General features: G+C 47.5%; 4 protein-coding genes, 1 long non-coding RNA gene and 2 pseudogenes across 6 annotated transcripts; 3 read left to right on the plus strand and 4 right to left on the minus strand.

Moving 5' to 3' along the window:
• Positions 1-2,066: 2,066 nt before the first annotated feature.
• Positions 2,067-13,459, minus strand: LOC138844296 (uncharacterized). 2 transcript variants are annotated; one of them, XR_011389402.2, is made up of 3 exons: positions 13,135-13,458; positions 12,630-12,801; positions 2,067-10,838 (listed from the first exon to the last, which is right to left on the minus strand). It is a non-coding gene; the product is annotated as an uncharacterized LOC138844296 (long non-coding RNA). The 2 variants fall into 2 exon arrangements; XR_016234990.1 differs by lacking the exon at positions 2,067-10,838 and adding an exon at positions 11,906-12,193 and having other exon boundaries at positions 13,135-13,459.
• Positions 13,460-29,869: 16,410 nt separating this feature from the next.
• Positions 29,870-34,364, plus strand: LOC103345961 (protein RoBo-1). Its single transcript, XM_051839473.3, has 6 exons — positions 29,870-30,170; positions 30,520-30,609; positions 30,808-30,918; positions 31,299-31,448; positions 31,911-32,042; positions 34,064-34,364. Exons 2-6 carry the CDS (start codon positions 30,537-30,539, stop codon positions 34,252-34,254), a joined length of 657 nt encoding a protein of 218 aa, XP_051695433.1. The 5' UTR covers positions 29,870-30,170; positions 30,520-30,536; the 3' UTR covers positions 34,255-34,364.
• Positions 34,365-41,373: 7,009 nt separating this feature from the next.
• On the plus strand, positions 41,374-72,395 carry LOC149125898 (olfactory receptor 2T27-like). Its single transcript, XM_089335564.1, has 2 exons — positions 41,374-42,359; positions 71,426-72,395. The coding sequence occupies exons 1-2, from the start codon at positions 42,352-42,354 to the stop codon at positions 72,393-72,395; spliced, it is 978 nt and encodes a 325-aa protein (XP_089191690.1). The 5' UTR covers positions 41,374-42,351.
• LOC149125899 (olfactory receptor 2T27-like) lies at positions 48,110-50,117 on the minus strand (annotated as a pseudogene).
• Positions 72,396-81,267: 8,872 nt separating the features above from the next.
• On the plus strand, positions 81,268-84,226 carry LOC149125900 (ral-GDS-related protein-like). Its single transcript, XM_089334616.1, has 6 exons — positions 81,268-81,334; positions 82,582-82,656; positions 83,066-83,140; positions 83,283-83,315; positions 83,651-83,772; positions 83,990-84,226. The coding sequence occupies exons 2-6, from the start codon at positions 82,633-82,635 to the stop codon at positions 84,051-84,053; spliced, it is 318 nt and encodes a 105-aa protein (XP_089190742.1). The 5' UTR covers positions 81,268-81,334; positions 82,582-82,632; the 3' UTR covers positions 84,054-84,226.
• A 16,091-nt stretch (positions 84,227-100,317) lies between these two features.
• LOC149125901 (olfactory receptor 2G6-like) lies at positions 100,318-101,049 on the minus strand. The gene has a single exon (XM_089335566.1). It carries the CDS (start codon positions 101,047-101,049, stop codon positions 100,318-100,320), a length of 732 nt encoding a protein of 243 aa, XP_089191692.1.
• A 23,929-nt stretch (positions 101,050-124,978) lies between these two features.
• Positions 124,979-125,939, minus strand: LOC149125902 (olfactory receptor 2T29-like; annotated as a pseudogene).
• Positions 125,940-142,550: the final 16,611 nt, after the last annotated feature.

The following is a 142,550-nucleotide window of genomic DNA, read 5'->3' on the forward strand; positions in this document are numbered from 1 at the left end:
TCAGGAGGGTGAGCTCCAGCACCATGAAGGGCATCCTGGTCCTCGGTCTCATCGCAGCACTCGCTGTGGCCCCCGGAGGTGAGAGAAGCTGTGTGGGACCCACTTGGGGGACGATAGGCGGGGGTAGGCATTGGGTGGATGGCAGGAGGGTTAGTTGGGTGTCGGGTGGGTGACAGGAGGTGGTGGGCGTCGGGTGGGTGACAGGAGCGGGTGGGTGTCGGGTGGATGAGAGGAGGTCGTGGGCATCACCAGGCACTTGCTGGGATGCCAGGGGCCACCTCTCAGGCAGTGGCTCATGGGGTTCGCGAGGTTCCCCGTGCTCTCTCCTTTGGAGCGGCCCCGACTGTGGGGTGCTGAACAGATGGGGCAGCTCATTGTCTTGTCAATTTGGGGGTCCCCAGAAGGTTGGGATTCATCCTCTTAACTCTGAGTGGGTGTGGTGTTCTGCTCTGTGTCACCAGATGGAGCCACGTGGGCTCTTTTGTCTCTGCAGGGGTCCCTGGACTGTCCACAGTGCTCTTCATTTGATGCCCCCTGTGACAGCAGCGTTGTCTCTCCATGTCCTGATGGCACCTATACCAGCTGCATCACTTCCTGTGCCAGCTGGCCTGCAGGTCAGCCTGGGCTGTGTGCCCCCCCACCCTGGGACTGTCCCCTGGCAGGCCTGGGGAGGGCTGCCAGGCTGGGAGGGAGGCCTGAGATGTGGCCGGGCTAGGCCAGGGCTGGGGGTCATAGAGCAGCTCCTGGCCAAGGGGAGACGGGTCAGTCAGGGATCATTCCGGAGCCTTCTTGGGGCTGTGGAAGCAAAGGCGGCTCAGGCAGCCACTCTGCCCGGGCCTGCATCGCCCTGTTCCACTGCCTCACCGCGGGGCAGCTCCTGCCTGGTGAGTTCCTCCACACTTCTCACCTCGGACATTTCCACACTGGACAACAGCAGGCAGAAGAGCGCGGGGACCGTGCTTGCCCCTTGTCCATGTCAGCAATGACCGACACTGTTACTTTACTGTAATGTGTTAAAGTGAACATGTACGTGTGTCTGAAATCCCTGCATAATTTTTTCAGAATATACAATTTTCATAAACTTTAGAAGACCCCATTGTTGCATGGATTTAAAATTTTTCTTCACTGAAGTAAACTAATATTTTAATTCTATTTCTCCAGGAGCTTTGTGACGTGCCCTCTTGTATGTGTGTGTGTGTGTGTCTGGTCATTTTCCCTAGAGAAACTTCACTGTCATCTCTGATAAGAGCTTTTAAAAAGATATAACTAGCATTCTGTTATCATAGCTAAGACATTAACTGTAACTCTGTCATTTCTTCTAATACTTGGGCCATCTTGAGTCTCTCTGGGTTGTTTGAAAGACACTGTGATGCTGTGATTAATATGCAAGCTAGGTCTCCGCATTGCCGTTTGCTGTTGGGATTGATTTTTTATAACAGCTCCTGTTCCATTCTTGGTTCCGTCCCAGGATGTGTGGCAGAAATGGGTGCATCTGTCCGCAGCCGCCCTGCTCTGGCTCTGACTGGTTGCTTCCTGTGATGTCATTCAGTTGTTCTCCTGTTGTTGCACATGGGTTTGCAGACAAGGTGCAGCAAATCTAATTGATTATTCTCATTTTTTAAAAAAGATTTATTTGAAAGTCAGAGTTACACAGAGAGAGAAGGAGAGGTGGAGAGAGAGAGAGAAGAGAGAGAGGAGTCTTTCATCCACTGGTTCACTCCCCAGTTGGCTGCAACGGCGGCTATTGCACTGATCTGAAGCCAGGAGCCAGGAGTTTTTTTCCGGGTCTCCCACACATGGGTGCAGGGGCCCACAGACCTGGGGCATCTACCTTGCTTTCCCAGATGCATAAAGCAGAGAGCTGGATATGAAGTGGAGCAGCCGGGACTCAAACTGGCGCCCAAGGGGATGCCGGCATTGCATGCAGTGGCTTTACCCGCTACCCCACAGCTCTGGCCCTGATTATTCTCATTTTAGGACTGGAGGGTGGTCTCCAGGCGGTCACTTGGACTGCCCACTTGTAGGCTGTCGCGTCCCTTGACCAGCAAGGAAGACACGACCCGAACTCTTCTTCAAGCAGTTTATTCAGGAACCTTGAACAAGCTTCTTCTTCCGCCTCCTTCCCTCTCCCATCCCTCTTATAGCCATCAGCACACCAATCAAAAGCAGCCAAGTGGCAAGGATTGATAGGTACAGCAATGCGGAAGCCGGAAGGGAGCTCAGCCATCTCCTTATTAGGAGTTGTTTGTTTCTCGCCAGTCCTTCCGGGAGAAAGGAGCCGGCGCCATCTTTAGGGCGCCGTGCAATGGCTCCCCACAGTTCCCCCTTTTTGTTTTAGAACCAGGCATCTAAGGATTACAGGAGAAGGTAGGGGTCTGTCCCCCACTGCCAGGCATCCACCTGGAACAGCATCCTTTTCGCGGGGGTGGGATCTGGGATGCCAACCCACATGCAGACAGACTTGCCTTCCAGAGAACGTAATGGCTCGTTCTCTCTGCAGTGCTTTGCCTCGCACCCTGCACCCATGCCTAGCATTCAAGGAAGGCCAGCCATGCTTGTGGTGATTGTCCAGCCTCAAGGGCATAAAAGGCTTGAGCTATCATGGCCAATTCCCGCCGATGAGCTGTCCTCATCCTGCACAAACACCACAGGCAAAATAACACAAGTAACAACAACCCGTCAAAGCTCCAAGTCCCACCCACTCCTTCAGGTTGGAGACGGCTGTGCAGATCCAGGATGACAATCCAGATGCGAAGGAGACATCCACACATGTGGAGTTGATGGTGACCACGGCAAGGCACAGTTGCTTCAAGGTGTAGTCAAATTCTGCGGACCAATTCTGCAAGAGCATCTGAGACAACTTTTTAGAGTAATTTGCTGCCTGAGTCATGTTATCGTACTGAACAGAGGTCACACACAACCCTGAAAATTTCCACTCACATCCTAGCTGAGCAAGCTGCCAGAGAGTATCCACCTGCTCCTGTACCAAATCCACACGCTGATTAACAATCATCAAGCCTCCCTTTATATGTACATTTAAGGATGTCTGAGTATCCAAAGCAGCAGCCACGGAGGCCGTCAAATTATTCAGGGTATTAGCAGTTTGAACTGTCCCTGTGAGCGCTATAGCAGCTGTTGTAGCGCCCACAGCTGCAATGGAAATGGCGGTTATAACGGCTGCAGTAACGATCCCAATCAGCAATGTTATAATGAAGATCGAGGGGCTGCTTTGTGACATTGTCTGTTTGCCGCACCAGTCGCTCAGGTAACCATCGAGAATATAGAAACATGTCCACGTCCCCATATTAAAACAGGGTCAGGTCCATACCATTGAGCAGTTAGAGGGTCTTTCCACTTCACATAGACTTGTTGTCTTTTGGTTTCAGGATGCAAGTGACGATCAGCTGCAGTTTTCCCTTGATTATCCAGTATTAGAAAATTTAAAATGAAAAGAGCATGTGATAGCCATTTTTGTGGGGAATATGCCATGGTCCCGTATTCCCCCTTTTTTATTTTTTGTAAATAATTTTTTAATGTGGCATGTGCTCGTTCCACAATACCTTGTCCCTGGGGATTATAAGGAATCCCGGTGATGAGAGATGTGGAAGTTAGTACAGAAGTGCTTAAAAGAGTTGGAAGTATACGCTGGGCCATTATCAGTTTTTATCTGTATAGGGGTTCCTAGAACAGCAAAGGCCTGAAGGCAATGAGAGATGTTTGGCAGCCTCGCCGCATTGTGGGGTGGCAAAAACAAAACCTGAACATATATCTAAAGAAACATGTATGTATTTTAGTTTACCGAATTCAGAAAAATGGGTAACATCCATCTGCCAAAGCTTAAGGTTTGGACATTGAGGTGATGCAAATCATGACCATGGGATGCTTCTTAGACTTTGTCAGTCCCTCTTTAAAGGATCTGGCTTCTGAGCCAGAGACTGGAGCAGCTAGAAAGAAACATGTTTATAGCTGAAGTTTAGCATCATTTCACATCTTGGCACCACTTTTAATCTAAACAGCCCGATTGGTTATTATCTCTGCAAGATGAGAGATATATCTTTTGACATCTCCAGGGGCCCTCTGGAGATACCAAAAGTCCAGAGAATTTAGAACTTTGATTTTCAGAAAGTCTGTTAAAGGTGCCAAGAGAACTTAGAGTATCTGGTCAAAATAGAATTCCTTAACATTTAGTCAGGGCGATTTTAACACTTTTAGACCACATCTGATCATAATAATATTTAACATAACTTTTTAAGACTTAATACTTTTTATCAATCATAACTTAACAGACAGTAGAGTACACATTTACTTGGCAGAACATGAATTTTTAGGTAAACCAGAAATACAAAAACCTTGAACATAAGAGTTAGCACATGAAATTATCACATAACTCAGAACTATTTAACAGAGTTAAAAAGAGCTTACACAACCTAACTTTAGAAATGGCAGAGTAACTGATTAAGCAGACACTGTTAAAAAGAGACGTTACAGTTTTTGCAACAACAGATTTTAAGATTTACAATTGAGACCATTTCCAGATAATTATTAACATTAGTACACATTTTAAAAAATCCCATTGTTATAACAGAAGATCAGACTTCAACTTTAGGTTAGTGTAATTTTGGCATTAACATTTAACTTATAGAAAACTCTGTAAACAATGTTTTAAAATCGTAAACTTTTTACAACTTTTCATGACTTGCTCACACCTTCTGAAACTTTATACCTGTAGTTACTTTTACAGTCTTGAATTATCATGTATGGACAACCTATGAGAATACATGCTGGCAAACTTAAAAGTCTTATCAAATTTAAGATGTTAAAAGTACACATAATACATTTTCCATATTTTACTTAGCACCGACGCCTGGATAACTTAAAACACTGAGCTATTAATGAATACCACACCATTATCTGAATTAAAAGTCAAAATTACATTTCCATGCTTTTAAGTAACATAAGGATAGCACCACTTGGGCAGCAACAGTCACTAGTGCATATTTACAACTTTGAAAAGATCTTCATCCTTAAGAGAAACAAGTTTAAAGCATATCAAAGACATGTAAATGTAAAACTGAGCAAGTAAACCAAAGGGCGTTTGCATTAACCCAATTTTCTGAACCAATCTGTATTGGCTTACTTGAGTTAACAACATAAAGGCTTGTATACACAGAATTTACTCTCATTTTTATAAGACTACTCTAGCTGGAAAGCAAAAACATGAATACAACATAGATTTGACCTCATTTACTACATTTTAATACACTTTGTATAATTTGAATTGACTCAGACAGCTGTTACTTTAACAAATTTAGAGTCCCACCCTTTGAGAGTTCCAGGGATCCGACTGGAAGCCCCAAAGTTGAAAGACTCGGTTTAGAATTTAAACTATCAGAGAGTCAAACCATTTTAGTCAAAAATTAGTACGTTTAACCAAGGCTGTGGACTAGATCTGATCAAAGTTAGGTACTCACTCAAACATTAAAGATATAACGTAAACAGCTTCATGGTGCAGTTTTTCCAATCAAGACTCATACTGGCAATAGAAAAATGCGAAACCTTCAAGACACATGAAAACTCTCATTAGATAAGTTAGCTACAGCAGCACAGAAAAGAATTGATTATTAGCGTATGAGCCCATTGCTTAAGTTTTTATTAACTGTAAAGAGAAAAACCCATCAAGTTGGAAAGGGTTATCGAATTAAGACTTTTCTCTAGGTCAAGATACCTGTGGAATTTTTCCTCTCTCTTTCTCCTGGCCTGTCGCGTCCCCCTTTTTGTTTTAAAAGATATTCTTTCAGTGTGCGGTGTGCTCGCTCAATTATGCCCTGGCCCTGAGGATTGTATGGCAATCCATGGACAAGTTGAACCTCCATTTTTTGGCAAAAGGTGGTAAAGGTTTGAGATGTATAGGCCAGGCCATTATCAGTTTTTAGCACCTGGGGTCTCCCCCAGGCGGCCCATGCATCCAGACAATGAGCAATCACCTGACATTAGGGATACAATTGGGCTAGAAGGTTTAATCAGTCCTGCGGTTTCCAATATCTTTAATGCGTTCACCACATATAAGGAATCTGACAACAAGTTAAAGGCAAAAGAGCACTGCTTAAGGACTTCAATAACTATTTTTAATTCCACAACTTGAGGTGAGCCTGGCTGAAACTGATGAAATACCGGGTCATTAGCCTCTACCATATAAACCCCACAGCCTGTTTTTTTTTTTTTATTTTTTTATTTTTTTTTTTTATTTTTTGACAGGCAGAGTGGACAGTGAGAGAGAGAGAGACAGAGAGAAAGGTCTTCCTTTGCCGTTGGTTCACCCTCCAATGGCCGCCGCGGCCGGTGCGCTGCGGCCGGCGCACCGCACTGATCCGATGGCAGGAGCCAGGAGCCAGGTGCTTTTCCTGGTCTCCCATGGGGTGCAGGGCCCAAGCACCTGGGCCATCCTCCACTGCACTCCCTGGCCACAGCAGAGAGCTGGCCTGGAAGAGGGGCAACCGGGACAGAATCCAGCGCCCTGACTGGGACTAGAACCTGGTGTGCCGGCGCCGCTAGGCGGAGGATTAGCCTAGTGAGCCGTGGCGCCGGCCACAGCCTGTTTTTGACCCATCCGTAAATATATTTGGAGCACCTGGTAATGGCTCAGCGGCTGTAATTTTTGGAAATCCTCATTTGCCGATTCAATTCCCGTACTTGCTTTATACCAGACTCTTTGTTATCACCACACTCTTCAGACTCACTGCTGCTTTCTGAGCTACTTTCTGCACTAGTACTACTTACTAAGGAGGGGCTACGCAACTCGGAAAGATCGGGGTACAGTTTTTTCCTAGTTCTTTTCTGACTCTCCTTCAAAGTTTTCCCTTTTTCACTGGCAGCTCTCTCGGAGCGCTCTTCCTGAAGCTCCTCCAAGGCAGCTTGACCGCTCAGAATAGTTTCACTACACTGCTCATCCTCAAGGCATGCTCGCACTAACTTCCATATTGGTCTCACTCCCCTTTCGAGATTACCCTGTTCAAATGCAAAATCCAAATCCCTGCCTAGTTTGTCCCATGAAGGGATAGTAAGGCTTCCCGAAACCCCATACCAGGGTGCAATGGTATCGCAGTTACGTAAAAACCTATGCAATGTACTAGGCTTAAGTTTCAAACCGTTTTCTCAAAGCAGCGCATTCAGCGCCAGAAAAATTGGATGGGACTGTGAATTACCCACCGTCTAAAATTTTACTCTTTCCCTGGCCACGGGTCAGAGCTCCTTCTGCTTTTGTCACAGAACTTCCTCTGCTTTAATCGCAGAGCTATCCTCCCGCTATTGTCGCAGGACTGCCCGCTCTTATCGCGGATCCCCACCTTATTTTCCTGGGGGACTTACCAGCGCTGCCCTGACTGCAGGAAGTTCTGAGTTGCGTTTGAGATGGTTCCCCGTACGGGCCACCAGTTGTCGCGTCCCTCGACCAGCAAGGAAGACACGACCCGAACTCTTCTTCAAGCAGTTTATTCAGGAACCTTGAACAAGCTTCTTCTTCCGCCTCCTTCCCTCTCCCATCCCTCTTATAGCCATCAGCACACCAATCAAAAGCAGCCAAGTGGCAAGGATTGATAGGTACAGCAATGCGGAAGCCGGAAGGGAGCTCAGCCATCTCCTTATTAGGAGTTGTTTGTTTCTCGCCAGTCCTTCCGGGAGAAAGGAGCCGGCGCCATCTTTAGGGCGCCGTGCAATGGCTCCCCACAGTAGGCCCCGCCCTCTCCTGGGTCTGGCCTGCATTTCTGCTGCTCCCCTGCTGCACAGGTGTGGCTGATGGAGCAGCAGCTTTCTCTTCCCAGGAACCCTTGCCGCTGCGTCCAAACCTGCACTGCGCTGAGGGGAGCGTGTGTGCGCTGGCCAGAAGCCGCTGCATTTAGTATTTACATATTTTCATTTTATCTCAGGTGACACAGAGCCAGCGAGAAGTCTTCCATTTGCTTGTTCACGCCCACATTCCCCAACAGCAGAGGCGGGGCCAGGCCAGACAGGACGGGGAGCATCTAGGTCTCCGTCTAGGTCTTCCCGTGGTGGTGCAGGAGGAATTCTAGTCCTTGAGTCATCACTGGCTGCTCCACGCTGCTCCTCAGCAGCAAGCTGGAGTCAGGGTGCAGCCAGGACTTAGGGGGATCAGGCACTACATTAGGGGATCAGGCGCCCCCAGAGGGGTCTCCAGGGCTGTGCCCACGCCTCCCCTGGGAGCAGCACCTGGCGCTCCCCAGCAGTTCTCAGACTTCGGGATCCCAGGGCCCTGTAGGACTCAGGTCTCCCACATTACTGAGGAGTCCAGAGAACTCTGGTTTACGTGCACTTCCCCTGTCAATATTTACTGTCTTGGAAATTCCAGCTAAGGAAGTTTATAAACCTTCATTAGTTCATCCAAAATAGCAAGCAGCACCTTACCCATCAGCACGTACTTGGCGAGTAAACACAGTAGTGAGGAGTGTGGCGTTGTCACATACCAGACAGCTGGAGGCTCACACATGTGTGCATTCCCATGTGGAAAACCCCACCCTGTGTTTGTGAGGGAGAGAGAACGAGGCACAGGCAGTGTGGTGCTGGCCAGAAGTGGTTAACTCAGCACCCCCAGAAGAGCCCAGGGCTTGGGATTCCTGAGCCCCCGTGTGAGAACCGCTGCTTGTGAACAAAGCCCTGTTTTTGTTTTGTTTTGTTTTGTTTTGTTTTTGAAAAGATTTTTATTTATGTATTTGAAAAAGTTACAGAGAGCATGGTTGGGGCGAGGTGGGCAGAGAGGGATAGATCTTCCAACCGCTGGTTCACTCCTCAAATGGCTGCAATGGCTGGAGCTTTTTCTTTTCTTTTCTTTTCTTTTCTTTTCTTTTCTTTTCTTTTGTTTTTTTTTTCTTTTCTTTTTTTTTCTTTTTCTTTTTCTTTTTCTTTTTCTTTTTTTTTTGACAGGCAGAATGGATAGTGAGAGAGAGAGAGAGAGAGAGAGAGAGAGAGAAAGGTCTTCCTTTTTGCCGTTGTTCACCCTCCAATGGCCGCCACGGCTGGCGTGCTGCGGCCAGCGCACCGCGCTGATCCGAAGGCAGGAGCCAGGTGCTTCTCCTGGTCTCCCATGGGGTGCAGGGACCAAGCACTTGGGCCATCCTCCACTGCCTTCCCGGGCCACAGCAGAGAGCTGGCCTGGAAGAGGGGCAACCGGGAAAGAATCCGGCGCCCCAACCGGGACTAGAACCTCGTGTGCAGGCGCCGCTAGGTGGAGGATTAGCCTATTGAGCCGCGGCACCGGCCATGGAGCTTTTCTGATCTTAAGGCTGGAGCCAGGAGCTTCTTCCAGGTCTCCCAGGTGGGTGCAGGGCCCAAGCTCCTGGGTCATCCTCCTCTGCTTTCCCATCCATAGCAGAGAGCTGGATCAGAAGAGGAGCAGCTGGGACTCATATGAGATGCTGGCACTGCAGGCGGCAGCCCTATGTGCTACCCTACAGTGCCAGTACCCCAAAGCCCTGTGTTTTAAAAACGAGGTTTATTTCTTTCTCCTGCTTGAAAACAGATTTAGCAGCAGTCACATACCAGTACACCAACAGTCAGGACAGGCTGGGCCCTCCTTTCTCTTCTCAGCCTATACCCCACACGCTCAGAGACTGGGCGGGCTATCGGGGCAGACCTGGGGGGTCTGGGTCATCAGTGGTGGCCAGCGTGGTGTGGAGGCCAGGATGCAGTGGCTCCGTCCTGACAGCACGGTCATGATAAGGCCTCTTCCCTCGCAGACTATCTGACTGTAGGGACCGGCGATGCACAGTGCCCTTCTTGCATAGGAGTTAATGATGCCCCCATGTGTAGAGATAAACCTGCCATGTAACCCAGGAGAACGCTGTGTCGATGGGCTTGCAGAAGTCGTGCAAGGTATGTCTTGGGATCCAGTTCCTCCAGGGGTCCTGAGATGCAGGTTCACAGAGAGGTGGGGGAGGCGCCCTGACACAGGGACGGGGCCAGAATGCCTGTGAGCGGGAGAGAGGCTCCAGTGCTGTCTCAGGGCTGCCTTCTCAGGGCAGGGCTGCTTCCCCTGCTGCTGGCCCAGGGCCTCCACCTGTGCTGGCTGTCAGTCACCAGGCTGCTTCATTCCACAGGTGGGGGTGGGGTGGCCTCTGCACACCTGAACTCCTCTACCTGTCACACTTGGCGCAGTGCTAACTTAGCGGGCGGGGTCCCCTGGTGGAAAGTGTCACATTCGGCTTCCAAATCCAACAATCGTCCTTTCTGATGAAAGCAATGGGTTCTCCTGGGGCTACACAGCAGACCAGGTCCCACAGCTGCAGGCCAGGACCCTCATGGGTGGGTCCCTGGCAGGGGCAGGTCCTGCAGAGCTCAGAGCCTTGCAGGTCTGCTCCTCACCAGCAGGGGGAGCAGGCTTCCCCAGGGCCATGTGGGCATCAGGCATGGATGTTAATTGCAGTCCTGGCAGAGACTATCATATGTAACTGCCTAAATGGAATAATTATCTTCCCCATGGAGTATTTTCTACTGCTGACTCACCAACAAATCCAAGAATAAAGACGAGTTGCTCTCTTTCACATGAAAGTCACTTCAGTTACATCATTGTGTCTTTTGAAATATCCATTTTTAACTACAATCTAGTAGAATGGTAAATAAATTTATCAGTGCATATAATAAATATAATCTTCATTGCTAAATTCACTACAGATGGTAACAATATATCCATATAACCTAACATTTATTGCCAAATTACTGACTTTAATTAATTTATCTCTGGAACTTTAAAAAGTCCTGAAGTGCTTACTTTAATTTCAACTTGTTCTTCCATTTCTTTAGTTTTTATTGTAGTGTATTCCTTTTCAAGCCTACGAAAAAGAAAAAAGAAGTAAAGGTATGCTTCCACTCATAAACTGTTATTAAATTATAATAATACATATATCAATAACATAATTTCAATTCTTCCCAGCTTATAACTTGAGATATTTATCTGAATAGTTACACAGATTCTTACAAAATAACACTTCATAAATTACAAAAAATAAGAGCCCTATAAAAGCAAAGTATAGGGGCCAGCAATCATAGAGTAGTGAGTTAAGTTGCTGCGGGCAATGCCAGCACCCTGTTCTAGGAGTGCCAGTTTAAGTCCCAGCTGCTCCCTCCCTATCCAGTTTCCTGGTAAAGGAGTGATTGATAGCCCAAGCACTTGGGTCCCTGCCATCCACATGGGAAACCCAGATAGAGTTTCTGGCTCCTGGCTTTGGCCTGGCCCAGATCTAACTGTTGTTGCCATTCCGGGAGTGAACTACCAGATGGAAGATCTCTGTCAGTCTCTCCCTCTTTCTCTCCCCCACCATGCCTTTCAAATAAATAAATATGTGGGTGGGAGGGAAGTTATGGGGCGGGGGGAAGCTATTGTAATCCATAAGCTGTAATTTGGAAATTTATGTTCATTAAAAAACAAACAAATAAATAAACAAACATCTATTAAAAAAAAATTGCAGTCCTGGATTTCTTAGTGGTCTGCCTGGCTGTCTTCAGCGTCACCAGGTCCTCAGTGTACACGGGGCCTCCGTCCAGCTGGACTCTGGGGTCTGGACAGTAGACAAGGACCCACAGCTGCCCCCAGGTGTCACCCAGAGCAGCCCCCATCCCCAGCTCCTCACGTATTTCCGGAACACTGGGAATCCTAGCGGGCATGGCTCTTTGTCCTTTAAACTCCCTGGGATGTCTACACTGCTGTGGGTTTTACCTCCGGAGCTGGGAGCTGGGCTGTGCGGGGGCTTGGTGGATCCTGTCCTGTGTCCTCTGCTGCAGGGAACTGGGAGGTTTTTCCTCGTAGCGCTCAAATTGGGGAATTGGGTCAATGCCATCAAATGTGAACTTTTTAAATTGTTTTTGCCCAGGGTCACTTTTTAAAAAACTCAGCAGAGAAGTACACAGGTCCACTTCTTCCTTTAGAAAATATTTATTTATTTATCTGAAAGGCAGAGTTACACAGAGAAAGGAGAGGCAGAAAGAGAGAGAGAGAGAGAGAGAGAGAGAGAGAGAGAGATGTCTTCCACTCACTGGTTCGCTCCCCAATTGGCCGCCCTGGCTGGAGCTGAGCTGATCCGAAGCCAGGAGCCAGGCACTTTTTTGTTGTTGTTGTTGTTTCCCATGGGGATGCAGGGGCCCAGGGACTTGGACCATCTTGTACTGCTTTCCCAGCCATAGCAGAGAGCTGCATGAGAAGTGGAGCAGCTGGTTCTTGAGCTGGCACCCATATGGCACTGCAGGCGGCAGCTTTACTCGCTATCCCACAGCCTTGGTCCGGTGTCTTCCTAACACACTAGCCCAGCCTCAGTGCCCTGCCTGGCGGCTGAGGGCAGGAGCCGCCCTGCCAGGTTCTGGTGCTCTCCCCCCGGGCTGGCGCTCTCCTCCTTCTGCTCCGGCCCTCGCTCTTGCTCTGTCTGCACGCGGTTACCGCGTCCCTTCTGGCTGCTTTTGCCTCTGCTCAGCGGAAACTGAGGCAGGCAGCACTCCGCTCCAGAGAGGAGTGGGGTCTGGGCCCGGCCTGGAGGAGGAGGACCCAGGCCTGGTCCTCCTGGGTGAGGCAGGGGTGCCTGCCTGTCTACCCTGGGTTGGCCGCACCTGTCTGTCATCCCCTGATGGCTGACCTGGAGAGGCAGGCAAGTTCCGAGCCCCGCGGCCCTGGCCGTGCAGCTGACTGGGTGCTGGTGCTGCTTGCTGGGCCGAGGCGCTCAGGTGCCCCCGCCTCTAGGGACCACCGTAGTGTTCACGCTCTGGGTCAAAGGCTGCTCCGACATCACCGACGACCACTGCCAGCTCCTGTCGACACCAAACATCAAGATAGGGAACATCGTCTTCCAGCAGCTCATCTGCAGCGACGCCACCCAGATCCCGGATAACCTGAACTCGGGCGCGGCCCCAGCAGCCACCCCCTTAGCCATTACCACTGGTTTTGCGCTGTTGTGGCTGCTCAGAGCCGCCCTGGCCCCTCCCCTGGCGCCCCGGCCCCGCCCCTCTGGGACAACTCCGGCCCCAACCGCAGCTCTGCCCTCCTGCTCCGGCCCCGCCCCTCCGTGACCACCCAGGCCCCGCCCCCAGCTCCGCCCTGTCCCTGCCCCCACCTCTCCAAAGCCGCGGTGAAGCTACACCTACCAGGGTCTTGCCTGCATCTGCCTGTGTCCTGCAGGCCTGGCCGTGGTGAATGAAAGAGCCCACGGGGGTGAAGACCAGGGGCGCCGGGCGCACGGGTGCGGCCTGGAGGGAACGGGTTCTCCGCCTGAAGAGCCAAAGTGACGCCATTTAAAGAAAATAAAAGAAAAAGCAGCCTCCGTTTCCTGCAGCTGACCTGAGTCCTTGTAAAAGCAGGCATCCAGGCATTCCCGAGACATCAAAGCTGACCGGGGACAGCTCAGCAGACCAAGGGCAGCTCATAGAGATTACAAACGAGGTAACTCCCTGACCCCAGGCCAAACGAAGACCCCCCCATCTCCACCCCCTGCCCGTTCAACTGAGAGCAACCCGGGGCAGCCCCGTCCAGTCACCAATGCCCTGTGCTGTAAGCCCCCACTGATGTAACCCTTGGTTTTTCCTTTAAAAGCACTCCCAAACAAAGGCTGGGCCTTCCTCTGACCTCCGCTGCATGGCTGGTCAGACGAAGTCCCTGCCGCGCTTGTACTTCCAAATAAACCTTGCTTTTGCATTTCCGTATGATTGGGTCCTGATAGCTTCTTGGGGATCCACTTATCTGGACATAGTACGCCGTTAACAAAAGCCGGGGGGTGGGGGACCCGGTGTGGCTGTCGTCCTGCTCCTCTGCTCGCAGTCACCTTTGTGCACGTGCACCCCGGGCCGCCCACAGCCCGGATCCTGGCTCCTGGAGCCACACCACGTCTGGGTGTCCCGGATGCTGCTTGTCGGGAATTCCAGGACCCGCTCTAGGTCTCAGGCGACGGGCAGCTTGTCCTCTGATGGCCCTCAGTGGGGAGCCCTATGGGAGTATCCCCAGGTGGTGGAGGCCCAGGGACCCGTTCCTGAAGGGTCAGGAGCCTGGGCCACATTTCTTACCATATCACTTCTCTTAAAAATAATAGGTCTTGCAGAAGGAGAGGATAGAGAGGAGGAGAAAGAGCTTTTGTCTGCTGGTTTAGTCCCCAAATGCCCACAACAGCCAGGGCTGGGTGAGGCGTAAGCCAGGAGCCTGGAGCTTCCTCCAGGTCTACACATGGGTGCAGGGGCTGAAACACCTGGGCCATCCCCCGCTGCTTCCCCAGGTGCATTAGCAGGGAGCTGGATTGGAAGTGGAGCAGCCAGGACTAGAACAGTGTCCATATGGAGTGCTGGTGCTGCAGGCGGTGGGTCTACCTGCTATGGCACAGCGCCGGCCCTGAGATTCTGATTTAACAAACAGATCTTGGTTAGAAGAAGGCGCAGGGTGGAATCCACGCCTGTGAGTTGGCCTCTGCCCCAGCAGCCCCTCCCATCCCAGGGCCCCCAAGGGAGGGTCCTGTGTGGGGCCTGGGGGCCAGGCCAGGGGAAGGGCTGTCCCCCGTGCTCACAGGGTGCTGGCCAGGGCTCAGCACCGTATCCTGGGAGGAGGTAACTCATCCCTGGGCGGCTCCACAGGCCCTGTCTTGGAGACAGCGTGGCCAGGGGTCAGGTCGAATCCCAGCCCCAGAGCCTTGGCTGTGGGACAGGTGTGGTCACAATCGGGCCCCAGAGGGTTGTGAGGGTGTCAGCCGGTCTTCCTGGGAGACACTCAGCTGCCCCTGGGCCCCACCCCCACACCTGCCCCCCTTGTTCCTGTTCCTGCCAGCAGTTCCCACCCTGTTCGCCTCCCTTTTCTGGCCCTCGTCTGCAGCAGTGGGCTGACCTCTCCTGGGGTCCTGGAAAGGCCCATTCTTATAGCCCTTCTCTCCAACGGGTACTGCTACCTGGAAGGGGGGGGTCCTGGCTTGTATGTGCAGTCCAGAAACTCCCATGCTGGGCGTGTTCATGGAGCCACACGTGAGGTTGGCACGGCCATGTCCTCAAACCATCATCACCCATGGAGAAACACCCCAGGTCCCTCCCCTCACTCACTCTCTGCCACCTGCCTCTCCCCTCCCCAGCCTCTGCTGGCAGCAGTGAGAGCAAGGGTGGCATGGGGTTCCCCCAACCCTCGCTGTCCACGCCGGCCCCACACCTGGAGACAGGAGTCCCACGAGGGGAAAGGGGCTGGTGGCTTTGGGCAGCACGGAGCAGGGATGCTCTCTGCAGAGACTCGCACAGTCTCCCATTCTCCTGGCCCTGGACAAAACCCCTGTTCCCACAGACTGGTCCTGGTAGGGATCACTGTGCACCGCCCTGTTGTGGTGACGCTCGCCAGGAAGGGTGGGTCCGTGTGAGGGACAGGGAGCTGAAGCAGGCGCATCAGGTCAGGCCCCCCCCCCCCCCCGTGTGACTTGGGTGGAGCAGTGTCCTGTGGGAGGCTGGCTTTGTGCCATACTTTCCTCTCCCAGTTCCCTGTACTCCAGCTCAGCAAGCTGGGGCCTGCACAGGCGGGTGCCTGCCAAGGGCTGGGAGCAGAGGTGCTACATCCCCCAGCCCCAGGGAAGGCCTGGAGGGAGAGTGGGCCTCGGCCCTCTGCTTCCCCAGTCAGGATCAGTGTGGTGGTGGACCCTCCTCCCTGTCCCAGTTCCTCATTCAGAACCTCTTAGCTTGGGCAGCGTGGTCTGTGGGCTTCAGGGTGGGATGAAGGATGTCACAGGGCTGGGAGGAACTCGGCCTCTCCATGAGCATGGTGGCCTGGGAGCCTGAACTTGGCCATGCTTCCTCCTCCGGGGCCGGCCTTGGGTGCCCGTCACCCCGACCTTGGTTCTGCTGCTGCTGGGAGTTGACCCCGCTGCCCATCTTCCTGCCTTCAGGACTTCCTCTGGTTCTTTGTTTACTTGGACTCTGGGGGCCTCATTTGCATCCCCGACCCCCTCTTGCCCACTTCCATGTTTTCTTCCCTCTGAACTGTTTACAAATAAAACTGCATTTTGTCTTTTCTGTTGTTGGCATTGAGTCTTTCTTTCTTTTTATTTCTGCTGTAAACTAGTGAGTAGCTTTCTGCCTGGACGCACCAGCTTCTGCCTGTCTGCGTATTGATTTAAGTTGCTGTCCAGGACCAGGTAAAGGATTCTCTCCCCAGCCCCACGCCCTTGAGGCCGGAGTGCTGCAGGGAGCCAGGAAGGCCGCACCTGCGTGAGCTCCCACCGCTCGGTCAGCTCCAAGCTGGGCGTCTGTGCTCTGTCCGAGGCTCGCTCCCCACACTGAGGGCCCCTGGGGGCTGGGCCACACGGGCGGTCTGTTGTCCTGGGTGCTCTGTCTGGGCACTGCGGGTTTCTGGATGCTGTCCAGCTGGGCCGCCTCCCAGAGTTGCCCACTGTGGACACCTTCCTGCCACGTTGCTTTCCTCACCTCCCATCTCTCCACCATGTGGGCCCTGCCCACTCTGCTGTCAGCTGCGTGGGACCCAGGGCGTGTTTTCTTGGCCTCTGTCCTGTGGGCACTGGGTTAGCTGCAGTATTTTGCAGTCACAAACAACGCTTCCATAGTAGCTAGCTGTGAGCACCCCACTTTCATGCTGCTGGCCACGTGGCTGCTTCTCTGAGCCATTCCCGGGCCAGACTCGTGAATCCCGGGCGTGCTCTGCTGGGGCTCCCAGACCGCCCTGTGGGGGTGGTGGGACCTGCATTTTAATGGTTGGCCTGTTTTTGATGCCCTGCCACACCCCGCACTATCTTGTAAGTTTGAGGTCTGCTAATCTGATTGGTGAGAAGTAGTTTGAACATTTGTCTTATGTTTAAAGGAAATTATATATATACATATATAATCAATCAAGCTATCTATAATGTCTGTGTCTCCTTCCTACTTTTTTCTGTGGGAGTTTGGTTCTTTACCCCTTGTTTAGAAAGTATTAGGAAACTGGCGCAGTTTTAGCCAGGTGGCCACATGGCCCAACCTCTGTGGTCAGGCTCCACCCCTATCTTAATGAGATTTGCTGTTCCTGCTTCCCTGCCCGCCCTTGGGCAAAGTTTTAAAAGGGCCAGTTCCTGAACACTGTGCTCTCTTGGCCCTTCCCTCCTGTGTTCTCTTGGTTCCTCTCTCTAGCCTCCTCCTCTGGTCTCTTGGCTCTCTCTCTCAGCTCCTCTCTGCTCTCTCCTCTCATCACCTCTCTCTTCTCTCCTTGCTAGCTCCTCTCCTCTCTCTCTCTCTTATACTCTCTCATTTTCCCTTCGCCACTCCTTCACTCCGGTCTGTTGGGTGTTCCCCAATAAACCCTTTCCCTTATTCTGGCGCTGGGTGTGTTTTGTGATGGCTAACATTAATATATAACAGAAAGCATTTATATTTAATTGGGGAAGCCAATATTGTAATACTCTCACCAGGGGTGAGATTCTAAGTTTATCAAAATGTCATAATATTTTATCTTGCTTAGGTTATATATCATAATTATGATAGGAAATTAAAGAATTACTCATATTATCAGGGCTTCATGAGGGTTAATAGAACTAATGCACATTTGTAAGCGCCACAGCTGAGAAGCCAGTCATCACGAACAGACGTGGACAGGTGCGTGCTGCGGCCTGGCGACTGCTCCGTGTAGGTTTGTGGTTGAAGTTCTGGCATTCCCTGCCTTCAGGTTATGGTGATGGCTTCACTTTGTGTAATTTAACTTTTCCTCACTCCGTAGGATTTGGGAAGATAGAAAAGTTCGTCAAAAATGGAATTAAAGATAAGTTGAGGGGCCGGCGCTGTGGAACAGTAGGTTAACACCCTGGCCTGAAGCGCTGGCATTCCATATGGGCGCTGGTTCAAGACCCAGCTACTCCACTTGCAATCCAGTTCTCTTCTGTTGCCTGGGAATGCAGTAGATGATGGCCCAAGTGCTTGGGCCCCTGCACCCGCATGGGAGACTCGGAAGAAGCTCCTGGCTCCTGGCTTCAGCCTGGCCCAGTGCTGCCATTGTGGCCATTTAGGGAGATTCTCCCACCCCATCCCTGTAACTTTGCCTTTCAAGAAAATAAAAATAAATTTTTTTTAAAAAAATTACGTTTGTTTTGGTGCAAAACATTTTTGAAATCCATGAACAAGGACTGGCGCTGTGGTGTAGAAGAAAAGTGGCCGCCAGCAGTGCTGGCATCCCATATGGGCGCCTGTTTGAGACCCAGCTTCTCCACTTCCAATCCAGCTCTCTGCTGTGGCCTGGAAAAGCAGTAGAAGATGACCCAAGTCCTTGGGCCTCTGCACTCGCATGGGAGACCCTGAAGAAGCTCCTGGCTCCTGGCTTTAGATCAGCACAGCTCCGGCTGTTGCGGCCATCTGGGAGTGAACCAGTGGATGGAAGACATATCTCTCTGTCTCAGCCTCTGTCTCTCTGTAATTCTGCATTTCAAATAAATAAATATATTTTTAAAAGATTTATTTATTTATTTGAAAGCCAGAGTTACACAGAGAGAGGAGAGGGAGAGGTCCTCCATCCGCTGGTTCACTCCCCTGATGGCTGCTACGGCTGGAGCTGAGCCGATCAGGAGCCAGGAGCTTCCTCCGGGTCTTAAAATGCGAGTGCAGGGGCCCAAAGACTTGGGCCATTTTCTACTGCTTTCCCAGGCCACAGCAGAGAGCTGGATCAGAAGTGGAGCAGCCGGGACTTGAACAGTGACCCATATGGGATGCCGGCACTGGAGGCAGCAGCTTTACCCGCTACGCCACAGCGCTGGTCCCATTAATAAATCTTTTTTAAAAAAAGAAATCCATGCCCAGTTTTCCCAGAGCATTCATTTTCCACGGACTTTTTGAGAGCTCCTGGAATGCCTACGTTTCCAAGGTTCTCTTGCTCCCCGCAGACTCACTTTCTGAAGTACTCGTGGTATTGGGAGACCCGCCACTAGGTGGCACCATTGCCTTCTGCTAAGCGGAAATCTCCTAACCTGGAGTTACACTTGGCGGACCACCAAGCGGTAAGTGCACCTGCTGATATAAATGAGGTCACCGTCGGGGTGCCGACGACCTCCCCGCGCCCTGGACAAACTCCTCCGCGCTCTCCTGCCCATCACCCACCTTGCTGTCGACACCGCGGACCAGACCTGGGCGCCCACCCGGCTGAGTGCGGGCGGCAGCTGTCCTGGGCAGCGCTCTTCTCCCGGAAGCCGGCAGACCCTGGTTGAGACAACCGCAGGGTGTCCAGCAGGCCCCCGGGTCCCGTCTAGGTCGGCTGCGGTCGGTGGCCGGGCCTCTGAGGCCCTCACAGAAACTCGGCTATGCCGGGCGCGTTTCCTGTCTGGCGTCTTCCTCAGGCCCGCTCCGGGAGGCGCGTGCCCGTTGCTCTGGGCGCGGGTCACTCGCTCGCCCCCCAGGGACCGAGCGCAGCTTGCCCGTGGATACTGTCGCTGACCTTCATCCAGCCGAGGGTTTCTGGTCTTTTGTGCCAGCACGGTGGCTCCAGGGTGACTTTCTGGACAGGTGTCCGCTGGGTCCCTCCGGCCGCTCTGAAGCAGCCACTGTCGCCCTTTTGCTGGTCGGTCAGTCTGCTGGCCGGTTCAGGGCCGTGCCCAGCGGGCCGGCTTGTTCAGCGTCTTGGGCACATAAGGCCCCGCAGCAGGGGCGCTGCTGTTGGGTCAGGTGTTGTGGGGAGTGTAGAGAAAGCAGTCTCTAAGCAGCGAAAAATCTGGGGCTATTTTAAGATTGAGAACCTCAGGCTTGCGAGCGAACGACTCGCAGCGGCAGGGAAGCAATAAGGAACGCAGGGGCGTGCACAGGGCCCACCTGCGCTCCTCCGTGCTCACGGGGCACTGCAGGCCGCCGCCCTCCTCACTGGCGCCCCCAGGGGCTGCTCCTGCCGCCGGGAGCTGTCAGTCTGTGGCTCCGTAACTCCCCCAGCCCCCGTTTCCTAATCTGTGAAGTGGGAGTCACGGCAGAACTCACCCGGGTGTTGCTGCGAGACGAGAGGTGGAGGGTTAATGCGGGGCAGTATTTAGAGCAGATGTTCAATACATTAACTGAACGGTCATTCTGCTAAGGACATCAGAAAACAAGACTGCCATCACCTTCTGCGCTCCAGGTCCCCCTCTGGCACCCTGGCCCCGCCCACACCCAGGCTCCTCCCACACCCGGACCAGCCCACACCCGGCTCCTCCTACACCACACCCCCGGCCTCCTCGCCGCGGCTACCAGGGAGCAGCCCTTGCTGCCCGCTGCTCCGGGCCTCTGCTAGAACGTTCTTCCCGCGTTCTGTGGCCTTGGCCCCCTGGTTCTGAGCTCTGCTCCACAGCCCCTTTCCCAGAGGCCCGGAGGAAGGGGTGGTCTGGGGGCCCCGGGGCCGCCCCCCGCCACCTGGGTCTCGCCCTGCCCTCTCCCACGTCTCCTGGACGCCTCTGGCTTTGTGCTTGCACGCTGCTGGCGTGTCCTGCTCCCGGCCTCTGGAGGGGACGTTTGTTGATGGACGTCCCCAGCCCTCAGAATGCGCCTGGTGTGCACGGGGGACGGCACCCGCCTTCTGAGCCTCCAGCCTCGGCCGGGCTGGACGCCGACACCCCGGGTCCCTGGCCTGCCTTGCCGCCTGTGGCAGCGTGGTGTGGGACCGCCCAGCCCCGGAGTCCCCACTGCTTGCCGCGTTTCTGGGCGCCGTTCCCCCACAGGTGTGCTCCTTTGCAGCTCTCGCCCCCAGTGCGCCTGGGCTGCCGACGCCTGAGCTCCCCGGTATTTGGCTTGTAGATAAATCCGCACACACACACACACACACACACACTCCCATTGTTGAGGTGGCTGCTCCTGTAACATGGGTCAGCCCCCGCTGCCCTTCCATCTCCACGCAGAGCCTGGCCTGCTTCCTCCCCTGCCTGGCTCCGGTCCAGACAGGGGCGCTGTCACTTAAGATGCACCTTACCTTTGGAGGGACACAGACAGCCTGGGCTCCCCCTCAGGCTCAGGATTCCAGGGTGAATCACGGTGCTTATCTACATCCCGCGCCCTGGTGTGAGTTTCGGCCCTGGCTCAGACTCCAGTGCAGACCTGGGAGGCGCTGGCGGTGGCCTGGGTGAGTGGGTGCCTGACACCCACCAGGGACACCTGGGCTGAGTTCCCGCCCTGTCAGCAGTGTCCGTACCACCCAAGTGTTCTTAAAGGAAGGGGTTTGCAGTCTCAAAACGCACGCCTGGAGAGCAGCTCGCTCACTCCCTGTCTTGTGTTAGTTTTACTTTTCTGAGTTTCATTTTCCTCCAGGAATGACAGTGATGTCCGAGGGGCGGCCTGTGTGGGCTAACTGCTGAGCTGGGACGCCGCAGCCGGCGGCAAAGGGCAGAACCACAGGAAATCGGCACACTCGGCGGCCTTGCTGCTTCCTGCTTCCCCTGGCACAGCCTCAGGAGCTGCTGGGCCCCCGCTCAGGCTTGGTGTCTGCAGCCGGTGTTTCCTGGAGGGCCGCTGGGCCCCCGCTGGCCTTCAGGTGCTGGTCAGGTCTTCCTCTAGAGGCCACCTTTGAAGCTGCCTTCCAGCCGTCTGTTTACCGAGTCACGCCCACAAGACCCCCAGCGGCTGCCGGGCTCCAGCCAGTCTACCCATGTGCACCAGCTGTGCCGCAGCAGCCCTGGGCAGACGCCCCGCCCTGCGCCACAGCCCGGAAATCTGTACCCACACAGCGATTTCGCTGCGTTCTGCTTAATTTCACCCGCGTGTGCCCTCCTGATCCCCCGGCACCTAGTTCCTCGCAACAACATCATTGAAAGCCCTGCTGAGAGCCTCGCGTCCTATGGCCTGGTTTTCTTCATCCAGCCGTTCTTCTGCCGTCCCAGACATTTTTATGGCTGGCACTCTGTCAGACACACATGTGATGGTGCAACCAGCTCGGCTGTAAGGAGCTGTTAGCAGACAGAAAGCCTTTTCCCCATGAAAGGGCTGGGGGAGCCGGGGCTGCTGCCGCTGTGGAAACTGCGGTTCCCGTTTCGCAGTCTCTTGTGCAAGTTCTGCAGGACCCTGGAAAGATGACACACGCTCAGCGCAGCCCCAGGAGATCCTGGCTTTAAACTGCCCCAGAGATGAACAACTGCGCTGTCACTCTCAGCAAAGCTCGGGCACGGTGTGATCTCTGTGTTGCGCTGCTCCGAGGGTCAGGTGCACAGGTGCCTGGCGCTCCTGAGATCAGAGCGGAAGGAGCTTGGGGGAGAGTGGGACCCTGTCTCGTTTTATGTCCCTGTGTCTTCTAAGGCTTAATTTTAATCTGGAACATGACCTATTGAGAGAGAGAAAAAAAGAAAATTAGTTGGCAGAAGACTATGGTATTTCCAAAGCAGAAGCACACATGGGCAATAAGCCTGGGAATGATACTCAACATCCTCGGCTGACAGGGAAATGCAAACCAAAACCACAATCACTTTACCCCAGCAGGGACAGCTCTGAGAAGGGCAGATGGCATGGTGCTGTGAGGGCGGGGAGAGGCCGAACCCTCCTGCACTGCCTGGATTACCAACGCGGCAGCCACGCTGGGAAACAGCCCAGTGTAGAGCCCCCTCTGACACAGCAGGTCCACTGGGGGGTTTAGAAGGCATCTGTCACAGACACCTGCACGTGTGCACGAGAGAACACTCGCAGCGCAGCACAGAGCAGCACCTCGTAATCACACAGAAACAACTCTGCTCCTGCACCCTGGGCATAGACGACTATTTGTCTAGGGCTGGGGATGGGCTGAGGGGTCAGATGGAGAGGTGAATGTCCCTTTTACACTGATTTGTGAACATACTGCACACCATTCAACTGAGCGTTTTGTTTTTAAATTTTTTACTTGTTTTGTGTGTGTGTGTGTGTGTGAGAGAGAGAGAGAGAGAGAGAGAGAGAGACTAATGTGCTGGTTCACTCCCAAAATATGTACTAAGGCTGGGTCAAGCTGAAGCCAGGAACCTGGAACTCCAGTCAGGTCTCCCATGTGGGTGGCAGGCACCCATCTCTTGAGTCATCACCTGCTGCCTCCCAGGGTGTGCATTAGCAGGAAGCTGGATGGAGGGCTGGAACCCAGGCACCAGAAATGGATATGGGTATCCCAAGCAATGTCAACCATTATGCCAAGTGCCTTCCCCAAATTGTGTGTTCTCAATGGGTGAGTGACATGGCAGATGGCATATTTCTGTGAAATCATGGCTCGTATTACTCTATGCATCGAGAACTATGAGAAAATAACAGGAGATAAGAAGTCAGCATGTCAGGTTTCAAGGTTGTCAGAGCAGGGCAAGGGTGGAGGGACTCCTGCTGACTGAGCAGTGCCACCTGCTTCTGCTGTCTGTGCACCTGAGACCCGGGCTTCACGGGGAGGAGCTGTTTCCAGGAAAGGTGAAGAGAAACCCAGAATCCACAGGCTCCTGTTGCCACCTGCTTCTGCTGTCTGTGCACTTGCGGCCTCGGTGACAGGTACCTCTAAGTTGGTCAGTCCTGTAGCAGAGTGCAGCAGGAGCCACACAGGCACAGCAGCCCACGTCCCCTGTGGTGCTGGGATTCATGGAATGTTCTAGACAAAACTCAGGCAGCCCAGGAACACCTAGCCTTCCCTGTAATCTCCCAGCTTCAGCTCCATATGGCAGCTCCATAATGGCCATGATGTTCTCACAGACTGGCCCAGAGATGTGGCTCCACTGCCCTAGCCCCGCTGTACTGACTGTAGGGAAATGGGGTCTTGTGGCACACCAATGAATACATCAGCAGCTGCCTGATGGTGCCTCCGTTGGACCCCATGCACTTTTCCAGCTTGGTCTGTGGACTTCTTGTCTACGCAGACCCAAACAGTCCTGTACCTGCCCGTACTCCACAGCCACCAAAGTTCACCGATCTTGTGGCTCACAAGCTTCCACCATCAGCAAATTTCACACTCAGAATATTTCAACAGAAGTTTTAGAAAAGCCAGGTTGAAGTAAGACTTGAACTTGCACAAGGAAATAATTGCTAAAATGGCATTTCTCTGGACTCTGTATCTCTGGCACGTTCTCTTTTGTCATCAGCAAGACCTTAACAGAAGTCAGCCACTGGGCACACAGCTGCCATTCCCCACACACTAGTGAGGCAATGGCTGGTCCTCAAGGAGATTCCTTATCTCAGCTGCAGCCATTAAAACAGCCCACACCCCTCCTCTCCATAAAGTGTGAGCAACACCTGGCTCCCAAACTTGTCCAGACAGGTGAGTGTGGATTCCTCCTTGTCCTACACCCAACTATATTCACAGTGGACAGCTGCTGTGCACCCCACCCCCATACCACACACCCATCTCCTTGGAATGCAGACCCTGGGCCTGACATTCCAGCTGCTGTGTGTGCCCGGTATTCTAGAGCATCCTGCTTGTGGTGCAGAGACAGACGCAGTCAGCAGCTCATGGTTCTCACGTGTGTCCTGGTTAACATGTGTTCCTAAAACATTCACGTGTGGAAGGTCTAATCCCTACTACATCCATGTGACCATACTTGGAAACAAGGTTTTTCCAGCTCTACTCACACTGAGAACAGGGGATTAGGTCACAGAGGACGGCTATGTGAAGCACAGGAAGAGAGGCCGCAGGGAGACCAAACCTGCGGATGCTGGGATCACACCCTCCAGCCTCAGGATTGTGGGAGAACAAATTTCTGCTGTTTATGGCCCTTCACTCAGACATCCCCAGCAATCTAATGTGTTGGAAGATCAGAAGACCAAGTTTTCCAAGAAAACTTGAGATTAAGAAAGCAGCTAGACGAGGTAAAATGTGGAAGATGACTAACTCACAGGTGTGTGTGAAGCTAGGACTCTGTCACAGACATCTTCCTCAGAGACGTGTCCGTGGTGCTGAAGCTGCCATAGACACTCGGGGTTGAAGGTCTAACAGAAGGGATTATCACATTTCATCCCAAGGACAGGGATGACTTTGCTCGCTCTGGTCATGAAACCTGGGGTGGGGGAGTGTCAAAGGCTCACCGCCCAGCCTGGAGCCTCAAGACCTAGTGTGTTTTAGAGGAGCTCAGTGCAGGGAGCTGCCTCCTCCTGGCCACCCAGCCTGCGTCCACGGGAGCAGTGTGAGCTCCGAAGGATTTTCTGAGCCACGAGACCCAGTACATGACCTTTAGGAACCCGGTGCGGGGAGTTTCATGCATGTGAAGGGCTTTGCCATCGGAAGAGGGAATGAGACAGTGTCAGCCCTCAGAGCTGCTCACGCTGCTGGGCATTTTGTGGGCAGGTGCCTGGCTTGACAGGTTTTCCACTTGCAAAGCTTTCACAAGGCTCCACAGGTACACGCTGAGAACCAAGGTCCCGTGGTCAGGCTGTTTGCAGATGCAGATGCCAATGGGTGGGCAGGAACAGTGTGATTCTGTGGGATTCTTGGTTTCTCTCTGCCTTTCCTGGAAATGGCTCCATTCTGAGAAGCTGGGATCTAAAGCACACAGACCCCAGGGAAATGGCCTTCCCCTCCCTTATGCTGCTGAACTTCGGAACCTGCTGAGGTGACTTCTTTTCTCATATTTCTAGGTATATGGGGCAATAATGTTTAAACAGGCACACTATATAATTCACTGGGTTAAATGCGCAGATGCACGGTGTGTGGTATCTTCCCCAGAGTTGTGTGTCAGCACCCCAGCAGCCCCTGCTGTGGAACCCAGCCCTCCATCAGACTGCTGGTCAGAGAGCAGTGCTCAGCCTCACACCCCTTCTGAATACACACTCTTCAGTAAGCCTCAATGGCTACGTGGATTCTGCCAACCCAGGGAGGAATCTTAGGCCCTGACCTTGTGAAATTCCATGAGCCCACTTCTTCTCCAAAGTCCAAGGGCAAACTTTATGTCAAAAAGGTAGCAGCAGTATCTTTGTTTCAGGAAATACTGATTGTGTTTTATCTTCTTTCATGCCATGTCAAAGTGCACAACAAGAAGAAAAGGCCAATGTCAAGAAATGCATCCCATAATGCTGAAGTCTGCCGTCATATGCTACTCCTTCTGTCACCTGTTCTAAGAGTTAACAGAGAACCCTACACAACGGAAATTGCATTCTTAGGTCTATGTAACAGGAGCAGTCATTCACCAGCCAATACCATCCAGTGCCAAGCAGGGGTCAGCCCGGTGGGCTCTGAGCCTGCAGTGTGAACCAAGCAGATAGAAATCCCATGCCCCAGTGTGCTGAAGGGGAACCCACAAGATTTGTTTATGTAACAGTTAAATTCATTTAAATTAGAAAAACCGCCTCCCAAACTGAATGCTGAACAGTAGACCAAGAACCACACATCAGACGACAAAAGATGGACACCTTTCCATCAGAGGCACAGAGGCAGTTGATATAGATACAAAGGGCTCCGAAACGCTGGGGAGAAAGGAAGTTCATTTTGGTTCAACAATTTTGAAATCCACGCATCGTTTTCTCACACTATACTTTCTCCAAGAGCTTCTGGCAGGGCCCTCGGATGTGTTTTGCATATGAATGTGAGTCCATATGTGTGAGTTGCACAGACATAATGATGGCCATGGCTTTTACTAAAAAGGCTGGATGCTAATCCGTGGACTGCCAAAGGGCCTGGACATGGCTCTGATGGGAGCCCCACAGCCCAGTAAGCAAAAGCGAAACCTCTGCTGACAAGACCAGCCCTGCCCTGCCCCACCAGGGCTGTGACCCACCCCCATCTTGGCTTTTGGTTTCTGAGGCACTCAGCCCTCCACCTGTAGCCACAGCTTCCTTCTCCAGGTCATAAAATGGGAGCAGTGATAACGGCTGGCACGGGAGGACAGTAGAGCAGGGGACCTGCCCCCAGAAGGCCGTGCTGTGGCCTCACTCTGCTGCCCCCACCCTCTTAGCTTCCTCACCCCCTCAGAGCCCTCTGCTCACATGGCTCCACCCCCAGCTCCTGGCTCAGAGGAGCAGCCACAAAGCGACATCTTGGATGGCAGAGATACCACTGTCCCCTCCTGGGGAAGCCCAGAGCAGCCCTGCCCCTGCCTCTGTCAACCTGGTGCTCTGGACTCAGGGCCTGGTCAGTCTCATGGCCCCACCTGCTCCACCCACAGGGGAGGTCTGGGCCCAGACCTGGGCACTGTCCCTCAGGGCTGCCCCTGGAGCAGGCAGGGGAGCTCCAACCCAGTTCCTCAGATTGGGCTTTGCCTCTCCTCCTTCACACATGCGCTCAGCCTGGCTGGGCAGGCAGAGTGGCCGGGACTCCTGGCTCCTGCCCTGCCTTGGCCCCGGGTCACTGGCTGTCCAGAGTGAGGGACCCTCTTGTGCCTCCTGGTGTCCCTCTTCACTGCCTGCCCCTGGGTCTCCCCTGCCTCCTCTGAAAGCAAGGTGTGCGCCAGTCAATCTCCTACCAGGGCTGGCACACACAGATGCTCAAAAAAGAGGGACACCCTGGAGAGAGCTTTGGTGGCGGGTGCTGCTTGCTGTATGCACTTTGCATGTTTGCTCATGGAAGCCTCATGCCTCCCTGCATGGTCACCTCGTCTTGTCCTTACTCACCATCAGGGAAACTGAGGCACTAGCTTACGGGCATTGCAGAGCCAGGACACAAACCCAGGCTCCCTGGCCACCAAGACTCCAGCCAGGAAGTAGAGGGTGGGCCGACCCCACTCAGCACCAGGGCCTTGGAGCTGGCAGGTTGGCAGAGCCCAGGCCTCCCCCAGACCCAGCCAGGTGTGGTGCTTGTGCCTGGGTGGCCAGGACGTGGGCCTTCTGACATTTCAGCCATAGGCAGAGGCCGAGTGCCTCAGAGTGAGCCCCCAAGGCAGCCTCAGTGACAAAGCGCTGGACTGCCCTGGAAAGGGTGAGACAAGGCAGGCCCTGGCACGGCGCCTCTGCCACGTTCCCGCTGGCACTCCTGCCTCCGGAGCCTCTCCTGAGGGCCCCACCGTGGGCCTAGGGGCACCACTTCCCCTTCATCCTGGGGCCCACCCTGAGCCCTGTTGCAGCCTGAGAGGGCTGGAGCAGGGCTGGTGCTCCTCAGGCGGTCCCTTGCCACAGCAACACCTCTCCGAGACACAGACACTGACACTCCAAGATGACAGCCTGCAGACCCGCGGTGTCCTCAGTCCTGGATCCCACCCATGCTTCTGGGCACTGGGACCACCTGAGAGCCAGGAGCCATTCCATCCCAGACACCTGCCTGCACCCGCTGTTCTCAGAAGCCCCTACTGCCTCTGATTCCACCTGCCCTGGGAACCTCCAGCCTCAGTCCCTAAACCTTAACCAGCAGCTGGGTGCCGAGTCCCACTGAATCCTTAACCAGCGGTTGGGTGCTGGATCCCACTGAGCCCCAGGAATGGGGTGGAGCAGAGGTGAAGACTGGGGCCTGCTGCGTTTGTCAGCAGCTCTGCCTTAGCTGTGGCCCATCTCTCGGCTCCTCCCGCTGCCATCAGTGCTTCCACACCATGCACTGGCAGGGTTCAGCTTCTGATGAGAATTGGATTGGCTTCAGCCTTACCCGCATGGCAGCAGGGGTGTAGAAGCAGGTGGCATCCGACCTGGTGGAATGTTCTGCCAGAACACAAGACAGGCAACTGTCAGGGTGACCAGACAAGGCATGGAGCCCTGGACCGGGCACCAGTCCCACTGAGACAGTCCCTTTCCTCCCCTGAGAAACAGTCCTCAAGCCCAGCAGAGCCACCGCTGTGGGAAGTCGCGAGGCCTCCTGCCGCATCTGCCTGTCTTTCTGTGTGTCCTCTGCACTCTGCTGGCTTGGACTGTGTCCTCACGAGTCTCCCGGGGAAGAGCTGATGACTACAGCGGTGTAAAGAAACAGCTCGGCTGCTCCCCCACGCTTCAGCAGGTTCTAGACTGGATTCCAACACAGCTGTGACCTGTGCAGCTCCATAGGCCCCACAGGCGGCCCCTGTCCGGGGCACTGACAGGGCTCATGCCCTGTCGGAAAGCAGCCAGCACACTGCCCCCTCCCTGATCCCTGCACAGCAGGCAGCCACGTTGGACTGCAGGGGACCCAGCAGCTGCCCAGGCCCCTTCCCCATGGACACTTGATCTTATCCTGTCACCCAGAGAGCCTCAGGCTGGAGGGGGCTCTGGCGGCAAGGAATCCTGAGGAGCTGTTCCTGGGCGGGAGCCCCTCCCCTTGAGACAGTCCTGTGGTCAGAGGGATCTGATGCCCTGGCCGTGAGTCCTCAGTGGCCTCAGCAGGAGGAGGAGCTGCATGTGCTCATCCTCCAGGGTGCCCCACTGTCCAGGAGGCCCAGCCTGAGACTGCCAAGGGCTATGAGACATTGACGCTGGTGCCCAGTGTGCGGGATGAGCCCACCCTCCCTCGACAGTGAGATCCAGCAGTGAGTTCAAGCTGTGATCTGTCTCTGGCTGCCATGCTGGGTGAGGGTGCAGCCCCATGCCAGCTGCCCTGCACCGGGACAGGCACGGCCCACACGCCCTGAGTCTTCCCCTCCGGGCATCACCACATGCCCAGGAAACCGAGGCCCAGGGCAGTGGGCACAGCCTGGCTCCCCGTGGGCCTGGTCTGTGGCATGCTCGGCTCCACATCAGGCCGGCTCCAGAGCCTGCCATGCCCGCATCCCCCGGCTCTCTTCATGCAAACAGTTCTCATGTGAAGAAGGAATAGACAAGAGTGTGCTTGCTGTCTCGAGGCCATGAGAAGCTAAGAATGTGGTGGAGGGGGTCCCTGGAGGGCTGTATCTAGTGTGTGGGTGTACACACACACACACACACACACATCTGTCTCTGAGGCAACTTGTGTTGGCTGAAGGCTACTCTGGAAAACGAGGTATGAATTCAGAGTGAAACAAGCGCTCCCATTTCCTGAGCTGCACCCTTTACCAGCCATCTGTTGCAACAGAGGCTGGGCTCCCTCTCGGGGCTGCCCCTCCCTCACTTCCTGCTCTGGACTTCAACAAGGCCCAGTCCCCCTCTGCTCTCCACCCGGGCCTCCAAGGAGCGTCCCCGGCTGCAGGTCAGGGGAGTGGCTGTCCTCATAGATCAGGAGACCTGCTGGACTTGGGGCTGGGCCAGTTCTATTTGCCCAGAGCCCTTTACCTACAAGGAAATTTAGTGGATCTGGAGCTGGGCCAAGATTGTAACTCTCCACAGTGCTGGGGGGATGCTGGGCCTATAAAGGTAAGAGTGACTGAGGGGTGGGGGAGAAGCTCAGCAGCCTGGTCCTGTCCACTCTAGGCCAGTGCATCCTGCTCCCCCGGCTCAGAGACCTTCTCTCGGAAGCCTCGAAGAAACCAGCGGTGAGCATTTCCAGTGGTGGGTGGGGGGCTGTACAGGAGGGCAACTTTGAAACTGGAAACCTGTGCTGTTAGCTGAGGGCCCAGCCCTGTCTTGGCACCCAGAGAGCTGCTGTCAACCCCTCCTCAGAAGCGTGACTGCCCCCTAACAGCTCCCACACCCGAGCAGGGGCTCTGCGTCCTTTCCCTTTCCATGTCCCTCACGAGAGCCAAATATAGCACAGAGCTGGGGCTCCACCAGTTCTCCCCTGCTGAACGAATGGAGGGGGGAGGGACGACTGGGCGGCACTGGCTGGGCACCTGGGTCGCTGGATAGCCCTGACCCCTACGCTCTCACTTGGGCTTTGAGCAGGTGTCCAAGGAGCTGCTATGGCTTTGTCCCCCACCAGGGCATGTGTCATCACCACCTGCATCCTCACCACCTTCCTTTTCAGCACCGTGGGTAAGGAGTGCATCGAGGGCCCCTTTCTCCTGGAGCAAAGGGTGGGGTGGGAAACAGGTTCCTTGGGGGTGCCTTGGCCCGGCTTGGGACTTCAGGACCCCAGGCCCATTGTCAGAAGGCACAGCTGCTAGAAGTGTTACCTGATTGGGGGTGGCTTCCGCCGCTGAGTGACTGTTTGGCCATTGTCTCCTTGGGTAGAGAGTTACAAGTGCACAGAATGCTCTCCACTGCAGTGCACTTCCGGCTTGCAGGCAACATGTGAAGCCACTCAAGGCTGCTTCCACTACAAGCAAGAATTTAATGAATCAGGTAGGTCCTAGCCCTGCCCACGTCGGGACACGCTCAGAGCAGCCGGAGCGGGTGCTCAGAGGCAGGGGTGCCTTGCTCAGAAGCAGGATGCAGGGGCTCTGCCCTTGACCTCGTCTGTGCCCTCTGACCTCCTCACAACATGTCCAGCCTGGATCAGGGTGTGGGGTGGGGTCCTGGGCAGTCCAGAGGCCTCCACTCCTTTTCCAGCAATTCTCTCAAGTCGTCCCTCCACTGCTTCCTCCCACAAAACGGACGGTGCGGAAGGGCCTTGGAGGAGTGGAAAGGCCGGGGTGGAGAGGGGGGCGACAGAGCCCCTGCGGACACGGGTCCTGCTGTCTGCGGCTCAGACAGGAGCTCTCCTGGGGTTCGGTTCCGTGCAGGGAAAGTCCAGCAGTCCTCCCAGGAAAAAGGCTGTTCTTCCAACACCTGCACCCCACTGGCCTTCTCAGCAACTCTGGGGAATGAGCGGACATTCGGGTATGACCTCCAGTGCTGTAGCAGCGAGCTTTGCAACCAAAAGGACGTGTTCGGTGCGTGCCACTGCCCGCCCTGCTCCCCACCCGCCTATCCCCATCCATGGCTTTCAGCCTCCGTCCTCTGGGCTCCTTCCTGCCACCCAGTCGCCCACTGACTGCTGCCGATGGCCTCTCCTCCTTGGAGCAGTGTGGATGGATGCTCTGAGTGCAGGCTCTGGGACCCCTGGGGGCGTCCTCCCATGTGAGTCTGCAGCTCTGCCACTGGTCAGGGGTCTCCTCTCCTCATCACAGAGACTGTCTCCAGCCAGGGCAGGCAGGAAGAGGGAGAACTCCTTCTGATTACATTCTCCTACCCAACACCGCCCACGCCATCCTAGTTAGACACTTTCCCTAGTTTTTTATTTTTTTGGTGGGAGAAGCCCAGAAGAGTCCTGATCTGGGAGGTGGCAGACACAATGCTCCTGGCCCACTTTCCCAGTCCACTCCGTTGGGAAACATGCGTCTCTCTTCACCCAGTGTCTCAGAAGTCACCAGACCCCAACGGTGTCAAATGCCCTGCCTGCTACAGCGAGGAAAGCGTCTTCTGTGGCACCACTGACCTGCCCTGCACAGGGAGGGAGACAAAGTGCGTGGAGGTTGTCGCCACAGGTATGAGCACTCCCTGGGCAGGCTGGGGTTCACCTTCCTGAAGAACAGTGCCTCAGCTGTCTGTCACTGGGTAACCAAGCATCCTCAAATGTGGCAGCGTCAACATAACACCTTGTCTGCAGGTCCGGAGCCTGGCAGTGGCACAGGTGGGCAGTGCTAGCCCGGGGTCACTCCCGAGGTTGTCATGAAAGAGTGAGCAGGGGATGCGGACTTGGCTCACTCATCTGGACCTGGGCTTCTTCACCAGGCCTGCCATGTGTCCTATGACCTTTCAGCTGGCCTCCTGCACAGCAAGTGATAGGAGACACGGAGGGAGAGAGTGAGAGGGGACTGCAGTTTTAAAAACCCAACCTCAGAAGTGACTTCTGTTTGTGTCCTGTTAAACACACAGACCAACTGTATATAACTCGAGAGGGGTCTGCACAGGGAACGATCTGAGCACCGAGGGGTGGAACAACTGGGGTCCTGAGAGAGGCCGACCACCACACCAAGCAAGGGGTGGTGCTGGGCAGAGAGCTTGGATGTCCCTCCAAGGTTGGAAGGAAACGCTTTAGCAGGAGGGGGAAGGGGGAAGAGAGGGGAGAAGTAGAGGGGAGAGAGGAAGTGAGAGGGGAGGAAGAGAGGAGAGGGAGGAGGAAGAGAGGAGAGGAAGGGAAGGAGAAGGGAGGGCAGGGTAGAGGAGGGCAGGGCAGGGGAGCAGAGGAGAGGGGTGGAGGGGCACACAGCTGCTGCTCCCCACTGCAGACTGAGGCCTGGAATGGAACCTTGGCTCACCGGCAATGAGAGGTAACACTACCTCACTTCTAGTTGCCTTTGTCACTGCCACTGCCCCTCCCAGCCCCTCGACGAGGCCCTAAGTTTTGGCCTGGTGTCATTCTGAAATCCATAGGAGTAATGTTCTGAGTTTCAGAGTGTGATGAAGGATGTGTGTCCCATGCAGGCAGGAATTTTTCCTCTAGTATTTCCATGGTCTTTTTTCTTTCTAGACCATGCACCTCAATGGGACACTGTCTCTGCTTGTCTCTGACCAACTTTTAAAATGTTTTGTGGAATTGTGGTGTTTCAGGAGATGGCTAGACGATGGAAGAGAGAGAGTGTGGTGGGAATGAAGGCTAGTTAATGCTTTTCTTATGGATATTTTTTAAACTTCTTTTTAAAAAGATTTATTTATTTTAAATTTAGAGGTACACAGAGGAGAGGCAGAGAGAGAAAGGTCTTCCATCTGCTGGTTCACTCCCCAATTGGCTGCAATGGCCAGAGCTGTGCCGAGCCAAAGTCAGGAGCCAGGAGCTTCCTCTGGGTCTCCCATGCGGGTGCAGGGGCCTAAGGACTTGGGCCATCCTCCACTGCTTTCCCAAGCCACAGCAGAGAGCTGGGTCGGAAGTGGAGCAGCCAGGGCTCAAACCTGTGCCCATATGGGATGCTGGCACTGCAAGTGGTGGCTTTATCTATTATGCCACAGTGCTGGCCCCAGAAAATGTTGAAGGAGGGCTTGAGACTGGCCCTTTGGCAAGAAGAGCTGCGATGGAGGAGGAAGGTGGGGCATCACTCAGGATGCCGAGGGTTAGGGCTGCCGCAGAGGCATAGTCTCTCCACCCCAACCCTCTGCACGAAGTGCACCCTGTGCACACACACAGGTCCCCTAGCCCGACCTTCCAGGAAGCGTGCAGCCTGGGGAGAAGGGGTCTGAGGGGCAGGAGGATCTGCAGACCTCCGGTTTTAGCAAACACACCAGACCTGCCCTCTGGCCTTGTTCCTCCCTCACTTCTCTCCCCTCTTCGGGCCCCCAAGGCCTCAGTCTCAGCCCGGCTTCAGAGAGCGGCATCTATTTAGGGCCACTCCTAAACTGGGGAGGCGCTGGGGCCAGAAGGAAATAAGACTTGGTCGGGGTGGGACTGGAGCCATAGCTGCTGCCTTTCAGGGAACTGTGAGTGCATCTGTCTTCACCAGAGGGAGCAGGAGTGACCTGGGATGTAGGTGCGGCCGGAGGAGAGGGACACTGACTCCTGACTTTCTCCTAGCGTTTGACGGCTTAGCCATGTACGGTATGGGCTGTGCCACTGAGAATGCTTGCAACTTGAAGGGTCAACAAGTGTTGTCTGGCATAAAGATCTGGACCCGCTGCATAGACCCCAGCAGTGGGGGCCCTGCCCTGCTGTCTGCCACCTCATCGATGCTGTCCAGCCTCTTCCTGCTCAAAGTCTTCCTGTGAGCTCTCAGGCACTGCCAAGCCCATGATCCTACAAACCTGAAGATGCTGGCGTCCTCAGATGTCTCCCTTCCCCGACGTCTACCCCTCCGGGCAGAATTAAAGAGCCGGTACTTCTGTGCATGTGTGTGTGATGGCTTGTTTGTACTTCAGTCAAGGAAAAAGAGGCCTGCTCTCTCTTCTAATGGCTTCTTCACCTCAAGCAGCCCCACTCGAGGGCTCTGGGTTCCTGGCATTTACAGGAATCTGAGTCTCCACTTTGTCACTCAACCCTCATCCTCAGCACATGTCCCAGGATGCACCTCTGTCCTGGTATTCTTGGTTTCTGCTCCCAATCTTGGACTGCGTTGCCGGGAGACTCATTCTGATCGAACGCTTCAGAGTCCAGGGGTCCCTGCTCGCAGCTCATGAAGCCCCAGGCATAACCGCATCCCCACCGCCTCAGCACCTCGTGTGTAGAAGTCTCCCCATGTGCTCTGCGACCCTCTGCTCCCCGGGATGGGTGGCCACTGGGGAGGACACAGGCAGAGGCAGTCGCTTTAGCATTAAGTTCAAAGAATGGGGGTGGTCCCCTCAGGAGCCCAAAGAGCTGTGCCCTCACTCACAGGGCTGGAACCATGGCAGCCACAGCTGCGCTCCCCATGGTGCCTGTGAAGAGGGTTCAGCAGGGCAGGCCCTTGCAGGCCTCAAGCCAGTGCTGAACCCCAGTGAAGGAACCCTTGATCTGCTCACAGGGACCCTGGCTTCTCCAGTTTCCCACACAGGAGCTACCCCCTGTTGTTGCATCAAAGAAAGGAATGCCCCAAGGCTGCTCCTCCTCTGTGGGTCTGTAAGACTGGGGCTGCCTCTCTCCCTCCCAGGCCGGGTCTCACCCTGAAGCCCCCTAGGCATGCAGCTGGATGGCATCCCTCTGCCCACCGAGGTTCTGTGGCCCAAGGGAGAGCTTGGCTCCAGGACTGGGTCACCGTGTCCTTCCTGCATGGCCCTCTGTGCTTGGTGACTGTGTAAGGTGGCCCTTGTCCCTAGGGGGACTGAGTCTCGGTATCAGTAAGATCAGCCCTCGGGGCTGGCGCTGTGGCACGGGTTAGGCCTCCACCTGCAGGGCTGGCATACCATGTGGGCACCTGTTCGAATGGAAGATGGCCCAGGTGGTTGGGCCCCTGCATCCACTGGATCTGGAGGAGGCTCCCGACTTCAGATCGGCTCAGCTCCGGCTATTGAGGCCACTTGGGAAGTGGATGGGGGACCTCTCTCCTTGTCTCCCTCATTCTGTCTATAATTCTCTCAAATAAATAAATAAATCTAAAAAAAAAAAAAAAGAGATCAACCCTTCGCTGATGACTAGAGTGTCCATTCAAAACACTGTCCCAAACAGGAATGCCTACATGGACCACACTGTCAGCAAAAAGATAAGCTCTTTGTGAACCACTGAAAGACCAAGGGCTTCGTTACGCTGAGCAGCCAGTCCTGACTCAATTCATGGCAAGAGCAGCAGAGACCAGCCAGAGAGGTGGCTCGATCGTCCAAGAAACGCAGCCTCAAGGAACCCCCCAGACTCATGGTTCTTGTCTTCTACCTGAGAGGGGACGTCTGCTGGCTTGAACAGGCTGGAGCATCCAGAACACACGTAGTCCACCTGGGCTCTAAGCCAGGGAGTGGGCAGAGGGCTTCTCTTAGCCAGGCCCTTCCGCCGAGACTGAGGGACACCCGATGTGGGAACAGCATGTGGTTTGACCGCTTTTGCTGGTTTCTCCAGAGCAGAGACGGCAGCTCTGTGATGGTACCAGGTCCCACGCCCAGCTCCTCTTTGTTTTCCAGCCACAGAGCAGCTGATCTGGGTGGTGTGGTGGTCCTTGCAGTCTTCTGTCTGTCCCCCTGGGAGTCAGCTCCTCTTTCCTGGGAGGAGGGTGTTGGACTGAGGGCCGCTGACCATTCCTGGCATGCCAGGAAGGTTGAGTGGGTGCCAGTCTCTCTTCTAAGCACTTGACCAGGATCAACTCAGGTGAGCTCAGAAAAGTCCAATGACCACTTTACAGATGGGGCAACTGAGGCACCAAGAGGCCAGCGACCCAGCCCAGCTGGGAGAGTTGAACCCAGTTTCCTAGAAAGAAGCAGGCTGCCCAGTTTACTGGCTGCATACATTTAGAATGCAGTAACATTTTTTTAATAGCTTGTATTTGTTTTTCATTTACGTGATAATTATCACAAACTCTGTGGCTTAAAGCAACACAGATGTGCCACTTCAGGGTCCTGGAGGCCGCCGACGCGGATCACAGGGTGGCTTCTTGGAGCTCCAACGCCAGAGCTTTCGGGGTGCTCTGGGCCGGGCCACGTGCTGCTGGCCAGGAGTGGCTGCGGCCGACTGTATCGCTAGGGCGCGAGCTCTCAGTGCACAGTGGGGTGGCCACGGGAGCTGGCCAGACCTCGGCTCTGGGATGTGCGCAGCAATGGAACGGACCGGCGGCCGTACCATGTATGGACAGCCACCGCGGAAGGCACAGGTGCCCGCCGAGCAGCCCCGGAGCAGAGCGCGCTGTGTGGGCTCGTGCAGTTACAGTGGGTCAGGAGCTGGAGCTGGAGCTCTGGCACTGGTAGAAAGACTCGGGCACGCTGTGGTGTCGGTGTTACCAGTCCATATGGACTGGGCCAGTGTAGCTACCTAAGCGGATCTACAGTCTGGTGTGTGTGGGTCGGCGCATGCTGGGGCTGGGAGAGGGGGCAGCTCCCTTCCTGAAGCTGCTCCTGGGCGCAGGAGGGTGGCTGCGTCTCCCTCGCTAGGGTTCCCTGGCAGGAGTGGCTGTTGGTGAGCATATTAGTCTGCTTTTTTATAGCCAAGAGCAGAATACCACAGACTGGGTAAGTTTTAATGCAGAGGTTTATGGTGGCTCAGAGATCCTGAGACCCCAGGACGAAGGGCTGTATTTGGTCCCAAGGTTCATGACCTGGTGAGAGATGGGGAGCACAAGTGACCAGCAGCTGGTGTGTCCTCTGTGGTCTCTCTGTTCTTACAAAGCCACCAGGATTCAGTCACTCCTGATGACCTCGGCGAATCCAACTCATGTTCCAGAGGCCACCCTCTGTTTCCACCCTCCTGCTGCCTCACAATGTGGATTAAACTTCGGCCCATGAAACTCTGGGGCCCTCATTCACATCATATCCAAGCCCAAGCAGTCATCTGGCAGCAAAAGGTGCTGGTGCCTGCTGCTGGAGACCCTACGGTCCCCAGCACATGGGTGATGCCAAAGTCCCCATATTCCTTTCTTGTTTCTAGCCATCTCCTGGCATCTCAGGCAGGCTGAACCCACCAGTGGCCTTTTCTTTGTAGATATTCTCTATTTTTTCCTCCTTTGCATTTCTGAATGGGCCTCTGGGAGTCATTATGATTAGTGGATAGCAGTCTACATTTGGTTTTATGTGAGGGCAAAGAAGGTTGTTCTATTCTGCCATCTTGTGGACATCTCTCTCCTGATGAGACTTTAAAATGAAATTCATCCAAACTAAGTTACTTAATTCTTGTGTCTACTTGGCATTATTATTATTTTTTTGTTTTTAAGGATGTTTATTTATTTGGAAGGTAGAGTTACAGAGAGGCAGAGGCAGAGAGAGAGAGAGAGAGGTGTTCAATCTGCTTGTTCACTCCCCAGATGGCCACAACAGCCAGAGCTGTGCCAATCTGAAGTCAGGAGCCAGGAGCTTCTTCCAGGTTTCCCACATGGGTACAGGGGCCCAAGGACATGGGCCATGTTCTACTGCTTTCCCAGACCATAGCAGAGAACTGGATTGGAAGTGGAGCAGCCAGGACTCGAACTGGTGCCCAAATGGGATGACGGCACTGCAAGGAGCGGCTTTACCCACTACACAACAGCGCCAGCCCCTATTATTTTTCTTCAATATTTATTGAGTCAGAGTTCCCATACATCAGTTAACTCCCTAAATGGAGGGTTGGGCAAGCCAGAGCCAGGAGCAAGGAATCTGATGCTGGTCTCTCATGAGGTTGGCAGGAATCTGCATACTTGAGCCACCATCTGCTGCCTTCTGGGATGTGTGTTAGCAGGAAGCTGGAATTAGGAGCCAGAGCTGGGTATAGAATCAAGGAACTCAGATGCAGGATATGGGTATACTAACTGGTGGCTTACCTGCTTGCTAGGTCAAAGGACTACCCCATCCATTTAGTAACATAATGAAACAGCTATTGCAAATTTTGAAAACCCATGTGTAACTTTAACAATATCAGCAAAGTGTTTTAATGTTTGTATTGCCACCTTACATATATTATTTATTATAATAAAAATCTTCTGGAGCTGGCCTTGTGGTGTATTGGGTAAAACCATGACCTGCAATGCTGTCATCCCAATATGGGTGCTGGTTCATGTACCCACTGCTCTACTTCCAATCCACTTCCTGCTAATGGCCTGGGAAAAGCAGTGGAAGATGGCCCAAATGCTTGGGCCCCTGTACCCATGTGGGAGACCCGGAAGAAACTCTTGTCTTCTGGCTTTGGCTTGGCCCAGCCCTAACTGTTGCAGCCATTTGGGGCGTGAACCAGCTGATAGAAGATCTCTCTTTCTCTCTGTGTATATCTCTCCCTCTTTCTCTGTAACTCTGCCTTTCAAATAAATAAATAAATCTTTAAAAATAGTGGCTGAAAATTAGACTACCCTGGGAGCGAGGAATTAAAATAAAAGCAAGCAAAGGCCAAAAACAAAGGGTGGTGGCGGTAGGACCAGCCTACACCCAGATCAACTGATTCCAAATTTCTGGCAGAGGGCCTGTGATGAGGATGCTAGTTTCAGGCTCTCTGATGATTCTAATGAGCAGCCAGGGGGTGATAACCAGAGAATACCGCTTTCAGACCATGGAGCTAAAGGAACTGCTTTCTACCACAGAGCAAGCCTTTGCTCAGCACAAGTCCTCTGTGTGCTCCCAGGGGTAGCACCTTCCACGGCTCACAGAAAGACACATCCAGTCAGGCCCATCTAGGAGTATTTACCAATACTCACGGACTACCCACTGCCATCCACCTCAGCTACTGCCCCTTGGCTTCTGCCCACTTCCCCATCTCCATGTCTCAAGTCATACAACTCCTGCTGCCATGTAGTGCAGGTCTTCTCAAGGTCATCCAAAGTCTCAACTTTTCCCCAAATCCATATCCTCCTATCTTGTGTCCAAAGCAATGACCCTTGGCTACTTGAGCAGCATCCTACTGTTCTTGTTGGTGCTTCATGTGTTGCTCTCTAAGCATTTTACCTGCATATGTCCTCAGTTTCTGAAGGCAAGGGCCCAGTACTGACTGATTTTCACCCTGACTGACTTTGTGTGAGGCTGGGTACACAGCTAGATCTTGCTGAGTTAATGCATGCACAACAGATACACCTATGGAGAAGTTAACAGTCATTAACAATCTACGAGTATAAACAAACAATGCAAGTTTAATTCACAAATGCAGGTGGCTGGGCCCTTGCAGGAGCTCAGTGAAGCAGCTTCCCCAGGAAGAGAACAAGGAAGATGGGAGCTGCTGGTCTGCCTCTGGCCCCATTTTTGATGGCTGATTTGCAATTCCTAGTCCCATTAGTAACTGGAAAACCCACATAAGAAGTTATCATCTCTTTGCATAGTTCTGCTCGTATGCACTTCTTCACTTTAATAGTCATGTTGCTAATACCTGTAAGAAACCATACATGAGACTTCCACTCTCTTCTTCCCTCCTTATCCTTTGCCTTTACCCAGACTGGTATGGATTAAAATATAAATGAGAGCACACTCCTGTGTGAGTGGCAAGAGTGACCTGGTTATCTCTAGCAGGGACATGAGTTGGAATGGTATTCTCCAAACACTGGGCCTCAAAATCCTCACACCCTCTCACAGCTCCTCACAGTGAATCAGATAGTGGGGGTATTTTCTAAGCTTTATGTAGATGAATGCATTTCCAGCTCCCGCCATCAGTTGGCAACCCAGCCTCTGTTTTCTAATCTTCTCTAATTCTAGGTCTGAGTTATCATTTAAGAATACCAATGGCCACGAAGAAGGCCTATTTCAGACTGTGTTTCCTTTCTACACCATCTTTCCCACAGCTGGGACTCTGCTGTTGATGCTTTCACCTCACCTCTATTGTTGTTTTAAAGCAAAGACTTGGTGTTGGGCAAATTGTGCAAAGTACAAACATGAGGATGCAAGAGGCAAATAACATGGCTGGGCACAGCAGTTACCTCCCAGTGAGGAACTTGAGGAAGGCGGAGCTCCCTCAGAAGGAAGCAGAAGGAAGTGGAAACAACCCAACCCTCACGGAACTTTGCCCACTGCACTTCAAGCTATCCCATGCTACCAGTTTTCATTCACTTCTCATTTATATCTTCAGTTAATTTAGAACTTTGTACCAGGTTTTCTTAAGTGAGCATAGTGAAGCGTTCTCCTTTGATTCCTTTGAAGAAAGCTTAAGTTCAATCATCCCCTGTCTCCAAACATTTTACGCTGAAAATGAAAATAATCCAGAGGCAGGAAAACACAAATTGCCTATGTCTTAAAAACAAACAAAAACTACTCAAAGTTTGCCGAAGATGAAGGCTAAGCAGTATGTTGAACTAACTCCCTCAAAACTATGGAGCCCATCAATAAATCCATGTATAAAGCCATAAGTCAATTACTGTGAGAAAGCAATTGGCCATATTTTCAAAGTCAGGATACTGCTCTGTCCTCATTTCTAAGCTATTTGTACAAAAGCTGGTTTCCCCTCAACTTTGCTGTGTGCCCCGTAAGGTTGTGACAGTGTCACACGCTCAGCGTCTACAAAATAGCGCCTCCTAGAAAAGTACCTGTGTTTATGATGACCAAGAATTCAAAACAGTTTATTTGATCTGCTGCACACCATTTGAATTCTACATGACATTTTCTTCCCTGTACTGCAATACAAGTTGGGCATTTAAAACCACTGGAACTGAATTCATCAACATCCTTCTCCTCTAGGTCACGCATCTGAATCTCCCAGGAGACTGTTAGGAAAACAAAAGACAGAAAGCTGAATGGCTTTTGCCGCGGGCAGGCAAACGTTCCCACCCTCTCAGAACAACTCCAGAACCAGAGCTACCCCGCCATCCTCCCCCGTTCCCGACCCCTGCACTCACAGGAACCAGGAGCTGGCGGGAATGTGGGCCGCGCACGCCGATGCCGGCTGCACGTGGGAGCGAGGGGCGGGAAGACCCCGGTCTCTCACCTGCCAGCAGGGGCCCGAGGGCCAGGCTGCAGGCCAGCAGGAGGCGGGGCGCAATGGCGACGGGGCGCATGGCCGCGCGGTCCCGACGCTCTGTGGACAGAAGCTGCTCGGCTCAGCGCGGCCGTGCGAGGGCGCGAGGCGCCGGCCCTTCGCTGTCCCCACGCGTGCTCCTCGCGAAAGACTGCTCCCACCTGGGCCGGGGAACCTCCGCCCACCGGCTCCTTTCCACAGGGCGTGAGGTGCAGGCCACGCCGGAGCCAGCAGAGCGAGCGGCCGCCCCGTCTGGTGCCACGGCTCCGCCAACCCAAACCCGCCAACCTGCCCAGAGACACTGCGCATGCGCAAATCGTGGGGGCGGGCCTCGCGGCTGGCTAGCTAGCTCCCATTGGCCGTCACTTCCGGCTCTTCCTGCTCTCTCGGAGCCTGGGCCAATGAAGTTCCGGCGGCTGCAGGCCCACGTGACGGAAGAACCTGAAGGGCTGTTTCCTGAGCTGTGAGAGCTGGGCGGGCTCGCAGGGCTTCGAAGCCCTGGCTCGCGGGTGCCGTTCCCCTCCGCCCTCGAGAGGCCGGCCTGTTCCCTGCCCGCCCTTAGCGCCTGAGGAGAGGGTGCCTGGGAAGTCCGGTGCTGGCCTCTCAGGGGTCAGTGCGCGCAGCGCGGCTGTGGGCCGCGGAGGAGCTCGTCAGGCCCACCCGGCCGGCCTGCTCAGCTGGTCCGCAGCCGCGCGGTGCCTGGGACAGACGCGTGTCGCCCGCGGGCGTCGAAGCCGGCAGGACCCCCGTGGACGGGAGTGCAGGAGTGTAGGAAGCCTTCCTGTTCCCATGGCTGCTGTGAGGCCTCGCTTCTCCGGCAGTTGTGGAAACCGTGCTCCTTTGTGGAAGCACCCTGAGTATCTATGGAAAGGTAAGTGGGAGCGGAGCGTGCGATATATTTATAGAGCAGTGTAATCGGCCCGTAAGCGGAGGGAGCTCTCGTCACAGCCTCCGCCATGGCCGAACGTGAGGACGTGATGCTGATGCCGTCAGTCAGTGACGAACACCGACGCTGCAGGATTAGACTTGCGGAGGGAGCTAAAGAAGTCGAACGTTCAAAAAACTAGGATGGCAGCTGCCAGGGGCTGGAAGGGGAGGAGACGAAGAGGAGTTGAATTCGATGGGTGCAGTTTCAGTTTTGCAAAATGAAAAACTTTTAGAACTGTAGAACACACCTAGCAAGTAGAACCAGCAGTGCTCTAAACATCCTGGAGCGCATAAGACAGCCCCTTCCCAACCGCAAGAAAGAATTACCTGGCCCAGTGTGAAGAAGGCCCACCTTGAGAAACCCTCTGTTTGCCCGGTCAACTCAAGAACACTGAGGACAAAGCTGTAGGCTGATACAGTGATGTTTCTTGGTTCGAGGAACTGTGGGGGCACCTCCCTAAAGACTTAGGACAGCATAATAATGTGACTGTATAGCGAGTGTGTGCAGACAGCCTCTGTTTGTCTCTTTAACCATCACCTTTACTCAAATGCACAGTAGAGCCCATGGCAGGGAGGGGAAACATACAGTGAGCACAGCTGAAAGCGGTCCAGGAGAGTAGAGTTAAATGGCGGCACATTTCTAAAAGGTTAGGTGGTAGATGCTTCAGTCTTGGGGAAGGTTTTGGTAGTTGTTCAGGGATTTTTTTTTTTTAGCCTTTTCTGAGTCTTCCCCATATACCCCCCATCCCCTCATTTTCTTCTTAGGAAGAAGTATCTTCTGTGCCTGAAGTTTGCAGTTCAGTGGTTTCTGGAGTTCAGCTTCCTGCATCTTTAGATCTTGGCATTCCCCATCTGTAAGAGAGCTAGGATTCCCCATGTTTCTTCTTTTCTTCTTCTTCTTCTTTTTAAAGTTTTCTGTTTTGTTTCTATTTTTTTTTTAAAAGACATTTATTTATTTGAAAGTCAGAGTTACACAGAGAGAGGAGAGGTGGGGGGAGGGGTGTCTTCCATCTGCTGGTTCACTCCCCAGATGGCTGCAATGGCTGGAGCTGCACCGATCCAAAGCCAGAATCCAGGAGCTTCTTCTGGGTCTCCCACGTGGGTACAGGGGCCCAAGGACTTGAGCCATCTTCCACTGTATTCCCAGGCCACGGCAGAGAACTGGATTGGAAGTGGAGTAGTCGGGTCTCGAACCGGTGGTCATATGGGATGCCGGTGCTTCAGGCTAGGGCGTTAACCCACTGTGCCACAATGCTGGACCGCTACTGTTTTTCCTACTTTGTATGTGATGTTTTCTGTGTGTTCTTCAATTTATGCTGATTTCGCTACAGTCTGTATGGACTGAGATTCATCATTTAAAGCTTTGTACCAAACCTCTTTCGTAATCAAAATAATTAATATTTGGCTGTATATTTCTACTCTCACCTAATGTCAAGCTGGAATGGTCCTCAGAGACGGGTAAGACGCTCAGCATCCTGTACCAACCTAAGACAGGGCTCTAGGCCAAGCTGCCAGAGTTACCAATGACAGGTAAGGACAGAGATGACTGAGGGCAACCTAAGACAGAGGCCATTCTCAAATAAAAAAAGGGGAGATGTAGGCAGCCCGTAAACAAGTCATAGACAAGTCAAGGTCAGTCTTGGCTTGTGGAATTCCTGGGATGAGACAGGCACATACTCCCATGTTGAAGGAGAATGATCAAAAAAGAACACTCTGCTAAAATTAACTATGCTATGACTGTGCTGTAGAAAGCCCGATAAGTTGCTTGCATGTGTTGTTAACGTCTGTGTTGCCTTGAGCTGTAGCTAGTTGTGTATAAAATATCACTGAGACTAGAATGAACGACCCTTGATCAGCTTTGTTGTCTTGGCTCCATTCTCTGCGCCCTTGTCCCTCTTTTCATTCCCACTCCCTCCTTCAGGTTCCGTTCGACTGGTGCAGCTGGCCCGCACAGTTAGGGATATCTTAAGGTTGTTGAAATTGATTATGGTATCTCTTTTTGGCATCTGCTTTGTGTCACTTAAGCCTTGGAGAAGTAAAAGCATGGCCTATTTTGGAGGTCCGAGGCTGCGTTCAGGGACTATCCATTCTTCCTCCCTTCTTTTTCCTCTTTCATACCCACCTAACATTCCTTCCTCTCCTCCATGTTTTCTTTTCTTTGATATTGGTTGAGACACTGCAGTGTGTCCATGCAATATCAGGCACTGTGGAATACAGTAAACTGAGAAACATAGACTCCCTGCTCTCATGAGGCTTACTGTACCATGAGAATATAGATTTAATTGAGGGACTGAGGGCTAGGAAGGAACTGGGAACATGTGGAAAGGAATCTGCTTTTGTTTGGATGTCAGATATGGCTGCCTTGTGGGGACAATACCTGAGCTTAGAAAGGGAGGATGTGTAGTACTTAAGCACAGAGGAGTGAGCAGTATCCCAGACAGAGGATCAGCTCTGGTAATGACCTGGAAGCAGGAAGGAACAGGGGAGAGAGCTATGGAGGAGTGAGATGAGGACAAGGAGGCTGAGCTCTGCTGGACTTTGTAGACAACGGAAAATATGATATGCAATAATGTAGTTGTTCTTTAATGACTAATGTATTTTTACTATGTGTGAAATGCAAGCACAAAACTACTTGCCCTCATGGAGCTTACTTTGTCATAGGGGAAGGTGGGCAGGAAGTAATTAAAGAATATGTTAGCTGATGATATATGTGAAGAGCCATGCTAAAGGGATTTATTTATTTTTCCAAAGAAACTTTTTATTTAAGAAACACAAACTTTATGCATTTCATAAGTACAACTTTAGGAATATAGTGATTCTTCCCATCCACCCACATTCCCACCCCTCCTCTTCTTCCCTTTCCCATTCCCAGTCCCATTCTCCACTAAGATTTATTTTCAATTGACTTTACACATAGAAGACCAACTCTATGCTAAGAAAAGGGTTCAACAATTTTCACCAAAAAAAGGAAAAAAGAAAAAATGCTCCGCAACAGTGGAGACAAGAGCTGTTCAAAGTCACTGCATCTTGAAGTTAATTCCACTTTTTTTTTAGAAACTTAATTAATTTTAAAGAAGCACCAAGAATGATAACATCTTTTATAAGCACAGACATAACTATAACTTATGAGACATCAGCGTTTCCTCCACTTAATACATTAAAAGAAAGTAAGTCCTTGAGAACAAGTTTTACCATTAAGGAAGCACCTAGGGAAACAAGCAATGGAGTTGGACACTTAGGCATAACTAAAACTTATGAGACAAAGAATATCTTCCACTTAATACACTGAAATGAAATAAAGCTTTGAGAACAAGTTTTACTGTTAATTCTCAAATAAAACTCTTTGAGGACACAGATCCTGCATGGGAAGTTAGTGCACAGTGACTCCTATTGTTAATTTAGCAATTACCACTCCTATGTATGATGTCAGTGATCACCCGAGGCTCTTGACATGAGCTGCCTAGGCTATGGAAGTCTTTTGAATCCACAAACTGTTAGTGTTTAGACAAGGCCATAAGCAAAGTGGAAGTTCTCTCCTCCCTTTAGAGAAAAGTACCTCCTTCTTTGATGACCATTTCTTTCCTCTGGGGTCTCACTCAGTGAGGTCCTTCATGTAGGACAGTTTTTGCCATAGTGTCTTGGCTTTCCATGCCTAAAATGCTCTCGTGGGCTTTTCAGCCAGACCAGAATGACTAAAGTGCTGATTCTGAGGTGAGGTCAGAATATTATTAGCTGGCGATATATGGTAAGAGCTATGCTAAAGGGATTTAGTGAAGGTTAAGGAGTAGGGTTGGTACATGCATTTAGATTTGTATTTAGAGATCCTTTTGGTTACTTCTTGGAAAATAAGCTGTGTATGTGTATGTGGGGGTGAGGAAAGAAAAGAGGCAGGAAGATCTGTTTGGAAATTACCACATCATCCCAGTGTAAGGAATGACTATTTAGAAATTCTTGCATCTTTTAGATAAGGAATATTTGGATCATGGTGTTAGTGGCAGTGGTTTTTTTTTTTTTTTTTTTTTGACAGGCAGAGTGGATATATAGAGAGAGACAGAGAGAAAGGTCTTCCTTTTCTGTTGGTTCACCCCCCAATGGCCGCTACGGCCAGCATGTTGTGGCCGGCACACCACGCTGATCCGAGGCCAGGAGCCAGGTGCTTCTCCTGGTCTCCCATGCGGGTGCAGGGCCCAAGGACTTGGGCCATCCTCCACTGCACTCCCAGGCCACAGCACAGAGTTGGGCTGGAAGAGGGGCAACTGGGAAAGAATCTGGTGCCCCGACTGGGACTAGAACCCAGGGTGCTGGCACCGCAGGTGGTGCTGGCCTGGTAGTGTTCTGGAGGAGTGTACCCTGTGGAAAGAAAGGTATTTGCATGGATACGACTTGGCGAGGGTTCAGCTATGGGAGGTGATGGAGACCTGTTGACTTTGTAGGACATTGACTTGGTTACCAGCTCTAGGCTTGAGTTTGAAGGTGAGGTTAGGACTTTGATTCCTGGCATGATGGATTTGAAATACTTTTGAGAGATCCAGTAGGCACACTGATGTAGTGTTGGGCACATGGTGAAAAGTTTGGAGGAGACATCTGGCTGGTCTCTCTGCATGGCTGACTTTGGTGTCAGAAGTGAACTGAAGCCATGGACTTGAATGGGATAGACCAGAGAGAATGTGGGCTGAGAAGAGAAGTGTCTAGCAGAGAAATGGGAAGACCTTCATCACTTAGTAGGAAAAAGTAGACCAGTGGTAAGATTAAAACCAGGAACATGGTGTCACTGCCAACGAGAGAAGATTTTCAAAAAGGGTAAGCTAAAAACATAACTGATACTGTTAGGATTATTTAAGAAAATATTCTTTGAAATCATCTCTTCATTCAACAAATGTTTATTAGTTAGATTTCATGTCCCAGCCATGCTTCTCAGAGCCCAGAATACAGCATTTACAAAGCAAAGCCTTGGCCCTCCTGAACAGAGTATTATAATGGAGAAAATAAATGATAAATCTATAAATGGGATTGGAGGAAACTGGATGGGGTTGGAATGCTGTCTTGGACAGGGTAATCAGTATGGTCACACTTGAGTGGTTCCTAAATGAAGTGAAGGAGAAAGCCCCCAGGCCTAGTGTCTCTGTGTTGAAGGACCCTGAAATTGCAATGTGTTTAGGAATGTTGAGCAACAGTAGCTCATTCATGGCATGACTGGAGGAGAGTGAAGAAGGAGAGGGTGCTAGGAAAGAAGATTGGGGAAGTGATCAGGGATAAAGGGCTTTTAGGGCCCTTTGGATTTTACTGTGTTGAGAAGGGAAGCTGTTGTGCATCCATTGTACCAAAATTATGAGCTACACTGCAGTGCTCAAGGGAGGGCTGAAGCTGAACTCAACTGGAGTTTCTTGATGGAGAGGAGTAAGGGTGGATTCAGGTCTTTGGGATAACTCTGAGGAAGGAGCAGGATGGTGACTGAAGGGAGGCAGGGCTACCGCTTTTACTTCTCTGCACGTGGACTTGGGGCTTGGCTTCTTGTTCAGGTCGGAAATCCTAGAACAGGATTCTGGAGTCACGGAGGATCTTCTGTCTCTGTACCCGTGCATGTGACTGAACTGAGGACTGAAGTGTTTGTTTCCAGCCTCTCTCCTGGTTTTTTAATTTTTAATTTAATTTAATTTTTTTATTTGAAAGGCAAAGAGGAGAGTGGCAGGGAGGGAGAGGGGGAGAGGGAAGAAGAAGCGAGAGATCTTCTATCCACTGGTTCATGGTCAAAGCCAGGGCTTGAAGCTCCATGGGGTCTCCTGATGGGGGCAGGGGCCTCCCCAGGTGCGTTAGTAGGGAGCTGGTTTGAAAGTAGAGAAGTCAGGGCTTGCACTGTTGCACCTGTGGGATACAGACCTAGCAAATGGCCGCTGGTGCCCTTCAGCACAGTGGCAGCCCTCCCTGTTCCCTGGTTTTAAGCCTACCCTTTGCTAGTACCTTCTTCATTGCCCCCATCACTTCCTTGTTCCTGAGGCTGTAGATGACAGGGTTAAGCATGGGCATGAGAACAGTATAGAAGACAGACACTACATCATCCTGGCCAGGTGAGTGGTAGCATGTGGGCAACATGTAGGTGTAGACAAGGGGCCCATAGAAGAGGTTGACAACTGTTAAGTGGGAGGAGCAGGTGGCCAGGGCCTTCTGATGCCCCTCTATAGAGTGCATCCAGAGCACAGCTGCCAGGATGAGGGCATAGGAGCTGGTGATGAATGGAATGGGTACCAGGAGCACTACCACCCCAGTCACAAAGAGCACCTCCTTTTAAGCCTCAGTGTCTGCACAGGCCAACATCAGCAACGAGGGCACTTCACAAAAGAAGTGGGCAATTTTCCGTGAGCCGCAGTAGGGAAATTGCAGGGTCATAGAGGTCTGGATAGAGGCATTGAGGGACCCTCCAAGCCAGGAGGCCACAACCATGAGCAGACAGACCCAGCAGCTCATGAGCACTGGGTAGCGCAGAGGGTTGCAAATGGCCACGTAGCAGTCATAGGCCATGAGGGCCAGCAGGAGGCACTCCACAGCTCCCAGGAACATGAAGAAAAACATTTGTGCCCCACAGCCCTCAAACGAGATGCTCGTCCAACTGTCATCTTGGGGACAGTGACTGAAGTAAAGAAGATGTCCAGGAAGGACAGCTGGCTGAGAAGGAAGTACATGGGCGTGTGGAGCCGGGCATCGGCCCAGATCAGGAGGACCATGGAGGTGTTGCCGGCCATGGTGAGGAGGTAGATCAACACTACCATGCCGAAGAGGAACAGGTGCATCTGACTGTTGTTAAAAAGGCTGGTCAGGACAAAGCCAGAGGCAGAGGAGTAGTTCCAGGGCTGTCTGCCCACTTCCTGCCAATCCTCACTGTGGGGAGGAAAGTGAACCGGCTCACAAAGGGCAGAAAAACAGTCACTCAGAGACAGGGATGGGCGATGGATGAAGATGCAGAAGGTCAATGGCTGGAGAGCCTGACAAGAGCAGCAGAAGTCCTCTGAGATGCTCTTGTGCATTTCTGTGGGGTCGACATTATTTTGTAATGAAAAATTACATGAAAACATGATTGCAGCAGAGCAGTGCTCAGAGGGAAATTTATAACTTCATGTGTGGGCTAGAAAGAGGAGACAGTGAAAACCAGTGACCTAAATTTCCACTTCCAAAAGCTAGAGAAATAACAGCATATTATAGTGCTCTGAGTTTTGTAAAATATGCAGTGATATTTCTGGTACTTAAATAAGCAAGTGAATGCACAAATAAAAATTAAAACCCTTGTTCTTATGCCTAATTGGAAAACTACACCCACAGACATGCAGATTATTTTGTTGAAAAGTCTTACTTCTGTGAGGGTCTAGGTGGTAGATTTCTCTCACAAATAGATGGAATCTGGAGACTGGTGCTGTGGCACAGCAGATTAAGTTGATGCTGCAATGCTGACATCCCACATCTGAGCATTGCTTTGAGTGTTGGCTGCTCCATTTCTGATCCAGCTCCATGCTGATGTGCCTGGGAAAGCAATGGAAGGTGACCCAATTACTTGGGTCCCTGACTCGTATGTAGGAGACAGGATAGAATCCTGGGCTCTTAGCTTCTGCTTAACCCAGTCCCAGTTATTGTGGCCATTTAGGGAGTGAACCAGCATATAGAACATCTCGTTCTCTGTCTTTCTCTCTCTCTGTCACTTCACTTTGCCTTTATAATGAATACAATACATCTTAGAAAAATAGTTGGAACCATTGGTCTGGCCAGCAGGTGAATTTTTCCAGCTGGAAGACTTGTGCTGTGCACTTTCCTCTTGTTGCCTTGGTTCTCTGGAGTCTCAGCCTTGCACTTCTGTGCTCAGGTGCAGAAACTTGCCCTCTGAAAGTGTGCCTTGCATGTGCAATCTGATGGATCCCATACCAACTGCACCTTCCTGCCTCCTTTCCCCCTGTGTTTTAACTTAAAAAAACTTTCCAGAAATGACCATGATATTTTTACATGTTAAAGGAGCATAGTATAAATCTATACATGTATCAGTGTGCAACGTTTGAATAAAGGTAGCTAGTATTTTCCATTCCTTGAACGTTTATCATTTCTAGGCCTTGTTTTATTAGGTTCCTGCCATCTGAGACACTACCCCTGCCCTCAGTCACCCCATATAGCCCAGAACCTGCCAACGTCGTCACACTGTCCTCACTCCTCCCTTCCTTACTGTGAAAACCACAGAACAGGCTTTTGCCTGCCACGTCTCCACTCTTCTGCCTCCTGACTGCCCCTCCTGCTTTCCCATGCAGCCTGTGTGGCATGCCATGCTGCTTCCTCTTAGGGGCCCTGACTGACAAACCATCTCTCTGTGGCATTGTCTTCTGAGTTGCTGCCCTCACCATATCTGAATGAAGGCAAAATCCCAGGTTCATTTTAAAATATTTTCCCAAAAAGAATGTCCTTGCATCATTCTGGTTTGGGCTCCTTGTAGGCGCATGTCTTGCTTGGTGTCTCAGATGACTCAGAACCAGTGGATTTTGTGTCCAACACCTTCCCCCACCACGATTTTATTGTTGAGGAGTGTGGGCCTTGTGCAGAAAACTCTTCCATTCAATTATTTTTGGATCAACAAACACTGACTTTCTAGGCAAGATCCAAAGTCCTCTGACTGTTCTGGCACAATTGGCATTTTGCAGTGGGTGGTTTCATGCACAGTCCTGCACCTTGCAAGGTATTCAGCAGCATCCGACGGCCTTACTTTCTAGATGCTAATAGAAACCCTCTGGCTATGACAACCAAAATGGTTTTCAGACATAACCCAATGTCCCCATCAGGCCACAGTCACCCTTGGTCGGGAACCTCTGCATCCTGTTTGTCACCTTTCCCATCATTTCATTTCCTTCTCCCCCTCTCCTCTGAGCCACCTGTTTGATGTCTGTAATATTTTGACCTTTATTTCGCCGAATGTTCTTTGCTGGCTTTACCCAACTTAAAGCACTAAGATTCAGCACCTACTCTCTGGAGCCTGGCTGCTGGGGTAGAAGCCCCAGCTCCACCATTTCCAAACTATTTGGTTGGACAGGCCCCTCAGCCTCAGGTTCTTTATCTTGAAAATTGTTAGGAGTGTTGGATGCACCAAATGGTTAATACATGTGGAGTGCTTGGGGGGAGCCATGTGCCATTTGGGAAGAACTGCTAGTAATATCAGTACTGTTACCACTATGATAACCCCAGCTTCTGCTTGGCCCTATAAAAGAGATCCTCGTGTCCATTTTTCAGGGTTATTATAAGTATTGGTTGAGAATGGTGATGCTGTGCCTTTCCTGTAACAGGTGTACAATAAACATCAGAACTCTTCCTTTCCTCATTTAAGCAAATGTGTGTTGCACAATAATCACACAATCCACACGTATACCTCCATGCAAAAGTCCCCTAGCCTCTCCCTCTTAGAGATCTTTTAGAAGAGGGGAGTGTTTGTTGTGATTGGGTGGGTTCGAACCTCTGCTGCACATGGAATCTCTCCATGTAGACTGCAGATTTCTTGCAGCAAGGGACTGTTTCCTGCTTTCTGTGACCTTCTGCATACAATGTGGTGCACAGTGGCCTCAGCCAATGCTGGAGGACTGACTATAAGTGTGTGTGGTGAGCAGGCAAAAGAAACACGCTTACCAGAAGGAACATCTCCATCTCTGTCGCTGCCCTCTGCCTTGGCCATCTGCACCCAACACCCGCTCTGCAGGGCGGTGCCTTGGTGCCTGCTCTCAGAAATGTTTCCTCAGTTGTCTTGGCACTGTTGAGTTTTCTTCTCATGGCAGTTTCTCAGGATTGCAATGAATGTAGGATGTGTGCCTGTGCAGGTATGTATGTATGAGTTTACATGTACATTTTGTGTGTACATATGTGTGCATGGGGTGTCTGAATCATATTTAGGTGGATTTGCTTTCTTTCTCACTGTCTTTCAGAGGAAGAGAATATGTGTTTCTACCCCAGTGTCTTTCAGCATGCCCACATCAGAAATGCCAGTAGTCGTCACTGAAGTGCTTTAGAATGAAGGAAAAGGAAGAAGTCCTGGACACAAATGATCGATTCTGGGTGGGGAGTTATATCCAGCACCAGACTTTCCTTTTTACTCTCTGGCTCTCCTGTTATGATTCAATTATATTTTATGTCCCTACAGTTTGGCTGATTTTCGTAAAGCACAAACTTAATTTTTCAACTGAGGATATATCTCTATGGGAAAGGCAGTGATAACCTAAAAAAAAAAGTCACCTACTAGATGGCCAGAGACTCTAACTGCTGGGAGTTCGACAGAAGAGAAGCTATGGAATTGCCTTTCCGTGACTTCCCATGGTGGTCAGTTTTGGGGCTGCAAGCACAGGGCACAGGGCAGGAGTTGAGTGACTGCCCATCTCTTGTACCTCCCACTGTGTACTCACCTCACATTGACCTGATCCACAGCCTCCATCAGGAATCTCTGTCTCTTGTTGGTGTTTTTCTTTCTTCTGTGTCCTTGTTCTCCTGGCTGGGGCTCAGAAGCCTGGTGAGGTCCCTGGGGAAGTTCACATGGAAACTGTGACATTTGTCTCCTACACAGAGCACCTCCAGAATCTTCCCACTTTCCTCCTAGGGCTGCCTCTTCTCATGGTACCGCTTTTAGGGGAGCTGCAGTCTGTTTAGTGTTCCTATTTGTAATTGTGTTTGCCCCCTTTCCCTATGTGAGGACAGTAGGAGTACCTGATCCTGAGGAGTGCTCACGATTAGCCCTGGTGTTGAGTCCTAGAGGATGCATGTGCTGGGAGCTCATGTCCCTTAGTCCCAAATCTTCACATCACAGACGAGGTAAAGGTGTCTAGAGCAGAGGTCTCCAGACCTGTCCATTCCAATGATCTGGGGAGCTCAAAATAATAATAATAATAGCAAAGCCTACTCCTCACTGTTTGGAAGAGTTGAAAGATTTCCAGGTGATTGTAACATGCAGCTAATCTGGGAACAGCTAACTTAGGGGTCTCAATGACACAGGAACACAGGAACAACAGCGGTGCCAACCAGATGCACCTCCTAGGCTCCTTAGGCAAAGGGTGGTCCCTGGATCAAGTGCCTCCTTAGGCTCTACTTTGGGCTCAATTCTGGAACTCTGGGTGGGGCTCAGAAGGTGGAGAGCACAAGCCCTCCAGGTGAAATGATTGAGAGCAGTTGTAGGGACCAGGACTGTAGCCCAGAGGTTCTTAGGATGGGTTTGCCCCAGGGAACACTTGGGAGGGTCAGAAGACAATTTTGGTTGTCACAGTGAGGTCATGGGGGTTGATAATGGCACTGAATGAGAAGAGGGCAGGAAGTTGTTAACACCCTGCAATGCACGGAATAGGCACAGAGCAAATTTAACCAGCCCAAAGATGCACAGTACCATAGCTGAGAAAGCCAGCTCTTGACCTGCTCTTGTTTCCTTGAGTGAATTTTGTCTCCCCCAAGCTGGTGTTCACCAAGGGTATTTCTGTTGTGTCCTGTGCAACAGTCAGGTGAGAAATGCATGTTGTGGCAGCTGAGTAAGGCTGCATGGGGTTCATTGAAGGAAACCTTCACTAATTCTAGCTGAAAAGGAAAGACTGGAGTCAAAGGAGATTCTTTGGAAGGCACAAAAACTCACATCATTCATATCAACAAAACAACCTGAGCTTGGGGTTTGAGGATGCATTCAGACATGGTGAGGTGTTCCCTAAACCAGCTGAGCAACTTGGCACAAGCAGCCAACTCCCTGAAGAATATCTGGGACTGTGAGAAGATTGGTCGTCCTTTCCACTTGGTTGCACACATGGCACTATGCATGGAAACACAGTCTAGGATAGCAGTGGCTGCCTTGTTGTCACTTGTGATTGGCCAGGCATGCAGGCGTACACCTTCCGGATAGGTTAACGCCGGCGAGACCTCGGAGACACCAGACGCGTTTATCGGCTTTTCAGCTTCCACTTTATTTTTCAGCAGACTCGCATTACATGTTGCGAACGCCCGCCGTCTTCGCCTCCTCCAACCCTCTTATATATCCCGCCCTATTACCGGCATTCATTCACAACTCCTTCATTCACCACTCCCGCTTATTACTCGCGTTCATTCACAGCTCCCACCTGTTACCGGCGTTCATTCACAACTCCGCCTTTTACCAGCGTTCATTCATAACTCCCGCCCACCATCCACCTATTTATATATGATTCACGGAAAACATGTTACCAACTCAGCAAGAGTAAGTGTGGGAAACATGCAATAACAGGATGCTTAAAGTCAAAACAGGATCTTGCAATTAGCAACGGGCAGGGTGGAAAAAGCCCAGCACTAAACTTCTTGTGCTTGTACATGTCTGGAGGGGCACAGCTGGCCAGGCTGTCCCGTTCCCCGACACAGGCAAACACCTGGTTTGTGGGTGGAATTTCCACAGTTCTGCTGACTTGCTTAGTGTCTATAACCATGGCCAAAATCAGAACTCAGTGACAGGTTGACAACAAGGATGACTGACCTGTAAGTCATGTTGTCATCTGTGAAACAGGGCTGGGAGAGGGGAGGTAGGCATCTTTTTGTTCCATAATTTAAGCTGGCATTGGGATTTCTCAGCTCTGCAGTCTCTGGACACACAGACGGCTCTAATATATCCACTAGCCAGCCTACTGTGTGCTGGGACTGTGCCCGGTGTGACTTTTACAGATGAACAGAAAGCCAAGATTCAGAGGTTGCAGAGGCATGGGTTCTAGCTCCTTCTGATCCCATGCCAGTACTTGTTTTGACCCCATTCCAACTTCCCCGAAATCTGACATCTGCAAAATTGGTGAGGGACTGGCCACTAAGTGGCAGTCTAGTTCAAATAATTATTTTATAATGCCAGTTAGCTTCCTTTAGTTCCATGCTACATAATTCCAGATGCTGCTCAGGTAAAACCTAAAAGGAAACATCTAAAGGAACTGCACACACAGCACCAAGAAGAAGTGGACCACAGCCCAGTCCTTGTCTCCAGACCCCCAGCTTAGTTCTGGAGCAGAGGCCCCGTGGTTAATGAGCATGAGGGGGATGCGCTTACAGGGAGAAGGGGCTCTGGCACAGAGTACTGTCTCTAATGTAGGACATGGAGGAAGGTGATGGCTGTTCATCCTTTGGGAATCTTTACAAATGTGGGTGGGGGGTCCTCACCTGGGCAGACACCTGGGGCCCTGCTGTTCTTCTGGATGAGTTTTTCAAAACTGAAAGCCACTCATTCTCTCTCCCAGGTTCTCAAGTGTTTCCTAGGGTTTCCTGTGCAGGTAGTTAGGTGACTTCACAAAGGAGGCACAGCATAGATTTTAGTGACTTCTAGATAGGAACCAGTATCAAGATCTGAGGCAAAGTCTGTGGTTTCTGGAGAAGCTGGGGCTCCACTGGAAACAGTGCCCCAGCTGTGTGCCATCCTTTGGGGTGCCAGGGCCCCCAGGCTATTGTTCCAAGCCATTATATATGCCAGGTTCTTTGGGATGGGCTTGGTGCATGTTAACAGCTACATCAGTACACATGGCATCTTGGTGTCTGGGGGAAACTGCATGCCACCTGCCAATTATTTATTTTTATTTTATTTTTATTTATTTTTTGACAGAGTGGACAGTGAGAGAGAGAGACAGAGAAAAAGGTCTTCCTTTTGCTGTTGGTTCACCCTCCAATGGCCCCCGCGGCCGGCGCGCTGCGGCCGGCGCACCGCCCTGATCCGAAGGCAGGAGCCAGGTGCTTCTTCTGGTCTCTCATGGGGTGCAGGGCCCAAGTACTTGGGCCATCCTCCACTGCACTCCCGGGCCATAGCAGAGAGCTGGCCTGGAAGAGGGGCAACCGGGACAGAATCCGGCGCCCCGACCGGGACTAGAACCTGGTGTGCCGGCGCCGCTAGGTGGAGGATTAGTCTATTGAGCCGAGGCACTGGCCCCACCTGCCAATTAGATAGGAAGGGCCTGTCTCCTGTCCTCTCCCCTTCTTTCATGGCATCTACTAAAACCGGTTTCAGTTCTAGTTTCATTTTTGTCCTGTTGTTTTATTTCTTAATTGAAAGTGAGTTAGAGTGGGAAGCAAGCTAGTATTTATTTTCCATTTTGTGTTAGATGTGTAAGTAATATTATGCAAGAAGTAATTGTTCATTACTTTGTATATGAAGACACAAAAATTTTGACAGTTAACGAGCTTAATGGTCAAGATCATGATTTCAGCAAATGGTGGATCTGAGAATGAGCCCAGAACTGGGTCACCACAAACTCCATGGCCTCATGGTCTGCTGAGTGGCCAGTGTGTGTTACACCTGTGCCAGACTTACACTTGGGAATGCCAGCTATGTCAGCATGCATGGATGCCCACAACATGACTTTGGTGGCATGTATACACAGACCTAGTAAATTGACATTTTAGATCAAGTCAACACATTAGTTCAGTGAAAAAATATGACCTTGGCCTCTTTCTCAAAATCAGATGCATGGTTATTTTATGAACAATAAATGGTACCCTGTGTTTGAAGAGTACAAAAGAGATGACAAAATGTGGCCCGTACCCAGTGCCTCATTCTCAATTGCTCTGTCATTCTCAAAGCAGCCATGCATCAGACAGGCAAACCCTCCCTACTCCTAAGCCATGAATACCAAGATGAACTGGGTGATGATTCTTTGCCATATCTGCCAAGTGTATTCATTTTTTTAAACCACATTTAAGCTTGTTCTGTTGCTGCAGAATTTTTATTTGTTGATGCTTTTACTCACTCAACTTGTATTTATTGATCATTGTGTTCTGATGGCAGTGTTGAACTTCTGATTCCTAGAGCCTGAAGCTGCGTATGGGCCATCCTCCTTTGGAAAATATGGGATCCAGTAACAACCACCATGTTTCTCTTTAAACATCATTGTTGAGAGATTCTCATTGAAACCTGGGTTCCAGGTGCCTAAATCATCCCAGGAAGTACACAAGCAAAGCCCAGGGAGAAAGTGTCTTTATTCTTGTCCAAACATGGACTTGGCCAGGGCTGCTTTCTGTGGTCTCCTGACCCTAATGTACTGTCCTATCAGAAACCTAGTCAACATCTGCTACATCTTTTTCCAAGGAGCCACCAGGGATTTAGAGAGGGAAAAGGAATAATATGAGTTTCTTTTTAAAAAGCTCTCATCTTACCCAGGTGTCAAATTTAGGTTCATGGCTGAAGTACTTTATATTCATTTTTTTAGTTGCATTATTTTTCATTTTATTTGGGGGGGGGGGAGAAAGAGATCGATTGATCTTCATCCACTGATCATGCCCCAAATGCCCACAATAGATGGGGCTGGGCCTGGCAAAGCTAGGAGTGGGAAACTCCATCTGGGTTTCTCTCATGGGTAGCAAATTTCCAAGTATTTGAGACATCATCTGTTGCCTCCTAGGGTGCACATTAGCAGGAAACTGGAATTGGAAGCAGAACTGGGACTTGAGACCAGGTACTCTGATATGGGATGCTGTGTCCCAAGTGGTGTCTTAACCACTGTGCCAAATGCCTGGACCTCACTCTATGTTTAAAGGCAAGGCTGTGACATCTGTGTTCTCCTTGGTCCACTTTTTTTCTATTCCCTCAAATTCCTTCCTTGCCACCCTCACTGGTTCTTCTGTCTGCAGCTGTCAGCCACCTCTACCATCACTGCCTAATCCCAAATTCAAAGAACTGACTCTTGGGGAGATGCATGTGACTGGGCTTCATATATGCCCTGTGCCCAGGAGATTGGTGCGGGGATCACATTCAGTCCCACTGAACAGGGCACCTGAATGTATGTGTAAGGTGGTTTCCTGCTAAAGTCAGGGAGAACCTTGTTGCTGCTTTGTGCTTGATGCTCTGTGTTTGTTATCAATGTTATTGTTTTGTATTATTTTCTCTAACTACAGTCCTTTAGGGAGGTTTGTCTGTCTGCCTGTCTCTCCAGTAAATAATACTAATCATAGCTGCTATTTGTTGTACACTCACTTGTGTCAATCATTGAGGCAGGAGTCTTGTAGTCTCACGCTAGCCTCATGAAATCTAGATTATTACCTGTGTGGGCCATAGAGAGGCCAGGAAGTTTAATCTATTTTCTGAGCTACATGATTAGTGAGAGCAGAGTCAAGAGTTAAACCAAAGAATGCCATTCCCTAAAGCCTCAGATTTTAAGGATGTGATTTCAAATATGCAACTCTAGAATGTCCTAATTATTGGTGGAGAAATATTTCCCAAAACAAATCAGAAAACAACTTGTCTACCACTGCCTCCATCAGTGAAACCATTTACTCAAACCACTGGGGAAGAGTTGGGTGTTTCCAACAGCAGTTACTGCCTTCCCATGTTGGCTGGTTAGTGTAAGTGCTGGAGGGGTCAGACCCATCAGCCTATCAGTTGGGTAGATTGTCAGAGAGCTGAATGGGTCAAAAGTCAGGGTCTTTCAAAGAAGCCTACAGAAGAAACCCTCCCAAACGTGTTTTTTTTTAGAAGATCAAACTACTTGTGCATACCAAAATTTTGTGTGCACATCAATCTTTGTAACTGTGTAAAGTAAATTAATTATTTCTGGGTATTTAAGTGAAAGCAATTGTAAGATACAGAATCAACCCAGATGTCCATCAACTGATGACTGGATGTAGAAATTATGGTGTGTATACACACACACACACACACACACATGCACTATGGAATACTACTCAGCTGTAAAATAGAAAATGAAATCCTGTCTTTTGCAACAAAATGGATGCACCTGGAAACCATTATACTTAGTGAAATAAGCCAGTCCCAAAAAAGACAGATACCATATGTTTTCCCTGATCTGTGGTAACTAATAGAGTAGCTAAAATGTAATGTATTGGAGTGAAATTGACATTTTGAGATCTGATGGTTGTTTACAGCCCTTGTCTCTACTGTTGAGGAACAGTGTTTTTTTCTTCAGAATATTTGTTGAACTTTTTACTTAGTGTAGGGTTAACCTTATGCGTATGAAGTGAAATGAAATAGCTCTTTGTGAAAATTAGGAGTGGGAATAGGAGAGGGAGGAGGAAGAAGGATGGGAGCATGGGCGGGCAGGAGGGTAGGGTGGGAGTATCGCTATGTTCCTAAATCTGCATATATGAAATTCATGAAATTTGTTTACCTTAAATAAAATTTAAAAAAGGAAAAAGTTAAAGTAATTATTAATAAAGAGAGTAAGGTGTATACTCCCATATATTTTCATGTAGCTGACATTTTATCAGTAAGAAATTAGAAAAAAATGTCCAGTTACAGAGAAACATATAAATGCATTTTGTTAAGTCCACTCCATGGAGCATTATTAATCCCCTGAGAATTATGTAGGCATACGTGAAGTATGTAGCTTCATGGAGGATATCTTCTGTCAGTGATAAAATGCCAAAGCAGTATATAAAGCTACATAATGACTGGGGTTGGTTCTGTGGTGTAGCTTCTGGTAGGGCTGCCACTGGTGCCCGTATCCCATATGGGAGCTGGTTTGAGTCTCAGACACTGTACTTCTGATCCAGCTCCCTGCTGGTGCCTGGGAGGGCAGAGGAGGATGGCTGACGTGCTTGGGCCCCTGAACCCATGTGAGAGACCCAAGGGAAGCTCCTGGCTCCTGGCTTTGGATCGGCCCAGCTCCAATTGTTGTGGCCCTTTAGGGAGTGAATCGGCAGATCAAGGCCTTTTCTCTCTCTCTGCCTCTCTGTAACTGCTTTTCAATGAATGAATGAATCTTAAAAAAGAAAAAAGCTACATAATGATTAAACCAGTAAAAATGATGCTTTTATTCATGTAGAAAAGAAATGGAAGAAAATTTGAATTTTGGGATGGTATTCCTTTTACTTCTTATTTCTATTATCACTGTAGTACTTCTTAAAAATATGCTACAGCTCATCCCTAAGGAATTGTTGGGATCTTGAAGCTGGTTTCCATACTCCCCTGCACTGGATACAGCAGAGATAATCACTTTTATCTGTCTGACATCATTCTCCAGACTTTGAGTTATGGTGGGGAGCACTGAACCCCAGAAGGTGAAGCACCTTCCTCTGGGTGGTGCAGGTGGTGTCTACTGAGAGCTCAGGATGCTGTCTCTCTGTGTTGTCTCTGATGGATGGAGGAAGGAGATGGACCAATCGCCCAGCCATGTCCTGTAGATTGTGAAGCTGTTCTCAGTCTGTGCTCTTTGGAGAAGTCACGGGGTGACCTTAGTATTGCCTGACCTTGGCACTTCTTTCCTGGTCACCTTGCCAGAGCCACAACTTGTGGGAGGCTTGAGCAACAGGAAGGGTCCCTGTGCAGATGGTGAAATTCAGGTAATCAGCTACAGCTGATAACCACACTGTTGGATGGCCTCTGGGACCCACCATCATCAGGGACCTGGGGACCACGGTGCGGAATTCCAAGGCTCTCCTGGGTATTTGTACAATTAGAGAACTTACTACATGCTCACACTTCCATGTAGGGAATCTTTTTAAAGAAAAACACACAATTATGCTATACTTTGACCCCCACAGTTGCACCATTTTGCTTTGGGAGAGTCTCATTCCTCCTCCAGTAGAGGGGTGTGTCTCATGGCTGCCTAGAGAACATGTGCATCTTTGTGTCACTTTTCTCTCTATTGAGTCTTTTAACAACCCTTCAAAAATGTTTTTTGCATTGGTCACATATAAATTTCTTGTTTTGTAACTTTATAGAAAAAATTGAAATTATAAGTTGGCAAATTACAGTCATGACTATTTATAGGGTACATAATGATGCTGTAATTTATTTTTTAAATGAAAGATTTATTTATTTATTTGAAAGTCAGAGTTACACAGAGAGAGAAGGAGAGGCAGCTTTGGTGGAGGGCATTTGTCAACAACATTCAAAGGCAAATGCACCACCTGCTGTCATCAGAAACAAGGACCTGTCAGCTGGGGCAAACAACAGACAGGGCAGGCTGAGGGAGGGAGAGGCTTTCAGGAATAAGGATGTGAAACTCTCCATGGCACCCTGAGAAATCAGGCAGAAGTGTTCATATATTTTTAAAATTTATTTATTTGAAAGGCAGAGTTACAGAGAGACAGAGGCAGAGAAAGAGGGAAGGGGTCTCCCATCTGCTGATTCACTCTCCAGATGGCTGCAACGGCCAGAGCTGCCCCAATCCAAAGCCAGGAGCCAGGAGCTTCTTCCAGGTCTCCCACATGGGTGCAGGGGCCCAGGACTTGGGTCATCTTCCACTGCTTTCCCAGGCCACAGCAGAGAGCTGGATTGGAAATGGAGCAGGTTGGATTCGAACTGGCATCCATATGGGATGCCAGCACTGTAAGTGGCGGCTTTACCTGCTATGCCATAGCACCAAGGCCTTGATAATGTAATTTATGAGTACAATGTAGAATAATTAAATCAGGCCGGCGCTGCGGGTCACTAGGCTAATCCTCTGCCTGCGGCACTGGCACTCTGGGTTCTAGTCCCAGTTGGGGTGTGAGTTCTGTCTTGGTTGCTCCTCTTCTATTCAGCTCTCTGCTGTGGCCTGGGAAGGCAGTGGAGGATGGCCCAAGTGCTTGGGTCCTGAACCCACCTGGGAGACCAGGAGGAAGCACCTGGCTTCTGGCTTCGGATCCACAGAGTGCGCTGGCCATAGTGGCCATTTGTGGGGTGAACCAATGGAAGGAAGACCTTTCTGTCTCTCTCCCTAACTCTGCCTGTAAAAAAAAAAAAAAAAAAAAAAAAAAGAAACAGAATAATTAAATCAAGCAAATAAGCTTATACATCACCTGAAATACTGATCACATGTTGTGATGAGAACATTTGAAATTTATTTCCAGTGATTTTGTACAATACATTATTATTTACTGTGTTCACCACACAGTCAACATATCTAAAGGAAAAACCCTATTATTCTTCTTGCCTCTGGTAGCAACCATTTAGATTCCACATTTAAGTGAGAACTTGCAGTATTTGTCATATTATCTGTGTCTGGCTTATATCATTTGGCATAATGTTCTCTGATTCTAACAATGTAGTTTTAAATGACAAAATTTCTTTTTTTTTAAAAGCTGAATAGGGGCCAGTGTTGTGGCAGAGCCAGTAAAACCGCCAGCTGCGGTGTCGGTGTCCTGTATGGGTGCTGGTTCATGTCCTGGCTGCTCAGCTTCTGATCCAGTGCCCTGCTGGTGGCCTGGTAAATCAATGGGAGATGAACCAAGTGTTTGGGCTCCTGCCACCCACATGGGAAACCTGGAAGAAGCTCTAGATTTCTGGCTTTGGCCTGGCAGCCATCTGGGGAATGAACCAGTGAATAGAAGATTCCTTTCTCTGTGTCTTCCTTTCTCTCTCTGTAACTCTGACTTTCAAAATAAATCTTTAAAAAGGCTGAATAGTATTTTATTCTGTATATTATACATTTTTATCCATTCACTTATTATATAATACAATATTGATATATTCCATAACTTGGCTATTGTGAACAGTGCTTTGGTTAACATGGAATTGCAGACTTGTCTGACATTCTGACTTCAGATTTTTTGGATAAATACCTGATAGTAGGATTTCCTGGTCATATGGTAATTCCTATTTTTGGTGTTTTTGAGGAAATGGTACCATTTTGTATTATGGCTCTAGTAACTCACATTTCTCCCAACAGGGTGAAACGGTTCCTTTTGCTCCTCACCGTTACCAACGCATGTTAGTTTTTTTTTTTTTTTTTGGTTAATAGGCATTCTAACTTGTGTGAAGTGATATCTCATTATGGTCTTAATTCGCATTTCCCAATGAGCATTTTTGTAGCCATTTTTTTTTGAATCAGGTTTATTTTCTTGCTATTGACTTGAGTTCCTTATATATTTTGAATATTAATACCTTATCAGGTTATGGCTTACAAATGTTTTCTCCCAATCCACAAGTCATTCTTCACTGTATTTTTTCCTTTATCATCAAAGTTTGTTAGTTAGATGTGATCTCACTGGTCTTTTCTTGTTTTTAGTACCTGCCCCTTAGGGGTCAAACCTAAAAAAATCATCATCCAAACAGTGGAATATAGATTTTTCCATGTGTTTTCCTTTGGTAGTTTTGTAGTTTTTGGTCTTAGATTTAAGTCTTTAATCCATTGGGGCTGATTTAAATATATATATATATGAAAATATATATATATGAATGTGTATGATGAGTGTTATATATAGTTAGCAATTTTTCTACATTTGCATATTTGGTTTTCTCCAAACAATTCACTGAAGAGATTGTCATTTCCACAGTATGTGTTTTTTTTTTTTTTTTTTTTTTTTGACAGGCAGAGTGGACAGTGAGAGAGAGAGACAGAGAGAAAGGTCTTCCTTTTTGCCATTGGTTCACTCTCCAATGGCCACCGCGGCCGGCGCGCTGTGGCCAGCGCACCGCGCTGATCCGATGGCAGGAGCCAGGAGCCAGGTGCTTTTCCTGGTCTCCCATGGGGTGCAGGGCCCAAGCACTTGGGCCATCCTCCACTGCACTCCCGGGCCACAGCAGAGAGCTGGCCTGGAAGAGGGGCAACCGGGACAGAATCCGGCGCCCCGACCGGGACTAGAACCTGGTGTGCCGGCGCCACTAGGTGGAGGATTAGCCTAGTGAGCCGTGGCGCCGGCCCACAGTATGTGTTCTTGCCATCTTTGTGGACGATGATTCATATGTGTGTAGGTTTATTTCTGGGTCCTTATTCTCTTCCATTGGTTGATGAATCTGTTTTAATTACAATGGTTTTTTAATATGGGTTGAAATCAGCTAATATGATGCCTCCAGTTTTGCCCATGGTTGCCTTGACTGTTTGGGATATTTTGCGATTCCACATGATTTTTTAGGATTGTTTTTCCTATTTCTATGAAAAATGGTATTGGAGTTTTATTTTGAAGAAATTTCACTGAATTTGTAAATCACTTTAGGTAGTTTAGACATTTTAATAATATGAACACAGGGGGCGGCGCTGTGGAGTAATGAGTGAAGCTGCCTCCTACAGTATGCCCAAATGGTCGCTGGTTGGAGTCCCACCTGCTCCATTTCCAATCCAGCTCTCTGCTGTGGTCTGAGAAAGCAGCGGAAGATGACCCAAGTCCTGGGCTCCTGCACCCATGTGGGAGACCTGGAAGAAGCTCCTGGCTCCTGGCTTTGGATTGGAGCAGCTCTGGCTGTTGCGGCTATCTGGGGAGTGAGTCAGTGGATGGAAGACCTTCTCTTTTTCTGTCTTGAGTCTGCCTCTGTCTCTCTGTAACTCTGCTTTTCAAATAAATAAGTAAGAGAGGGAGGAGATGTACAATTTGGGACATGCTCAATCGGACTTGCCCCAAGTGGTGGAGTTAGAAATGTGCCAGGGGTTTCCAATACAATCCCATCAAGTTTGCATATACCAATGCCATCTCACTAGTCGAAGTGATCAATTTCAGGTCACAATAGATCACAATGATAAGTCTAAGAGATAAAGGGATCACATAAATAAGACTAGTGTCTGCTAATACTAACTGATAAAATAAAAAAAGGGAGAGAACGATCCAACATGGGAAGTGGGATACACAGCAGACTCATAGAATGTCAGATGTCCAAAACCACACTCTGGCCTCAGAATCAGCCCTTAAGGTATTCGGATCTGGCTGAAGAGCCCATGAGAGTATTTTAGGGATGGAAAGCCAAGACACTCTGGCAAAAACAAACAAACAAACAAACAAAACACCTAAATGAAAGATCTCTGGGAGTGAGATCCCAGTAGAAAGAACGGGCCATCAAAGAAGGAGGTACCTTTCTCTGAAGGGAGGAGTGAACTTCCACTTTGACTGTGGCCTTCTTGAAATAAGATCAAAGTTGGCAATCTCAGGGGGCTTCCATGGCCTTGGCAACTCATGACTAGAGCCTGGGGAGATTGCTGACACCTTAAACAAGAGTGTCAATTTGTTAAGTCAACAACAGGAGTCACTGTGCACTTACTCCTCATGTAGGATCTCTGTCCTTATGTGTAGTTCAATGTGAATTAGTGCTGTAACTAGTGCTCAAACAGTATTTTGCACTTTGTGTTCTGTGTGGTGGCAAACTGATGAAATCTTTACTTAATATATACTAAATTGATTTTCTGTATATAAAGATAATTGAAAATGAATCTTGATGTGAATGGAATGGGAGAGGGAGTGGGAGATGGGAGGGTTGCGGGGGGAGGAAAGTTATGGGGGCGGAAATCCATTGTAATCCATAAACTGTACTTTGGAAATTTATATCTACTAAATAAAAATTAAAAAAATATATATGAGCACTTCTGCTTGATTGCTCAGGGTGCCTTGGATTGTTTCACATTCTTATTCCTGAAAGCCTCTCCCTCCCTCAGCCTGCCCTGTCTGCTGTTTGCCCCAGCTGACAGGTCCTTGTTTCTGATGACAGCAGGTGGTGCATTTGCCTTTGAATGTTGTTGACAAATGCCCTCCACCAAAGCTGCCCTTGCTGAGGGAGTTCCAGGACTGGGTCCTCAGGGAGTCTCCAGACAGATCAAAGAACACAAACACAGTTCCTGGGAGTGAGGTTCCCTCTGCCTCTGAGGACTCAGCTGCTGTCCTGGAGTCCACCACCCTAGTGGTGAGAGAGGCCAGGCAAGGAGACCTCACAACGCTGCAAGTCTCACCTGCTGTGGGCACCTACACTGGCTCTCTCACCCCCTACTGCACACTCTAGGTCCGTATGTTTTCTCTGGGAAGACATCAGTGGAGTGTGTGGGTAGGGGCCTTGTGTCTCTCCTTAAAGGGAGACATCAGAGGTTGTGCCAGGTCTCGCAGCTCAGAAGCACCCTGTGCCCTGCCTGAGCATTCCTGACCTCTGTGGCCTTGGATGCAGCACCCACATATCTGATCTGTACCCTCCAAGTCCCTCCTACTTGGTTAGGCAGTTCCTCCTGAATCTGGAAGAAATTCAAGCAACTCTCAAGAGAAAAGTTAATTAATGCCTGGGGGTAGAATTCCTAATGGGCAAAGGTGATCGGAGCCCCCAGAAGTGATTACATAACAGCAGTGTTTCATTTCATCAGGCAGTTCCTTTACTGATGCACAAGCTCACATTTGTTTCTCATTTCCTGCATTGCCATAGCCCCCCTGCAAGGGATGCATCAGTCCCACAGTGTTTTCTTTGTAAATATTAACTGAATCGTCTGGGGTGATTTTCTGTGAAGAATGTGCCTGATTCCCTTTGGGGAGGTCAGTTTCCAAGGTTGATAGTGACCGGCTGGAACAGCTTCATAAACTTGAGGTTTAGTTGGGATCAGTCATCTGGTTCTTGCCAGGAGTGAAGGGAAGCTCACTTCCAGGTCAGTTCTTTCAAAGTGTGTAAATTAGAATCTTTCAGCAATTTATGAGACTTTCATTTCCACAGGACCTGAAACCTACACGTGGGGGATCCCAGACACTGAGAGCCAGAAGGGATTGCTGGCTCTGCATGGAAGCAGGGCAGAGAAGAGTTACCTGGGTAAGGCTTGGACTGGGAGACAGGCACTGGTGTTGACAGAGGACAGGCCACCGGGTGACACTGTTCTCCACCTGCCCACCATCTGAGATGCTTGGTTCCTGACTTGGTTCTCATCAAGGTGAGAGATGGGAGCAGGATTCTGAGTGTGGGTGTCAGTAGGTTTGTGTGTGTGAAGGGGTGTGGGAGCTGGAGGGCAGAGGAGAAGTCTGGATGGGAGGGGATAAGATGCTCAGTCATCACCCACAGGTAAGAGATGGCACACGGACTCTGAATCAGCCTGTCTAGGTTCAAATCCAGGTTCTGTACTTTTTACCCATTTCATCTTGGCTAAGTGAGCAAACCTCTCTGCTGGGGTCCCTTATCTGTAAAATATGACATAGCAAACTGCCCATGAGGGTAATTACTAAGTGCAAGGTACTTAAAACTGTGACCTCTACTTAGCATGTATGTGTTACCCATTGCTGTTTCAAGTATGACCTATCTTACAGATTTTTTGTTCAGAAATATATCTTTTTTTTTTTTTGACAGGCAGAGTGGACAGTGAGAGAGAGAGACAGAGAGAAAGGTCTTCCTTTGCTGTTGGTTCACCCTCCAATGGCCGCTGCGGCCGGCGCATCACGCTGATCAGAAGCCAGGAGCCAGGTGCTTCTCCTGGTCTCCCATGGGGTGCAGGGCCCAAGGACTTGGGCCATCCTCCACTGCACTCCCTGGCCACAGCAGAGAGCTGGCCTGGAAGGGGGCAACCGGGACAGAATCGGGCACCCTGACTGGGACTAGAACCCGGTGTGCTGGCGCCGCAAGGCGGAGGATCAGCCTAGTGAGCCGCGGCGCTGGCCAGAAATATATCTTTTAGAAAAGATTTATTTATTTCAAAGGCAGAGTGACATAGAGGTGGAGAGATCTTCCATCTGCTAGTTCATTCCCTAAATGGCCACAACAGTTGAGGCTCTGCCAGACTGAAGCCAAAAACCTGGAACTCTATCTGGGTGTCCCACATGGGTAGCAGGAGCCCAAGTACTTAGGCCATCTTCAGCTGCCTTCCCAGGCACATTAGCAGGGAACCGAATTTGAAGTGGAACAGCCAGGAATTGAATCAGCTCTTTGATATGGGATGCCGGCATTGTAAGTGACATCTTAACCTTCTGTGCTACTACTACACCAGTCCCCCAAAATATACCTTAAATGTACAAATTAGTTATTCTCTGATGTTTAGGTTTTAGTGAAAAATGGTGTAATGCTGAAATCACCTGGTTAAAGAGAACTGGAAGAACTGAAGCTATACTATCCAAGTCTGATGGAGATCAGTCTCCTGGGAAGATGAAGCAGACCTGGTCAGGTGTCCACCCTGGGCAGGCTCACCAGGTCACCCACCAAGCTGGGAGGCCCCTAATGGGGATGCTCTGAGAGAACCAGGGATATTCTTACCCCACAGTTTACCCTCTAGGTTTGATGAGTACAAAGGCAAATGTAGCACCTCACTTATCATGTACCCTAGTGAGCAAATGAGATGGCACCCTTGGGATTCCCTGCAGGACCTGGGTCCCAGGGGTGGGGGGCTCCTTGTTGCTCCTTCACTAACTCTTGCCCCCCCTTTCTGTTTCCCTTTCTGTGCTGCATAGTCTTGGGTGCTGGACACTCAGTCTTAGTGCTGAGATTAAACACAAGAATAAGACAATGAAATTTCTCCCAAGCAAGGGATGGGAAAAGAGATAGATGGTCATGGGTACCTATTACAGGGGCAGTGAGGCTGTGTGAGAGTCCAGGTGCAGACTGTGTTGATACTGAGTCCAGTACCTCATTTAGTCACTGCAAATGCTCATCCACCAAAAAAATCTGTGATTCTAAAACCGGTGAGTTTTTAAGACCAAAATTAGTTTCCTTTGCAATTTTGAAAGCATCCTCCATAAAGGATGTCTATGGCCTTCCCACATCAACATCTGAAAACAGATGCAATCTTTGAGGGAGTTACCCCTCCATTCCCTCTCTAGGGCGATGACGGCCTCCTGTGGGTCCTGAAGCCAAGGAGCAGAGAGCTTGAGGCTGTGCTGGGGAGGCGTCCTGCAGGCACTGAGTAGACACCAGGGAGGACACCGAGACCAGCCCCCTGCACCCCCTATTCCATGGCTCTGTGGCTGATGCAGTGAAGTGCTGCATCTCCCCTCAGATCAGCTCTAGGGAGCCCCATGATCACACACAGGACTGTGGGAAAATCTTGGTGCTCATTCATGTGGTTCTGATGACCCAAGGGTTCATAGTACCCAGATGCATCCACTAGATGTTTTATTTTTTCTTCTGGATATTCCACTATAATGTGGCTCATGAGTTCCAAACTCATGTGTTTTTATGGATTGGCAGAATAAAGAAAACCAAAAGTTGTGAGGCTGGAGGAGCAGTGGGAGAGTGAGGGAAAGGAAGCATGCAGGGCATCTTCACACGGAGTCAGGGTACACATTAAGATGAGCTGGCTAGATGTAACGTATGAGCATAGGAGCACTGTCGTATCTGGCCCTTAGCAGCTTAGTTGAGTGCCTGCTGTTGGAGATTATCCATTTTCTCACTGAAATTAACAATATCTGGAAAGGCACTGTAGCTGAAGTGATTACTGTGGAGCATTATTCACCCTTATCTGGAAGAAAATATCCCTGAAATGACATTGGTGCAAATGAGCTGAAGCTTCCAATGCCCCAGGTTTCTCAGAGAGGAACCACTCACAGTCTAAGTGATAATGGAACTTACAAGTGCCATTCTCCCAGATGGAAGACATGAGCAAGGCTTCTCTGTCCCTCAGGTGTGTTTCATGACCCTCCAGGTTTGTTATGGGTTTGTTTTCTTAAGGCCTCCTCTCATCTAAATAATTAGTGATGTGGTCATCATGAGAATGATAAGCCAGGCTTATTTCTGTCCCTGTTGCTCAAAATTGCTTGGCACAGGAGACTTTTATTTCTATTTCTGTGATTTTGGAGGCTGGGGGCAATAGATATTCTCCAACTGGAATACAGGCACAGTCTAATTTCTCATTTGCAGTTCATAGAAACTGATTCAGTGGTTGTTCATGATTTTTTCTCATATGATTTATCATTTTTTATGACTATTTCCAAAGAAATGCACAACATTGGCTACTCAGTAAAATCATGGGCTGATGTGTCATGCTCTCGAGTTTCCATCATAGGACAGGGATCATGGATTTATTTTATTGTACTTTATTGCACATTCATCTATGGTTCCTGCATGCGTAGACTTAAATCAGCCCATAGGGAAAAGTCCATATGTGAAAAGAATTCATGAATTTACCTAGTGCAGTTCTAGCCAGGGGCATATCCAATGGCTACTTGTGATCTCAAACAATTGGCTGTAGTTTTATTTGTAGTCACAAGAAACCCATGAATCTCCATTGTTGGGGCTTAACAGACCATATTAAGTAGAGGACTGATGATTTAAACCATGAAATATCTGAAAATTCAGAATGAAATATATAAGCGTTGAGAAGATTGGTGAATAGGATCCTGTTGGCTGTCTTCAATCCCTCCTTATTTGCCCAGTCTCATGCTTCACTGTGAATAGAGTTTACTTCCCTACCGTGTTGGAATGTGGATGACAGTGACAGGTCACGCTGAGCTCAGATAATCACAGGAATCACATGACTCTACTTGCTCCTTTTTGTGTTTCTTCTGGCCTCCCTAAGGATAGCAAGTCCCAGAGGTGGGCTTTTGGCCTAGTGATTAAGATGCTTGTTAAAGCTCTCGAGTCTCATATTGAGTAACTGGATTCAATTCCTAGTTCCAGCTCCTTTGATTCTACCTTCGGGCGAGTGCAGACCATGGGAGGCAGTGCTGATGGCCCATGTAGTTGGTCCCTGCCATGCATGTGGGAGACATGGATTGAGTTCATAGCTCCTGACTCCAGCCTGGTACCAGCCCTGGCCATTGCAGGCATTTGGGAAGTGAATCAGCAAATGACTTTCTCTCTCTGTCTCTGTCTCTCAGTCTCTATCTCTCTCCCTTCCTCCCTCCCTCTCAAATACATATTAATAATTTCTTTAAAAGTAAAGAACAGGGACCAGCTCTGTGGTGCAGCAGGTTAACGCCTTGGCCTGAAGCGTCAGCATCCCACATGGGTGCTGGTTCTAATCCCGGCTGCTTCTCTTCCAATCCAGCTCTCTGCTGTGGCCTGGGAAAGCAGTGGAAGATGGCCCAAATCCTTGTGCCCCTGCACCCATGTGGGAGACCCTGGCTTTGGATCTACACAGCTCCAGCCATTGCAGCCAGTTGGGGAGTGAACCAGCGGATGGAGAACCTCTATCTCTGCCTCTCCTATCTCTGTGTAACTCTTTCAAATAAATAAATAAATCTTTAAAAAAAGTAAAGAACAAGCCCCAGGTACCTACTGATCCCAGAGTGAAAGATGTCTGAATTACACATGTACTTGTGTTGCAGCCTAAAACAAAATGTTCCATTTGACCTGCAGATGTGGGAGCAATAAAATTAGTGTCTATTTTCAAAAGTCACTCAGATTCAAGGGGTTGTTGTTACATCAGATTAATTTAGTGACAGCTGACTGATAGAAATGTTTGGAAAATTTTTATACAATTCCACTTGACTTTTCTCTCATCTTCTTTTTGTTAGCTCAATCAGACAAGTCAACGCAATGGAGAACGGAAATGAGACGTTAATGGCAGATTTTATTCTCTTGGGACTCTTCCCCCAAATGAAATATGTCAGTGTCCTCATCCACATTATCATCTTGATTTACCTGGCTTCATTCGCTGGGAACCTCATCCTGCCCCTCCTGATATGGATGGACCTGAAGCTCCATACCCCAATGTACTTTCTCCTCAGCCAGCTTTCTGTTGTAGACCAGGCCCTCATTAGCACCACTGTTCCAAAGATGGCAATAAACTTTTTCTCTGGAAGGAAGAACATCACACGTCTTGCTTGTGGAACCCAGTTATTTTTCTTCTTTGCTCTTGGGGGTGCTGAGTGCATCTTGTTGACTTTCATGGCCTATGACAGTTACGTAGCTGTCTGTAACCCCCTGAGATATGCAGTATTTATGAACCATGCAGTCTGTTTACAAATGGCTGTGGTGTCCTGGATAGGGGGAATTCTAGCTTTCACAGCTCATACTTCTTACACCATGAGTCTGCCAACGTGTGGCTCCAGAGAGATCCACCATTTCTACTGTGAGATGCCAGGGATCATGAAGATCTCATGCGCAGACACTTCCACCTATGAACTGGTGGTCTTTGTGATGGGCATTGCATTTCTAGTTATCCCCTTTGGACTCATTATGTCTTCTTACACCCTCGTCTTCCTCAGTGTCCTTCGTATGAAATCCCCCCAAGGTAGGAACAAGGCCTTGGCTACGTGCTCCTCCAATCTTCTAGTGGTGAGTCTTTACTTAGGACCGTGTGTTTTCATGTCTATGACACCGGGTTCATCCCACACCCCTGAGCAGGAGCAGGCTGTATCTGTATTCTGCACTGTCCTCACACCCATGCTAAACCCCCTTATCTACAGCCTGAGGAACAAGGATGTGGTAGGGGCTTTTCAGAGAGTTGTGGGGAAACATTTGATCTCTGAACAGAAGACATAAGTGCCAATAAGATAAACAACTACATGGAGGACCAATAGGCAAAACTCCAGGAGCATCCACAATCCTATTTTCTGGCGTGAGGAGCTCTGCTCCATTCCCTGTGAGAAAAATCACATGGTTTAATTCAATCAACAATGTTAAAAAGTTTTTAATGGACATTTGTATTTAAAAATTTTTGATCAGAGTTGGCAAACTCAAAAGGCTTCCATAGCCTTGGTAACCCATGACAAGAGCCTAGGGTGATCACTGACACCATACACAAGAGTGTCAATTGTTAAGTCAAAAACAGGAGTCACTGCGCACTTACTCCCCATGTAGGATCTCTGTCCTGAGCCCAGAGCCCACTGAAACTAGGGAAGCCAGGCTAGGACCTAAAGCCACCCTCTCTGCTGTGGTCTTTGTGCTGCTGAGGTGGACTCATGGCCTGATGCTGCTCCTACCCCACTAGTGATGCTGCATGAGGTATCAGAGTGGTCAGCAGGAGCCTCGGTGCTCCACTTGGCACTGAAACTGCTCTAGAGACTCTGTCTTCTGGCACTGGCCTGGGCACAGGGGCCATTAGGATCTGCTCACACTGGGTTTTCCTGGCCTGAATAACAACACAGTCCTGTGGTTCCTTGCTGATGGCCACAGGCTGTAGGAGGGGAGGTAGGAGGGCACATGTGGGGCTCTGTGCAGTCTTGAGGATACCCAGCAGGCCCAGGTGAGGCCAACAGTGACACATGCTGATACACATGCTGATAAGGTCTACCCTACCTTACCCTACCCGCCTCATACTGGGGCAAGTCCCGAGACTCCATACACAAGCACTTGCGCAGAGATGGGAACCATTAGAACCTTCCGTGTTGGGCTTTGCCAGCCGATGCAAGTTGTGCTATTTATGAAAGACTGTAAGAGGTTGATAAAGGCTTCTGCTTCACTATCCAGACTGGCACCCAGCTGGACTACACCTGGGTCCCACAGTGGATGGGCCCTTGGGGTACTTGCCAGGCCTCCAAAGACTGGTGATGACACGTGCTGTAAGGAGTCCCTCCCCCTGGAGTGTAGGCCTCCACACAAGGCCTGGCAAGTCAGAGGCTTAGTCAATGAGGACTGGCCTGTGTGTAGATGCCTTTACCTATACCTGGTACTGGTCTTATGGGGGTGGGCTCTAGCTCTGAGCTCTACTGCAGGGTCCTGCACTCCCTCTGCTGCCCTACTGTGCACCTGATCTTAGCCAAAAGGCTGAGAAGTGATCCTGCCCTACTCTGCAACAACCAGGGTCTTGCTGCAGTTCCAGCTGGCGGTTGGGGAAAGGGTGGTGGAGTTGGCCTGGCTGTGGAGGTCCAAACACTCAGTCTGCAGGTGTGGGCTGCTGGACTCCACCCGAGTCTGAAGTTGGTGATGGTGACGGTGGGCCTGACACAGGGATTCTGTCTCCTCTCTCCCTCCCCCAACCAAGAGCTGACTGTCCATACTGTGCTACTTGGGGCCAGGGCAGGGGTAACATGGCACCTCTTTCTTCCTGCTTTCTTCAATGCAACTTTCCCAACTATTCTACTAAACCAGGCACTGTGTGGTCTCTATCCTAGCTTCCATAGTTGTGTGACGGCAACTTGCTCTGTGGATAGCTGTTCAAACTGTAGTCCTCGTGGAGGTGTTTGCTGGGGCACCTTAGTCAGCCACAATCTTTCTTCCAGCCTATCATATTAATTTATCCACAAGAAAAGCTGAAGAAATTTTAATCAGTTTCTAAATAGTTGTTTCAACATAGTGGAATTCAACTGTTTCTCCTTGACACCAGTGATAAGCGAAGCCAAATGCCCAAACTTCTCACTTCCTCCTGGGTAGAAGTTTCTCAGTGTCCCTTGAGGTGGGACTCATTCAGTGTCATGGGTGGTTCAGGTATTGTCACTTTGGAAGCACTGACTTGTCAGACAAAAGTGTGCCTGTGGTGGCAGTTACAGCAGTCCCAACAGGGCGATGCTGTTTTCCCTTCTGGCCCTGGGTGGAGACGTCCCCAGTGGTTCTCAGACAAGCAGTTACTTGCACAGCAGTGATACACAGTGGAGGGAGCCTTCCTCCTGTAATGAGGGTACCTAGTCCTGAGTACAATAGCAGGGCTGCTGTGGGTGAGAATGAAAACATTAGTTTTGTTACCAAGACTTTGACTAGAATATCGTATTAGAGACGGGGCATGGAACCCAGCATGATGAAGTTGGTCTAGGGAAAAGAGTTTAGCCTATGAAGCAGAGAAAACCCCTTGGACAAAAGTAACCCCTGGCCTGGTCCATGACTTCTATGATTCTCCAGACTTCAGGGTGAATGAGGAAGGAATACAAAATTTCCAAATGTTTTAGGGACCTGGAGAAGGAAGCTTGTATTATCTGTCTGTGAGGTGGCCTGCTGATGACGGCTGATTTTCCATCAGTTTTGGAGGATGTCTTTCACGTGCACTATCTCAGGTCTCCTCGTGGAGTTCTCTGAAATGCCCGATGTCCAAACCAGAGACACTCAAACTGCAAACCAGGAAACATGCTTCAGGCCATCCTCTAAATCTCCTTGGCCGATGGGCCCCGCCCCCCCGACTCAGGGATGGAACTTCGAGTCTGTTGTAGACACTGCCCTTGGCTTTCCTCACTGACTTTAGCTTGGATTTTAGGGGCCTTCCTAAGAAGCAGGCTACTGTCTTTGGGAAATGATAGGAAAAGGAGGTTTAGACTCCAACTGAGTGCCCTTCAACCTGGGATCCTGACCCCATCCAGATCTCCCAGGCACTGAGGGATGGGGCTGTGTTTGCATAATTGTGCACAGTCAAGGGGATGGCATCAGGGCAGGAGAGGAACAATCAGCAGCCCAGAGGGCCTTGGGAACTCTTCCTGCTGGAAGGGTCCATGTCCTGGACCTGGAGGAAGTGACCTCACTTCCTTGGTGACGGGCCACAACAGAACATGGAACTCTGGTAACCAGGCACCCACATTCTAGTGGTAGCCATTGCCAGCTCACTTGATAGGAAACGTTGCAGGGAGAACTATGTTCCCTTGCTGCTGCCCTTCAAGGCGAGGCTCTCGCAGAGCCAAAGCCCAGAATGAAGGTCTCTTCCAGCGTGTAACACGCTGGCTGAGCTCTCACTATGGACGCCTGTGGCCACGGGGGAGGAGGCAGCCACAGGTAACAGGGTTTAGCAGCCCCGGAAAGTCCCGTCCAGGGCCGGAGTCTCTGGTGACCCTCGTGGGCTGTCCTCCCGTTCCCAAGAAGGAAACAGGAGGGGCCCTTCCTGCACAGCACCAGGACTCAGGCATTGGAGGACGGCTGTGGTGTCATCCGTACCCATTCCAGGGATGGCAGATGGGAAAGTGGGTGTTGGGGGCCCTTTTGTGTACTCAGGGGTTACACCTGAGTTCTCCTGTGTCCCCTGGAGTCCTCCTGGCTGGGGGTATACACAGATGTCCCTATGTATGTGACCTGGGGAGTGGAAATACTCACAGAGTGTCTCCTGTGGGACACTGATGTCTTCTGGCCTGGCTCCGGGCACTCTGTTTGCAGGGCTCCACGCTGGAGATCAGCAATGATTCCCATGAGGAACTCATCTTCTCAGGCAACGGACAGGTGCGTCAGGCCAACAGCCGTGGACAGTGCTGGGCTGGGCTGAGGGAGGAGTCTAGGGAGATACACAGGCAGGGACTCAAGATGAGCAGGCTGGGCCGAGGACCAGAGCCTGGATATAGGCACCTCTGGGCCCCGTTCTGGTGTTTCACTCCTGAGTGACTGACCCCAGTCTCGTTCCTAAGAGATCTTGCCCCTCTGCTGCCCACTGACAGCTGGGTTATGGCAACCCCATGTCTGGTCCTGGTGGGATTTTCAGGGGACAGGTTACTACTGGTTCCCTGGATACGAAGTCTAGAGCATCCACGTGTGACAGCACTGTTTTCCCACCCAGCCCGGGAATCCCGGGCAGAGGTCAGCTCCGCTGTGCTTCCAGACCTCCCCACAACCCACGACGGAGAACCCAAACCCCACACACAGGGGTGAGTCTTACACTCAAGAGAGAGAGAGAGAGATAGAGAGAGAGAGAGAGAGAGACTACTGCAATCATGTGTTGGCAGTGTGTCTCTTGGTCTCAGCCCTGGAGCCCCCACCCGTCTCCATCCTGTTCCATGAGAAAGGACATTTGTCCTGCGGCTCAGCTGGGATTCCAGTGCTCGTCCCCGGCTGCCCTGCTGCAGGTCACGGCCTCAGAGAGCGCCCCTGGAAGCCTGGTCTGCTGGGCAGTCAAGCCCAGGGCCCACACGAGGGCGGCTCTCACACAGGAGTTTGCACACAGTGCTAGGGGCTGGATGTGCCTGTGTCTCCTGCTTGTACATGTCCATCTCTGTTCCCATGTTCTTGTGTTCTCCCGTGCTTCTCTGTGTCCTTGTCCCCTCTCCTTATCAGCATGGCAGAGCTGGGGCCCACACCATGGCCTGGCCTAACGTCCATCACCTCCTCAGGAGCACATGGCACATGCAACCACACTCAGGGACGCAGAGTCAGAGCGTCACCGTCGCTCTCACAGGAGCTAATGCCCTGCTGAGACAGAGGCCCAGACCGCACTTGCTGGGGAGAGGGGCTGAGGTGTGCCCCTGGAGCAGCCACGGTCACATCACCGTGCAGAAGGGCTGTGGCCGGGACACCGCCAGCTGCCATCTCTGCACTGCTGCTCCCAGCTGCTGGCCTCCCTGTGGGGATACTCTGCCCTCCCCACTCTCCCACACTGCTCTCTATGTGGCCAACAAAGTCACTCTGGGCCTTTCATTCCCCACCCCCCAGGGATGTGAGGGGTCACCTGGTGCAGCTGGATGCCCTCTATGAGGGGGTCTTCTCCCAGCCCAGACTCCAGTGGTTGGGGGTCCCTGACTCCTGTCCCTGCTGGTCCCCCCTAGTTTGGAGGTGTGTCCACACTGCACCTGGCAGAGGTCTGCCCCCTGCGGAGCCTGCAGCCATGCACCGGGGCAAAGCTGGAGGAGTCCCTGGTCCTGGCCTCCCCAGGAAGAACCATTGCTTACCTGTCCACTCTGCTGTGCTCATATGACGACTTCAGTACTGTTCCGTATTTCCTGGACCAGATATTCCATAGGTGAGTGTCTGTGCCCTCCAGACACACGGGGCCTCTGCTGCCCCCTAGCCGTGGCTCTCTGTGCTCCTCTGAGAAGTGGGGTGGTGTGGGCGTGAGCCTCAGGGGTTGACAGGGACCATGTGACTGCAGACATGGCAGAGGCCTGGTGCCTGCTCTGTGGCCAGGGCTTCTGGTGCTGCGCTCATCCCTCTTCTTCTGGTCTCTGCACCCTCGGGACTCAATAGCCCACGGCCCTCAAGGTTTGGAAAACCTCACAGAGAGCAGCCCTGCCTTCCCATCTGTAAAGGAGGCCTCCCAGCCCCAGGCCCTGATTCAGACACAGCAGGGCCCGGGCACTGGGTGTGAGGCCCAGGCCCCTGAGCTCTCTGGCAAGGGTCCGAGTTTGGTTCATCACACAGCACGTGAATGTTAAACACTGGGCAGTCACTTTGCAGACACGCGTCACAGCTCAGCGAGCAAAGCAGACAGTATTCCCGGGGCCTCTTGACCTGGGAGGACCCAGACTCTCCCAGCTGAAGGCCTGCCTGGGTCCTGTGCACAGGGTCAGAGGGAAGAGCATGCGTCCCCCCATGGTCTTGCCAGGACGTCAGAGCCCAGGCCCCACTAGGACGTCAAGGACTGTGGGTCCAGTCAGAGGCCTTCTGTCCCTGCAAACTGTGGGAGTGAAATGTGGGCTGTGGCTGGGGAGGGACAGACAGGGTGTGGATCTCCCACTTCCTGTGACTCCTCTGAGAGTACCGAGGCCCGGGGACTCCCCGCAAAGGAAAGGAGAACAGAGCTGGGAATGGGGTCCCAGACCTGCAAAGGAGAGGGGAGGCTGGGGCACAGAACAGCCAGGGGTCCATGCCCAGCACAGGTGCTTCCCAGCTCCACCCACACTACTCACCCCTGCCCCAGGAGGCCCAGACCTGCAGAGATCCTGAGAAACCTGCTCCCAAGTCTGCCTGGAGCCTCCGTGCTGAGAACCGGAGGCCCTCCCCTCAGGAAAGGTCACTGGGAGGCTGTCACCACAGGGTGTGCACCAGCCCTGTTGACCAGGTCTCCCATGGCCAGGGCAGCCCAGGAGGGCTTGGGGGGTGGGGTCATGCTCTGGATAGGCTGAGGCATGCCCAGGGTCCCAGAGTCACAGAGGGGCCCCAGGCAGTGCAGTGTGATGGCCAAGGCCAGCCTCTGACCCTGCTGCCCTCGCTTGTGTCCCCAGCAACATGGCTTCCTTCCTGGGACGCTGCAGAGACCTGTACGAGGCAGAGCTCCATGGCCGCACCAGCCTTCCACTGCTGAAGATGAAGGTGGGCTGCAAGCCTGTCAGCCTTCCTGGAGGAGATCTGGGGACCCAGGTGTACTTTCTGTATGCCCTGCCCGGACACGTCCAGCACCCTGAGGCCAAAGCAGACGGTGAGGGGCAGCACAGTCTGCAGGTCTCTCAGGGGCGGTGTTTGGGGCTGGAATCCCCTTCCATGCAGTACGACCTCTCGGTGTTTGCAGAGGCCACTGGAAGGTGATTCACGTTGGTGACCCTTTCTCTTCTTCCAGCTCCTGCTCTGCGTGCAGGGCCAGCACCCTTCTGCGTACTGGCTCTGGAGCCAGCTGCAGCACCACTGGCTCAGCCAGGACCTGCTCCAGAGTCAGGGCCAGCTTCCCCATGGGGCCTGCCCCCAAGCGCACAATCAGCACCAGGGCCAGCTCCACAGGCCTCCTCTGGCTGGGCTGGGACTGCAGAGAGGCTGCTTGGGGAGGAGATGGTTGACATCACCGCCTTCTCCCCCAGGACGATGGCAGAACAGCTCACGCTTCTGGATGCGGTGAGCAGCCGGCTCTGCTGCGCAGGGCCAGGACCACGGCGTCCCCGTGGCACCTGCCGTCCCACACAAGCCCTGGCTAGAGTCAGCACAGGCTTCATGTCTCAGCCCCAGTGTGACCCAGGCTCGTTTCTCATGTCCTAACCCACCTGTCCCCTGTGGACAGCAGATGTGGGACACACTCATGCCAGGTACACAGAGTGACAGACAGAAAGCTGGGCACGGTGTGGCCCGGTGGTGGTGGAGGGCACTCACTGAGGTGCAGCCTGGCCCCCCATCCCTGCCGGTCTGCCCAGAATGCCTTACCTGTCTCAGGAGTATTAGGCTTCAGAGTTGGACGGGGTCCCAGAGCAGACACGCAAACAGAGCCCCTTGGTGTAGCTGCCACAGGGAGGTGCGCTGGGATGGGGACAAGGAGCACAGGGCTTATGGCGATGGGCTGAGGGATGGGGAGTTGGCCAGGATGCCTGGGAGAAAACACCTCTGTGTCTTCTCTCCAAGAATGCGCTCTGGGCCGTGGGGCTCTGGGCACCCTCAGTGGGCTGCTGCTCCCACCGCTGTGAGCCCCATGCACAGCACCCATGCACTCTGAGTGGGGGTGGCTGTGCCCATGGGACACTCTCCTCCCCAGGAGCTGTTCCAGAAGGTCGTGCCCTTCCACTGCCTGGGCTCCGTCTGGACCGAGCGCAACAAGAGAGGCAAGGAACACCTGGCCTCCACTGTCCGTGCCACCGTCCAGCAGTTCAACTGCGTGACAAATTGTGTAGTAACCACATGCTTGAAGGACCCCAAAATGAAGGCCACGGACAGGGCCCGTGTGGTGGAGCACTGGATCAAGGTGGCCAAGGTCAGCTGCGGGCAATCAGGGCCCTCGCTCACTGCACTCTGGGAATGGCCACTTTGCTTTATCAGCCCTCGGGAGTACACCCTGTGGCTGAAGACCCTGCACAGACCCTGGGCCCTTCCTGGCAGGGAGGGGCCTGACCTGACTCACTTCCCCCAGGGGTGCATGCTCACCTCCCACCTGAACCTCCGTGTGGGTTGAACCCAATCCTCTCCCTGTGAGGGTGGTCAAAGTGCCCTCGTGCCTTCCTGTGGCTCCGTGGGCATCTGATGCAGGAGGGGGACGTCAGCCCAGGGGGATCAGGTGACTTCTCCCTCATCCGCTCTGCTCTCCAGGAGTGCCAGACCCTCAGGAACTTTTCCTCAGTCCACGCCATCCTGTCTGCTCTGCGGTCCACCTCTCTTTACCGTCTGAAAGAGACGTGGGGAGAAGTCTCCAGGTGGGTGCCTGTCTTGTCCAGGAGCTCCAGGGTTGCCTGGGACCCCAGGACTCAGCACTAACCCCCATGAAGCTGAGAAGGGCCAGTGGCCAGGGACTTGGGGACCAGACATGGACCAGTTGGGGAGGGCAACTGCCTCCCTCGGTCCAAGGCCAGGATATCTGTCTCACAGACATTTACTTAGTGTCAGGCGCTGGTTCCTTTTTAAGATTTATGTATTGTGTAAAAGTCAGAGTTATGGAGAAAAAGGGATTGACAGAGAAACCTTCTAGTGCTGGCTCACTCCCCCAGTGGCCACAGTGGCTGGGCCAGGCCCAAGCCAGTGGCCTTCTCCATCTGGGCACCCCTGTGATCACATGGGATGCTGGCATCACAGCCATTAGCCTAACCCTCTGCACCACAGCACCGGCCCAAACCCAGGTTCTTAACTTGCCCACCTGCACCTGCTCCTGGGCAGCACCAGAGCTCCCTGTGCAGGTGAACTTGAGGCAGAACAGTGTTGCTCAGTGGAGGGGAGGGGCCCAGGAGAACCACTTGAGCTCCCTGCCTGTCCCCTGGGCACCAGGGCTTAGGGAACTCAGTGGGAAACTCACCTGGGCCGTGTGCATCCTCCTTGCTCTCCAGTAAAGGGAGCTGCACTCACCACCCTCCCATCACACTGAGTAGCTCCTCCTGGTTTCCCATCTCCACAGGAAATGCTGCAAAAAATTTGAGCACCTGTGTGAGAAGGACAATGGCTTGAGCAGGGATCGGCTCACCAAGGTAGGGGGGCTGGGATGTGGGGCAAGTGTTTGGGGGGTAGAGTGATTTGTGGGGTGAGGGCCTTGTGCAGGGGTGGTATTGGCTGGCAGGACAGGCTCTGTGCCCCTGACCCCACCTGGGCTGTGTGGCAGAGTGGCAGGAAGGGCTTCCCTCCTTCCACCAGGTGACCTCGGTTCCTCAGGGAGCCAGGCCTTGCCTGGGATCTGCCTGCCCAGGACCTGCATGGGGAAGGCTGCCTGCCTGCACTGGGGAGGGGGGAACCGAACAACATGGGTGTCCCAGGGCCCATGGTAGACGGCTGCCGAGCATCAGGTGCAGTGGGCACATGAGAGACAGACACCTGTGGCTGTGATGCCCGTCCTGCCCTGACCTACTGCCCATCACCTGAGGTGCTGGGATTCTCACCCTGCGCAGGGCAATGACATCATCTCCAGGTGGATGAGGAGAAGTTCCTGGGGCCTCCTCACACATGCCTGCTGGCTCTGTCCTGACCACATCTTAACGCCATCCACCTGATCGAGGCAGCAAAGTGTGGCCACCCAGATCCTGTGCAGGCCCTGCCTGTCACTAGAGATGATTCCTGGGGGCCACTCACTGAGTGGAAGGGGAGATGTGCAGCAGAAGCTGTGGTTCATCGTCAACCCTGCTGGGGGTGTGGGGAGCACCCAGTGGGGCTGGGTGGCCAGCACCTGTCAGCCAGGCCTCCTGAGACCACCTGGCCCTCTCTCTCTATGGCTGTGCCTGGCCAGGGATCAGGACACAGAGAGCCCTGATGGACTCCTGGCCAGGGGTGCAGCTGGAGTTGGGGTGAAGCAGTGGGATGCCGGTCAGCTGGGGGCAGGGCAGGCTCTCCTGTGTGGCCCTGGGCTGGTCACTGCCCATGGCCTCTGATTTCTCAAGTAGAGGATGGGGCTGATGAGCCTGTTGTGCAGGGCTCATGGGGGTCGGTGAGGCACAAGGAAGGGTGATGCGCGGTGCAGGGCCTGGCCTTCCTCCCAGGGGACAGTGAGGAGGAGGAGGGCAGGCATAGGATACTGAGTCAGGACAGCTATGGGGGGGTGCCCAGCACCCTCGCCAGCCAAGGAGCAGACCCAGGGAGGCCCCTTGCTCAAGGTGCCCCCAGTGAGGGTGGGAGCACAGAGTGCACTTGGGGGAGGGGGTCAGACATGCAGGGCCCCAGCAGAGGGCCCAGGTGTGGGCAGGGGTGGGAAGGACAGGCCCTGTGACCCTGACCTTGATCCTGGCAGAAGGGAGCCTTCAAGCTTGCTTCCCGGGAGAAGAATCCGCAGAGAGCACAGATGAGGCTGCGGAAACAACAGAAGGTGTGTGTGCCTGGGCGAGGGGACTCCTCCGTCACACCAGGGCCCGAGCCACAGGAGCAGGGCCTCCACCTCCAGCCCTCCCTGCAGTCCCCACACTGCCTCAGTGGCCTCCACCGGAGAGACCAGAGCCAGGGCCTGGGGCAGCTGGGCTCTCAGTGCACTTGGGGCTGAGGTGGCACTGGGGGCCACACGGCCTGTGTGCCCTTGGACATCCCAGCAGGAGTCCTAGGGGTGCCTGCTGTCCTGGGAGTAGCTGGGAGGATGGAGAATGGGGGAGGCTGCCAAGGTCCTGATGGCTCCCAGTGGGAGACATGAGCCATGATTCAGGAGCTGGGGTGGAGGGGTCTCTAGGGCCAGGGCTCGGTGGGCAGCTGAGAGCAGGTGCTCATCACCACCCCCTGTGGCACAGGGAGTCGTCCCCTTTCTTGGCACCTACCTGACAGACCTGGTGATGCTGCACACTGCGATGGGGGACTCTGTGCATGTGAGTGATCCTGGGGCAGGTGGGGAGGGCCGGGTCCCTGAGGCTCGGGGATGGGAGAGCCTGGCTCGAGGACCTCATGAAGGGGAGGGTCAGGGCTGGGCCCAGCTGGGGGCGGTTCTGATGGACTCTGTCTGCCTTCCAGCAGGCTGACATCAGCTTCCAGAAACTGAATAAGGTGAGCAGCTGTGTCCTCACTCAGGGCAGGAGGGGAATGGGGGTCACAGGTGGTCCTGGTCCCTGCAGCTTTGCTCTATTAGGAGGGCTAGGTGCACATGAGGGGGAGACCCATCCCTAGGGTGGGTGCAGGTAGAGGACTGGAATTAAGGAGAAGCCCCTGGGGAGGGGCTGTTTGCACCCCCTTCGGAGGCCAGGGTGGGGCCTGCATGGGGTAGAGTGGAGGAGGCCTCTTAAGAGGAAACACCCAGAACCCCGCGGCCCCTCCCCTACCAGGTCCCCACAGCGTTCCCAGCCCAGGCCCTGACAGTGTCCTGTGTGTCCCTCCGTCCCCAGGAAATTACAGTCCTGCAAGAAATCCAACTGCTACAGGTGGCAGCGAGCAAGTATTATTTTAAGCGTGATGAGGAGTTTGTCGTGTGGTTCCGGTCTGTGGAGTTTCTCACGGAGAACGAGAGGTGAGTGATGGGCAGGAATTAGGTGAAGCCTAGGGTGGGGGTGGGAGGGCTCTCCCTGCTGTGCAGCTACAGGGAGCATTGTCCAGGCCCCCTGGTGGGCAGCAGGCCCTGTCCCATGGGCACTGCTGGCCCCAGGACTGCAGCTCCTGGACAGGCCCTGGGAGGGAGGCCTGAGCTGAGGCTCTTGGTGGACTCATGGCTGTGCTCTCTCCATTAGCTACGCCCTCTCCTGCCAGCTGGAGCCCTCAGCGAAGAGGCCTGCAGTGGCCTCAAGGCCATGAACGCCATTGTGATGCCCTGGTATTGGAACCTCAGGAGCAGATCTGAGCTCATTGTGAGCCTGGTGCCTGGGATAGTGGCCTCCCTGCTGTGAAGCTGAGGCCTGCGTTGTATCAGTTTAATTGCCCCACTTATGTTTTCTCTTTTTCCTATTTAACTATAGTCACTGTTAGTAACTCCCTATTAGAATTTTATTAAAGTTAATATAAATATGTTGCACCATGAGTTTTATGTTTCCTCGTCATTGCTTCCCCATATCTGAGGTTGTGAGCGGTGTTCCACCTGTGCAAATGTGCCGCGGACATGGGCCCCTCCTAGTTGCAGCTCCAGGAGCTGCACCTTGCTGGTTGCGGTTCCCTGAGATTCTTCTAAGAGGAGCTGGCAGATCATTTGGTGCCTGGTGTAAAAACACTGCCTCACTCCTCTTGCACTTTCTTTCCTGTGTTTAGGATGTTACTTGTGGAGCCCTCTGTGGATCAGATGTGGTCTTTTCTTTGCACTGTTTCCACTCAGTGCTTTGTCACCAAATATCCAGAGAATTTTCCAAGCACGCAGCCCAGATATCCATTGCCAGACGATAGCCTCCTTGAGTTTTAGTAGGAAGTGATATCATAATAGCCAATTTTTCCTTTGGAAATTTATATTCATTAAATAAAAGTTAAAATAAAAAATAGTCAATTTTTCTTGGTGAAATAAAGAGTGACCTAAAAATGATTACATATAAATGTGTGTGATGCGTATAAATTATACCTGTTGCTGATATTTTTAATGAGAAGTATCTACCTTCTGTGTTTTACCGGGGATTTGAACCTTTTTCAGAGAAGAGAAGGAATAAAGGTCTCCATAGTTAGATAAGAGCAGACATGTGTGGCTCCTTCTTGGCTTCTAAGGCTTGTGTGCACATGCACATGTGTGTGTGTGTATGTGTACACATGTGTATGTTCATGATTGAGGTAGATCAGGGATACAGGATGTGTTATCCTGAGGTGACAATATTCTAAGTGTTACTGCTTTTATATTTTTATGCTCCAGTATTTGAAAATAATCTGCATTGTTTTTATAGTTAATTAATTATATGTTATACTCTTAAGTTGTATATCTCTTGAAAATAAAATATAGAAAGAGAAAAGCAGAATTATTTCAACTATTAATATTGTGGGCTTTTAAAGTTTGGTTTTGTTAATTCCAGTGTCTTTCCACACAACTAGAGTTTTCAGTTGCATCATGCCAATCTCTGAGGATTGGATGCTGCATTTTGGGTGAATCCTCAGATCGAAGTGGTTAGCAGACACGGGAGATGGACATTTCATGACACTTTCTCCTGCAGTAGGCACACTGGAGTACAACCCCAACGCCCCTCTCAGATCATGTCTTTAGGAGGAACTCACTTAATGTGGATGCATCTTTGCTGCCACAGATTATGGAGAAAGGCTGGGGAGGTGTTCCAGACAGGGAGCAGACAGACCCCTCTTTGGCAGGTTGGTCTAGCGTCAGAATAGAGTAGAAATCATGTTCCATGCACCATGGAGGACCCACACTGTTGGGGTTTTACTGTCTCAGCTGTCTGGTACTTTAGGTTTATTCAGAATCATGCTGCCAGATTACTTATGTTGAGGGGTTCAAAACTGGGTGGCCTGGACCTATGTAATCAAACACAGCAGAAGACAGCCCTCAAAGCGGTCCCGACAGGCCTGGCTGAAGTACAGGACATCTGCCTGTTTGGATGGCCTGCAGCTCCAGTTCTCGAGTAAGGGACCCATGTCCACCACGGAGCAGCGGGAAACCATGGAACCATTATTCATGCAAAGGTCCTGACTGCAAAGGTCCCTGTAAAATGTTCTGGGGTTCAGTCTGTGGAATTTATTTGCTTTTTTTTTTGACAGGCAGAGTGGATAGTGAGAGAGAGAGAGACAGAGAGACAGGTCTTCCTTTTTGCTGTTGGTTCACCCTCCAATGGCCGCTACGGCCGGTGTGCTGTGACCAGCACATCGCGCTGATCCGAAGCCAGGAGCCAGGTGCTTCCCCTGGTCTCCCATGTGGGTGCAGGGCCCAAAGACTTGGTCCATCTTCCACTGCACTCCCAGGCCATAGCAGAGAGCTGGCCTGGAAGAGGGGCAACCGGGACAGAATCCGGTGCCCTGACCGGGACTAGAACCTGGTGTGCCGGTGCCGCAAGGTGGAGGATTAGCCTATTGAGCCACGGTGCCGGCCCAGTCTGTGGAATTTCAAAACCATAGATTTCAGACAAAAAATGACTGGATCTAAATGTTAAGATTGTGCAAGTATGTATACAGGTGTACATGTAGGTAAACCATTTTAAAACATACATCATGAAATGGAAAGATATTTCTTAAAGATGGGTCGAAGTTTGGAGCACCACCAAATTCCTGTTTATATGTCCCATTTATGATCTGTTTGCTTCTGATAAATAGGATTTTCCATGATGTATATTGAAGCCATCTATGAGATTTCTCAGTGATCACAGTGCCTCATTGCTGCCTTTAGCTAACGTTAACTGTGTGACTTTGGAAAAGCAGATTATCTCCTAGGATCTGCATTTATACACTTTTAGATTTCTTTGAGTAAGATAAAGGAAAACTATTTTTATATGCAAAATAAGCCAGCATCTTTATTGGAAAATGAATTGAATGTTCAATCTAATTATGGTAACAGCAATTTTTTTTGTATACCAGGGTTTGTTGCAGCATTGTTCACAGTGGCCAAAAGGTGGGGCTAATGCAAACACCATAGATAGACAAGTGAATAGAGAAAACGTGGGGGGTACACATAGGAAGGAATGTTACACAGCCTTTAAAGAAGGCAATGCTATCCCATGAAACAGCATGCAGGAATCCTGAGGACTTCAATGCTGAGTCAAGTCAGTAACCAGAGGATAAGTATAGTGTGGGCCACCTCTGTGATACCTGTAGGAGACACAATCAGGCAAACAGAGGAGGATGGTGGTTGCCAAGGGCTGGAGTGGTATGGAAAAGGGAGCTGTGTATGGATCCAGAGCTTCAGCTTTGTGCAATGACAATGTTACTGGAGCTCAGCTGCTGGGTGTGCTAGCCAACTGTAATGAAGACAGCACATCTGACAGACCAGTCAGGCATCTCAGGAAGGAACTGTGGACCACACCACATTGGTAAAACAGTTTCACAAGTTCAGAGAAGTGAAAGGATCTTAGATATCTATGAATTCACAATGGGGGCTTTACTATATTGTTCTAAAAGTTCATAGAAATGGTCAATTTTCATTTCATACTACAAGGTACATAGCCTCATATTTCATTCACGTATCAAGTTGCAACAATGCAACATTACTGAGTGCGTTTACCTGTGTTATATTTACACATCTATCAATTGCCAAATATTTCATTAGAATATTGCATTATTAAGTCTCACATAAATAAAGATGTTTGCTCCTGTATGGTTTTCATTTTAGTTAATTATAGACATGATATAAAAATCCAGGTAATGGGGTCCCTAGATCAAAGCCAGGTACATTTTTATGCTTCCATACCTCTATTTCTTGATTGTCATTCAGTGAGAATGGAGATTCCGGGCCATTTAGCAGACAGTGTCATCCCAGTGAAGGACCAAACTTAGGAACTTCAGCGTATGTAACTGCTTATATTGGAGACAAATCCATAAAGATGATTGCTATCAGCAATACTATTCCCTTCAGAAACACCTATCTCACAACAACAGAACATCCAGAAAGTATGAGAGCTTTGGAAACCATTTAAGAAGCTGCATAGCTCAAACAAACGTGAAGCCAACAACAGCCCCAAGTCATTTATTTTTTCCCACAGTGGCTCTCCCCTAAACCAGTGCAATTGTGAGAAAATGCCCAGCATGGGGCCTCTCCCCTGCGGAAAATAGGTGACTGGAACAGTCATCCAACATTCTGGTGTTTCTGTGGGCTACCCAAGGAATTGGCTCCTGTGCTTCTGCACTCAAGTTGCTGACGGAATATTTTGGATGCCCAAGGGCTACTAGGAATAAAGACAAGCTGGATTGCTGTAGCAACTATAGACGCTCCTAAGAGAGATGGGAAAATCTGTGTAATTGGGAAATTTCTTGTACAAACCCAGAGAAAATGTCTAAAAACACTGGAGTCCTTAATTTCTTCTTGGGCTGACAGTGCTGCCCTGTCAGTGTCCAGTCTATAAAGAAGGAATATTTAAATGCCTAACTCCCAACAAAAACTAAAAAGCATATGAAAAAAAGAAATATAGATCGACCAAAGAAAGTAAATCTAGAATCTAACTCTAAAGAGCTATAAGAGAACACAAAGAGAAAACTAAAGTAAAATTAAAAAATGAATAATGTTGAAGCATGAGCACAGAAAGAAACCATGAAAAATCAATAAGCAAAATTGTGGATCTGAAAAATACAGTAAGTTGAAAAATTCACAGAAGAGGTTCAATAGTAGAATCGAACAAATAGAAGAAAAATAATCAGCCAACTCAATGAGCGGTCATTGAAATTACTGAGTCAGACAAGGAGAAAGAATAAAGGGTAGTGGAAGAAGCTGAAGGAACTTACGGGGCAGCACTATTGGAACAACAGAGAAGTGTGGGAGACTATAACACAGAAGGGAGAACAGTGCAAAGACCTCATCTGAAGAGACAACGGCTGGAAACTTCCTGGATGTGGACATCCGCATTCAAGATGCTCAATGGACTAACTTGAGGATAAATTTAAAGAGAATTCCATAGAGAAACATTGTGATTGAACAGTCAAAAAAAAAAAAAAAAAAAAAAAAAAAAAAAAAAGGACAAAGTGAGGACCTTAAAGCAGAGAAAAGTGTCTCATCACATTCGAATGAACTTCTGTAACATTTTCAGATTTCTCAGCTGCAACTTTACAGACAAGAAGAATATGGAAGGAGATGTTTACATGGCTGAGAGAAATAAACTTCCAAACCAACGTGTGTCTGGCAAAAGTGTCCCTGCAGCAGAGACGACGACTTTTCTCATATACAGAAAAGCTGAGGGTGTTTGTCTGTAGATTGGCCTTACAAGAATTGTTAGAGTGCCCTCTCATGGAAACAAAAGGACATTACACAACACAAAAACATGAAAAAAAAAAATAGAAAGCTGTCTAGTAAAGTGTAGAGACAATACAGCACCTCTCATACTGCAGTGATACATAAATCACCTTTAAATCTTGCATGGAATTTTAAGATAGACTCATAAAGTGATTAGAACTATAAAAGTATACTCATTAGTACAAACTATAAAAAGATGCAATTTGTGACACTGATCATATAAAGTGGGGGGATATGTAGAAGACTAAAATTTCAGAATATTGTTGAAATTAAGTTTATTGTCTAAAATATTTTTTAAAGATTTATTTGAAAGAGTTACAGAGAGAGAGAGAGAGACAGAGAGACAGAGAGTCTTTCATCTGCTGGTTCACTCCCTAAATGGCCTCAAAGGTGGAGCTGAGTTGATCCGAAGCCAGGAGCCAGGATCTTCTTCCGGGTCTTCCATATGGGTACAGGGGTCCGAGAACTTGGGCCATCTTCCACTGCTTTCCCAGGCCATAGCAGAGAGCTGGATTGGAAGTGGAGCAGCTGAGACTCGAACGGGCACTCATATAGGATGCCTGTGCTGTGGGGTGGGGTTTAACCTACTGCACCACAGTGCTGGCCCCTAAAATATGTTTTAAAGGTGTGGGATATTTTACATAACCCCATCGTGACCAGACAGAAGACACCTGTAGAAGATACACAAAAGAAAATGAGTAAGGAATCAAAGTGTTGTCACTGCAGAAATACTGGCAAACTGCAGAGGATGGCAGCTAGAATGGCAAGGACAGGTAAAATGCTGTAAGGCAGATAGGAGGCAATCGATAAAATGACAGAAGACAGCACTTCCCTGTTAAAAACTATTTAAATACAAGTGGATTAAACTCATGAACAAAATAGCAGAGAGTGGCTAAGTGGACATTAAAAAAGCAAGTACCAAGTGTGCATGGTATGCAAGTGTCTCACTTTATGCCTGGGAACACATTGAAGCTGCAAGTGAAGGATGGTAAAATGTGCCCAATGCAAAAGCTAACCACAAGAGACTACAAGTCACCACAAGGTCTCCAGGACACAAAATAGAATGTGTAAACAGTTATCATATGAGAAAAAAGAACGTTAATAAGGAGTAAGGATCATCCCATTAGGAAGATATGATAATTATATATACATCTCATCAGAGAACCCACAAATATGAAGCACACGCTGACAGAACTCAAGGGAGAAATAGACACTGGCATAATAATAATAGAAGATTTCAGTCCCTCACAGTCAGTAACGGAGAGAACAGACAGAAGATCAATAAGGAAACAGTATTTGAACAACACCACAGACTGATCGCACCTGACAGATCTATGACAGAACATGCCAGCCACCAGCAGGATGGGCTTTTTCTCAGAGCACACATGGAACATTCTCCAGAACAGATCACATGTGAGCCTACAGAACAAGGCTTCACAAGTTGGGAAGACTGAAATCGTACCAGGATATCTTCTGAGCATAACGGAATGGCCCTAATAATCAGTGATAACAGAGCTGGAAATGTCAGAAATATGTGGGACTTGAACGACAGACTGTTGCAAGAATATTTTGCAAAGGGATAATTCGTGGGGTAAACTAGGAAATAAGTAGAGAGACAAGTGAAAATGAAAACACAACACACCCAAACTTTTGGAATGGAACGAGATCAGTACTAACGATGTTTATGGTGATAAATGCCTACATTAAATATTTTAAATCAATAAGCTAATTTTATGTCTCAAGGCACTAGAATAGAGAAAAATAACTAAAAACAGGTAGAGTGAAGGAAATAATAAAGAATAGAGCAGAAAGAAATGAAACAGAGAATAGAAAATACACATATATCTGAAAAGACCCAAGTGTTAATGTAAAAAGTGTCAACAGGGAGCAAGCGTTTAACCTAAATGATCCAGATGCCTGCATCCCACAGTGGAATGCCTGGATTTCATCCCCAGCTCTGGCTTCAGACTCTACCTTCCTGCTAATTCAGATGCTGGGAAACAGTGGTGATGGCTTCAGTAACTCGGAATTCAATGGACACCTGCATGCAGCTCCAGCCCCTGGCTCCAGCCCCAGCATTTGAGGAGGAACCAGTGGACAGGAGCTCCACCTGTCTGTTTCTCAACCTCTCTACCTCTCAAATTAACAAATAAAAAAATTTCAAAAGCCAACAAAATGGAAAAACTTTTATTTAGGGGCAGGCACTGTGGCACAACTAGTTAACACCCTGGCCTGAAGTGCTGGCATCCCATATGGGTGCTGGTTCAAGACCTGGCTGCTCCACTTCCAATCCAACTCTCCGCTATGGCCTGGGAAATCAGTAGAAGATGGCCCAAGTCCTTGGGCCCCTTCACCGGCATGGGAGACCTGGAAGAAGCTCCTGGCTCTGGGCTTCAGATAGGCCCAGCTCCGGACGTTGCGGCCAACGAGGGAGTGAACCAGCAGATGGAAGACCTCTGTCTCTCTGCCTCTCCTCTCGCTGTGTAATTCTGACTTTCAAATAAATAAATAAATCTTTAAGAAAAAGGAAAAAAAATTTAGACTAAGAAAAAAGTAACAAAATCAGAAATATTAGAGCTGATAGTACAAAAATCAAAAAATGATAAGAGGTTATCATGGATAATTATAAGCCAATAAGTTAAATAACCTAGAAGAAAACAGAGAAATTCCTAGACACATACATTCCAGCAAGACCAAGCCAGGAAAAAGAAAATTCTGAATGTATTAAAACCAGTTAGTACATTGATTCATTAATCAAAAACTCCTCAGTAAGGAAAAACTCACGAGTAGATGGATTCACATGAGGATTCTACCAAAAATTTAAGGAAGAATTAACTGTAACAGGACATAAAATCAGCACATAAAAATCAGTAACATTTCTATACACCAATGGTGAAAACTATTACATAGACAATGACTAAAAAAATATAAAGTAAAATGCCTGGAAACAAACTTGAGCAATAAGATGAAAAGTCTCTGCAGTGAGAACTGTAAAATGTTGATGAGAGAAACTGAAGAGAACACAATTAGGACATTACCTCAAGATTATGGATTAGAGCAAGTCCAAAGATAGCTACAAATTTCACCTTTGCTGCTGCTGCTTGTCTGTGTAATTTTCATTTTAATTTATTGTATTTCTCAGCCTGGTATTTCTACTTCATATTTTTATTATTTCAATCTCTGTTAAATTGATCTGCTCCAACTCTGAATAATACCTCTGTACTTTCTTGAGGTTGTTTACATTATTTTAAATATCTAGCTTGAATTCATTGTCAGAGCACTCAAACAGTTCTGTCTCTTTAATATGAGCAACTAAAAGATTGCTAAGAAAGAAGTACATAGGGGTGTAGAGACGAGGGTCCATGCACGAGAGCAAGATGATGGTGGAGTTGCCCAGGATCATCATGAGGTACAGCATGATCACAATCCAGAAGAGAACCGACTCTTCCTGGGGCCATTCAGAGAACCCAAGAAGGATGAAGCCTACTGGGAAACTTTTGTTAGTCATTCCTCTTGCTTTTGCATTGGGGTTGGATGCAAGGTGAGATATTATGAATGGATTTTGTAGAAAGATTTGGCTTAAATTTGTTTAGAGAAAGTAAGCATTGTTAGTTTTCTAGGCCTTTCGGGAATGTGTCCCTTCACCTTAGTTCCATAAGATACAATCTCTGTTTCTAAGGCTGCGTTTTTATGTCAAAACAATATTTTTAAGACAGCTCCCTTGGAATTTGCCTCTGAGATCTGTAATCACAACATCCCCAGTGGACGCGTTCACAGAGCTCCCTCACATGGTTCATGTTCCTCGCAGCACACCTCTGCAGTGATAGTCACAGCAGCTCTCCAAAAGTCTTGCAATAGGAAATGCTAGATCCAAACCTTAGCTTTCACTTATCTACAACATAATCCTTCAACAAGGCATATTTTTATTATTTGGTGATGTTAGTGGGGAAAAATGAAATTCAGGTAATCTCAGGATCAAAGTCCTATTGTTTTCAGTGTAAACCCTGAAGGAGAACCTGAAGTCATTAGCAAACCCTGGAGTCTGAGGAAGCACTGTGCACAGGAGACACACTGGTTTTTCAATGGTGAAAAACTAGATTGGGTGACTGGTGTTGTGGCATAGAGGGTAAAGCCCCTGCTTCGGCGCCAGCTTCCCATATGGATGCTGGTTCGTGTCTTGGCTGCTCCACTTCTAATTCAGCTCCCTGCTAATGGCCTGGGAAAATCAGTAGAAGACAGAAGAAGCACCTGGGCCCTGGGCCCATGCCAGCTATGTGGGAGACCCAGATGAAGCTTCTGGGTTAGAACTGCCCTAGCACTGGATTGAGACTGGGGAGTAAGGCACTGAATGAAAAATATTCTTTCTATCCCTCTCCCTCTCTCTTTCTTTGCCTCTCCCTCTCTCTCTCTCTCTTTCTCCCTCCTCACCTGCCTCTCCCAATCTCTCTTTCCTCCTCTCCGTAACTCTGACTTTGAAAATAAATATATAGGGGCTGGCGCTGTGGTGTAATGGGTTAAGTCACCACCTTTAGGGCAGGTATCCCATAAGGGTGCCAATATAGTCCCAACTGCTCCACTTCCTATCCAGCTCTCTGCTATGACCTGGGAAAGCAGTAGAAGATGGCCCAAGTCCATTCACCCCTGAACCCATGTGAGAGACTGGAAAGAAGCTCCTGGCTCCCGGTTTTGATCAGCAGAGCTTGGGCCTATGCGGTCACTTAGGGAGTGAACCAGTGTGGTGGAAGACCTCTCTCTCTCTTCCTCTCTCTGACTCTTTGTCACTGCCTTTCAAATAAATACATCTTTAAAAAATAAATAAATGAATCCAAAAAAAAAAAAAAAAGCAAATCTAGGATGGGCACAATGTTTCTTCACCCTAGATAAAGTAATGTAATTAACTAATAAGTAAACCACTCTAACATGCTGAGCCACTTTTCTTATCTAAGTAAACAGGGTCAACATGCCAAGTTAAGAAATCTCGTTGAGAGGATTAAGGTCCTGATTAAAGGGATAAAGTATAATGGCTCCTGTTACCTTTCAGCAGAAAACAGTCAGCTTGGACACGGACATCTTGGAAAGTAAAACCCCAGCATTGTTATCTAATCCTTGATGTCCTCATCTATCAGCTAGGCATAATACATAAATTTCAACCAAGAAATAAATAAAAATAGAAATGAGTCACGATGACGAATGATGATCTGTGTGATGATTTTAAAGCTTTGTTTTCTGGGCAAGTAGAAAGGATGGAAGGCAGTTGTAGCGTTAAATTGAGTTAAGAAACACGATCCTAGCATATTACGTTTCTGGCTTGCAGATCCACCAAGAATATGAATGGAAGTGAGCACACAGAAAATTAAATGACTGGAAACTGAGTTACAGATTTGAACATCAGATTTTAAAAGTGGGCAATCCAGGCAAGAATTTGAGGAACACTACAAGGGACTGCTACAGGACAGCAACTTTATAGGGGGTTAGCCATGGCCTCCATGCACCTCACATAGGGAAGAGAAGTACAAAGCTTTATAAAGCTCAGAGAGCAAGTGGACGGAGGCCACATGCCACAAGGGATTCACCTTTTTCAGATGAGATTTACTACATATGAGAAAAGCATTGTTTTATTAACAAGAACCAGAGTAGGATTATTTCATGTCATAGAAGAGGAAATCTTGAGCCAAAGGACTCTGTTAGCTCCCAGAAGTTCTGCATGGCAGGGAGAAAGTGAGAGCCAAGTCATGGACAGGGGCAGCATCTCTGTTCTACCTCTATCTCTGTTCTACCTCTATCTCTGATCTGAGCTCTACAAAGCACCCAGAATTAATGACAGAATGTCCACTCTGTCCTGTCAGACTGTACCGGGTCTTCACCGCATTTTCTTACCTGAATCCACCTTTTCCTGGTGGGGATCACCTCTGCAAGAAACAGTGTCATGTGTACAAAACTTGTCCATCTGGATTTTCTCTTGGAAATGATATCATGGGTTCAGTTGTGTTGAGTTTTATATTTTTATTTATGAGAGACAGAGTGTGTGTGTGTGTCTTCCCATTCATTCGTGCAATCTTCCAAATGCCCACAATGACTGAGAATGGTCAGGTCAGACAGGAGTTGGGAATTCAATCCAGATCTCCCACATGGGTGTGGGGACCACGCTACTTGATTTGTCTCTTGCTGCCTCGCAGGATCTGCATTGGTAGAAAGCTGAAGTCAGTAGCTGGTGGGAAGCATTGAACCCAGGTGCCACAAAATGGCGTATGGGTGTCTCACCCAACATCTTAATCGCTGAGCTAAATGCCTGCCCTTGCCTTATATTTATAAATATCTATAATTTTCATTATATTAATATATTTTGTGTTATAGATCATTGAAGACATATATGAAACACAATAATGTAATAATAAAGATAGGTCTAATCCCACCATCATAGATTTATGATAAATTTGTATTTCTTGCTTTCCACATCCCATGGCCATTGGGTTGCTGTGTCATCCTGGAGTTTGGCTACAATTATGGCAGGATCCATACATTTCTATTCTTGTGGCTGTGGCCAAATAATGATTAATTGATTGTGGGGAAACACATCTCTCTCATTCTCTTGTCTCTGCCTCTCTCCATTTTCTGTGTATCTCTCTCTCTCTCTCTCTCTGACTTTCTCTCTGTCTCTATCTCTCTCTCTCTTTGATAATGAAATTTAGCAGTATTTAAGTAATACATTAATACACAGATGCAAATTCTCATTGGGTCATAGTTTCATTAAGCTGACCACTATTCTGAGAACAAAACATTCAAACTTGTGAAAATAATTAAACTCTACAATATGCTACCTAACTTTAGCAATATACTACCTAACTTTGTATGCCTTCAGTAAGAGGAATTTTGTGTATTTTTGAAATTTAAAGATAACAATACACAACGTTATCATTGTACATCGTGATGTTTTAAAATATCCATATGTTGGGGAAAGGCTAAGCCTAACTAGCAAATGCACAGTTGGATGAGAGGAATAAATGTCAGGAGACCTTTTGTGCAACATGCTGTATTTTTGAAATTTACTGCTGGGATATAAAAATGAAATTGTCTGAATAGATTTCTGCAACAAATTCATCATAATATCAGTTGTATCCTAACATGTGAGTGTCTAAGTGTACTTCACAGCACAAATTCTGCAGTAAGTGCACATTGCAGGATGCCTGAGTCTGGAGAGGGAGCGATTTCTGCATCTTAGAACACAGCCTGTTAGATGCAGTGCTGGGCACTTGGCACAAGTCTCCTTCAAGCCCAGAGACAGATTGTACATCCTGAGATTCCACTCGTCTGACTGCTCCTTTCTCATTTCCTAACCCCCCCACCATAGCAGTGACAGTGGCTCACCTGGGCTGGAAATCAGTTCAGTGGCACTGCTGGAAATGTCAAGCCCTCTTAGCCAGGAGCACCCTGCAGATCTTCCTTGTGTTGGGATCTAATCTCAGCTCCCTGACTCTGAGATCCCCCTCAGTTAAATATTAGGTGTGGTGTCCACCTCAGCAGATGGGCAGAAATCATGTGACTGTTCTGTTTCCCCAGAGGGAAAGAACAAAGGAGCACAGAGGGCCCTGAGCTCTCTGCAGGTCCCGGAGGCCTCAGTCCTTGTAGGTAATGAACTGCAGTCCCCACACGCGGCGTAGGCCTGAGAGTGAAAATTCTTCCCCCATGCTTCACAAAGTCAACTGAGCTACCAGCTAATTGCTTTAGTTTGCCTGTTTTATGTTGATCCCTAGTAACATAACAAAGCAATTGATTTATTGGTTATAGAAGCTGAAGTTCCAATAGTCGTTTATTAATTCACTCCACAAATGCATATTTAGCTGCTGGGTTCACATTCCTGTGCTAGTCACGGAAGATACAATAAAACTAAAGTCAGCAATAATTAAGAAAATATTCTTTAGCAGGCTGAAATTAATTGCATGTGCTCTTATACAACTAAAACCAGCCAGAAAATATTAGTAATTCAAAACGATGTTTATAGAAGATGAAATAAATCATAAAAAAGAGTTTGTTGCTGAAGTATAAAGCAGAAAATACGAACAATTACATGTATCTCAGGCTACAGAGAGAGAAAACAGAAAAATACGCGACAAAAACATGCCATGAATTGTCTTGTGTAAACAGTGTAGCATACATAAAAGACCTGAAGATTATAAATGCTTTTCAAAACTAATTTGTGACTGAAATATCTTGAATATGTGGGCAACTCTGAGTCCTCCACCACCAGATGTTAAAAATAGTCACCTGCTCTGCTTTGACCCAGGAAACATGAGAGGAAGTGATGTGTGCAACCCATGGTTCCCCTCCCTGTTGTCCTCTGTGGAAATGGAGACACACTAAGGAGAAAGCAGCCTGGAGCAACACCTTCACAAGTCCAGGATGCTCCCCCCACCAGGGCATCCACACTGACTTTGGACGTCTAAGAAATAAACCTACCTGGGATGTTAAAGTACTGCTGACCTGCGGTGGTGACCCAGTCACCTTCCCGTGCGCCCTGATTAATACACCCATCCAAGCTGTACACAGGTCTCTCAGCATCCTCAGCTAATTTAGCCTCTAGCACTGAGCCACTTGCTTTCCAAGAATTTTGCCATCAGTGTCGCTTCCTTAACACTGCCTTAACCAATTCTTGATACTGACATCTGGCAACCACCACTCTGTGACAAATCAAAGGATGGATGTATGAAGGAACTTGAAAAAGTTTATGGGGGGGGGGTGCGGTACCACGGCTCACTAGGCTAATCCTCCATCTGCGGTGCCGGCACCCCAGGTTCTAGTCCCGGTCAGGGTGCTGGATTCTGTCCTGGTTTGCCTCTCTTCCAGTCCAGCTCTCTGCTGTGGCCCGGGAAGGCAGTGGAGGATGGCCCAGGTCCTTGGGCCCTGCACCTGCATGAGAGACCAGGAGGAAGCACCTGGCTCCTGTCTTCGGATCGGCACAGTGCACCAGCCGCAAGATGCCAGCCATAGCGGCCACTTGCAGAGTGAACCAACGGAAAAAGGAAGACCTTTCTCTCTCTCTCTCTCTCTCTCTCACTGTCTAACGCTGCCTGTCCAAAAAAAAAAAAAAAGGTAATGGGAGGAAAAATGAAAACATAAGTTTATTTTGGTGCAAAAATTTTTGAAATCCATGCAGACCTCTTCCATAATGCACATTTATCATGAACTTTTTGAAGAAAACTCCTCATTTGCATGTATTTCAAAAGTTTTTGTATCAAAATAAGCATCATTTAATTCCATTTTCCATGATCTTTTTGAAGTCCCTCATAATTTCTTAAAAGTGTATCATACTATTTATTCATTGGTAATAGAACAGGAGCCTACTAGAATTTCATTAAACCTCAATGGACATTTGCAACTAAACTTTTATGCTTAGTTTCTAGAAGCATGCTTTAATAACTGAAACCCATTTATAAAATCTCACTTGGATCTAGGCAGTGTTCTGATTCTACAGTTACATAAACAAGAAAATAATACAGAGAACCCATGAGACATTTAGTTTACTTTTCTGACTTTATATTAAATTTAAAACTTACTTTAGCTTCTGTGTGGAAAAAGTATATTTGAATATCACATTTTTCAACACTTAGAGAGTAATTTAAATGTTAATTACATTAGGAATCTATGGAAGAAATGAGTGTGCACACTCCCTTTGGATTCAAAGGCTTCTTAAGGCACCCTTCTTTGGTGGCTTGATCTTCTGGAAATTGCAGAGAAGTGAAAAATATAACACAACGAGTGCAGATAGAGTCTCTTCTTTGTGCCTAAGTTGGCATTTTTATATCAAACTAAGAAGGCCATAAGGACCTCAAAAAACATCAACAACAAAATCAACCAATCCAGTTAAAAAATGGACAAAGGACCTGAATAGACAGTTCTCACAAGAAGAAATACAAATGGCCAACAAGTATGTGAAAAATGCTCAACATCACAAGCGTCGAGAGAAACGTAAATCAATACCTCAGGGAGATATCTCAAACAGCTAGCATCAAAAAGACAAAAAATGTAGCACATTCTGACAAGGATGTATATAAAGAGGAGCTCCTATTCAGTGTTGGTGGGAATGCAACTTAATACAGCAACTATGAAAAGCAGTATGGAGATCCCTCAAAAAAACTAAAATGGAAATGCTGTGTGACACAGCATTCCCACCTCTGGGTATATCCAAGATGTGAAATCATTGTGTCAAAGAGACACCCACCCCACCGTTTCTACTGCAGCAGTGTTCACAATAGTTAAGATATGGAGTCAACCAAGGTGTTCGCCATCAGAGGAACAGATAAAGACAATGTGGTAAATGCACACAGAGGAATATTTTCAGTCAATCCTGTCACTGCAGCAAAATGGATGGAATTGGAAGTCCTTATGTTGAGTGAAGTAAGCCAGACACAGTAAGACAAACACAACATATACCACGCATTCTCCCTCAAATGTAGAAGCTAAGATATCAAAATCTGAATACAAAATGGTGGCTCCTAGAGGTAGGGGCTGGAGGAGAGAGAGGGAGCTAGCTTATCAGGTACCAAGTCAGTCAGATGGAAGGATTAAGTTCCTAGTGTTGCACAGCACAGTGGGGAGACTGTAGTTAAAATGACCCATTAAACATTTTATGAGCAAACAGAAGAGCCCCAAGTCTCCTAATACAAAGTAATGGCAAAAAGGGGGACCTGTGGACTATGCTGATTTGATCACACATGTTTACATGTCTGGAATGCCCCATGTATACCATAAATATGTGTAATCACTGTTCATCAATTTTTTTAAAAAACTAAATAGCTAGCAAAAGAAAAACAATTAGAGATTGTATGTGTAGCATAAACCAGAAGAAACCGAGGGCAATTTCCCTTACTGAGACTTGAATAAAACAATCCAGATCTGTTTTCTGATTTTAGAAAATTCATCTTATGATAGTTACGTTGCTTGAAGAATAAAAATATATATTCTTCAAAAGTCAATCCTGAAAATCATGTTCCTCTCCAAATAAAAACAGTGTTCCTCTCATCAAATAAAATTCGAATATTTATCATGAATCAAACAGTGATGCATGCATTTTTAACAGGACGACATCTAAAATCATTGTGGTAACAATATAATATAGCTTACTGTTTTTGAATTAATACAACATTCTTAGTCATATTTTTAGGCTCTCTTATAGAGAGTATGAGAATGTGCTTCCTGGTTCAAATGCTCAATTATCTACTCTTCATTACCCAGATCCCCTTTCCATTGAAGAGCATCCTGCACCTCTCTGTTCCTCAGGGTATAGATGAGAGGGCTCAGCACAGGTGTGACCACAGTGTAGAAGAAGGGGAAGAACTTGCCATGTTTGAAAGCAAAGTTGGTCTTAGGGTCTGTGTACACCATTGCCATTGTCCCATAGAACATGAGGACCACACGGAGGTGGGAGGAACAGGTGGCAATGACTTTCTGTATGCCCTCCTCTGACTTCATTTTCCCCTCTGCTTCAGCCATATGGACATAAGAAACCAAGATCAACCCCACAGGCACCATGGGGAAGACAACAGCAGCGATTGTCATCTGCCACTCATTGTTGAAGGAGTCTCCACAGACCAGGAATATGAGGACAGGAGCCCCACACAGAAATCCATGCAGGAGGTGGTGAGCACAGAAGGGCAGCTGGAAGGTGATAATGATCAGATCAAAGACTCCATCAGGCCAGAAGCCAGGCCATGAATGCCAGCTTCTGATAGAATGGACAGTGCATGATGGTGGTGCACAGATGAAGTGGAGAGCCAAGAAGGAAAGATTGCTAAGAAAGAAGTACATGGGGGTGTAGAGACAGGGTACACAACTCCACACACCAGAGCAAGATGCTGGTGAAGTTGCCGAGGACAGGATGATCACGATCCAGAAGAGAACCAACACTACCTGGGGCCATTCAGATACACCAAGAAGGATGAAGCCCATTGGGAAGCTCAGGTTAGTCCTTCCTGCTGGTTTTGGTGTTGGGGTTTGGAGGTGTTGGAGGCAAAGTTTGTGGACAGATCCACTGCCATTTATCTGGATAAGACGAGCATGATTGGTTTTCCTGCAATATTTGGGCAGAACATGTGGATCTTTACTCTGAATTAGGCCAGTGAGTTTGATCTCTTCTATAAGGCCATGCTGCTTAAACCAAAGTGATTGTATAAGGTACTACCCCTTGAAATTCATCATTGAAATCTGTAGTCACAGGGTGGGCATTTGGCAGAGAAATTAAAATGCCCACCTCTTACATCAGAACAGTTGGGTTCAAATACCAGCTCAGATTTCTCACTTCAGTGTCCTAAGGCAGACCCTGAGATACAGCAGGAGTGGCTCCTGTAGTGGGTTCCTGCCACCTCTGTGGGAGACCAAACTGAGTTCCTGGCTTTCAGCTTCAGCCTCACCCAGTGTGTGTGTATGTGTGTGTGTATGTGTGTCTGTGTGTGTGTGTGTGTGTGTTAGAGAGAGAGAGAGAGAGAGAGAGAGAGAGAGAGAAGTAGCAGCAGGGAGGACATATGATATTTGTCCCTTTGGGACTGGCTTAATACACTCAGCATAATGTTTTCCAGATTCCTCCATCTTGTTGTAAATGACCGGATTTCAAAGTTTTTGACTGCTGTATAGTATTCTATAGAGTACATGTCTCATAATTTCTTTATCCAGTCTACTGTTGATGAGCATTTGGGTTGGTTTCAGGTCTTAGTTATTGTGAATTGAGCTGCAATAAACATTAATGTGCAGACCGCTTTTTTGTTTCCCAATTTAATTTCCTTTGGGTAAATTCCAAGGAGTGGGATGGCTGGCTTGTATGATAGGGTTATATTCTGGTTTCCGAGGAATCTCCAGACTGACTTCCATAGTGGATTTATCAGCTTACATTCACACCAACATTGGATTACTAAGCCTTTTATCCCACATCATGGCCAGCATCTGTTGTTCGTTGATTTCTCTATGTAATCCATTCTAACTGGGGTGAGGTGAAACCTCATTGTGGTTTTGATTTGCATTTCCCTGATGGCTAGTGATCCTGAACATTTTTTCATGTGTCTGTTGGCTATTTGGATTTCATCTATTGAAAAATGTCTACTGAGGTCCTTGGCCCATCTCTTAAGTGGGTTGTTGGTTTTGTTTTTGTGGAGTTTCTTGATCTCTTTGTAGATTCTGGTTATTAACCCTTTATCTGTTGCATAGTTTGCAAATATTTTTTCCCATTCTGTCGGTTGTCTTTTCACTCTCCTGACTGTTTCTTTTGCAGTACAGAAACTTCTCAATTTGATGCAATCCCAATAGTTGATTTTGGCTTTGACTGCCTGTGCCTCCCGGGTCTTTTCCAGAAATTCTTTGCCTGTGCCAATATCTTGAAGGGTTTCTCCAATGTTCTCTAATAATTTGATGGTGTCAGGTCATAGATTTAAGTCTTTAATCCATGTTGAGTGGATTTTTGTGTAAGGTGAAAGGTAGGGGTCTTGCTTCATGCTTCTGCACGTGGAAATCCAGTTTTCCCAGCACCATTTATTGAATAGATTCTCATTGCTTCAAAAATTAGTTTTGGATCCTTGATCAAATATAAGTTGGCTGTAGATGTTTGGGTTGATTTCTGGTGTTTCTATTCTGTTCCATTGGTCTATCCATCTGTTTCTGTACCAGTACCATGCTGTTTTGATAACAACTGCCCTGTAGTATGTCCTGAAATCTGGTATTGTGATGCCTCCAGCTTTATTTTTGTTGTACAAGATTGCTTTAGCTATTCGAGGTCTCCTGTGTCTCCAATGAATTTCAGCATCATTTTTTCCAGATCTGAGAAGAATGCCTTTGGTATTTTCATTGGTATTGCATTGAATGTATGAATTGCTTTTGGGAGAATGGACATTTTGATGATGTTGATTCTTCCAATCCATGAGCATGGAAGATTTTTCCATTTTTTGGTATCCTCTTCTATTTCTTTCTTTAAGGTTTTTTAATTCTCATCGTAGAGATCTTGAATGTCCTTGGTTAAGTTTATTCCAAGGTATTTGATTGTTTTTGTTGCTATTGTGAATGGGATTGATCTTAGAAGTTCTTTCTCAGCTGTGGCGTTGCCTGTGTATACAAAGGCTATTGATTTTTGTGCATTGATTTTATACCCTGCTACTTTACCTAACTCTTCTATTAGTTCCAATAGTCTCTTAGTAGAGTTCCTTGACCCCCTAAATAAAGAATCATATCGTCTGCAAAGAGGGATAGTTTGAGTTCTTCCTTCCCAATTTGTATCCCTTTAATTTCTTTTTCTTGCCTAATAGCTCTGGCTAAAACTTCCAGAACTATATTGAATAGCAGTGGTGAGAGTGGGCATCCATGTCTGGTACCAGATCTCAGTGGAAATGCTTCCAACTTTTCCCCATTCAATAGAATGTAGGCCATGGGTTTTTCATAAATTGCTTTGATTGTATTGAGGAATGTTCCTTCCAAACCCAATTTGCTCAGAGTTTTCATCATGAAAGGGTGTTGTATTTTATCAAATGCTTTCTCTGCATCTTTTGAGATAATCATATGGTTTTTCTTCTGCAGTCTGTTAATGTGGTATATCACATTGATTCATTTGTGAACATTGAACCATCCCTGCATACCAGGGATAAATCCCACTTGGTCTGGGTGGATGATGTTTCTGATGCATTGTTGTATTCTATTGGCGAGAATTTTATTGAGGATTTTTGCATCTATGTTCATCAGGGATATTGGTCTAATTCTCTTTCTTTTTTTTAACTTTTATTTAATGAATATAAATTTCCAAAGTAAGGCTTATGGATTACAATGGCTTCCCACCCATACCGTCCCTCCCACCCGCAACCCTCCCCTCTCCCACTCCCTCTCCCCTTCCATTCACATCAAGGTTCATTTTCGATTCTCTTAATATACAGAAGATTAGTTTAGTATACATTAAGTAAAGATTTCAACAGTTTTCTCGCACACAGAAACATAAAGTGAAAAATAATAGATGATTTTTTAAATGATGATGAAATCAGATCAGACCTAGTGTCATGTTTAATCCCAGTGAGAGTCAAGTTGGGAATTGATAATTTCTTTTTTTTTTTTTTTTACAGAAGATCAGTTTAGTATACATTAAGTAAAGATTTCAACAGTTTGCACCCCCATAGAAACACAAAGTGAAATAAACTGTTTGAGTACTCGTTATAGCATTAAATCTCAATGTACAGCACATTAAGGACAGAGATCCTACATGAGGAGTAAGTGCACAGTGACTCCTGTTGTTGACTTTACAAATTGACACTCCTGTTTATGGCATCAGTAATCTCCCTATGCTCCAGTCATGAGTTTCCAAGGCTACGGAAGCCTTTTGAGTTCTCTGACTCTTATCTTGTTTAGACAGGGTCATAGTCAAAGTGGAGGTTCTCTCCTCCCTTCAGAGAAAGGTACCTCCTTCTTTGAAGACCTGTTCTTTCCACTGGGATCTCACTCACACAGATCTTTCATTTAGTTTTTTTTTTCCAGAGTGTCTTGGCTTTCCATGCCTGAAATACTCTCATGGGCTTTTCAGCCAGATCCGAATGCCTTTAGGGCTGATTCTGAGGCCAGAGTGCTATTTAGGACATCTGCCATTCTATGAGTCTGCTGAGTATCTCACTTCCCATGTTGGATCACTCTCCCCTTTATTTATTCTATCGGTTAGTGTTAGCAGGTACTAGACTTGTTTATGTGCTCCCTTTGACTCTTAGTCCTTTCATTATGATCAATTGTGAACTGAGATTGATCACTTGGACTAGTGAGATGGCATTGGTACATGCCACCTTGATGGGAGTGATTGGAGTCTCCTGGTATGTTTCTAACTCTACCATTTGGGGCAAGTCAGCTTGAGCATGTCCCAAATTTTACATCTTCTCCCTCTCTTATTCCCATTCTTATATTTAACAGCGATCACTTTTCAGTTAAATTTAAACACCTAAGAATAATTGTGTGTTGTTGCATTCTATTGGCGAGAATTTTATTGAGGATTTTTGCATCTATGTTCATCAGGGAAATTGGTCTAATTCTCTTTCAATGCTGCATCTTTTTCAGGTTTAGGAATTAAGGTGATGCTGGCTTCATAGAAAGAATTTGGCAGGATTCCCTCTTTTTCAATTGTACTGAATAGTTTGAGAAGAATTGGAGTTAGTTCTTCTTTAAATGTCTGGTAGAATTCAGCAGTGAATCCATCTGGTCCTGGGCTTTTCTTTCTTGGAAGGGCCTTTATTACTGTTTCAATTTCTGTCTCAGTTATGGGTCTGTTTAGGTTTTCGATGTCTTCCTGGTTCAATTTATGTAGGTTGCATTTGTCCAGGGATCTATCCATTTCTGATAGGTTTCCCTGTTTGCTGGCATACAAGTCCTTGTAGTAATTTCTGATGATTCTTTTTGTTTCTGTGGTGTCTGTTGTTACATTTCCTTTTTCATCTCTGATTTTATTGATTTGGGTCTTTTCTCTTCTTTTTTTAGTTAGTTGGGCCAATGTGGTGTCAATTTTGTTTATTTTTTCAAAAAACCAGCTCCTCGTTTGGCTGATTTTTTGTAATGTTTTCTTGATTCAATCCTGTTGATTTCTTCTCTGATTTTAATTATTTCTCTTCTCCTACTAGATTTGGGTCTGGTTTGCTGCAGTTTTTCTAGATCCTTGAGATGAGTTGAAAGCTCATTTATTTGGTGCCTTTCCAATTTCTTGATGTAGGCACCTATTGTTATAAACTTGCCTCTCAATACTGCTTTTGCTGTATCCCATAAGTTTTGATATGTTGTGTTGTTGTCTTCATTTACTTCCAGAAAGTTTCTGATTTCTCTTTAGATTTTATCTATGACCCAGTGTTCATTCAGGAGCATGTTGTTCAATCTCCATGCATTTGCATATGCTCTAGGGATTCCTGAATTGCTAATTTCCAACTTCATTCCTCTATGGTCTGAGAAGCTGCATTGTATGATTCCAATTCTTTTGAATTTGCTGAGACTTGCTTTATGGCCTAGTATGTGGTCAATCCTAGAGTAGGTTCCATGTACTGCTGAGAAGAATGTAAAATCTTTAGCTGTAGGATTGAAAATTCTGTATATATCTGTTAGATCCATTTGGGCTATAGTGTCGTTTAAATCTACTGTATCCTTGTTGATCTTCCGTCCTGTTGATCTGTCTATTTCTGAGAGTGGAGTATTGAAGTCCCCCAGTACTATTGTATTGGAGTCCAAGTCTCCCTTTAAGTCCCTTAACAAATCTTTTAAATAGACCGGTGCCCTGTAATTAGGTGCATATATATTTATAATAGTTACATCTTCCTGTTGAACTGAACCCTTAATCATTCTATAGTGCCCCTTTTTGTCTCTCTTAACAGTTTTTGTGATAAAGTTTATTTTGTCTGATAATAAGATGGTTACACCCGCTCTTTTTTCATTTCTGTTGGCATGGTATATCTTTTTCCAGCCTTTCACTTTCAGTCTGTATGCATCTGTGTTGGAAAGATGTGTTTCTTGTAAGCAGCAAATAGATGGGTTTTGTTCCTTAACCCAATCAGCCAATCTGTGTCTTTTAACTGGACAGTTCAGGCCATTAACGTTCAATGTGACTATTGATAAGTAGTAACTTTGCCCTGCCATTTTCCCAAAGATATTTTCTAATATATGCTTTGAACTTCCTGTGATCTTTTGCTGTGAGGTTTTCTTCCTTTACCTTCTTTCATATTGATGACCGTGTGTCTGTGTTTCTGTGTGTAACACATCTTTAAGCATTTTATGCAGGGCTGTACGAGAGGTGACAAATTCTTTCAATTTCTGTTTGCTGTGAAAGGTCTTTTATTTCACCTTCATTCACAAATGAGAGCTTTGCAGGATATAGTATTCTACGCAGGCAGTTTTTCTCTCTTAGTACCTGGGCTATATCTCACCATTCCCTCCTAGCCTGTAGGGTTTCTGATGAGAAGTCTGCTGTGAGTCTAATTGGAGATCCTTGAGAGTAATCTGACGTTTCTCTCTTGCACATTTTCGAATCTTTTCTTTATGTTTCACTGTGGTGAGTTTGATTACAACGTGTTGTGGGGAGGATCTCTTTTGGTCATGTTTACTAGAGGTTCTATGAGCTTCCTGTGCTAGAATGTCTCTGTCCTTCTCCAAACCTGGGAAGTTTTCTGCTAGTATCTCACTAAAAAGGCCTTCGAATCCTTTCTCCCTCTCCATGCCTTCAGGAACTCCTAGAACCTGAATGTTGGGTTTTTTAATAGTATCCTGTAGATTCCCAACAATATTTTTTAGATTTCTAATTTCCTCTTCTTTTCTTTGGTTTGACTGTATACTTTCCTGTGCTCTGTCTTCTAAGTCCAATATTCTCTCTTCTGTTTCACTGACTCTGTTTTTAAGGCTCTCTGATGTGTTTGCCTTTTGATCTATTGAGTTCTTCATTTCATTTTGATTTCTCTTCACTATCACACTTTCCTGTTCTACTAGTTTCTGCGTTTCATTTTGATTCCTCCTTAAGATTTCATTTCTTGAAGGAGATTTTCTATCCTTTCCAGTAAGGATTTCCGTAGCTCAAGCATTTGTTTTTGAAAACTTCTAAATGTTCTTATCATAAATTTTTTGAAATCCGTATCTTGCATTTCTTCCATCTCATCATCTTCATAATCTTGGCTTGGGGTGTCTTATTCATTTGGGGGTGCCATAATGTCTTCCTTGTTCTTATTTCCTTGGTTTCTGCGTTTGTTGCTTGGCATTGTGGAGATATTTTTTGGATTCTTCTTCCCTCGCTGTGGTGTTTTTTTCTTGTTAAACTATCACTGTATTAAGTGAACTGTCTGCTTTTGATGGATCCTTAGAGGCTTGAGATGGGTGTGGCCTAAGAGCTCTGTTTGGTTACTCAGGGTTAAGGGTGTCCCAGGTTAGGCGTGGTAAATCTCTCTCTCTCTCTCTCTTTCTTTCTTTCTTATTCAGAAGGGAAGTAATTCTGCACAGCTGAGCAGAATTGAAGGTAGTTAGCAGACAAATGATATACCCACAGGAGCCAGAGATCAGAAGCTCTTTCCCAAGGACCACACAGGGAATCTGTTCTGCCCTCAGTGTGGGCTCAAATTCTCCTGCAGTCTCCCACTGGGTTGCCAAGGTTACCAAGTTGTAGCATCTCTGGAGAGTACTCATGTGAATTCTGTGAGTTCTCTCACCCACCATCTCTTTTTTCACAGTCTCAGTTCATTAGCACCACACATTCACTAGGTCCTAATCTCCTGTTATTTCACACTCCCCTCCCCCCAGAGCCAGGTTTTTCTGCTTGGCTGAGGGCGGGTGCAGTCCTGAGGTCGCCCCGCTTATGACGTATGTCCAAAATGGCGCCTGCTGTTTGTCTTGCTCATCTTTGAAAGGTGAGCGGAGACAGAGAAACTCATGTCCGTACCAGTCACTTTTTTTTCCCCTCTATCTTCTTGTTAGGCTGGTGAACTTTTTCCCACGGGGTTTCAAGCCTCGTTCCCTCTAGTCTCTTCTATCCACTTTCCCACCAGTGTCTCGTGCTATTGAGGTTCGGTTTACCTCGTGTTCCAGCGCTGGTGCATTGATTCTGCCACTGGTGTCCTGAGCCATGGGCTCCCACACCCTCCAGGCAGGTCCACCGTGAATCACTATTCTGGAACAGTTTCCTCTGCTGTTTCTTCCCCTACACTTCCTTGAACCTGCAGTATCTCCACTTTTATTAAACTGTCTATTCCCGGACTATCAGTGTGCTCCCTTCCTATTCCTCCATCTTGCCGCTCTCCACTTAATTTACTTTTAAGTAAATACACGTAACAAATCTGATTTGAGAAAGGCTGTAACAACTACCACACAGAGGATTTAAGTGCAGAATAAAAAAAGGTCATGCCTTCTACCTTTCAAAACAAAGCACTAAGCATAAATACAACTAGTAGAACAAACATCACTAATATTGTTGTCTAACTCTTACTTCCTAAGTATTGATTACTGAAATACTCCATAATCAATTGGCATAAAAACAATTTTAAAAAAGTAACATACTTAAAAGTAAAAATGAATCAAAGTGACAAAATTATGTGAATTTGACATAGTTTTTAAGCTTTGCCTCATGAGCAGAGGAACAGGTGTGGCAGAGGCACTGCTAAGCAATACTAACCCAGAGATTGGGTTAGTCACTAGACGACATCTTGGAATATTGATTTTGTGTTTTCTGGGAGTTGTAGAGTAGTTCAGAGGGAAAGTAGCAATATTAAAGGCATGATCTCATTTAAGTGAAAAAAACCTGAGTTGTTCATCTGACACTGAGGTTGTGAATGTGGCCATACAAGGCAGGATCACCTGGGTACTACTTCCTCTCTAGCAGCTGAGTGGGATTTCTATCCTGTGCCTTCCTCGCACCAGCACTTTTCAGTGATGCAAGAATATACTGGGAGCAAGAGAGATAGAATTCCTGCTTTCATCAGCATGTAGACTCCTGCAAGGAGCAGGTAGGAAATAACCATAAGAATCCAACTCTTTCAGGCGATAACTTCTGTAAATCGGAGGCGGGGACTACAGGAGCTGGACACAGTCAGGCACTTGAGCTGAACTCGGCTCCTCTCCTCCAGGCTCCAGTGATCCTGTCCTGGACACACCTCGGTTTGTTCTTGCAGGACACCTGCATTAATTCCCAGCGGGGCATCCTGCTCCATCCCTACATCACTTCCTCAGCTCTCCGGGTCAGAGTGTGCACACACACACTGGCCTGTGTGACATTGTGGCATCTGGTCAAGAACACTCAGGGTTTGCCTCTGAAACTACGTCATGTTTGAGTTCTTCTTCATGGAGGGTGAGAATACACTCACATCACATAATATTTTACAAGCATAATTATACAATTGTCTAGTGTTAAATATGTTTAACACCAATATGTTTAATATGTTAAATTGTGTTAAATATGCTTAACACTAATATGTTTCTATATGATAAATTATGCTTGTAAAATATTATGTTTCACTGTATAAATTAAGTTTACGAGTAGTATAAATAAGTTAAGAGCAATGGACAAAAGAAGTAATAGAGGTATATGTAGTCCCATCATCAAATAACATATTTAATATAAAATCTTATTTTTTTAACAAATATTATATTGCTATATTACACAAAAGATACCAGATATGAACTAGAACTATGTTGTATCTTAACACTAAGTTTCTTTAAATATTATTCTCATATCTTTGAACATTTTATAAGTATCACTCCTTGAATGGAATGTAATTAAATGCTTCATAGTATTTTACCTGAGCACCAAAATTTCAGTTACAATTTTTCTGTTGTTTTACATAGTTTTTACTATAATTTTTCCCTATCTAAAATGATACAGAAATGAATATCTATACCAATAGCTCCTTGAATGTGTCTGGTTGTGTTTTTGTTGATAGAACATTGGTCTGTTTTGAATCCTGTGTCTGTGGATGTAGCTTCCCAGGAAGGCCCTCCTGTCTGATCCCGTGGGAGGTAGTGTCTGCCTTTTGACCTCACTCAACATCACTGGAGGTCATCTATTTTTCTTCTCTGTAATTCAGTCAATAAATCACTGGGGCCCTGGTGTGTTCTCAGCGTGCAATTTATTATTGGTCTGGCTTATTTTTTAACTTACAAGGTCCCTAAGAATTCTTTACTAAAATGTTTCTGATTCCTATTTAAATTTATGAGATTTTTTAATTAGTAGTCAAAATAATAGAATGCATTACTTCCTGGACAATAGGTGTTAGCCTTTGATTTATTACCTATTATGAAATAAGCTTTGGCCTTTTTAAATCATTTGATCTTTTTTGTGACCCATACAAAATTCTCTAATTTAAAAAAAAATCTGATGTTGTTTAACTCTATTTCTCTCCTCAGAAATTATTTTTTCTTATTTTGATTCTGTTTATTTTTATGTTATTTTATTTCTTGCCTTCTTCATAGTTTAGCTGTATCTTTACTAATACATTGTGTAGTTCTTTTACTTTTTTCTTACTATGAATTTTAATCAATTGGATTTTTTAAATAAAAAAAACATAAAAAAGTATTCCTAATCTGTGACTAAATGTTCAGAGCACTTTTACTGAAGACCCTTTCTGCATTTGCTGAAATGAGATTGTTACACTAGGACTTGCCTTGTGTTCTGTGGAGGTCATGGCAGAGAGCCACAAGTTACACTCATACCTGTGCAAAAAACTAATCATCCATCGGTTGAACAAGATTCTTTTTTCTCTGTGTGTCTATCACCATTTCACTCTTTCTATCCCTCCCTTCCCTCTCTCCTTATGTCTTCTACCTTGTCCAAACTTGTGGAATAACTAAACTCAGTGTCTCAGTGTCTAGTTTAAAGCAATATTTTGTTGGACAATCTATTATCTAACTTTTTATGCTTTTCAATTTGAGGGAAATTTTTAAATCCACTGCTGTGATATGGGATATGAAATAGTGTGCCATGAAATTTCTGCAACAATCATTACACATGATGAGTGTGTTTATGTTGTCACATGAAAATCTTACAATGAAATCAGTGTCACAGGTTTGAAGAAGTACAGTGACAAATTGTGCATTTTAGCAACACTGCTGCACAAATCCAGAGACAGGCTGTGCCTTCTGAGTTTGTACACATTTGATCTTGCCTGTCTTTCATCTCAGAACTGGGTAGGACACTCACCTGGGTAGGACACTCAACTGGGCAAGAAGGCAGATTGATGGTACAGCTGGGTAAAGCAGAGGCCAAGGCTGTCTGAGCTCCTGCACTCCAGGGCTGTCACACAGATGATAGTGGATGGAAAGGAAAAGTTGAGCAACATTTTCCCCACTGAGAAAATGAGTGAAAGGTGCAAAGAGGAAAGATCTGCTCTCAGCTCTCGGTGGTGTTGCCTTCTTGCAGTAAGAGCTGCCAGTACCAGAGTGTACAGGAATCCTAGAGAATGGGAAAAGAATGGCTTCCTGGTCTTCAGTAAATCAGCTGCACAGCAGTTAACTGTTCTCCGCTGAAGGTTTAGATTGACCCTCCATTAACATAATTAATCATGGCACTTATTGAATTTTAATGATAAAAATTAGGACAGCCAATGGCTTCTTTATTCACAGCACATTTGTGATTTAAGTGCCTGTGGCTTGCCCATCTCTGACAGTCACTGAAGACAAAATATAGAGAAATGAAAGAAAGAATTAATATTCTCATCAATCTGAGATAAATTACTTGTGCTATTGCTTTACTGAAGTTAGTTGAGACTGAATTTTTGTGCACTTTGGTAGTGAATCAGTGGATGGAAGATTCTCTCTCTCTCTCTCTCTCTCTCTCTCTCTCTCTCTTTTTCCCTGTATGTGTGTGTGTGCCTATGTGTCTCTCTTTCTGCCTTTAAAATAAATAGAAAATAAGTAAATGAAATAAATATAAAATTAAAAATTGAAATAAAATATAATTGTTTTCAAAAATCTAACTACCCGAACTACTAATGCTAGCAGTTCTATCATTCAACATGGTAAGGAGCTTTGCACAAATGTAGATAAACAGGCCTTCCTCACTGTACTGTATCTCACTTTACTGTGCTTAGCAGATGTTGACATTTCTATAAATTTGTGGCAGCCCAGTATCCTGCCAGGCTACCAGCATCATTTTTCTAATAACTCAGATGATTGCTAGTATTTTTAGGAAGATGATACTTTTAGCAAAGGTAAATATTGGTTTAGTTGTAGTGCAGTTGCACACTTAATAGATGACAGTATAGTATAAGCATCAGTCTTACATGTACTGAAAAAGCAGAACTTGTCTGACTCACTTTACTGTGGTGTTTGCTTTATTGTGGAGGTCTGGAATGAAGCCTGCAGTGTCTCTGATTCTCGGACAAAGTGTGGGACTCTAGGAATGAAGTGGGAATGCCTCAAAAATCTCAGCAGAAACACTCAGTGGCTTTTATGCAGGCAAATATGATGACCCCTGAATTTAAGAAATAGTGTAAAACCACAGAAAAGAGAGTATTTACCAACAGTTTAATAGATTATCTTTTAATTAGCAAGACAATTTTCAAGTTTTAAGTAAAATAAACAAACAAGCCAGTTAAGAAATGTGAAAAGATCTGAAAAGACAATTCTCAAAAGAAGTAGAAATGACGAACAGGTACATGAAAAATGTTCAGCATCAACAACAATATGGGAAACTCAAATCAAAACTCAAATGAAGGAGGGATCATCACACTCCAGTTATAAAAGCTCTTATCAGAAAGACCCAAAATAACAAATGTTGCTGTGGTGAACATAGTACTGGTGGAAATGTATATTATGCAGTCATGAAAAGGATGTGCAGCTTCCTCAGAGAATGATCCACAGTCCCACTTCTGGGTACGTGTGCAAAATAAGTGAGCTAATGTGGAAGAGATGCCCACACAACCACGATGACTGCAGCCTTCGTCACATCAGCTGTCGCTCCCCCCTCTTCGTGGAGGAACCCTGCACTGTTCTTTTGTCTGCTCGGCCCTTCCCGGGTTTGCTGCTGGTCCTTCCCGGGTTGGCTGCCGACCCCTCCACCTCCGTGGAGGGGCGGCTCCCCCTGCCACTTTCCCCACTTCCGCGGAGGAGTGGCACACCACCAGCCGGCTCTCTCGGGGGGCTGCTCAGATGTTATCCGGATGTTCCTGGTGCATGTTGTCTCTCTCCTCCTTTATAGTCCTCTTCCACCAATCCCAACTCTGCTACCCACACGCCGAGCACGCTGCTCTCCTCCAATCAGGAGCAGGATCAGCTCCTGCAGTTTGTCAAGTTGGCGAGAGGCAGCTGCGTAGAAGTTTACTCCTCCCCAGCGCCATATTGTGGGAGAGCAGATGCATAGAATAAGTCTTAATTCCAGTAACTTAGTCTAGTCCGAGTTGCTCCCCACATCAGTGAAGATGTGGAAGCAGCCCAGGTGCCCACCATGGATGAATGGATAAAGGAAATGTGGTGCCTGAGGACACACACAACAGAAAGCTCTGAATTCTTTAAAAATGGAAATCCTGCCATTTGCACAATGCGAATGGATCCATAAGATATTATGTTAACTGAAATAGAGACACAAGCACAGGGTGCTCTCAACTACAGGCAGAATCTAGCAAACTCAGACTCACAGAATAGGGAGTAGAGTTGTGGGTTCCTGAGACTGGGCCAGGCATTAATGGGGAGATGTTGATCAAAGGAAACAAACTCAGACTGTAGGGGCAAACTTTTCTGATCCATGGCAAAAAGCATTGACTATAATAAGGAATAATTGTGTGTGTGCGTGTGTATGAAAATTGCTGCAAGTGTAGATATTAAATGTTTTTATCACAGAAAACAGCAAGTATTTGTTGAGTAGCTTGGTGTAATCACTCCACTATGTAAACACTGATCAAAACATCCTGTTGTCCCTCATAAACTTATATAAACATGAAAAATGCTAGTTAGATCACATTTGTGGTTTCATATGTCAGATCCCATGAGTGCCCAGGCCACTCCACTCATTTCAGCGTCGTTTGGTTCACTGTCCTCATCCACCTGCCCCCCTTGCCCACAGTCTTGCTCTTCTCCAATGGATGCCTACAGAACAGAACCAACCGTTCTAAAATGGAAGTGATCCCTTCGTTACTGTCTCTGACATCCCAGTCACAGATGGGCAAGAAATGAGGTTATGCAGTAAAGCAGGAAAGGGGACACTGGGCAATCTCTGCAGTTACCTGAGCCCAGGCTCATTTCTCCCCACCCCCGCCTTCTTACCAATCAGGTAAACAAGCCCATTAAGCCCACCTGGGAAGCTACATGACCTTCAAGCTGATTGGATAGGCATATTGGCACCAAAGTCCATTCTGCCCTATGGTCAGCGTTCCCCAGAATGGGTTTCGCCCCTTTTACCTGCCCTTTATAATGTACATGCTGGTGAATAAGCACGGACATGTTGACAGAAGCCTGTCCCCAGTGTCTGTGGAGGAAAAGGCACCGCTGCCCTGCTCATCCTCCACAGTGTGGCTTGGCAGGGTTAAGCAGCAGGAAACCCCTGGAACATCCACCTTTCTGTCCTAGCATGCCCTGCTCCAGCATCCCCCACGCACTTCAAGGTGGTGTCCAGACATCATTCAGTGCTGAGCTGCAGGGATTCTCTCAGCCTCTTTGTCTGAATGCAGATGACACAGGCAGAACTGATTCAGCCTTAGGAGCTGTCCCAGAACATGAGCTCCACAGTACCTGTGTTAAATGCATCCATTTACAAATACAACTACACTTCAGATTCCTTGGGAGAAGTATCCTGTGCTGTTCAAATGTTAATCTCAGTTAGCTTTTATTTGTAGTATAATGGTGAGCACAGCAGGTGTGTTTGTTACCAGAGAAGCAAAGGGTCCTTGTCTTCGTGCAATAAAGAATTCAGGCATGAGACAGAGAGTAGTGGAAAGCAAAATAGCAAGGTTTATTAGGGTAGGGACATCTGTAAGAATGGATGGGCAGCTCTCCAGATAGGACCTGAGAGGGAGTGCCTAGTTCACATTTAGGCTGGGGTTTTTAAGGGGATGGGTTTTGCATTCCCTCCCCCTCTCCTTCTTTTCCTCCCAGAACAAAGGACTTGTTGGATGTAAATACGAAAATTTCCTTTCTGAGTTTTTTTTCCCTAAAGTTATCAGACAGGGGAAGCCTGGCTGGTATTGCCTCACCTTAGAGGAAGGATGTTTATCAGGTAGAAGTGGCAAGACCCCCTGGAAGGTCATCAGGATCCGGGCAGGATGTTTGAAATGCAGAATCTGGGCTGCACCTGGAAGGTTATCAGGATGACTTTGAGATGTTGATGCTGGACCGCTGTAGATGTCAATTCCTTAGACCTTGGTCACACACACATAAGCTCATTTCTGACTTCCTACCTAATATTCCACCCTCAAGGGAAATACCCAAAATTTTTTTGGGGATAAATGGATGGAGTTCCATCTTCTATAGCTACTTCAAACTGACATATGGGCATCGAGAAGGATATGGGTATTTCCTCTTGCTATCTGTCATATGGTGGGCGACAGTGGTCTTGGAAAGACTGTCCTGCTCGGTCCTGCCAAGTCGTCCAATGGAATGGGCTGGAAACCTTGTCTGATGACCATTTGAAGTTTGACAGCTTTTATTCTGTTAGAGACAAAATGAACAAGGGCATTAAAAACACATGGTCCAAAGAGAAGCAGCGAGATTACAGAAGTTATAGGGCCAAGGAGAGGAAATATCCAGAATTCCCATGACCAGATGTCAGGCCAGAAATCCCAGCCCTGCTTGGCCTGGTCCTGGAGCTCTTTGGCTTTTTCCAGGAAAGTAGGAATTTGGGTTTGTACCTGTCCAGTCTGATTGACCCAGAAACAACATTCTTCCTGGAGCATGGCACAGACACCTCCCTGAGCGGCAGTTAGCATGTCCAATGCTCATCTGTTTTGGAGCACGACTGCAGCCAGAGTTGATCTGATTTTGGAGAGTGAAGCGAGAGGCTGCTATTTGTGTGTTAAGACCATCCAGTTCAGAGGAGAGGCTAGTATACATATTGTTTGCTGATACTGCCCCTGTTGTGCCTGTAGCAACTCCTGCCACTCCAGCCACCATGCTGATCCCTACCTGGACAGGGATCAGAGGGGTAATTCTTTTGGAGAGTCGAGAAGTAGTGTGTAAGGGAATTGGTATGGGGGCTGAAGCATTAGCAACAGATAGAGTAGACAGGACATAGGCCAGGGTACAGAGCCCTGTCCAGTTAGAAGATAAGCATTGGTAAGCAAGAGTCCCACAGACAAAGTATATCCCCCCGTGGGAGGGAGGCATCCAGAGAGGTGGTGTACACTAAGTGGGGAATTTCCAGTAGTGGTGTGTTTGAAGAAGTACATGGCAGCAAAGGAAGCTGCAGTTAGTGGAATAAAACATGGGGTGTTGTTGTGGGAAGTACTGCTCATCCAATCTCCCCAGAACATTACCTGTCTAGTGGTGTCGATGAAAGTCTGGGCCAACTTGCCATCCTCATGAATGAGGGGGCCATTATTTATTCCTATGCTGCCCCAATTAGAGTGGGTCATTAGAGCAAATTGTTCACATGACACAGGCCTTCCCTGGCAGACGTCCCCAGTGTAATGGAGCCAATGTGCCACAGATATGTTTGGCAGAGAGGAGAAGAGCAAGGGGGGCTTGAGTCAGAATGCCTGATCCTTGGTGTGTACTGTTACAGTAAAGTTACAGAAAGAGCTATTTAGGGGATCCCACAGGGCATCCCTGTGGAAATTCAGGAGAGCTGAGGCAAAGGGGGGCTTTTGTCCTTAGTGTGACCTTAGTATAGATAGGTCCTATAACAGGGTGTGAGAGGCCATCTTTTTTAGCTGATGTGTGAACACCCTGATGCCCAGTAGAAGTTGAGTAGTACATAAATCCTTCTGTCTGAGCCCATTCCCTCAGAGAGGTTGGCCATGCTTCCCCACATGAGCCCTGTGACTCCAGGCAAATCCAGCAGGAGCGGCCATAGGAAGTGTTGGCCAGCAAATCAACAGCAGCCTGGAGTGGCCTACTAAAGGGCAAGGCATCAGTTAGGAGTACAGGTGGGAAGCACGCCAGTAGAAAGGAAAAGGAAGGCTTTGCAAGGGCTTCTTTACTTCCCTGGGCTCCTTTTAAAGGGTAGGTGCAAATCTTCCAGAGGCTCCATTGACCAGGTTTCTTTAGGTTCAGGATCCTGCTGGTCTTCAGGGCAGTACGGCTTCACCCTGGTGTGGTGGATCCAGCTGGGGAAGCCAGGCACTTTGATTGCTAGTTCTAGAGCTCTAGTTAAAGTGATCAATTCTGCTGAGCAGAAGTTCCTGGGGGCAGAGCACGAGCTTCAATAACATGCCGTGCCGTAACTATTGCATACCCTGAGAAGCAGGTCCCATCTCGGACAAAGCTGCTTCCGTCTCTGAACCAAACTTCATCTACGTTAGTCAGGGGGCTGTCTTTTAGGTCCCTTCTGCTGGCATAAATCAAGTCTATAGTCTTGGTACAGGAGTGGAGGGGACCACTTTCCCCGGAACTGGCATTAAGGTAGCTGGATTTAAAGTGGAGCAATGCATTATTTTTACCTGAGGGTTTTCTAGAAGGAGGATCTGATATTTTAGTATTCTGCTATCTGTGAGCCAGTGAGAGCCCTTTTTGCTCTAATTGAGAATTTATTTGATGTGAGGTATAAAGGGCGATATCTTGTTCTAATGTAATTTTAGAAACCTCCTCTGTCAGCAAGGCAGCTGCTGCTATTATCCTTAGGCAGTGAGGCCATCCTTGTGCAACCATGTCTAAGGTTTTAGAAAAGTAGCCCACAGGTCACTTAACAGTCCCAGACCCTGAGTTAACACTCTTAAGGCAACTGCCTGCCTCTCAGCTGGTAGCGTTTCTCTGGGTTTGGCAGTCCTAGCGCAGGGGCTTTAGTTTAGGAACTGTGCTACTTCCCTGTATCTAGGAACCTGTAACCTGATAGAGAAAAGCTGGGACTGCCCAAAGTTTGCAGAAGTAGGAATTTGCTGCATGGCCCATATCCTCTCTGGGGCTGGTTTTCTCTCCCCAGGGGTGAGGATAAGGGTTAAATAATTAATACTCTAATGGACTGTCTATGCTTTTTTCCCCTCTGGATACCTAGTAGCTAGTTTTGCTAGAAAGTTAAGCCAGTGTATAAGACCAGAGTCTCAGTCTAGGAAAGGAGACAGACTAACAAATCATTTCCCTTTAACCATCTACATTATTGTGCATCCCCCCTCAGGAGATAGGCCCTTTAAGTCCTCAGTGAGGACCTGTCCAAATAGGTGTAGGACTATCTGAGTTAGCTGTTACTGAAAGCCCTGTTTTTAGGAACTGGCAGGAGGACTTTCTAAGCTTAATACTATTTGGATAGACTTTTAAGGCCCGGCTGGGTGGGTGAGGCCCAGACCTATCTGTGGGGTGCTGGAAGAGAATTGCAAGAGATGTGAATCTCCTTTAAAGGAGGCATCCAGTTGACTTGCATTACATGGCTGGACTAGGATGAGAGCTGAATAGGAGGCTGGTACAAATAGGCAACTTGTTTCACTGACCCTAGGCCATCCCCTCAATAGCAGTGGCTAGATTTGGAAGCTGGGCAGAGGCTGGGCAGAGCCAGAGGCTTTTTAGGTTGGAGCCACAGGGTCTGTGGTTCTGAACCAGGAGTCCTTTGACCTCCAGGGCAGTTCCATGTCCAGTGGCCTTGCTCTTGTCAGAACTGACAGAAGCAGGTGGCTGTCAGACAGCTGCTTGCCCAATGCCCTGGCTCCTCATAATGGAGATAGGTGCTGTTGGGGTGCACTGGCCTGATGGCAGATCACGGTGCAAAGCAGCCATTGATTGGCCCATTGCCTATCCTTATATTGCTCCTGCTGCTAGCTTGCTCCTCATTCTCCTGGTCTCTAATAAAGTAGACCATGGAGGCAGCGTCTACGATGTCAGTCAAGGGGGTGCTCAACCCAACCCTGACTTTTTTAAATTAATACCATCAGGTGAGATAGAGAACTATGGTCATGGGCAAATTTTGCCACTTGGTAAAAGTTAAAAGTAAAAACCATGTTATGACCGTGTCCATGAGGAAAACAATGACCTTTTAGGTAAGATCAACTGTGGTGACCTGTTTGCATACTTTGAGGTCATCAGTACAACTTCCTATCTTTCCCTCAATTTGGTTTAAAAGGGGAGTTTTGTCCATTTACCGTGTACACCAAAAAATCAAATTAGCTGTAACATTATTTTATAGTTTAACCTCTCAATATTTTGCTGTGCTGTTTGGTCCTCTACACTATGGCCAGGCATTATTACAGAAAAGGTCAGTCATCCCTTATAAGGTCTGGGGATCAAACCATACATCACAGTGGAGAGTCCTGCAGAACAGTATAACTTCCCTTCTGGAAGAGAAAAGAGGAGAAATGAGGCAGCAAGTTGGGTCTCTGGTTGCTTAGCCCAACTTCCTGGGCTTTAAGATTTAACTGGCATTTAACCAGTGCTTACTGCATAGCCTTATTTAGAAGAGAATTGGCAGACATCTCTGCCATCCTTTGGCTTCCAGATATTTACCATGTAGTCAGTGGGTTATGGGCCTCAGTTTCCGGGTTTAACTAGTCTTAGTGTAACCCATAAGTTTAGGTTTTTGGGCTTACAGGTTTTCACTGTGTAGCCTGTGGACACTAGAGCTTTCTTGGGCTCCTAGAACTCAGTTCTCTAGTATCTGCTGTATAACCATCTCCAGTCATCTCTAAGTCTCTTTTGGAACACTTTCTCCCTTTTGGCTAGACCTCCATTTGATCCATATTTGAACTAGCAATACATTTGAACTAGCAATGCCTGGTTATTCAGCGTTAGCTGGATGGAGACTTTGTCAGTCCCTCTTTAAAGGATCTGGCTTCTGAGCCAGAGACTGGAGCGGCTAGAAAGAAATATGTTTATAACTGAAGTTTAGCATCATTTCACATCTTGGCAACACCTTTAATCTAAATAGCCCAATCGGTTATTATCTCTGCAAGATGAGAGATATTTCTTTTGACATCTCCAGGGACCGCTCTGGAGATATCAAAAGTCCAGAGAATTAAGAACTTTGATTTTCAGAAAGTCTGTTAAAGGTGCCAAGAGAACTTAGAGTACCTGGTCAAAGTAGAATTCCTTAACATCCTGAAATGATAGCCATTCATTAAGTCAGGGCGATTTTAACACCGTTAGATCAGATCTAATCATAATGATATTTAAATAAATTTTACAACTTAATGCTTTTCATGTATCAGAACTTAACCAAGACATAGTACACAATAGATTACTTCGGCAGAATGCAGATTCTGTCTCTTATTGTCGAATAAGCCAGAAATTAAAAAAAAAAAACTTGAAAATAAGAATTAATACATGAAATCACTGCATAACTTGGAAGGCAGCTATGCTCACCACTATACCACCAACGCTCACTGCATAACTTGGAACAATTTCACAGAGTCAAAAAGAGCTTTCAGGACCTAGAAATGGCACAGAGTAACCAATTAAACAGACACTGTTAAAAAGACACATTGCAGTTTTTACACAAGCAGATTTTAAGATTTACGTTTGAGCCATTTCCAGATATTTACTAATATTAATACACTTTTTTTTTAAAAAAACTTCATTATTCTAACAGAAGATTGGACTTCAATTTTAGGTCAGTGTAACTTTGGTATTAACACTCAACTTGTAGAAAACTCCATAAACAATATTTTAAATTGTAAACCTTTCTTAAACTTTTTGTGACTTGATCACACCTTCTGAGACTTAGACCCATAGTTACTTTTACATAGTCTGGAATTGTCATGTATGGACAACCTATGAGAATACATGCTGACAAACTCGAACAGTCTCCCTTACAGTATTTAAGATGTTAAAAGTACACATAATACATTTTCCCATGTTTTACTTAGCAACAATGCCTAGATGACTTAAGACACTGAGATATGAATGAATACCACACCATTATCTGAATTATTTTTAAGGTCAAAATTATATTTCCATGCTTTATAAGTAACTAATAAGGATAACACCTCCTGAACAGCAAACATGGACACTAGTGCATGTTTACAACTTTGAAAAGATCTTCATCTTTAAAAGAAACAAGTTTAAAGCAGATCAAAGGCACATAAAACTGAGCAAGCAAACCAAGCAAACTGAAGGGCATTTGGATTAACCCAATTTTCTGAAGCAATCTGTATTGGCTTACTTTAGTTAACAACATAAAGGCTTGTATACACAGAATTTACTCTCATTTTTATAAGACCACTTTAGCTGGAGAGCAAAACATGAATACAACATAGGTCTGACATAGTTTATAACTTTTTAGTGTACTTTAAGTAATCTGAATTGACTCAAACAGCTTTACTTTAACAAATTCCAAGTCTTATCCTTTGAGAGTTCCAGGGATCTGACTGGAAGCCTCAAAGTTGGAAGACTCGATTTAGAACTTAAACTGTCAGAGAGTCAAACCGTTTAGCCAAAAATTAGTATGTTTAACCTGAGCATTTTAACCAAGGCTGTGGGCTAGATCTGATCAGAGTTAAGGTAATCACTCAAACATTACAAACAGACAAATAACGTAAACAACTTTGCATTGCAGTTCTCCCAACTAAGACGCAGTACTGCCAATAGAAAAACACGAAACCTGCAAGACACATGAAAGCTCTCATCAGCTAAGTTAGCTACAGCAGCACAGAAAAGCTGATTATCAGCCTGTGAGCCCATTGCTTAGGACAGGGAAACACATCACGAAACAAAGAGGCAGAGAATGAGGCTCCTGTGGGGCAGAAGCAAAAGTTTCCATCAACTGCAGAGAAAGGTCCATCCATGAGGTTGAAAGGGTTAGTGGGTTAAGGTTTCTTGCTCCCTTAGGTGGGGAAACCTGTGAGCCCAGCAGTAGCCTGAGGCATTTCCCCTCCCCACCTCCTAGTGAGGAGGGGTATTGGATTGGAAATAGAAGAAAAGCAGCCTTGAAGAGTGTTCATCTCTCACCAGAGATATCTGGCTGTGCCTGTGTGGGTGCAGCAGGCCATGCTGACTGGAAGAGAGTGCAGGGAAAGGCCATGGTGCCCCATTTACAGGGAAGACTGGACACGCCTGGGCCTAGCAGGATTGGCCATGTGGTTGGTTAGGTGCGCTGTTTCACCAAGAGTACCGGGAACCTCCTATAGCAAATCCTTCATAACACAACAGAAGTTCGCACCACCTAGCCTAATTAAAACAGCCATCAGGGTGAGATCTTAATCCATTCAACTTGAGTATTTCAACCAAAGGCAGATCCAATCAGGGCTACTGCAATCACTCAGTCAATTGAAAACAGACAGCTAACTTTAGCTCCTTTTCAGACTCAGTTCTCAGGCAATCAAAGCTTAGCAACAGCTATAGAAAGTGCACAAAATCTTTTTCAGACACATTTACTGGGTTTGAAAGGGTTACCTGATTAAGGTGTTTCCCTTCCTTAGGTGGAATTTCCCTCTCCCCTCCTAGTGGCCAGTGATATAGGAATGGAGATGGGGAGAAACAAAGAGAGGGGAGGAGACGGGGAGGAAGGAGGAAAGTGACAGAGGAAAAGATGTCAGCAAGTGCTCTCATCTCCTCAGAAATCTCTGGCTGTGCCCGTGAGGCATCTCAACTGATGGAGAGCCTAGGGAAAGGCACTGATGTCTGGGGCCTGAGTGGGTGTTTGAAATCTTGTCTGAATTTACCTGGAGGGCCTATATTAACCTCAACTGAAGCTAAGCCCTGCTTGCATAGCAGTAGGCAGTGTGACCAAGCATCCCTCCAAGAGAGAGGCAAGGTCAGGCCACCAGGAAGCTAAAGGGAGTTCTGGGGTCTCCAGGCTCTCTCCCAAATGCCCTTCCTATTTTCCCTCCCATTCCTTACAGTCCCTCTGGAGTTTCAGCCGTAGCTCAGCCGTGGCTGGGGGGACTCTTCGTTCTCAGAGATGTGGGGTGCTGGATGATCAACAGTCACTCCCACAGATCCGGTCCCACTTGAGGGGAGGAATACTGACCTTTGATGTCTTCTTAAAATCCCTTTGTGATTGCCAGAAACATTACCGGAGAAGCAAAGGGTCCTTGTCTTCGTGCAATAAAGAATTCAGGCATGAGACAGAGAGTAGTGGAAAGCAAAATAGCAAGGTTTATTAGGGTAGGGACATCTGTAAGAATGGATGGGCAGCTCTCCAGATAGGACCTGAGAGGGAGTGCCTAGTTCACATTTAGGCTGGGGTTTTTAAGGGGATGGGTTTTGCATTCCCTCCCCTTCCCCTTCTTTTCCTCCCAGAACAAAGGACTTGTTGGATGTAAGTATGAAAAATTCCCTTCTGAGCTTTTTCCCCTGAAGTTATCAGACAGGGGAAGCCTGGCTGGCATTGCCTCACCTTAGAGGAAGTATGTTTATTGGGTAGAAAGGGCAGGACCCCCTGGAAGGTCACCAGGATCCGGGCAGGACATTTGAAATGCAGAATCTGGGCTGCCCCTGGAAGGTTATCAGGATGACTTTGAGATGCAGATGCTGGACCACTGTAGATGTCAATTCCTTAGGTCTTTGTCACACACACATAAGCTCATTTCTGACTTCCTACCTAACATGTTGACATAGTGAAAGACAGGATGCTTGGTGCTCTCCTGTACTTTTCTGTAGTACACACTTCATTCCTAGCTCCAGTGCTGCTTGGTGCAGGGACCCTTCTTTCAATCCTCCTTCCACCTTCCACTTAGGACTGATTTTTTCCGTACAGCCTTTGTGTGCATTGATCCTACAGCTATCATGAAGCACTATGATTTCAGAGGCAGTACCCGCAGAAGTTTGCAGGGCTGGACCAGGCAGGAAAAAGGCATCCCTCAGAACAGTGGTCACAAGGCTGGATTGCCTCTGATGATTGGCAAATGGAAATGAGCCGGATTTCTAAGACATTTTGCACTGCCACCAAGCAGAAAGTAGGAACTCAAGACCAAGGAAAAAGTCTGATTTTAAATTCGTTATTGCTACATTAATTTCAGATCTACAGAAAACTACAATACATAATTAATGCCCATACATCCTTTGCCCAGACTCACCCATGTTACTGTGTTACCCTTTTTCCTTCTTCCTCTCTATCTTCCTCATCAGGTGCACATTTCTTGACCTCTCTCTTCCAAAGAGGTTATTATTTGTTTCCTAACAATATGAATATCTTCCCACTGGATTGGAAATACTACACCAATACAATGCCATCATACGAGGATTTTGAATACACAAGGAGTATAAATGAAAAGCTTCCATGAACAAGGAAACAGTTCTTCAAAAATGGGTGACTATTACATGAAAATTGATTCTATAAGATCCTGAGGAATAACATCAGAAGTGGGATGCTACACATCCACTTGTGGAGAGAAGGAAAAGAAGCCGTTAGTGTGCCAATTCCCTACTGAACTACTTCCTGCATGACAGCACTCACTCAGCGTTTTCCTCAGAGCCCTGGTAACATCCTTGTTCCTAAAACTGTAGATTAAAGGGTTCAACCCAGGAGTGATTATGGTGTAAAATACAGACACCACCATGTCCTTCTCGGGGGTGTGGTAGGAGCTGGGGAGCATGTAGCTATAGATGGCAGTCCCGTACAAGAGAACGACCACAGTCATATGGGAGGAGCAGGTGGCAAAGGCCTTCTTCCTGCCCTCTGTTGAGTTCATCCTGTGGACGGTGAAGAGGATGAAGGAATAAGAGCTTGAAATAATTGTCACAGGGATGAGGAGCATGAGGACACAGCACAGGTACATGAGGCTCTCGTACAGGGAAGTGTCCGAGCAGGAGAGCTTGATGACGGCAGGGACCTCACAGAAGTAGTGATGGATCTCATGCGACCTGCAGAAGGGGAAGGTCATGGTGATGGGAGTGAGCATGAAGCCATCCACTGACCCCAGGAACCAGCAGCCAGAAGCCAGGAGGAGACACACCCTGTGGTTCATGAGGACAGGGTACCGGAGAGGATGGCAGATGGCCACAAAGCGGTCGTAGGCCATGGCAGCCAGAAGGAAGCATTCTGAACCACCTACAGTCAAGTAGAGGAACATCTGCACCCCACATTCAGGGGCTGAGATCTTGTTCATTCCCCTGACCTGGCCCATGAGCATCCTGGGCACAGTGACGCAGATGTACACCGTGTCCATGAGGGACAACTGGCTGATGAAAAAGTACATGGCCGTGTGAAGGTGGGCATTGGAGTGTATCAGCAGGATGAGCACAGTGTTTCCAGACAAGGCCATCAGGAAAACCACAAAAATGACCATGCAGAGAAGAGCAGGGTGTTGGGATTGATGGAAGAGTCCCACAAAGATGAAATACAGCTGCCCTGGGTGGGCGGCCATCCAGGTGGTGTTATCCATGAGGTCTCACCCCAGGGAAAGCTTCAGGGTTGATGAGATGCAGTCCCCTGCAGTGAATGCATAGGGTATGGCTGGGTGTGAAGGCACCAACCTAAGTGTACTTAACCAGATGACTTCCTCCACACCTGTAGAGCTGCAGAACATAAACTGCCTGTAATTCAATGGTTTCTTTTTAGAAAAGTAACCACCCACAATGATGAGCCAGAAGCATCCTGAATTATGCTGAGGTTGCCACAGTGCGAGGTCACAGGCGTGCTAACGGCAGACAGTGTCAGTGACCAGCAGGTTGGAAGTGGGCTGAGCCATGGCCTGTGCTGTCACAAACACAGAATAAACAGAACCAAACTCCCTTTCCTAGGGTTTTTGCCATTGAACTAAGATTCAACCTATCTGGTTTAAAGATCGAACTGGGATCTAAAAATCTCCCAGGTATATATTCCAGATAAGAAGGACTGACAGAGTCACTGAGACAATCTCGGGCAAACCCTGATGCCACAACGGAGCCTCCTCAGTCCCAAGGACTGGGCAGCCCCGGGAGTTTCTGCAACTGTGGCTAGTGAGGCTCATGGAACCAGGAGCTGGGCCAGTCCTCACATTGGAATCACTCCAAGGACCCGAGGGACATGGGGCAGCCACGGAATGGCCAGCCCTCAGCCCACCAACCACTTACCTGGGTGTAGACATAATTCCTGACCTCAGTATACTGAGGATTAAGTGAGGTAAAGTGGTGGGAGTTCTTAGCATCGTGCTGGTTATAGGTAATTAACACACACCCCATCTGTTTACACGGCAGCCTGTCTACACCACAGAACCTACCTGAGAGGACAGTTAGTGTGTTGTCTTGTGAGACACGTCACTGCAGCCTCCAATTTTAGTACCTGCTTGGACACATAAGATTTTGTTTTCAGAAATAAGATGGGAAAATATCTGCAAATAAGTAAATACAGCATACGACCCATTTGAAAAAAAGAATTTGGGTTTGTTAATATGTGTCTATGTATATATGTGAATTTACTTACTCCATGTAAACGTAAATTTTAAATGCATATTTCCAGAACACATACAAGTGTTTGTAAATATGTTATCACTGGCTTAACTCTGGCTAAGCCCAATTGTATGGAGAATTGCATCTCTTTCCAATATGAGGGGTCCTCTACAAGTTCATGGAACAAGCGTGTTGTGAAAGACTAAGCACGCATTGGAAAACTGCTTTGCACCGAAATAAAGCCATCTTTAAATTCCATTTTCCAGTGAATTTTCCAAGTGCTTGTTCTTCACAGGAGCTGTGACCGTTTGCACTGAGTCTTGGGGGAAGAGCCAGCACTTAGAGGGTCCCTGCTACTCACCACTCTGTGCCTGCAGATGCCACCTGCCGCATCCCTGCCACAGCCCATCACTCCTGGAAGCAGAGATGCAGAGAGGAAACCCAAACCACCCTGGGACGTCTCCAGCCCCGGCTTGCTGCTCCTCCTCCCCGTGCCTGCCTCTATGTTAGATGCTAAAGACAGATCTGGGACAAACTGAAACTCATGGCTCTGAAGGAGGCCACCGTCATTCTATTCAGGAAAAATTATATAAACACATTAAAGGTAGAATTTTTAAACAGATACAAAATGAAATTAAAATTAGCAATGGACACATAATGCATTGGGCTGTTCTGAAGAGAATCAATCATAACTTCTTCCACAGTGTCTCTTAAGGAGAGAAAACCTTCTCAAGTTTTTCATTTCTGACAGAGTATATGTTAAATTTGAGTAGTTCCTCTTTCTGGGAAGATCTCAGCCATATTACGATTCAGCATTATTTCAGAAACAACTCTTGTAATAACCAATTCCAGGGGCTAATTATTCCATTCAGCACTATAGCAGCCCCAGGTTCTGCAGTGCTGGTGACACAGACAGCACTGTTACTGAATCTGATGCCTTGGCGTGGACTCTGGCACATCTGAGACTCACGGCATCACCAGCACTCACGTATGTGCTGCAGTGATTCCTCTATAAGACTGTTGAGGAGGGCCCAGTGCTGTAGCAAACAAGTGGATCCGCCACCTGCGGTGCCCACATCCCATATGGGTGACAGTTCAAGACCCAGCTGCTCCACTTCCAATCAGGCTATCTGCTGTGGCCTGGGAGGGCAGTAGGAGATGGCCCGAATCCTTGGGCCCCTGCACAGGTGTGGGAGACCCAGAGGATGCTCCTGGCTCTTGGCTTCAGGTCGACTCAGTTCTGGCCATTGCTGCCTGTTGGGGAGTGAACCAGCAGATGGAGGACCATTCTCTCTGTGTCTCTGCTTCTCCTTCTCTCTTCTTGTAGTTCTGACTTTCAAACAAATAAATCCTAAAAAAAAATAAATAAACAAAAATAAACTGTTGATGAGAAAGGGCTTTTACTCCACAAAAACAGGTGATAGGGAATACACGAGGAAGCACCATCAAGAGCCAGCAGAATGTGGAGCAAGTCAAGAGTGGCAACACCTTGCTCCTGCAGCACTGCCTGCCCATCTGGTTGAGCTCACTTAGAGGGTGTCTTGAGCCTCATCTGCAGCCTCACAGAGCCAGGCTGGACCAAATGCACAACAGAAGTGGGAAAGTGACATCACCCTGTTTGTGCCCGTTGCAGGAGTGGATGAAGGTTTTCTGTTAATAAGCAACCTCTGGGGCTTTGGAGAGCAGTGCAATTAGAAGAGCCAGTGGTGCTCACAGATCCCTGTCTTTCTTCACTTTCTCAGAGTCTTACCTGATTGTAGCAGTAATCTCTAATCTCGCCATCACCAACAAGGTCCGACTGATGAAATCTGCGAGTTCCTTAACACATGGCCTTCACCTGCTGTACTTTACAGAAATACTCCCCGTGTGCATGTGTGTATGTGCATGTGTGTGTATGCATGTGTGCATGTGAGTAGCCTCATTTCATCTTCAAGAAGATTTTACAAGATCCTGTTATTTTTCTTCTTATCTTTACAAGTACCAAATCTGAATCTCAGCGTTCAACTGATGTGTCAAAGACACCTCGTCCGTATCGTGGTCAAGTTGAAACCTGAGGACCTCTCCTCCATGCCATCATTTTTTTCCTCTTAAGGTTGCTGATTATACTCTGCTTCTCTCTGTCACTTGTTTGCCATCTATGTCACTTTAATTTTAAATTTAAAGCATTTGTTTTTATTTTAAATACTGACATGAAATGACTTTTAAAAATCTTGAAAGTACAAACTTATCCAGTGAAAATTTTTAAACCATAATGCAGGGGCTGGTGCTGTGGTGTAGCAGGTAAAGCTGCCACCTGCAGTGCAGGCATCCCATATGAATGCTGGCTCAAGGCCTAGCTGTTCCACTTTCTATCCATCTCTCTGCCTTGGCCTGGGAAAGCAGTGGAAGATGGTCCAAGTCCTTGGGGTCCTGCACCCACATGGGAGACCTGGAAGAAGCTCCAGGATCCTGGCTTTGGATCAGCTCAGCTCCGGCTGTTATGGCCATTTGGGAAGTAAGCCAGTGGATGGAAGACCTTTCTCTCTCTCTGCAAGTCTGCCTTTGAAATAAATAAAATTAAAAAAAAAAAGTTAGAAAAAAAGAAAAAACCATAATGCAATCACCTAGTTAAAAAAAAGTTCTAGAAACTGTATCGTGCCTTCAACATACGAATATTTATTGACCATACAGAGTGTACCAGGCAATTAGGACCAGACAGGAAGGCAGAAGGAAGCAACCGCTCTCTTGTCCTCACTGCTTTGCCACGTGGTCTCCCACAGGGCTCTGAGGGACATTGGACAGTGGGAAGAAGAAAGGAATTGTGTCTTTTTTTTCACTTGTGGTGATGGTGTCTGGCAGCTGTGGCAGTGGTAGGCAATGCTCAAGACTGCAGCCACCACAGCCTGAAGGCAGCTTCCGCAGCACGTTTGGTTCTAGGTGTCGGGGTCACTGGGTCACCACCTGTGACCCGAGCAGGTGGAGCGGCAGCAGCCAGGAGAGCAGAGTGTTCACCAGCTCAGCAGGAAGGGCCTCACGTAGCTCCAGGTAACCATCCTGCTCCTTGGGTGACAGCACTGCTCCATCCCAGGTCCCAGCCTTGCCTCCAGCCCTTGGCTGCCTTTGTAACCACCCACCCTCATCAACCCTCTCCCGTTGAAGCACATAGTGTTTGCATGGGAGTGGACACTCAGAAGGCTAACACTAAACCATCGATTCCACCACAGTTGCAACCCTTCCCTTGGAGAGAACAGTTATGTGTGTTCAAATCTACAATTATGCATTATGAAAAATTATGCATGGATTTCAAAATGTTTTCACCAAAACCTCCATTTTAATATCTTTTTTCCATGAACTTTTTGGAGTATCCTTATATTTCCTAATAGCAAGGCTAGCCCGTGAGGATAACAATGTAACAGCTAACAAATTTGCAGAATTAAAAAATTGTGATGTTACTTTTACTAATCTGCAATTTCTATTCCAGTTTTGTTAAATTCTCAACATTGCCCTTTATATAAGTTTTATTCCCGTTAAGTGATTTCAGCCCAGGATCTTATACCGCATTTAGCTTTATAGTTCAGTATCCTTTAATTTAATGGCTGGAAGTGTTTGCTTTTCATGACATTGGTATTTTTGAGGAACAGGGGTCAACAGCTTTCTAGAATCCTCAGTTTTCATGGATTCTCCTCTTGGTTAAATTACCTCTCTGTGGTTGGACTGGAAGGCACCAACAGTGGCATCATAGATGGAGGAAGCTGAATCTTATTTCCCTCCCTGTGGGTGGTAAGTCTGATTCCCTGGCTAAGGTTATACACATTTCCCTACTTTATCATTACTATTTTTCCTCTCCAATTAATAGCAAGTACATGGAGAAACAGTATTTTTAAAGTTTTTTGGAAGATTTTATTTATTATTTATTTGAGAGGCAGAGCTACAGTCGGTGAGAGGGAGAGACAGAGTAAGATCTCCCATCTTCTGGTTCACTCCCCAAATGGCCACAACAGCTGGAGCTGGGTGGATCTGAAGCCAGGAGCCAGGAGCTTCTTCTGGGTCTCCCACACAGGTGCAGGAGCCCAAGCACCTGGGCCATCGTCTACTGCTTTTCCCAGGCCACAGCAGAGTGCTGGATCAGAAGTGGAGCAGCCGGGACTAAAACCAGCACCCATATGGGATGCAGGTGCCGCAGGCAGAGGATTAACCTGCTGCACCACAGCACTGACCCCGGAGAAACAGTATTGATTACATTTGCATGATAAGCCACCCTATTCCACCACATGAAAAACATTTGATCTTTTAGGTCTATTCTATGTACAGTCACGAGGGAGATTATTAAAAAATCTCCCCTTCCTGCTGTGCCCTTGTTAGGCTTTGTTGTGCTGGATGTGTCACCAGGAGCTCAGTGTGTCTCCTCAAAGCTGAACACTGCACTAGTGTGTGGCTTTGCAAGTTTCTTGCCAGAAGTGGCCTATAGTTTCCAGTTACCTGTAGCTAGGCCAAGCCTACTAACAGGTGAGAGGTGTGCTCACCTTGAGGGCCATTCTGACTCAAGCCACTCTTCCATGGGAGGAAGCAGGTCCCTGAGCTCCATTTCAGGACAGCATGGTCTCTGATTGTGCATCTCTGGAAAAGGATGTGTCCTTCTGACGTCTTGCCTCTCTTGAGCTCCACCAGCAGATGGCACCTGGCTGCCTAGGGGACACTAAGTGACCTCATGTTGGTGCGGAGGGACATGGTGTTTCTGACATAAGCAGGGACCCTGGACCTCAGTGAGACCCTGCAGAGCCAAGTCCATTGTTTGGTGATGAATCTGCTGGGTGGAGTTCACTGGTGTCCTCTGATGCTCGGGAAATCTGTGAGCACTCACCTGCTGCCACAGATCCCAGCCATCTGTCCCAGGGATGCCCACCTGCCACCTGGAAGCAGTCCTAGGTAACACCCTGGTGAACACAGCATGGTCCAGAGTGGACACCAAGCTCCTTGATCCCTTACTTCAAGCCTGCTATGTCCTGCATCTACTTAAATCAACTCAGGCTCTATTATGAGCCCCGTAATCTACACCTGCCATATCTGGATCATTCATTCTACATTGTCTGTACCCTGGGTCCCTCACTCTACACCTGCCATGTCCTGGGTCCCTCACTCTACACCTGCTGTATCCTGGGTCCCTCACACTGCACCTGCCATGTCCTGGGCCCCTCACTCTACACCTGCTGTGTCCTGGGTCCCTCACTCAGTCCATCAAGCTACACACAGATGTATCATGGCTCCTTCAGTCTATGCACTATTCTGGGTCCTTCACTCTACACATACTGTATCCTCAGTCCCTCATTCTATACCTGCAGTATCATGGGTCTTTGATTCTACACCGGTTGTTTCCTGGGCCTCTCCGTGTACACCTGCTGTACTCTGGATCACTCACTCTATACCTACTGTTCTGGAGCCTGCACTCTACACCTGATGCATCCTGTTTGCTTCACTCTACAACCAGCTGTTTCCTGGGTCTCTTACTCTGCAGAACTGGATGTGTTGTGGCTCCTTCAGTATGGACCTGATATATCCTGGGTCCTGCACTCTACACCTACTCTATCCTGGGTCCTTCATTCTACACCAGTTTTATCCTCTGTCAGTCACTCTACACACAGAGTTATCATGGCTCCTTGAGTCTGCATATGATCTCTCCTGGGTCCTGTACTCTATACCCAGCTGGACCATTTCTGCTTCATATTGTACCTGCTTAGTCTTGGGTCCTGTTCTCTATACCTGCAGTATCCTGGATCCCTTACTTTCCTCCTGCAGTGCCCTTGATCCTTCACCATATACCTACTGTATCGTGGTTTCCTCACTCTACACTCAACTGTGTCTAGGCGTGGGTTGCTAGCTGCAAAATTCTCTGGGTCTGTTTTCACTTCATGAAGTTTCTACCACTCTTTCCTCTAACTGGGTTTCTTTCTGTAGGAAAAAGAGAGACAGGAGACACTGTATCTGTCCTATGTTACCACTTTCTTCATCTCCCCACTCCTTTGGACAGAGAAAAGGGAGGTTTCCACCTGTTCATGAATGGTGGATACTATGGGTTAAATACTGGCCCACTGAAAGTGCCAAAAGTGACCAGGACAGGGCCAGGCTGAACCAGGAGCTGGAAATTCCATCTGGATCTCCTCCCTGGGTGTCAGGAAGCCAGTTGATTGACCCATCACCTGCTGCACCCCAAGGCATGCATTAGTAGGAAGCTACAACTGGAGACAGAACACTTCCGTATGGGATACAAGCACTGCAAATGGTGTCTTTTACTCCAAGGAAAACACACTCACCACAAATCAGTTCTTGACAATGTGATAATTCCAAGATCCTCAGCTGAAGTTGTCTCCCTTTACACACTGCCCTATCTTCACACTTGGCCTGCATTAGCCATGCACCCAATCGAAAATGAATATCCTTATAAAAAGAAATATGCTTATAGAGTGAATAGAATATAATTATGAACATTTTATTGGAAAAATTGTGTACTTCCATAAAAGCAAGACTGGAAGACTACAATTACACATCAAAATGTTAACTATGAAAAGAAAAAGGATAATTCCAAGGAAAACATAAACAAATGCATGGCAGTTAGTTATACATACTTTCTGCATTTTCTAATTTTTCCAGATTGAGAAAAAAATTCTTAAACCCAACTCACTGGGAATACAATGTGACTGTTCAGATTTTCTTTTGGCTGGTAGCTTCAGACCTTCCCGAAAACACTATGTATAAAATTTTTAAGTGGTAGAAATTTTCATTAATGTCACTTACCAAATGCTAAATGAAGAGAAATAGTCATCAACAAGATCCTTTAGTGCAGTTCATTAAGCAATATACTTATTAATTCAATCTAACCAACATTTCAGTAACTTTCACATGTGTAGTTTTATCCTATGCATTATGTTATGGGAAAAATATAGAAGGTTTCTAGCTAAAAAACAAAGATAATTTTAATAAGAAAAACTAAATAATAAAGTTAAAGCAACTTATAATCCAAACCTAGGGTCTGGTGCTGTGGCATAGTGGACTAAGAATCCACCTGTGGGCCTGAATCCTGTATGGGTGCCAGTTCGTGTCCTGGATGCTCCTCTTCCAATCCAGCTCCCTGCTATGGACAGGGAAAGCAGTGGAAGATGGCCAGGTTCTTGGGCCCGTGAATCTGCATGGGAGACTTGGAAGAAGCTCCTGGCTTCAGATCAGCTCAGCTCCAGCCATTGCAGCCATCTGGGGAATGAACCAGCAGATGGAAGACCTTTCTCTCTGTCTCTCTTCTTTCTGTCTGTTACTCTGTCTCTCAAATAAATAAATAAAATCTATAAAAACAAGCAAAAAAAAAAAACACTAAAAACCAAAACAAAGCAAAAACCTAGTGGTATAATCTGGATTCTAGATAGTATCTAATGTCTGATTTAATAGACCTAAAGCATAATTCATCTCAAACTAATTCCAATGGATGACTGCAACATAAACAATCACCTTCTCTGTTTCATTGACACGAGCTAGGCATAAACATAAATTGGAAGACTCATATGCTGTGATGAAATAGAGCATCAACCACAACATGATAGTTATGGCCTGCTTGGTTGTCTTTTTTAAAAGGTTTTATTTTATTTATTTGAAAGGCAGAGTTACAGAGAGAGGTATAGACACACACACACACAGAGAGAGAGAGAGAGAGAGAGAGAGATCTTTTATACACTGGTTCACTCCCCAAATGGCCATTACAGCTGGAGCTGAAATGATTCGAAGCCAGGAGCCAGGAGCTTCTTCCAGATCTCCCATGTGGGTGCAGGGACCCAAGGACTTAGGCCATCTTCTACTGCTTTCACAGGCCATAGAAGAGAGCTGGATTGGAAGATGCAGCCGGGATTTTTTTTCTTTTTTTCCTTTTTTTTAATTTTTTGACAAGTAGAGTGGACAGTGAGAGAGAGAGACAGTGAGAAAGGTCTTCCTTTGCTGTTGGTTCACCCTCCAATGGCCGCCGCGGCTGGCACGCTGCGGCCAGCACATTGCGCTGATCCGATGGCAGGAGCCAGGTACTTATCCTGGTCTCCCATGGAGTGCAGGGCCCAAGCACTTGGGCCATCCTCCACTGCACTCCCTGGCCACAGCAGAGAGCTGGCCTGGAAGAGGGGCAACCGGGACAGAATCCGGTGCCCCGACCAGGACTAGAACCCGGTGTGCAGGTGCCGCAAGGCGGAGGATTAGCCTAGTGAGCCGCGGCACCAGCCTAAGCCGGGATTTGAACTGGTTCCCTTATGGAATGCCAGCACTGCAGGCTGGGGCTGTAATTCACTATGCCACAGCATGGGACCCACGCTTGGTTGTTTTTTAACATGAAGATATCTATAGTCACCAACAAGTGCCACACCTTGAGCTGAACATAGGACTCACAGGCAAAACTGCTAACAATGAACCAACAGCAGTTATTAGCTATGTTCAGGTCATTAGCGTGGTCATTGTCTTTTAGTAGTAGAAGTACAGTAAATATTCCTTTTTGGATAGTCAGTCCATTGGAAGGAGCTATTGGTGGTACAGTGATCTATCCGATCCTTTTCTCACATATCCCTGCCATATACAACACACAATAAGAATAACTGGCATTCATATTGTTGTCTTCGAATGGAATATTAAATGTATATCTGGATGACAAACACTTAAAGCATTTGAAGGTTTAGAAACACACTATAAAATATAACTCCAAATGTGCATTTAGATAGAGGTCCATTGGATGGGTTTTTTTCTGAAAAAAAAAAAAAAAGAAAAGAAGGAATGAAAAGTAATTTGGGCTCAAGCAAGAAGATTGTTGTGGTGTTTTATGCATAATATTTCAAGCTTTATATCGAAGAAGCTTAGAGATTTGTTAACAGCATATTAACACACTGCTTACTCACAAGTCAAGTCCTATAGGTGTAGACCATTATTATTATAATTATCATAGCTAATGATTAGCATAATAAACATTTATGTAGCACTGCACATTACCAAAGTGTTTTGCAATATTCTGCATTATTATTCTACAGATACTAAGTCAGATAAAGCCAAAGGCAGTCTTTTTATTCACTAATAAGCATGAAATTTTACTATTTTGTAAAGCCTACAAGAAAGCATTAATACATTAAAAGTTTAAGTATTTGGTATGAAATTTGGTTAAAATACTCAACTGGGTAATTAACTAGGAGCATAATGAATCTGTGTATGCTAAAAATTAAATTAGTAAAATAGTGTCATTTTGTCCTAAATTTTTCCTGTAACTATATAATACAACAGAAATTGATAGCCAGTATCAGTGTTTCCACAACTTTTCTGGTGATATGAATCCATTAAAATGGAGTTACTTAGCTAAAAAAAAAAAAAAAAAAGTAAAGATGAAACACATGTCATCACTAAATTCACTAACAGAGCAGATAGAATCATTATCCAATCCACAAAATGGCAGGTTTTAGTTCTTATCTATCAATACTAACCTTGAATGAAAATGGATTAAATTCACCTACCAAAAGACTTAGGTTGGCTGAATGGATAAAAATCACCACCTCACTACATGCTGCCTACAAGAAATTCAATTCAAAAACAAAGATACACACAGACTGAAAGTGAAGGGATTGAAAAAGATATCCAGGCAAATGAACACCACAAGCGAGTAGGCATAGCTATCCTGATATCAGATAAAATAGACTTTAAAGCAAAAACTATAAAAAGAGATAAAGGAGGACATGATATTTTGATAAAAGGTTCAATTCAGCAAAAAGGCGTAACAATCATAAATATATATGCACCACCACACAAGACCACTCTGATAATACAGCAAATACTACTAGACCTAAAGGGAGAGGTAGACTCCAATACAATAATAGTGGGTGACTTGAACTCCTCCTTCTCATCAATGGACAGGTCATCCAGACTGAAAATCAACAAAGATGCATCAGAGTTGACATATACTATCAAGTAAATGGACCTAACAGACATTTACAGGACATTTCACCCAGTGGCTACAGAACACACATTCTTCTCATCAGCACATGGAACATATTCTAGGATAAACCATATACTAGGCCACAAATCAAGTCTCAGCAAATTTAAAAAGATTGAAATCATACCATATATCTTCTTAGACCATAAAGGAATAAAATTAGAAATCAGCAAATAGAACACTCATAAATACTTGGGAATTAAACAGCATGATACTGAATGACCCATGGGTTATTGAAGAAATAAAAAGAAAAAAAAAACTTTCTTGAGATGAGTGAAAATGAAAACATACATATCAAAGCCTGTGGGATACAGAAAAAGCAGTATTAAGAGGGACATTTATAGCATTAAAAGCTTCCATTAAAGAAAGAGAAATGTCTCAAATTAAAGATCTAATGAAGTATCTTGAAGACTTAAAAAAAAAGAACAAACCAAACCCAAATAAGCGGGAGATAAGAAATAATAAGGATCAGAGCAGAAGTAAATGAAATTGAAACTTTAAAAAAATACAAAAGATCAACAAATAAAAAAGTTGTTTTTTTGGGAAGATAAACAAAATAGATAAACCTCTAGCCAGACTAATAAAGAAAAAAAAAGGAGAACAACTCAAATAGATAAAATTGGAAATAAAAAGGGAGACATTACAACTGGCACCATGGAGATACAAATGATCGTAAGAAACTATTATGAAGAATTATGTGCTAATAAACTGAAAAACCTCAAAAAGATGGATAAATTCCTGGATTCATATAATCTTTCAAGTTTAACTCAAGATAAAAACCCTCCACAAATTAGGTATAAAAGGAACATTCCTTTAAATCATAAAGGCCATATATGACAAACCAACAGCCAATATCATACTGAATGGGGAAAAGCTGAAAGCATTTCCCCTCAGATCTGTAACAAGACAAGGATGTCCACTTTTATTATTCAGTATCAGTACAGTATTGAAAATATTAGCAAGAGGGGTTGGCACCGTGGCACAGTAGGTTAATCCTCTGCCTGCGGCGCCGGCATCCCACATGGGTGCCAGTTCGTATCCTGGCTGCTCCTCTCCCAATCCAGCTCTCTGCTATGGCCTGGGAAAGCAGTAGAAGGTGGCCCAAGTTTCTGGGCCCCTACACCCACATGGGAGACCAGGAAGACGCACCTGGCTCCTGGCTTCGGATTGGCACAGCTCTGGCCACTGTGGCCATTTGGGGAGTGAACCAACAGAAGGAAGACCTTTCTCTCTGTCTCTCTCTCTCACTGTCTATAACTCTACCACTCAAATAAATAAATAAAAACCTTTTTTTTAAAGAAAGTTTTAGCAAGAGCAATTATGGAGGTGAGAGATAAAAAAGGCATCAAAATTGGAAAAGAAGAAGTCAAATTATCCATGTTTGCAGATGACATGTTCTAGTACATGGAAAAACCTTAACACTCCACCAAAAAGCTGTTAAAATGGATAAACCAGTTCCACAAAGTTGCAGGCTACAAAATAAAATACAGAACATACAGTAGCTTTTTTGTATGCTAATGATGAACTCACAGAAAGAGAAATCAAGAAAGAAACCCCATTCACAATAGCCATAAAAAATCAAAACTTAAGAATAAATTTAACCAAAGACATGAAAGATCTGTACAATGAAAATGATCAAACATTGATGAAGGAAACCATCAAGGATACATAAAAAATGAAAGACATTTCTTGCTCATGGATCAGAAGAATAAATATGATTATAATGTCTATATACCTAAACAATCTACAGATTCAATGCAATCTCTATCAAAATATCAATGACATTCTTTACAGAACTAGAAAAAACAATCCTAAAATTCATGGAATCACAAAAGACCCATAATGGCTAAAGCAATCCCAAACAATAAAAATCAATCTGGAAGCATACTACAAACTATAGTAATTAAAGCAGCATGGTACTGGCATAAAAACTGACACATGGATCAATGGAACAGAACAGAGAGCCTAGAAATTAATTCACATATATAGAGCCAACTGATTTTTGACAAAAGTACTTAGACCATACAGTGGAGTAAGGATAATCTCTTCAACACATGGTGCTGGCAGAACTGCAGGTATATATGCAGAGGAATGAAATCAGATCCATACCTCTCACCATATATAAAAATCAACTAACGATGCATCACAGACCTAAATTTAAGACCTGAGACTATGAAGTTGCTGGAAGAAAACATAAGGAAAACACTCCAAGACATTGGTGTACAACTTCTTATACTAGACCCCCAACACACAGACAACCAAGAAAACTAAATAAGGTAGGTTCCAAGATGGTGGAATAGGGAGGGAGCTTATTGCTCTAGCTCAGGAGAAGACAGTTTAAAAACAGTGGAGATAGTGTAGTCTCAGGGAAGAGTCAGGGAAAAAATGGCAGAGTAAACTCTACTGAAATTAGAGGGACACAGTGGACCTACATGGAGGGTGTGGGTGCCCATGGCTTGGGACTCCAATGGCCGAGAGCCTACACACCAGTGCTGGAAAGTGAGGTGAGATGAGACTGCAGTAGTCCAAGACACTGGCAAAAATGTGGCAGGAAGAGCCTAGAGGGAATGAGGCTTGAAGCCCCATGGGGGAAAGTGTACCAGCCCAACTAGAGGAGAGGAAAAAAAATAAAGTATGGTACAGACACGTTTCTCTCTCTCTGATCACCTTTCAAAAGCATACAAGCTGATAGAGCAGGTGCCATTTTGGACAGACGTAACAGCTGTGCCAGCTCAGCTCTGTGCCCGGCAATCAGCTGAGTGGAAATTCCTGACTTGGGAGGGGAGAAATAACAGGGGGCTAGGACCTTGTGACTGTGTGAAGCTTCTGAACTGGGACTGTGAAAAAAAAAAAAACTGAGGGTGTGTGGGAGAACTCATGGTGTGGCTGAGACTTTGAGCAGTCTCAGTGGGAGACACCACAAGCCCAGGTGGTCCTGGTCACCTGGTGAGAGACATTGCTGGGGAATCTGAACTTACACTGAGGACTGCCCAGATCCTTTGTGTGGTCATTGGGTCAGAGCAGACGAATATTATACCCACTGGGGCTAGTGCTCAGCACTGGTCTCCATCGAGGAGAAGAGCTCAGCTGAGCAGAATTACTTCCCTTCTGATTAAAAAAAAGAGAGAGAGAAGATTTACCATGCCAAACCTGGGTGTGTCACCTTAGGCATGCCCTTAACCCTGGAGAACTGAAGAGAGCTCTCTGGCCACACCCACCACAAGCCTCTGGGGATTCACTGAAAGCAGACAGTCCACTTATCTACAGAATTATAGTACGATAAAAGCTGCCATGGCAGAGAAAAAAAAAAAAAAGAAGAAGAAACCATCGAACATCCCCACAAATGCTGAACAACAAACGCAACATACAAGAAACAAGAATAAGGAAGACACTATGATGCCCCCAAATGAACAAGACACCCCAATTCAAGATTATGAAGATGATGAGATACAAGAAATGCAAGAAATGGAACTCAAAAAAATTGATGCTAAAATTACATGGAAGTAATCAAAAACAAACACACAAACTACTGAAATCCATGCAGGACATAAAAGAAAATCTCTCTCATGAAATTGAAATCCTAAGGAGGAATCAAAATGAAATGAATAAGTCAATAGAACAGGAAATTGAGATATTGAAGATAAGTTAAAATGAAATGAAGAATTTAATAGAACAAATAAAAAATGCAGTGGAGAGCCTTAAAAACAGAATCAGTGAGGCAGAAGAGAGAATATCAGACTTAGAAGACATAGCACAGGAAAGTATACAGTCAAACCAAAGCCAAGAAGAGGAAATTAGAAATCTAAAAAACAGTGTTGAGAATCTACAGGATACTATAAAAAAAACAACATTCGGGTTTGAGGAGCTCCTGAAGGCATGGAAAGAGAGAAAGGATTAGAAGACCTTTTTAGTGAAATTCTAGCAGAAAGCTTCCCAGGTTTGGAGAAAGAAAGGGACGTCCAAGTACAGGAAGCACAAAGAACTCCCAATAGACATGACCAGAAAAGATCCTCACCACGACACATTGTAATCATACTCACCACAGAGAAACATAAAGAAAAGATTCTAAAATGTGCAAGAGAGAAACGCCAGATTACTTTCAGAGGATCTCCAAATAGACTCACAGCTGACTGCTCATCAGAAACCCTGCAGGCTAGGATGGAATGGTGAGATATAGCCCAAGTACTAAGAGAAAAAAACTGCCGTCCCAGAATATTATACCCTGCAAAGCTCTCATTTGTGAATGAAGGTGAAATAAAGACCCTTTATAACAAAGAGAAATTGAAAGAATTTGTCACCACTTGTCCAGCCCTGCAAAAGATGCTTAAAGATGTGTTACACACAGAAACACGGTCATCAGTATGAAAGAAGGTAAAGGAAGAAAATCTCTCAGTAAAAGACCACAGGAGGTTCAAAGTATAAATTAGACATATCTTTGGGAAAATGGCAGGGCAAAGTCACTACTTATCAATAGTCACATTGAATGTAAATGGCCTCAACTCTCCAGTTAAAAGACAGATTGGCTGAATGGATTAAAAAACAAAACCCATCTATTTGCTTACAAGAAACACATATTTTCAAAAGGTGCATGCAGACTGAAAGTGAAAGGTAGGAAAAAGGTATTTCACACCAACAGACACCAAAAAAGAGCTGGTGTAGCCATTGTAATATCAGACAAAATAGACTTTAACACAAAAACTGTTAAAAGAGACAAAGAGGGGCACTATTTAATGAATAAGGGATCAATTCAACAGGAAGATGTAACTATTATAAACATCTTTACATGTAATTTCAGGGCACCAGGCTATTTAAAAATGTTAGGGGACTTAAAGGGAGACTTAGACTCCAATACGATAGTATTGGGGGACTTCAATACTCCACTTTCAGCAATTGACAGATTAACCAGACAGAAAATCAACAAGGAAACAACTGATTCAATAGACACTATAGCCCAAATGGACCTAACAGAACTTTTCATCCTACAGTTGCAGAATACACATTCTTCTCAGCAGTGCATGGAACTTTCTCTAGGATTGACCACATACTAGGCCATAAAGCGAGTCTCAGCAAATTCAAAAAAATCGAAATCATACCATGCATCTTCTCTGACCACAATGGAATGAAGCTGGAAATCAGCAACTCAGGAATCTCTAGAGCATATGGAAACACATGGAGATTGAACAACATGCTCCTGAATGAACAGTGGGTCATAGAAGAACTCAAAGGAGAAATCAAAAAATTTCTGGAAATGAATGAAGACAACAATACATATATCAAAACTTATGGCATTCAGCAAAAGCAGTGTTAAGAATAAAGTTTATAGCAATTGGTGCCTACATCAAGAAATTGGAAAGGCACCAAATAAATGAGCCATCAATGCAACTCAAGGATCTAGAAAAACTACAGAAAACCAAACCCAAAACTAGTAGGAGAAAAGAAATAATTAAAATGAGAAGAAATCAACAAAATTGAATTTAAAAAATCACAAAAGATCAGCAAAACTAAGAGCTGGTTTTTTGAAAAAATAAACAAAATTGACACATCATTGGCCCAACTAATCAAAAAAAGGAGAGAGAAGACCCAAATCAATACTTAGAGATGAAAAAGGGAATATAACAACAGACACCACAGAAACAAAAAGAGTCATCAGAAATTA

The sequence above is a fragment of the Oryctolagus cuniculus genome, chromosome 6 (assembly GCF_051225735.1).
Source record: "Oryctolagus cuniculus isolate XC-2025 breed Fujian yellow rabbit chromosome 6, ASM5122573v1, whole genome shotgun sequence".
Classification (NCBI taxonomy): Eukaryota; Metazoa; Chordata; class Mammalia; order Lagomorpha; family Leporidae; genus Oryctolagus; species Oryctolagus cuniculus.

What these genes read in the sequence shown, in the direction of transcription:
- LOC149125901 (XM_089335566.1), bottom strand. Translation starts at nt 101,049, where the DNA reads ATGGGCTTCATCCTTCTTGGTGTATCTGAATGGCCCCAGGTAGTGTTG.
- LOC103345961 (XM_051839473.3), top strand. Translation starts at nt 30,537, where the DNA reads ATGGCTTTGTCCCCCACCAGGGCATGTGTCATCACCACCTGCATCCTC. An exon ending in CTTCCTTTTCAGCACCGTGG is followed by an intron (nt 30,610 to 30,807) that starts GTAAGGAGTGCA and finishes CTCCTTGGGTAG; the next exon opens with AGAGTTACAAGTGCACAGAA. An exon ending in CAACCAAAAGGACGTGTTCG is followed by an intron (nt 31,449 to 31,910) that starts GTGCGTGCCACT and finishes CTCTTCACCCAG; the next exon opens with TGTCTCAGAAGTCACCAGAC.
- LOC149125900 (XM_089334616.1), top strand. Translation starts at nt 82,633, where the DNA reads ATGAGGCTGCGGAAACAACAGAAG. An exon ending in GCTTCCAGAAACTGAATAAG is followed by an intron (nt 83,316 to 83,650) that starts GTGAGCAGCTGT and finishes CTCCGTCCCCAG; the next exon opens with GAAATTACAGTCCTGCAAGA. An exon ending in TTTCTCACGGAGAACGAGAG is followed by an intron (nt 83,773 to 83,989) that starts GTGAGTGATGGG and finishes TCTCTCCATTAG; the next exon opens with CTACGCCCTCTCCTGCCAGC.